Source organism: Python bivittatus, unplaced genomic scaffold (genome assembly GCF_059951505.1).
Source record: "Python bivittatus isolate LINGU-HERP-01145 unplaced genomic scaffold, Pbiv_v1 ctg000330_np1212, whole genome shotgun sequence".
Classification (NCBI taxonomy): Eukaryota; Metazoa; Chordata; class Lepidosauria; order Squamata; family Pythonidae; genus Python; species Python bivittatus.
Window position 1 is genome coordinate 20,639,655 of NW_028277058.1, and position 120,767 is coordinate 20,760,421.

Consider the following 120,767-nt stretch of genomic DNA (forward strand, 5'->3'; position numbering starts at 1 on the left):
CAATAAAGCAGCTATCAAAGTAACAGGCAATAGAAATACCCTCTGAACTATTTATAGCGGCATAACAATTAAAGTGCTAACAGGTCTATGTCAATCAGGATCAATTTAAAGGAATTGTAGTAGATGCAGCTGCAATAGGCCCCCAAAAAATGGTGGCTCCTAAGCAGGGGCTCTTCCCACACATTACTCCATCCTTCTGTGTGGTCTGCCTGCCGATACAATGGTACCCACCTGCTGTCCCTCTGCCAATCTCCTGTAGTGCGCTTAGCATCTGCACCTGCTCCTGCCTCCTTCACTGAACCCACAAGGGCAAGCAATGGAGGAAGAACAGGGTGGAGCATGCCAGTGAAGATGACTGGTTGCTGCAGAGACTGAAAAAAGCATCCTGCTCTGATAGTAGCTGTCACCAAGGGACAGAGAGGTAGCAAACTGTCCTCCAGACTGTCTGTTGGACTGTCCAGACTAGCTGCCAGTGCCCACTGAAGGCAAGGGCAGAGTCTCCCCTCTCAGATGTCTTGTACAGCAGTGTTCCTCAACCTTGGCAGCTTGAAGATGTGTGGACTTCAACTCCCAGAATTCCCCAGCCAGCCATGTTGTACAGGATGCAGCTTCACTAGGCTAGGGCTGTAACTGGGCTGCATTTTAAACAACCACTAGATGGCAGCAGGCATATAGAAACTTCTAACTCATCCAGCTTTTTGCTGCACACATTATACTTTTATCTTGCCTTTTTAAAATATCTATTTAGCCAACTCAAGGCAATGAACATACTTAATTTCTCCTGCCTCCTATTTTCACCACCACCACAACCCTGTGAGGTGGGTTGGGCTAAGACAGAGTGACTGGCCCGAAGTCACACAGCAGCTTTCATGCCTAAGGGAGGCCAAGAATTCAGTCTCCTGGTTCCTAGGCCAACATCTGTACCACCACATCAAACTGGCTCTCTGGCAGCCCTAGTAACCACCCTGCATATGTATGCATGTGTGCACATCAGTGGGACAACAATGGAGAGGGTGGAGAAAAGAGAGCAAGCTGTGTGTATGTGAGGGAAAAGTGTGTGGGGGAAGGAAGAGAAAGGAAAAAAAGTTGTGTTTATGGAGAAAATTGTGGTGGTTGCTTAGATTGAATGTAAAGGAGAGATGCATTATTACATTTTGCTCAGAACCTCAGCAGCAATATTTATGGAAACAGGACTGGTTAGCTAACTTGACTGAAACTAATGCCAAAGTACTAAAAGAGTTTTAAATACTCTTTTGATAATGTGCCCTCCCACTGGGATCTTCCTAAGTCATTCTAGACATACCATCAATCACAGATTGAATTCAGTTACTTTTGTTCTGGGATTCATACATCCCATTAATTGACCCAGCTTCTGCAGCATCTAACACCTCTAAAAGTCCTACAATTAGTAGACTAGAATTAGTAAATTTGGTGAATGAGACGATGGCTGAGGCCCCTTTCTTCCTTTCTGTTCCCCTCTGGGTTTATTTTCTTTGCCATCATTGCTCTTTTGGCTTGTGCTGTTTTTGTGTTTTTTCTATTGTTCCTTGTTTTTAAATGTTTTACCAATTGTAAACTGCCTGGAGTCACTGGGAGTCAGGTAGCATATAAATTTAATAAATTACTATTATTATGAGGCTAAAACTGGAGGTGAAGTACAACATACACTACCTTGTATTCCTCAAAGAAAGGCGACACTGTATTTTCCTTTGGACTGTTGCCTATTACTGCTACTTTCCCCCCTTGGGCTCTTTCTACTCACACACACACACACACACACACACACACACACACACACGATGCCAGCAAAAGCTGAAACAATCAAAGGACAGACAAGAGCTTATTTTCTAGGGAGGCATTACAGGAACTTAATCTCAAATCCTTACTGCTGTCTCAAATTACCAGTCTGAGATTCCCTGATGACTATTCAGGTTCTCCCTTTGCTGATTGGGAATTAAAAGAACTGTTGTTCAGTGCCTCTGGAAGGCATCAGATGAGGAAAAGCTGAAAGGGAGATGACTGGGCCAGGAGCTACTGCACCAGATGTTGTTTGTTATTCCAACGCTGCTTTGGATTCGTCCCAAAATTTAGGAATGCTCCAGACAATCCTGAAAACAAGAGGTCAGTAACTTGAAAGCACACTGTGGTCTAAGAAAGTTGCAGGTACTAGCAAAAACGTTAGAAAGACTCCTGACTTGGAAAATGGCTGCCAGCTGAATGGATTGCTAAACTTGTATAATTTAGACCAGGGTTTCTTGAACTCGGCAGCTTTTAAACTTTTTTGAAGTCCACGCATTTTAAAGTTGCCAAATTTGAGAAACACGGATCTAGACTCACTCTCATCCTCTCCCTCCCCTCCTCATCTATAGATCTGGAGCCCCAGCAGGCACCCTCGAAATCTCTGCTCCTGGTAGCTGGCATTCTGACTCTGAGCCGCTCCACAGCGCGGCCTAAGGATCGCCGAAGGCAATGGACTCTACCGTAATGGCAACGGGGGGACTGATCTGCGGCTGCAAAAACGCAACGTTCGCTCGGCCGTCGGCTCGTTCCGCGCGGAACGGGCCAAAGAAACGGACAAGGAGAGCCCCCGCTCTATCGCTCCATGGGCGTGGCCACCCGTGAGGACCTTCGGAGCACCCACACCTCTGCCCGCCGGATGCTCCCTTGTTAGTTCCCGGAAGTGACGTAGCCCAGCGCTAACTCGCCCCCCTCCCCTCCTCTCCTCTCTAGCGGTGTCTGGCTGCGGCAGCTGTAGAGCCAGGAGGGGCTGGCGGAGGCGAAGCAGCAGCAGCGGCGGAATATGGCGGACGGCGTGGACCACATAGACATCTACGCCGATGTAGGAGAGGAGTTTAACCAGGTAGAAAATTCCGCGCGGTCGGCTTTCCACGGGGACATTCCAAGGCAGAAATGACACTCGCGGGAGGAGAGAGGCCTGTGGTTTCGGGGGCAGAGCCTGGGTGGCTGGTGCGGGCCTCAGCGCAGGGGGAAGCCGGCGCCATTGTTGACTATGGCGCTCACCAGCGGCCCCGCGCGACTTTCCCGCCTGGCGTGTGGCGTGGCTGCACCCCGGTTGTGGTTACCGCCCGAAGGATCGCGCGGCATCGCACCTGGAATGCTCCTCTTCCTCTCCGCCTGTTCCTTTTTCTCGGCGAGGCTCTCAAGCGCAGGAAGACAATGAGCCGAAGGAGGAGTCTCGCCCCTAAGGCTGCTGTGTTGTTTATTCCCCATTCTGCCTGCTCCCTTAAGGAAAGGGAAGCTGGAACGCCGCGGCGCAAAAACACGGCGGTCTTTCCTCTAGAGGCTGTTAAATCATTGTAGGAGAGAAAGTGCTTCCACAGCCTCCCTCGCCGTTCAGGATGAACGCTTTTAACCTGTGGGGGGTAAAAATAATCCCTTCCCCCCAAAATAGTTTGCAATTCCCTTGGTGCCTTCTTTATTTTTTCAACAAAAAGGTTCGGTGTCATGATGGCAGTGCAAATTTTAATAATAAAGTCGATTATGCCAGAATGACATTTCCGTTACTTTTTTAAGAAGTAGTGGCTTCCGCAGAATAATTTATAAAGGTTAAATCCGTATACCTTTACATATTTGGGAGAATATTTTTTCCTTGTGAAATCTGTGGAATTGGACAGAGTTATAAAATGGTTCAGTTGCATAACTATTTTCCCAGTCAATAATAAGAGTAAGTAGCACGCTATGAGGTAAACCTGATAAATTTGGCTCTGTTGCTACCTTGGCATAGTCATCTATTCTTTTTTTTCTCCTATGTTATCATAGGAGACTTATTTTAAAGATAGCATTTTTTTTAATAAAAGTGTCCAGAAAAGGATCTTTATAGTTTCTGTTTGATGTGTTAACTTGTCTGCTTTGAAATCTTTGCTTGCTTTCTTCCATATATTAAAGATGCTTATTAAACCCAGTTTCTTTCATATTGTGTATAGTGCTTAACAACTTAGCTGTGAGGCTGTTCTTTAAAAAAGGAGAAATCAAAATACTGTAGGTACTAGAGAAATTAGGTCTGAGCTCCCAACATACTTACAGCATAAAAAGCTCTGCAGGTGTATGTCGGTGGGGGCAATTTTAGTGCATATGCATCCTGTTTATTTGTAGGATTCAAAGTCCTCTCTTTCCTCCATTTTTGACATCAAGATTAGATTGGCATGTATGTTTTATCTCATTAAAATCAATGTAAAATAATTTTTAAAAGGATCCTAGGGGAGGGAAATAATAATCTATATCTATCTGCATCACAACTTCACTTGGCTACAACAAACTTGGCAGGACTTTAGAATAATTGAGTAACAATCTTCCCTTTGTCTTACTCTCGATTAAAGTTTTGTAGCTGTTCTCTATATCATCAAGCATTCAAAGCTGTGCACCCAACATTTTTTAAAAGGCAAGATAAATTTTCAGTGGCTAATCAAAAGCAGAATAACAGTTGAGAATATTTACCATCTAGCAGAAAATATTCTCTGAAAATTCCAACTGATTACTTACAAGTTGGCAAGAAAATCCAAGGAAAAACATTCTGTAGTATGGGTGCTTCTACAGAGGAAGATTAGCTTTGTGCTTTTGCATAATTGGCTTGGTTTGCATATTAAGTCATAAACCACTGCTTTATATATTATGATTATTGCCATCAAGCATGAACTCAACTATTATATCTGCAATTGAATTCTAAATTTATACTCATTGTTGGAGTAGTACATGACACTTTAAATTTTTGGTATTTGATTTCTCATATTGAAATGTAATTTGAATTTTTTTAATAGCAGGAAACATCTACATTTTAACAACTTCTATACAGTCCTTGCAAGTAATATTGCAAAAATGTTTCCAAAGATGATACAATTCCCAGAAATTTGGAGAGAAGTGGGAAGGCAGAGCTATAAGATTGATTTTAAAAGGTATAGAAGTGTATTGCAAATACATCCTTGGATGTTCAAAGTTCTACTTCTCCCTTATTGATTATATTTATGGCATTAGTTTTACCCTATTTATCTGAACAGAAGATAAACCTAAATATTAGACAAAGTTATAAACAGATTTGTGCAATGCCTGTCTCCCCAATCTTATCAGCTTAGCGTTGCCAACTCCAACTGAAACCAATCCTAGAGACCCCAGTTTACCCATAAATATATGGCACATGTGTATACACATGTATATGTGTGTGAGAATATATGGTTGCCTGAAGTCCAATTCCAAAAATGGGCAAGGCCAAGACAATAAATAGCAGGTGTTAGAAGCTAAGCATGGATAGACCTGATTAGACTTGGATGGGAGATCACCAGGGAATAGCAAGGTAGGAGAGTTTTGGGAGTGCATAAATGGCAAACCACTTCCGAAACACCTTGCCTTGAAAACTGCAGGGACTTGTCCAGGCAGTCGCCACAGAATCGGTAACGATTTGAGTACGGATTAAAAAAAAAAAAATCAAGTCAAGGTGTATATTGACTTCCTCAAACTCATTCCTTGAATAGAGGAACTGTATCATCCACAACTTCTTGGGGATGCAGGGAATTAAATTCCTGAGTTGTTTCCCTTAGACTTCCTGAAAGGGTCCTTAACTGAGTGAGCTGATAATCATGGTAGTAGGGAGTTCCACAGATGCTGAATCAATAATTAGCTCCTCCCTGCTGGGCATCTCTGGGCCTTGGGCCTGTGCACTAGGAATTTCCACATGTGTTGTATCAAGGACTGGAGTATAGACATTACAGTTAGCAGTCAATGTAAAGTGCTGGTCTTCAATGAGATTTGATGGAATTACTGGGTTTTTAGCATTGTGGCTGGAGTTATATTTAATGAGTGGAATGTCATTAACACTTGCAGAAAAAACTACATGCTGTGCTAGATTATTTTTGATACAGATCAGCATCTATAGCTACTTATATTGCTTCTCAGCCCAAGTTAAAAGAAGCAGCTCTATGGATACATCTTCAAATAGTTCATAGTGATTGTGGAATTGATTCATTGGGAGGTGAAACTGTAATGAGGATGACAGGTACAGTAAAAACCTTGGAGTATCTGACAGGTTTTTCTGCCACATGCACCCTAGAAGGGTAAGATTGAGATAATCTTGATTCCCTGGGGTAATTTTATAATGTTCCTTTTCCTGCAGAAAAACAATCTCATTCATTTGTGCTTGGGGTTTTTTAGTAGGAACCATGCCACTAGGTTAGTACTCCTGTTTATGGAGTGATTCCTGAGAATGCCAGGAAGATTTCTGTTGCTTTTTATTGTTTCCACTAAAAAGTTTCCATCGTTGGATTTTCCTACAGAAGCATTATTTAACTGATATTACTGCTGATTTGATAATGATTTGTGAGTACTGCTTGACTCTTCTTCATATGAATCTAGAAGACAAAATAATTCCAAGGCCTGAAGTTTTTTCTGCTCTGTTCTACAGTTAGTCTAAAGTCAGTTCTAACTCTGCTTTTAAAGATATTCCAAGGTTGCCAGATCTCTATACACCTCTTCAAACCCATCTGTGATTTGATTTTGGAGGTATTTTATGTTCCATAAGGATTAAAAATCCTTATAAGCTGTTTTGTATTAAATGAAAAATGATTAAATACCACTTTCTTTTGGGTTCCACTTTCACTTGTGCCTGTGTGTGTGGTTAGTGAACAAGTTCCATTTGCTACTCAGGCATCCTTTCATTGTCCTGCCTTCTCTCTCTCTTAGAAGAAATGTTTTCATTTTCACTGCTGTAACTGGACTCTTGAGCAAAATTTTGCTACGCCTCTGGGTTTGGGGGGATTTTTTTGGAAGTTGGACCACAATAGACACACTTCCTGCTTCTGTCATTGCTATTTCATAGTGCTGACTAAAACCAACAGAAGTAATACAGAAATACTTCTTGTATGTGACTTTGCATTTCCAGTTTCAAAGTTACTCTTGGGGATGTGTTTTAAAGTCTTTTTTTTTCTTGGAATTTCTCATACAACTTTTCAAAATGTATCATTCTGTTTCTTGATATTTCTTTTACACCTGTAATGACAATAGCATTATTAGGAATGCTATAAACTCCCTGTTTCATTAAACATTAATGCATGTTTGAAAGATACATACAGGTAGTCCTCGATGTTTGACCATTCATTCAGCGACCATTCGAAGTTACGGAATTGCTGAATGAAGGGACATGCCTGGTTCTCAAAGTTCCGGCTGTTGCAGCGCCCCTGTGATCACAAAACAAAACAAAATTCAGGTGCCTGGCAGTTACGGCCAGTTGTAGTGTCCTGCATTCACGTGATTGCCATTTGCGCCCTTCCCTGCTGGCTTCCCCCAAGCAAAGTCAATGGGAAGCCAGCAAGGAAGGTCACAAGTCGCTGGGATACATCTCCCCCTCCTGGCCTTTCTTTGCTTGCACGCACCATGCCCTCCTTCCCCCCCTTCGCTTGCACACACCCCGTGCCCTCTTTCCTTGGCTTCCCTGTGCTTACACACGTGTACGCATGCACCCTGCTCCCTCTCTCCATGGCCTCCCTGCTATCGCATGCAACCCTGCACCCTCATTCCACAGCCTTTCTGAGCGCAAGCTCGTGCCGCATCAAGCACCCCCTCTTCCGACTTGCAGCCTGTGCTGGGGCTCCCCCATCCCTCTGCAGCACCCTCATGCTCCTTACCTGGGACTCCTACTGTGTCCCACGTAACCCGTGCATCTTCAGTTATGACGACAACTCAGACTGCCAGGATTGCTGTTAATGCAGTTATGTGACGACTACCTGTCGTTTTTGGATACATTCTTTCTCTTTTTGAAGTTTAGTACTTTTTTTTTGTGGGGGCAAGGGCAGGTTGTTTTTGCCAAATGTAATTGGAGGGAATGGTGGCTTCACATATTATGCTAAGCCAGGATAATGCAGCTTTTTCAGGCTGAGAGCTACACTGTTTTTGAATGGCAGGCTTGGGGCTGTGCTCCAGAAGTGGGTGGGGCTTTGACAAAAACTATCCTTGATTTAAATTAAAATAATATGATTAAAATGTAAATATTTCCTTAAGTTGAGCTCAACCTCTGGTGACTCCATACAGTTTTCTTAGCAGCAATATAGGCATGGCTTGGCCTTGACTTCTTCCAGGATGGGAAAGTGCTGCACAAGTTATTATACTCGAAGTGGAGCATGTGGTTATATTTGTCATGTAAGAGCCAAGAAAGCTTATTTGCTGTCTCTGCAAATTGCCATCTATCTGAATAATGTTGTTTGATTTTGAGGATTGATAGCATCTTTCTTGGTACTCTGAGTCTGAGAAACCTGCTGTGACAAGTTGATGAATGTTATGAGGAAATTGCTCATAACTATACTTACTTACATGCTAGATTTGTTTTGCAAACAGACGTCCTAAACACTTCAGATCTGACTTGTCAGAAAATGAGGTCATCCCATTCCCAAGGGTCTAGAAGCTGGTGCAACCAGAAATAAACTAGAGCCCTGATATGGGAAATTGTACATCAATATTTAGTCATCCTTGTTACCCTACAGACTTATAGAGCACTAGAGTGCAACTGCAGGCCATAATAAATTCTGGTGTCACATGCAACTACACTGAATCTTCTGTCCTACATACATTTATTCTGCCCATCCAACCTGTAGTCTCCTGTGAAGGTTTGAGGCTATTGATGGCTGGCCTTTATGCTTAGGACCCAACATAGAGTGCGCTGAATCTCCACAACTCACCTTTAGCAACCATCAGTAATCCCTGCAACTTTATTTAGCCTCTCCATTAAATTTTTAAATAGTTTTGGCTACAATTTGACAATTCATGTAGTCTCTGAGACCATAATGGTATCACCATAATAGTTGATTTTGATTCCCCGGGATGCAAGGCTAATAGCCTGCAGAATCTCAACCTTCCTCCTACTCATCATCCCTCAGTAAGTAACCTTGCCAGCCAGATATGTAGACTATGTTGATGTGTAGAGAAAGGGAGAAGCACATAACTTGCCCACCACTGGTTCTCTGATGTACAATTAGGCTTACACCTGGAGCCCAGATTCCTGTGAAGCACGGTATGAAATATAGAGTTAGCCTGTTCAAAAGGATTTATCAAAAAAAGTTGTGGAAAGGCTTTATTTGCCCTTCCTGTTTTCTGCCACTGTTCCTAACTCTCTTTCAAAGAAGGATGTCTCCTTATGTGCAGTCATAATTAATAGCTCCTGAACCAGCTTTCTGAACTCTTAGGTTGCAGAAGGCACAGATGTTTACCAAATTGGGCTTTGGAAAAGTTTATATTCTGATTGACATGAAAAAGGGACATGGATAATTAATTATCTTTGATTGCTTATGGGGGGGAAATAACACCTTTTGGTCTCCAGGGGCTCCATAGCCTTGCAAATTCTCGATAGTTTGTTTAGATAACTTGCTGATTTCTCTTTGAGAATCCTGCTGTTCCTGACCAACACAGAGCAGTTCTTCAGCATCTTTATGATTCCAACATCTACATTAAGCTAGAGAAAAGCTCCTTTGATATGTTTTTGTTGGACTATTTAGGTCACTAAATTTATTTGAAAGGAATTCATTGGAGATTCTTTTTTTTATAAGAACTTTATTAAGTTTTAAAAAGCATACAGATAAACACACAAGAATTAATAAAGAGAAAAGTAGAAAACAAGAGAAATAAAGAAGGAATACAAAAGTGATGAAAATTAAAGAAAAAGGGGAAAAGGAAAAATTACAAAAAAATGACTTCTGACTTCTTATACAGCAGATATAGATAAATCATATAGTGACCTCTTATTCTTAAACTACATCTTAACATACGTATTTTGTATAACCTATTTTAACTAATCATCAAATCTATAAATCATAATTTCATTTTTTTTCTGTCTTCTGCAAAAAGTCCAAAAGGGGCTTCCAGTTGGCAATAAAGTTAATCAGTGTTTTTTCTCTAAGCAAAGCTGTCAGTTTTGCCATCTCAGCTAACTTCATCATCTTCACAATCCATTCTTCCATTGTAGGTAATGTCAAGTCTTTCCACCTTTGAGCATATAAAAGTCTAGCTGCAGTTATATATAAAAACAAAGGTCCATGAGCTTTTTCTAATTGTTTGTCCATCAGTCCCAAAAGGAAAGTCTCTGGTTTTAATTGTATATTAACCATCAAGATCTTCTGAATTAATATATGAATTTGGGTCCAAAATTTTTTAGCCTTATTACATGTCCACCAAAGATGATAAAAGGTCCCTTCTTGTTGTTCGCATTTCCAACCTATATTTGAAACTCCTTTATACATTTTGGATAATCTTTCTGGTGACAAATACCATCATTTTATAAAAGAAAGGAATTCATTGGAGATTCCATTTTGTCAAGAGAACCCATAGGTGTCAGGGATGCATTATGATTTTAGGACTTTGCCAATTATCTAATTTTGCTGTACTGATTGAACTATTGACTCATCTTATTAAAAAGGGAGTTCCCCTTAAGTGAGATTCCAAAGATCAGCAAGCCTTTCTTCAATTCAAGCAGGCATTCACTTCTTAGCCTATTTTTTGTCATCCAGATCCTATCTGCCTGTGTTGTACAAGCTGATGCATCTGATTTTGCCTTGCAAGCTATGGTTCTACAAACCACTCAAGTGTTTGTGAATAGCCTATTCCCTTCTGCATTCTTTCATTGGGAATAGGCTATTCATAAACACTTGAGTGGTTTGTAGAGCCATAGCTCACATAGAAACTATGGGAATCAAGGAAGCCCTTAAGCATTAGCACTGTGTCCTCAAAGGCACTAGATATTCTTAAAAGCTTAGAGGTCAGGTGGGCAAAATTTTTAGTTGTTTTTCACTTTTGAATCTCCTGCATTCCTAGCTTGCAGAATGAACAGGATGATGCTTTTATTATATAAGCAAAAATATTTCTTACTTTATAGCTGCTCCTCCAACTTCTATTCTGTACCCAGAAAACTCTGGACAACCTCCTTTGACACTTAGCCCACCCTGTGAAACTCTTGAGTTTGGAAGGGAGATTCCTTTCTTAACAAATCAAAGTCATATTTATCAAGAGCAGGATCTTTATGTGCTGCTTTAAGATTACTTTAACGCATCTCCATGTTCTCCCTTTTTCTGGAAACAGAGAACTGGGCTACAATGACACATTTTCTCCTTCATTGAGGGAAAAATACATTGCAGTTGTATCATGACAGCTGGGCAGCTGTACATTTGGGAATATTTAAAATGGCCCATTTCCTTTCCCATGACTTATCATTAGAGCCAATGTCAAGAATTATGCTTTTTTATGCCATGTCGCTGTACTAAAATTGTCAGACTTTCTGGTCTGTTGAGTCTTCTCTTCCCACAGAACCTTAGGATTCAAATTCCTTTGACTTTATAGCTGGCCTATCACTTGTCAAAGAACTGGACATAGTTCTGATGATAGATTTGTTTTCTCATATGGCAGCTTCATTCCTGTCATGGCCTCCCCTCTCTTCCTGAGACCTGAATATTTTCAGTAAGTTGTTCAGGGTAATACTTTACCAACTACCTGCTTTCTGGTTCAGGCTTACATTTTATGGAGTTTTTTTGGAATCTCTGTTTCAGTTACTGGATGTGAAGCTTCATCTGTCCTCTTCCTAACATCCACAGTCAGAAGGGTAAATTAAGAGACCAATTTCTATCTTAGGGTGGTATCTTTGATGCTTTGTAAACTGCCAAGAAGGCAGTTGACCAACATTCTTCCCTTGTGGTTGAGTTCACTCATGACTCTGTGCCTCCACTCAAACATTGCTGCTTTGGGTCATCTATGGCTACCTCCTGCATTTTCTGCCAGATGTCTTCCAGCCCTTCCTTATTTTACAGGCCGCCTGTGTTCTGCAGAAACCGCAAGCTCCTTAGTGCCTTGTTAATGATCAACTAGATCTTGCCAATATCTCCTACAAGTTTTCTGTTGACTATTGTAAAGAATAGTCACTGTTTCCCATCACTGTTGGAGATTATACCTGAATTTCTACCAGATTTTTTCCCTCCATGGGATTAAGATGTTGGATGCCAAGTTATTTGACCATTCCCTGTGGATAAATCATGTGCCCTTTCATCCGCGGTTTCTGGTCACCTGAAACTATATCCAGTTTCAACCATTCCCTTCTGCTCAAAAAGCACCTTTTTTGCCCCTGCACATTTCTGCCCTATCTCACATCAGAGTTATGGAGAGGAAGAATTCCAGGGAGAGTATATTTTGGACTCTTACTGCAGTTGGAGGATAGTGGAATGTTTATTCATTGGAAGGACTATTTGGATTTGGAATATTCTTGGAAGATAGTAGATGATGTTCATGCACCAGACTTCCTTTGACAGTTTCATTTGTAGTATTCTCACAAGACCAAGCTGCCTGTCTGGCTGCACAGTAAAGTTTCTGTACCTGATAGCAATTCTAACTCTGAGGAGGAGGGTGCACGATTACATGATTGCTTAGGGAAATATAGAAAGTGTCCCACACAAAAATAAGAGGGGGAATTTCTGATGTAGTAGAAGGAAAAAGATGCCTCCACTTTCTGCCATCCCTAGTCAGAAAGAGAAACAGACAATTCAGAAATAGAATGAAGTTCCTGGCAGATAAAAAATGGAATATGGAAGGAGCGGGGATAACCCCCTCCAGCTGCCCAAAGTCTTTTGGAGAAAGGGCAGAAGCACTTGATGCTTCCATATTTGAAGCAGGGGGAGGAAAAACATAGAAATTGGTATAACTATGAAGGTAAGTATCAAGTAGACCAAATCAGGAAAACCGTCTACAGGAAGTCCAGACTATAGTAACAGAATCTTACAAGCCTGCTTCTGCTTGATTTTCCCTCCCTCTTATACCCCATTGAATCAGGAAGGAGCCAGCCTGAGTTCTTCCTAACACAATCTCCTTTTCCAGGGCTTAAGAAATGCTTCTGCCTTTGTTTCTGTAACGGTTTCTGAATATTTCCTTCAAAGCCATCTCCATGGCTCTCTACAGTGAGTTCCCAGGCCAGAGATGGCTATTATTTTAACAACTGCTTGGCTTGAAAGCTACCAAGAGACCTAGTGTTTATTAATTTGGAAGGGTGAGAGGAAGAAGCCTCAAATTTAAACCCTTGATGTTATAAAAGTCTTCTACATCTTTGTGCTGGCACTGGTAATCGCTCTTGTGTATATAGGTAGTCCTCATTTAGCAATTGCCTCGGTCAGCGACTGTTTGCAGTTATGATGGTGATGAAAAAGTAACTTTGTGACCAATGCCCACATTTACGGCCTAGTGCCATACAAACTACTGTTATATGGCATTCTTGAAAAAAGTTATACTGGCTTCTGATTTGCTGCTGAGCCAGACAGGGATCTGGGATTAACCTAGAAGGATCTAAACAACTTGGAATAGTATACCTGAGGAAACTTCCCATATAGATCTGCCTAGCAATTGCAATTACCAGTGGTGGCACATTGGTTGTGTCACATTCTGCAGGTATTTATTTGGTATTGACCAGTAAGAGATTTCCATAGAATAAAGCATGCACTGAGTTTTAATATAATATGGAATGTTCATCTTGGCAATGACATGTTACGAGGACAGTGCTCCACTATTCATGGCCACTAGTTTTATTTGTTTATCTTATTCTATATTTTTATATTATGTTGAAGATATTCTAATATTGTACAGTGTGGGGAAATGTACAGCATTACAGTCATTAGATAAATATCAACTTAGCATGACACATGAATCTAGCCATTATTTTTTATAATTGTTTGTTAAACCAGTTAATGTTTCTTAATTTCAAGAACGTGGAACATCAAATAATAATGTTTTAATGAGGGTATTTTATAACTCTTTCTGTTAAGCAAGGTAGAAAAAGTACACACAGCACGGCTTCTAGAATTTTTTCTGAACCTTTTACCAGCAAAGGTCATAGGAAGCATTCTTATCTTCTTTTGTGTAAAGAAGTAACATGTTGTGTGTGTCTTCCCTTGTGCTGCATATGGTGTGTTTGTGTGCACCAGAAAGTATGGGTGGGCTAAGTATGCTCTGCATCATCTGATCAAGAAGGAGGAAGGAGGGTGTTAGAATGGAAGAGTCAGTAACATTTTAAGCTACTGCCCAATCACCTCTCCCATGGGGATGCCTTGTGGAAATCTTTCCTTGAGTTGTTTTCCCCATTGCCCCAAGTCAGATCTGGGACATTTTCAAACTTGATCTTCCCTTTCCCTTTCCCTTTCCCTTTCCCTTTCCCTTTCCCTTTCCCTTTCCCTTTCCCTTTCCCTTCCCCTTCCCCTTCCCCTTCCCCTTGACATTTTCTCCCCACCCCCTGGCTTTTTTTCTCCAAGGTAGAAAGTTAGATCCTGTTACTTTTAAAGTTTTAAAGCCAGAATATTAGCTCAATACTACATTTAGTGATACTTTAAAAGTTTGTGAACCCTTTTGAGTTTTCAATATTTCTACATCTGTATGACCTAAAATGTGATCTGTTCTCCACACTAGTCCTAAAACTAGATAAAGAGAACCCAATTAAATAAGTAAAAACATTATACTTCTTGATTTATTGAGGAAAATGATCCGAAGCTACATATTTGTGTATGGCAAAAGTGAACCTTTGCTTTTAGTAACTGGTGACCCCCTTGGGCAGCAATAACTGCAACTAAACATTTCCAATAACTGTTGATCACTCTGCATATTGGCTTGGAGGAATTTTAGCCCATTCCTTCTTACAGAACAGCTTCAGCTCAGGAATATTGGTGGGCTTCCTGGCATGAACTGCCTGCTTCAGGTCCTTCCACAACATTTCTATAGGATTAAGGTCTGGACTTTGACTTGGGCATCCCAAAACATTAACCTTCTTCCGCTTTAACCATTCTTTGGTCGTACAACTTGTGTGTTTTGAGTTGTTGCCTTGCTGCATGACCCACTTTCTTTTGAGCTTCAATTCATGGACAGATATCCTGACATTTTCCTGTAGAATTTGCTGGTACAATTCAGAATTCATAGTTCTGTCAATGATAGCAAGCCATCCTGGTCCAGGAACAGCAAAGCAGGCCCAAACCATGATACTGCCACCACTGTGTTTCACAGATGGGATAAGGCTTATGCCTGAATGCAGTATTTGCCTTTCGCCAAACATATGCTTTTCATTCAAACCAAAAATTCTATTTTAGTCTCATCCATCCACAGAACATTCTTCCAATAGCCTTCTGGCTTATCTACATGGTCTTTGACAAACTGTAGATAGCAGTATTCTTTTTGGAGAATAGTGGCTTTCTCCTTGCAACCCCGCTAAGCCCACCATTGTTGTTCTATGTTTTCTTTTTATCATTTTTTATAATAACTTTATTAAATTTTTTAAAAAGAACAGTAAAAACTAACAAAAACTAATATTAAGAAAGAGAAAAGAAAAAAGAATTGGAAAAAGAGAAAATAGTAAAGATCAAAAGTGCAGAAAAGAAAAGAAAAAGAGGAAAACAACAAAAGAAAAAAAAGAATGGACTTCCAACCCTCTCCGCAACAGATATAAGTAACAATATACATAAAACTCTTGCTCTAAATTTACAACATAACTTCCATTATTTCTATTAACCCTTATTATTTCTAATTATCAAACCCAGTCAACGTAATTTCATTTTTTTAATGTATCCTGCAAAAAGTCCAAGTTTTCAGTTAGCACTGAAATTACACATCTTATCTCGAATCAAAGTTAACAATTTCGCCATCTCAGTCAACTCCTTTCCACCTTTATACATATAAAAACCTTACTACTTTTATCATATATAAGAACAAAAATTCCACAAATTTAATAACAAGTACATTTTAACCTTAATGAACTTTATACACAGATCCTTAAAGCATTGTCATTCAATCCTGGTTACAAAAAAATCCCATTAATAACTACCAGAAGCCTCAGCCTATATGTTAACCATAGTCAAATAAATTCACTTTGTAAATCTTCTGTTTACTTTTAAAAAACTTAAACTTTAATCCTTTCAAATAATGTCCCACAAGCTGATTCCCCATCATTCTCTTCTTGTCTTCTCTCAGAAAAATCCCCAATAATTTCTCTTTGTCTTTTCCCAGGAACAGCCTCACCGATTCAACACATTCCTTTTGCAAATCCAAGATAAAAAACCTTTCCAGGTCACTCTTCATTATTTGTATGTCCCCTTTAAACATTGTAACATCAGTTGATTCCATTTGTAAATCCATTCTGGCATCTTTTTCCATATCACTCTTATCCTTTGTCCGTTTTAAATTGATGATCACATCCACAACTTTTTTGTTCATACCACCTTCATAGTCCAACATTTTTGGGGACTCCAATTCCACATTTGAGTCAATCTCCACCTCTTTTTCAATGTTAACCATGTTACCTGCTCTTTCTCTATCTTTTTTTCAAGGGACTTGAATTTAGCTCCTAATTCATCAAACATCGACTGGAGTAAACTTAAAGGAGTTATTTTATCTTCTAAAATAAATGGCTGCTTCAAAGGACCTCTTCTAAGCCATTTTTCCCCCTGAAGCAAACCTCATAGCCATATTCTTTTTATTTATTTTTTCCATTTACACAAGTAGACTGTATAGCCAGATATAATTAATTACAAGCAAAAGTAAACTGACAGTTCATGCCCTCTAGTGTCTTTCAAGCTGTAATTGCAGGCACATGTCAGAGGGAAACATACAGGGATCAAGTTACTGTCTTCTGTTTTAGAAACCCAGCCAATCAACAGACGTAATCCAACAAAACAAAGAAACCTTCCCCTGGAAAAAGCAAACCTCATTACTGCAAATGGAGTTTCATAAAAAAAATAAACTTCTAACAAATACATCTTCCCTTTTCACTGTAAGTAACTTTTAAGTCTCTTTTAAATTCCACTTGTCATCCAGCTTTTTGCGAATTAATCAAATTCAAATTAACGCTGTATTTCTTCTTTTGAAAGTATAGTCCCAAGAAATAAGAATATGCCCCAAGAGAATTACTTATCTGTTGCAAAGGAAGGTCTCTCTTAAGTTGCAAAATAGTTTTATTCCACAGAGTTTAGAAATGAGGTTCAGTCGGTTCTAGTGTTCATAAAAAGGCTGCACCACAGCTTTGAACAAAGATGGATCCCCTGCCTCCCAGCTGGTCGACTCAAAAACCATTTGCAGAAGCTTCTCTCTCTGTGATTAGCTTTCAAGGAATGGCTGTCCAGAGATTATACGGGTCGATTTCCTTGCTTCCTCCTTGATCTGGAGCAAGTCGGGTGGCCAGTGCTTCCTGCCAACCATCAATCCAGCTGTGGTGCTGTCTCCCCTCTCACAGAGAGATGATTAAGCCACCAATGTCCCCACCAGAAATCCCATTGTTCAATGTTTTCCTTATGGTGGTCTCATGAACACTGACATTTGCCAATGCAGGAGAGGCTTTTAGTTCCTTAGACATTACCCTTGGCTTCTTTGAGACCTCCTGGAGTATGACACACCTTGCTTTTGGTGTGATCTTGGTTGATTGACCTCTCCTGGGGAGAATAAACATGGTGTTGAATTACTTCCGTTTGTGCACAGTGGACTGGTCTGCTTAACAGTGGACTGGTGGAGTCCAAACTCTTGGGAAATAATTTTGTAACCCTTTTCAGCCTGTTGAGCATCAACAACTGTTTTTTTGAGGTCCTCAGAAATCTCCTTTATTCAAGCCATGACACACTTCCACATACCTCTTGTAAAGATCAGACTTTGATAGTTAATACCCAGAATTTTGTTCTTTAAATAAGGCAGGACCTCCCACACTCACACCTGATTATTATCCCATTGATTGAAACACCTGATTCTTAATTTCCCCTTCAGATGAAGGGGATAATCCTAGAGGTTTACATACTTTTGCCACACACAAATATGTAGCTTTGGATACTCAACGAATGAGTATAATGTTTGTTTAGTCATTTGTTTAACTGGGTTCTTTATCTAGTTATCTAGTTTTAGGACTTGTGTGGAGAAGAGATCATGATCTGATCTACAGCAATATTAAAAATTCAAAAGGCTCGTTGTGGCTGAAACCTGGCTCACCTAAAGCAACCAAATCACTTTGAAGATACAACATAATTTTATTTGCGTGCATACAGTATATACTGGGCTCCCAGCAAAGGTGAGCAGCCCTGAGCAAAAGCAGAACCAGAGCTTATATACCTTTGTCCCACTACATTGCAAAGACAAGATACAGAAAAAGGCAGACGCTGTGGAAATTTCAGTGTGACATTGGACTGTTTTAGATAAACCCATCTGTGTGACCTTATTAATATTTATCCCTTCCTGCTAGGTCCACATGCTAGCCATACTATCTTTGAGACATGGTTGGAGAATAGAAACAATTTGGTTTACTGGGCCACAGGTTCTTCTGACTGATTGTTCTCCCTGTCACCACTCAGGGTCAATTCAGCTTGCTGTGAATGTTTTCTTACAAGGGCAGTTTCAATAGTTCATATATTTGGGGGCGGGGGGTATCTCAGACATTTGGTAGTGAATACAGCTTACATGTGTATGGGGGGGGTACCTTTTACCACCACAGGGTTCACAAACTTTTAAGCACCACTCTATTTGCAGCCTGTATGCTATTAAAAAATAATAAATACAATAATAATTTAAAATATATAAAATAATATAAATTTGGGGACCCCACTTGTAAAGAATAAGATAAAACAATTGTATAGGATTTATGCATTTTTACTACTTTTTAAGGTAATATTTTTAAACAATGGAAATGTGTTTCATCCTGCTTTAGGATATTTTAAGTATGTTATTGATCTTAATTTTAATGTATAGTTTATTTTTGCAGTATAAAATGCCCTAAGATAAATATTATAAAGAAAGAGCATGTGCAGCTGTATATAATTTTTTTTAAAAAGTTCAGATATAAACTTCTCTAGAGGAAAATATGAACTGATCATTAATATTTATACATTGCCTTTTAGGAGGCTGAATACGGTGGACATGATCAGATAGATCTGTATGACGACGTCATCTCTCCATCTGCCAATAACGGCGATGCACCAGAGGATCGTGATTATATGGACTCTCTTCCACCATCTGTTGGAGATGATGTGGGCAAAGGATCAGCACCAAATGTTGTCTATACATATACAGGAAAAAGAATTGCATTATATATTGGAAATCTTACTTGGGTAAGTGCTTGGTTAGTTACTGCTACATTAGTAATTTATTCTAAGTCTGTAATCAGTTTAACTCAGAATTATTTACTGTACTCTGACCAGTAGAGGCTCTGTAACATTCGTTGGTAAGAGTTCTTCTTATTACTTGACATTTTTTCCATGTGGAGCATGAACTATTACTGAACTATAACTCTGATAGTAACATATTTTCGGGGGTTGGTAATCAGTAGCAGTTAGAAATTTATGTTATGAACTAGCAACTTATTTATTTTTAAAATATGGTTTGCTCAGCTGGGAGTAGGTAATATTGTAACAACTTTCAGGAAGCAAACAGTTACATTTTGATAAAAATATTCTAATATGAAATATAGAAGATATGTTTTGGTGCATATATTTGTGCATTATGTTGAACATTATTTTCACGAAAGGTGTGTTGAGAAAAGAACTGTGCTCCTTTGTTATGTTAAAAAATGTCATTTACAACTGTTTTGCAGTGGACCACAGATGAAGATTTAACTGAAGCAGTTCATTCCCTTGGTGTAAATGATATTTTGGAGATAAAATTTTTTGAAAACCGTGCTAATGGCCAATCTAAGGGGTAAGAATTTGTTTAAATTTGGCACAAATCCCATTTCTTTTTTGAACAAAGGGTGTGCTACAGTATATTTTGTTTATTTTGAAAGACCATGTTGATGGAAGATAGGAAAAGAAATAGGTGGGAAGAAGACCAAAGAACAGAATGAGAAAATTGCAATGATTTCTACAGAATCAGATTACAAACAACAACTGAGACTGAATCTAGAAAAAGTATTTCTGGAAAACTTGAAATATAATTTATGAGGTGGAAGAAAACAGTTCCAGATATAAAAAATAAGTCATGGAATGTGTAGCTATAATAATTGAGAGTTACAGTGGGATATTCTAAGTGGTTGAACATAATTATGTCTATGATTGCACATTGTGCTAAATCATAATGTGGCTTGGTTTAGTATGTTATCCAACTTTTAGGGATCTGTTAAGAATCCTTATCATAAATTTATATTGTCTGTCCTCCTTCAGGTTTGCTCTTGTAGGTGTGGGATCTGAGGCATCTTCCAAAAAGCTGATGGATCTGTTGCCTAAAAGAGAATTGCATGGTCAAAATCCTGTTGTAACTCCTTGTAATAAGCAGTTTCTGAGTCAATTTGAACTGCAATCAAGAAAAAGTAAGAATTGTTCTCTGCTACTTCCTGTGAAATGGAAAAACACTTTTGGGGGAGGTGGGTTAGGAATGATCAATTAACACATTATATATTTGAATGGTTAATAATTTTTATATAATCTGCTGTCTTTCAGTCTGATTTGCTGAAAGTCTATTTTGTTCAAACTACTATTGAAGATTGCTGGAAATAGTATGTTTTGGAAATAAAAGGGAAGCATGTTTCTTTGGTGTTAGTAACAAACTTTTCATAGTGATTTTCAGCATTGCCTATATGTCTCAAAATGATTTTTACAAAGTGTTTTGGATGGTGTACAAAGTCATGGAACCTTTCATTAATTAAGGTGTGCACATTTTTTCCTGACTTTCGCTGTTTTAATGAATTAATTAAATTAAAGCACTGTGTTTTTAATATGACACTTAAAGCAGTGGCATCTTTCTTCAGACTTGTGTGGAAGTCTGAAAAACAGACACTGCTTTAATGAATAGCAAAGAGGTGCTGTACGTGTGCAAGGTCCAAAGCATTTATTCTGAATTATTTTAAACATGTGCACAGTCTTATATTTCATGTTTCCTATTTAAAAAAAAAAAGACAGATAACTTGAATGCCTATACATTTGAAATACACTCTGTCTTATCCTTACTGGTGCTGTAAAATTAGTTAAGGATTTAGAATTGTTATTCTTAACATATTTTCTTCAACATTATATGGGATTAATCTACATAATTCTCAGTTAAATAAGTATCCCAACTAGAGGTAGATTAATTTGAAGTCTGTATGGTGCAAATCATTTGGAGCATTTAGCAGATATTCTAGATAGAATCACATTGAATTGATGGAGATGACAGGATATGGTTAGTTACTATAATCAAGACATCTTAATTGTCATTGGAGTCCTGTTTGTGAAGGCAGTAAGCAGGAATTGCTTCTGAAGACTGATTTTTTTGTTATCTGATACTTAAGTCCATACATTGTTGCTTAGGAAATATTCACTTTGAGCAACCTTGAAAGAGGATTTATTAAGTATTTTTCTACTTCTATTTTCTCGTGTTATTTATTTTTGTTTTGTGCTGCCCCACACCTAAACTCCCATTGGTAAGGAAGAAGGTGGTGGTTCACATATTCATGATTTTTACAATTGAGTTTGAACTGTGTTTTTTTTTTTTAACTAATTTACTTCTACATTGTAATAGTAAGGCTCAAGAATGTGCACTGTGTAACTCTTTAAATTAAGTAATAGTTTACTTGCATGGGTAAGTTGCTTTGCTCCCCAAAGGTATATTTTACTGCCTGTCTTATAGAACATAACTGCAGTTCCACAGAATTATACCAAAAGCTGTTTAGGTAAAGGTTTCAGGCACCTGAAGCTTACTAAGCATTTAATAATTTAGCGTATTCCGTTATTTAATCCAAAAAGTGGTTATCAAGATAAATATCATGAGCAAAGATGGTGAAGATTTCCATTGGATGTGCTTTGTGATTTTTATTTACAAAAATGCTTTTTAGAGCTTACTGAAGAAATAATAAAGACCATCATATCAGAAATTAAGCAACTGTTTATTCAGGGATTTGGGGATTGCTTTTTCAAAGCTCAAAGCTATGGAGTATCTCATGGGTCGTCCGGGGGGAGGGGAACAAACCCTGAAATCTCCCTGGGTGCACTTAACTCCTTGACCATATGTATAGTAACTTGAATTCTTGCCAAATTATTTTAAGTTCTTAAACTCTAGTAGATAGGAAAAGAACTAGAGAATGGCAAATTCTTTTTTTTCTTTGTAAAAATTTCTTTGTGCAATTTTTTTCCCAAATGGAAACATAAGTTGTTAACATTATTAACAAAAGCATACAAAACAAAACAAAAATCTTATGAAAAAACATGCAGCCTGTAAACAGAATTGCAAAGGAAAAATGTAAATGGCATAAAATAAACTAGTTTGAAAGTCTTGTTAATTCCATATTACACATCAAACACTTTGTTTCATTAACTGCAGCTACACAGTCAGGCCAGATGTCTGGTGAAGGAAAAGCTGGTCCCCCGGGAGGCAGTTCACGGGCAACTTTTCCTCCAAGTAATAGAGGGAGGGGCCGTTTTCCAGGTGCCCTTCCTGGAGGGGACAGATTTCCGGGACCAGCTGGACCCGGAGGGCCCCCTCCACCTTTTCCAGGTAAAGTGCTTCCCGCTGTTGTATATTTTGCAAAGTTTTGTTATCCTGCAGATGGAGGAGCCTTGAGGCTTTTTATTTTGTTTCTGGAATTTAGGAGTATTTCAGAATGTATTATTGAAATATTAGGAGTATTTCAGAATGTAAGTATTATGATGTATTATGTATTAAATAAAAGCTTAGTTACAGTATAATGTAGCTTTGCAGTAAATAGCAGAAATGTAAAGTATTGTACTTTTTGTTGCTGTACTGTGAGCTGATGGTCTCTCTTCTGTTAAAATACAGAAATTCTGCTTTTTCCTTTGAGGAGGTAGTCAGTTTAGAATAGAAAGAAATTCCTTTTGAAGCTTCCTAAGCTGTTAGAAGGTTTTCTAAATTGTTTTTTTTAAATAAAACGAATAACAACACAATACAGGTAGTTCTTGCTTAATGACCATTTGTTTAATGATAGTTCGAAGTTCCGACAACCTTGGAAAAAGTGCTTTATGATCTGTACTCACACTTAGGACCATTGCATACTGTTGCACTACTCCTGCGGTCATGTGATCGTGATTTGTGACCTTTTGTACAACGGTTGTTAAGCAAATCACCACAGTCGTTAAGTGGATCACATGGTTAACTGAATTCTGGCAAAAACATCCATTGGGAAGCTGGATTCGCTTAATGACCACAATTCACTTAACGACATTGTAAAAATGGTCGTAAAATTGGGTCCAGTCATGTGGTGACTCGCTTAACAGCCACCCTGCTTACCAACCAATTTTCCGTTCTCTATTGTGGTCGTTAAGCAAGGACTATCTGTAATAATTTATTAAATATATATGCCATCTGATTCCCAGCAACTCTGGACAGTATGGTATGGTAGCTTTAATTTATAAGGCTTCTCGCATATGAATGGTCATTTTCATTTTCATTTTACTTTGACAGTATGCTTATTGTATATTGTTCTGTTCATACTTAACTTTCCTTTTGAGCCTATTCTCAAAATGAGACCCTTTTAAATAAAAGAGACATAGGAAGAAGGCTGCTTTGAATACTCTTTTGTGGGATACAAACAGCAAATTAAATGACATTAAAATGATTACTATTATTTTTATTTCAATCTTTATCCTTCCTTTTGCCTAGAAAGGGCAGAACTAGAATTTGATAGCTATTTGGATTTTTTAATGTATACATTATAAATACATGAGATGCCATACTTATTGCAAATGTTTGGATATGTTTGGAGAAAACATGGGCAGTAGAATATTAATAATAGACATTTTTTCCCTCCCTCTTTAGCTGGACAAACTCCTCCACGTCCACCTCTAGGTCCTCCTGGCCCACCAGGCCCGCCGGGTCCTCCTCCACCTGGGCAGGTTCTGCCTCCTCCACTAACTGGTCCTCCTAATCGTGGTGACCGTCCCCCTCCCCCAGTTCTGTTTCCAGGACAGCCCTTTGGCCAACCTCCATTGGGTCCACTTCCACCCGGTCCTCCGCCTCCAGTTCCAGGCTATGGTCCTCCACCAGGTCCTCCACCCCCACAGCAAGGTCCTCCTCCACCTCCAGGTCCTTTCCCCCCTCGTCCACCTGGTCCCTTAGGACCACCCCTTACATTGGCTCCTCCTCCTCACTTACCTGGGCCGCCACCAGGTGCTCCCCCTCCTGCCCCACACGTGAATCCAGCTTTCTTCCCCCCACCAGCCAACAGTGGCATACCTACATCAGACAGTCGTGGTCCACCACCTTCAGACCCATATGGCCGACCTCCACCATATGACAGAGGTGATTATGGGCCACCAGGCAGGTGAGTATTTCTTTTGCACTGATAGCATATTTAATTTATGAGAATTCTAGAATTTATGCCCATTCATTTTGGTCACGGGATATTCAATATCTGAGGTTGTCATTAAAACAGTATTTTCCTATTTTTAACACACACACCCTTCCCCATGAATATCTGTATGACTTCTGGACCTCCAATGTTCTTCTGTTCCAGAGAAGAGCATGAAGAAATCCTCATATGCTGCAGTGCGCATATAGCCTCTAGAGTTCATTACAGTGGGGAACTAATCTGTCATTTTGCATTAGAAAGTGATATAAAAACAAAATATGTTTTACATCCTAAAACAGCATATCAGGGAAACACTGCTAAAACAAATTTGAAGATCATAGTTGCAAAAGCAAGTGTATGTAGCTCACCCTTACTTTAACTGAGCAGATGCTGTCCCTCCTTCACAGTATTTGCTTCCTAGAGGTGTTGTGATGCCCACCTAAGAAGGGAGTGTACCACACAGTTGCATTAAAATGATACTTAGGTCTTTTGTCTTTCATTCATTTAATACTTGTTTGTTTTTGTCCTTTATGTATTGTATGTAAACCTTTTAAAGAATATATTATGAATATTATTTTTAAAGAGATATCATGTTATGTCTCCCTTGCCTTTTGTAGGTATGCATTTAACTTTTAATATCCTTTTAATGACTCCGTCACTCACAAAAACAGCTAATCCAGTGTTATGCAGGGAGACTTAAACTTGCATAACAGACATGGCTTTTGCTTTCTTCTGCCTCTTATACACACGTACCCAATCTGCTCTGGAAAGTTAAAATTCATTATTCTGGTGGATGCAGTTCTCTCAGTGGCATGACAGCATATAATACAATTCAACATCTACTTTCTTAAGGTTTAAGTGATAGAGTTATGCTGGATTTGAAGGGACAAAGGTGCTTTGGAGCCTATGTGGATAGTATTGCTCTGCAATTGCAGAGGGCAACCATACAGTCCTGCGGAAAGAAGTAGCTGTTTTAAGGAGTTATCAGAAAGTGCTATATTAGTGCACTTGTGTCTGCTAAAGCACTTTTTCCTTTCAGATCTGAAACACTATATAGCCCTACTAAGTGGACAGAATTTGAATAGGCTTCTAATAGAACCTCTGTGGATTGTCTTAGTTTTTCTTTTCAGTCTGGTTTACCTGCATATAAGGGACCTTCATTTGCAATACCTATTATGCAGAATAACCAGGTATTCTGATAGATTCAGAGAACCTTTTCAGGTGGCAGATTATATGGGGAACCATCCATTACAAAATAAAAGACTACCACAGGCATATTGTAATGTATTTGAACAGTCCCTAATCAGCATTCAGCATATGAATATCTACAATGACTTTACATGATTGCCACACCAGTCCGTACTTCAGTTTTTAAAATCCACTTGTTTTCTAGCTTCATTTGAAAACATGCTGTAGGCTTATATTTTTTCTTTCTACTTTTCCTTTGATGCTATTTATACTATGTGAATGTTATAATCACCTCTCAAAATTTTATAGATTGTGATACATAATAGTCTTTGCATGTTGTGAGTATATCAATGAGGCTTTGTGGGCATGATGATTTGTTAAATAAGTAGCATAGCTTTTGCTGAAACATTGATTCCAGTAGTATTAATTTATTCATGGAATTAACATCTAAAATTTTAAAATATAAAATGTTATAAAGCATATTTCTATGAAGTCAAAGCATTATTCGTAATTGCTTGAAAGAATATGCAAAGAACCCAATAATAATAATAGATTTATATTTTTATATAGAGATAGTAATTTAATAAACAAAGGAGGGCTGAGGGTGGTGAAAGCAGAAGTAGAACCTCTGCACATAATGACCAATATTTTCATGATGATCTCAACTACAATCCATAACTATATTTAAATTGTCAATTATATATCATAGGCGTTTCACTGGAAATAACATGTCCATAAGAGAACAATTACATATGCCATTGTATTGGAGACAAACGAAAAATAATACTCAAAACGCAGGGAGGTATGAATTTTTAGACATTTCCTCTTATGCTAAATCAGCTATAGGATCTTGATCCACTTCTTGCTCTTAAGAGGATAGAATTGCTTATTCTGCATTTTCTTTCTACCAGAAGAACTAACATTTGCAAGAGACATTTCTCAAAAGCAATTAAAGCCATATAATTTACAGTGCTGGAAGGAATATGAAGAACATATAGTCTAACATCACATCCTAAGGCATGATCTCCTTTCTGAGTGTCTCAGTGAAATGACATGATTTTGATTAATATTTGGTACTAGCTGAGGGGAGGAGGAAACTGGTTATTACATCTTGGGTGTAGCAGAGGTGCCTGTAGGAGGAAAAAGGGCACTCTGTTTATATTGTCAGTCTTCCTCAGATCTTAAGGTAGATTGACAGATATCACAAAGTTCAAGGGGCACTAGCAGAGTAAGTTAACATTTTCTATCTCCAATTTTAGTTAAGTAATTAGCCAAGTGTGCAGCCAGCATATCACCTTGCTTATGTTAAGTATACTGTATCATTACAGAACATAGAGTATTCTTAATGCTTGGCACAATTTACTCATTATGTTTCTTATAACAAAAACAATTAGTGTATGCATTGAGGCCATATTTGTTTGATATCTTGTTGATTGGGGCAAACTTCAGTTCTGTACCTGAATGATCATACATTGATTGACAGAAGTTTTATAAGCATCTGAAGCTTTCTGAAGATGGAAAGCACTGCATAAATATATCTAATTACAATTTCAACTGTAATTAGAGTTGTTGCTTTTGTGATAGTATACTTTTTTTTCTCTAGCTTGCAGGTTTTGCATTGTAAACAAAAAGCTTTCTTTTATGTGTTTTGCTTATGATTCCATACTAAATTATTGAAATAATTGTGCTGATGGAAGTAAAAAAAAAATTGAACTTGTGTCTGTTTGCAGAGAAATAGATGCTGCAAGGACACCTTTAAGTGAAGCAGAATTTGAAGAAATTATGAATAGAAATAGGGCTATCTCTAGCAGTGCCATTTCAAGAGCTGTATCAGATGCAAGCGCTGGTCAGTATATTTAATTTAGTGACTTTATTTATTTATTTATTCGTTCAATTTATACAGCCTCCCATCTCAGACCAGTGACTCTTGTTCTATAATCTATATTTACACGTGAGTCAGAGATGTACTGGAAAAAAATAAATATGTATAGGAAATAGAGCTTTCTGGTCAATTTATTATAAACTTAAAGTCATTTATTGCTTACTGCTATGCTTATCTAAAGGACTGTTTCCTCCTATATGAACTGGGACATCAAATTCATCTGGAGAAGTAATTTTTGTGGCTTTATTTTCTTACATATAACTTCCAAGGGCAAGGAAGTGAGGCTTTTCTTCTGAAGCACCAAGGGAGTGTAATTCTATGCCATAGACTTGACGTTTGGCCCCTCTATTAGTGTTTCAGTTCTGATTGAAACTATCCTTTCAGAAAGCATTTAACAGTATCTGCTACTTTAATTTTTTTTCATTATTTTTACCTAATTTTAAAGCTTTACCAGTTGTTCACTTCATAAATTCTTTTAATTTTTAATTATGAAATGCTTTTTGGATTTTTAAATGTTTTGCTTTTAGCAAAACAAAAGAAAGTAATAATTAAAAGAAAGAAAGCAATATAATAGCAACAAAATTGGCATTATATATAAAATGGCTTTTCATATGTGTCTGCATGCAAGTTGAAATTTTTTTTACATAACAGTTTCCATAAAGGATAGCCATACTTCATTGTAATTGTTCATATGTAATCTACATCTGTAAAGTGTAAACTATAATTCATAAATTGCAAGTAACATCAGCTCTTTAATCCACTGAGTAATCTGATTCTTTTTGGAATAGTAGAGGTGGCACATATCTAATAATGTTGCTTAATTTATACAAAGTGTGGATAAGAAAATCTGTGTATTGTATAATGCCAGATTGAAGGGAGAGGGAGAGTGGACTCATATCATAGGGCATATATGATGGTATGCTTTTCTAAAAAATATTTTTATTCAGAGACTATTAATGCCAGGAGGAATAGGAGAGTGGAATCTTTTTCCCTAGTCTTTAATTGTGTTTTTTTAAGTGGTGGACTTAAATCTTATGATTGAATCTTACTCATTCATGTTAAGGTCTAGTTTATAATCTGAGGTGGTATATTTGATATTTGTATCATGTTAATCTCAGTTAATGCATTTTGGAAGAGGAGTAGAAAATATTTGGACAATAGGGTTTTTTTTTTATATTAAGCAAACATATCTGTTCACCCACTTTTTATTTTCCAGCGGAATATGGAAGTGCTATAGAAACCTTGGTGACTGCAATTTCATTAATTAAACAGTCCAAAGTATCTGCAGATGATCGCTGCAAAGTACTTATTAGCTCTCTGCAAGATTGTCTTCATGGAATTGAATCAAAGTCTTATGGTTCTGGGTCAAGGTAAACCTTTCATGTAAAAATCTTGACTAAAGTTTAAATTTTAGTAGGACAAGAAGATATCTGAATAAGTGGTATGGTTTTTAGACACCTTTTTATCTCTCGCATTCAATGTTTTGGTTAGGAAAATATAAAATTTGAAAATTCATTTCTAATCATGCCATATGCACATTCTATTCAATGCTGTATCAAGTCTATTTAAACTACTGTAAATATACATTTTAGAATGGAACTAAAATTATAAAATTTGGTGATGAAGTTTTAGAGTAGGAATTAAGAAAATATTTTTGGAACACCAGTTAGCTCTGAAGTGAACCCATTTGAAAGAGATGCACTGTTCTTTCAACATTAGTACGAAGAGAATACACAAGATAGGAAAAATATTGTGTTCTTGAGTTTTGCTAGACTGTTTTACCTCAGCCATACTTCAGCAGAACCAAAAAAACCCATAACACTTTGGTTCTTGCAGATTTTGGATGAGATAAAATATGCATGGGCAAGTAAGGCAAGGCTGGTATACATTCCTCTTCTCTCCCCTTTTTAGCATAGCACTGCATGTATCATTGGTCCACCTTAGCATCCTAGCACCTTCCCTAGCCTTCTGCCTCTCAGCTGTTGCTGCTGACCCACCAGCCTGCAAAAACCCCTGGTTTATTCTATGCATGGAGTAAAATAGCCCTGTTTCATTCTGTGGATGGACCAAAACATAGTAAGAAGCATGTTTTGATTCAGGCATGGACGATCCAGAACCACCTCTTTCATGCATCAAGCTTTTTGTGCCCAGAACATTTTGCATATTCCTAATTAGTACTACAAAATTCTACCCTGCCTTTTCTCCTCCATAGTAACACAGTTATTCCTTGCACTTAAAATAAGAAAGCATTTTTTATAACTTAAGTAGGGCTAGTAAAACACATTAATCATACTTAGTTGTACTGTGACAAGGTTCTCCTTATTCAAGGTCTTTAACAGATTTTAGATTTATTGTTACAAGATATATAAGTGATTTGAGAGAATTAAGGAAGTAATTTCTTTTAGAAGACGTGAACGGTCAAGGGAGAGAGACCATAGTAGGTCAAGGGAGAAAAGCCGACGCCATAAATCTCGTAGCAGAGATCGCCATGATGATTATTACCGGGAAAGAAGCCGTGAACGCGAGAGGCATCGTGACCGTGATAGAGACCGCGATAGAGAGCGTGATAGAGAACGAGAATATCGTCATCGTTAAGAGGTGAGCAGATTTGTTCCTCGATTATGAGTTTACTACTCTTGAAATAATTTAATAAATATATATTCTTGAATTGTGTAGCAATATGCTGTACTGAACACATTTCTCACTGTGAGGTATGGTCAGGTAAGCATGAGTGTGGTATCTCCAACCATTTCTTCCCTTTCCCTCCACTGCTAATTGCATGAATTTCTTTTTGGATATGATATGCGCTTTTTGTTGTCTTATTTTAGTAGCAGTTAATTGCCACATAGCCAATTCATATCTGTAGGATCTAGTTGACTCTGTTATTACACGTCCTCTGCATAAATATTCGCAAAAAAGAGAACAACATGAGTTTTTCTTTAGGATTTGAGGAGCCAGTTTTGGAATAGTCTTGCTTTTTAACTACAGATTTTTAAAATATTATTTACAAAATTCTCATTTAGTAATAGGAAGCTCAACTTGAAACTAGGAGGTTTCAAGAAACAACAGCTATTGCAGTCAGTTGTTGCTAATTTTGAAGCATCGTCTAGCACTGCGTCCTCTGAGTCACTGCATTATCTGGATATGCTTTAAGAGCTTAACTGTTGATCACATTGGTTTCCACTTGAAGCCTTTTGAAACCACTGGGTTCATTCATAGATTTGAGCATTAGGCCTTATCTTTTGAAAAAAAACATACCTAGTGGAAGTCAAGTTGCAGACACAGTGAAAGTTTTTAGAACTTAAATTTCTACATCTTTCAAGTTCTGTTTGACTACCCTGTTTAAATGTTGATTAACTAAAAATAGATGTTGATTAATGCAGTACTTTCTAAACATTAGAAATTCTGAAAAACTGTGATATATTTTGTTATATTAGTTATTACTACAAAAGCTTTGTATAGAATTCCTGATTTTTCTTTTCAGTATGAGGTGTTTTTCTTAATTACAATAGTTGATATAACTTTCTCATTTTTTAATAGACCTCTTTATAGCCTAGAGAGTAGTGAGATTCTAGTTCAATGTATCAATACAATTCCATCTATGCAATCATAAGGGTTGCTGTTTTTATTTGACAACTTGCTGTCTCTGGCTATTTTTCCATTCTAGGTAAACCTTGCATGCTTTTTTCACACCAAGGAAATATACAGTGGTCTTTAATATAATTCATAGTTTCTGATTTATTTTTTTTTAAGTAGGGTAGAGTATAGTCAACAATGTCACATTTAAGATGGGCTTAATACTTGGTTTCCAAAGATTGATGCTTTCTAATTTTTTAGTTCCAATAGATTAGATGACAGTAGGCTACTTTTTTGGTACCACTTTCTTTAAGAAATTATTATCATTCCTTTAAGACTCTAGTTGTATCAGTTTATTGCCTTTTCTTTAAGCCTGAAAATTTATTTGAACGTGCTGCCAACAGTAAAAAATTATTTGAAGTTTGTCATTAGAGATTTGTTATGTACCATTTTTATCTTATAGCAATTGACATTTATTTCCTGGCTTCCAGATTTTTTTTTCAGATATCTAGTAAAGACTGTTTACTTCTGTAGGCATAGCTGTTTAACATGTTACATACTGATGAAGTACAGCATATTGAATATGAACAGGTGTTGTCACACATTATATCAGGTATCTTTTTGAGTTTCAGAATTTTTTGCACTTGTCACATGGGATTTATCATGAACTTTTACAAGAATAATAACAAGCACACTCAATACAAAATGAAAAATGTATTAGATTTTCTTATTACAGATTGTCCTCTTAACCTTTTCTGAGTAGATGGCACCTAATATTTATTGTAGACCTGCATGCTCTGCTTATTTAATTTTATCTGCAAGATCTGTTTCTTTTGTAGGATGTTTACAAATGTTTGTTATTTGCAAGTAAGAATTACATTTACAGCTGACTTTCAGTGAGCCGTATTCCTCACTTGATAACCCTGCAATATCTTTCTCAATTTGTTCAATTTTTTTTATGGAAGGTTATGTGGGCAATGCAGGTTTTCAATCCAAAATACTTGTAGTACTTCTTTCAAGTATAAAAGTTCCAGGAATTTACTATACAGCAGTAGGATTATCTTCCAGCCTTATTTATTAATGCTTAGTATTTTACTAAATGATACAGGGGCCAGTATGGCCAGTGAAGGGGGCTTTGTATGTGTTGAGGGGAGATTTGGGGGCCAGTAGTTAGGTATTTTAGTATCTTAGTGCAGTGACTGGTTCCAGTGATTGTACAAACACAATTTGAATGTTTCATAGGGAATCAGTCATTATAGTTTTCCTATTCATTTTATAAATGTAAGAGCGGTTTCCTTTTATGCATGTTTATCAGTGAAAATATGTATCTGTCAATGATGGGAAGAGAACAAAATCCTCTTCTTATCTTAGATGAACATATCCCCAAATTCCAGAGGGTGATATATTATCAGGATCTGCCAGATGATGTTGGACTCCAATTTTTATCAGATATTATAGGAGTTGTACTCTTGTCAGCATTTGGAAGGCCACATTATTTCTATTTGTGTCAAAGTGAAAGAAAAATATCTTAAATATCACATTTATTGAGGCAGAAGTTTTCAGGGGCTTAATAATGCATTTAGAAGTTACAGTTAATATCCAGCTAATCTATCCATGTCACCATCCTCCTAATTTAAACAGTGTCTGAAAGGGTGATTACCTTGAATTAATCCTGAGATGCATGTTTCTTAATAAATATAATTATGTTGCACATATCAGTTAAAGAATATTGAATATACCCTAGCTGTTTTATATAAAAGGCTTGATGTTAAAAGCCTAGTAAGTTCTATCTGTTCTATTACAAATGCCCAGTGTGGTTTTGAACTTCTTTTTCTTGCTCAGCTATCTCCATCCCATTTAAGACACCTATTGTTGATAAGTGGAAAGAGGTACAACTCCATTGGCTTCTGGCCTAGTTGTCAGATAATAGGAAATTAAAAAGGGTTTTACGTGTAAGTACGTAATACTTTGGCCTTCGCTGTTATATCTTATTAAAACATTTTGAATAGATGTAGAGTGATCCTTGCACTTGTAATTCAGACTGGAGAAAATTTGTTTGAAATGATAATTTGCTTTTATATCCTTGGAATTTCATTGTTTACATGAAGCTGGTGTTCCAGTTTACAGAATCTTTTCAGTTACACAGTTTCAATACAGTAAGTTCAAACTTTATAATGAGTTTAAGTATTAATCAGAATATAAATGATATGATTTCCCCTTATACTTACAATAAAAATCTTCTGGATTTCACAGTTTGAAATAATAGAATGTAATTATATTTAAAAATAAATTCTAGAAATATGAAATATATTACTATATAATTTATAATCTAACCATAAAATATAATATCCCAGTCTTTCACTTTACAGTTCTTAGGAGGAATTTGAATGAAGATTTGAATTTGGGGTTTTGAAAGGCACTGGGAAATTTACATAAAAGTAGTTACATCTTCTCAATTATGAAAATAAGCAGCACTTGCCATTGTGAGACAGAATAAAATGTCTGCTGCAAGGAGAGATACAAATAGAGTTCTGTGTATTAATCATATCACTCAAAGCAATCTGTTCTGAAAGTTATCTTTGGTTTCTCTGAAGTAAAACCCATTTTTATTTTTTAAAGATTCATGTTTTGGGCACAGTTCTGAATCTGATATAATTATACCATCTGTGTTGTATGAAGGTACCAGAGCTTTGATATAAAGGAAGATGGTTGAGGGAACAAAGTCATAATCTGTGTTGATTATAGAATGAGCCAAGCATTCCTCTCAAAGTTTAAATTATGCAGTATTTTTGTGACTGATGATACCTCCCATCTACGTTGACATGTTGTCCATCTAAAACTCCAGTTTATTATCCAAAGAGTATTTTGAAGGATAAATGATATAGTTTTAAATCTCAATTTTTACCTACATCTTTGTTTTTATTAAGCTAGATGTTATACATGCCAGCCAGTACATAATCTTAAGTTCTGGATGTGTTCTCTGGTAATTAGTAGTACAACTAGATGTACCTGTAGCATAGTGGTACAATTTTCTTTCAGTTGTTTAATGAATTTGCAATACAAACCTAGAATATATGAAGGATACTGAACATACACATAGTGTATATTTTTAGTGGTTTCCAATAAAATATGTTAATTAGCCATATTAGGTTGTGTCAAATATCTTTTTCATCCCATAAGAGAAAAAATATTTATGAGTTAGGTGGAAGAGCATTGTGCAGGATATTATCCTCAAACCCAGAGGAATTCATGTTTGCATAAGCTCTTCTGTAAATACTTCACCAAAATTCATTATTATGTGGCCTTCTGAAGTTTATACAGTTTACTCAGCCTTATTTTTCTTAGTTTTTATGAGTAATATGAATATATATTGAGTCATACACTGTGAGAACTCTACTGCTCATCTTTGCACAAGAGTTTCTGAAAGTTCAGAAATCTGTTTTCTCTTTCTTCCTATGATTGAATCTAAGATGAAATCACCCACATTTACTACAGCTATAGGAATTATTTGTATTTATGTAGCTCCTCTGAAATCAGATGTAACTTTCCAGCCTTGTTTAGGGGTCAATGAGTGATACATTGAATGATCCAAAATGGATTTTTACGTGGTTTTAATGTGATTAATGAGTTTTTTTTTTAATGTGCCTTGACAATGTACTTCTGCTTACTTGATTATTTTGGATGTTTTCATAAATTTCTGTATTTTTTGTTATGTCTTTTGTAAATTGTCATTATAAAAGTACAAGAAAATTGTGAATATTTCAGACATGTATCTATTTTCTTGTACTTATTTACCAAAAATCCCAGCAATTCATGTGCAAACTGCCAGCAGATCATCATCATATTTGTGTTGGATAATACACATATTTAGATTAAAAGCTGATAGCAAGATGATTATGTAGAAATAATAATCACAATTCCTAAAATTACTTCAAGCATGAAAATTGTAGATTATCTCATGTGATGAGCTACTTACTAATTTTGTGCTTTGTCCTGAATAAGCATTTAAAAATGCAGGAAATTCAAAATGTTTGAACTTCTTAAGCTCTGGTGCTTATTATATGCATTACAAACAAGATTTTTAACTAAGATATCAGATTTTGGAAGTTTAAATGTGGTGTTTTTACTTACTTGCTTACGGTGATTTCAGTTTTTGCAGTCTTGGTACTAAATTAAAAAGAGGATGAAACAACCTAGCATTGATCAATGTGTGCATAGAGTTTGAGCTCGATTTGACAATATATTTATCTCAAACCACTATAAGCAAACCTCATTATTAGTTTGAATGCACAGACCAAAGGATTATTCTTGGTCAGATTTGTATAAAATTTAAAATGTGGCTTCTTTGTCTCTGTTTTGTTTTGTTTTTGTTTTTTGTTTTTTTTAACAAAGCATGTCTTAAACTGTCTTCTCTATGTACAGAAAAAAATCTTTGCCTGAAGAATATTGTTCCATTATTGTTTCATTCTTGGGAAGGATACTGGTATTTGCACATTCAGTATAGCTTTCACCATGTGGTGACTTCCAGATATGTTGGGTTACTGTTTGCATTTTCCAGCCAGCACAGGAAATGGTTATACTGGCTTGGGATGATGGAAATTATAGTCCAGCATATATAGACTGTGCCAGATGGAGAAGGCTGCAATATCTCATGAAAAGTGGGAACATAAGATTCCTCCATCTCCTGAGCATTTTACATATAGGCAACACACATAATAAATGAGATCTAGAAGATTATAATCATCAGCCCTATCCAGGCATAAAGGTTGCACTACTTCATTCCTTAACTATTTTGTATAAACTATACAGATAAAGAAAGATGCAAGATCAGAGTAATTATGTATCAGATGCATATCAGATGAATGAACCTATATTTAGAATTTAGCTGGATTACATTCTGTTCATGACCCTGGTAAACTGTAATATCAAATGGATTGGATAGATGTATTAAATACCTATATTCATTTAAATGAGTATATGCTATGGCTGGGTTAGTCAATACTGTTACTACTCTCTTAAGAGGCAATGGTTGTTCTAAAATCAATGAAATGTATAGAGAGGAGAGCTGGTTGGATTAGATAGTGGGCAACAGCTATGTTTCTCCCTTTTATAATCCAATTTTTTGTTTAAAATCTTTGCCAGGAAGCATTTCTTTTAAACCTAAAAGACCTGATACAGTATTTGTATTTGAAATTCTTATTTAGGTGCTTGTATATTTTATGTCTTTTTTGCTATAATATTTATATTTTAATGGTGCTCTTTGGAACTGGTAGTTAAAAATGTGCATAATTATAAATATAATTAATCATCTATCAGTTTTAATAAGAATTATTTTGTGAACACTTATATTGGCAAAGTGAATAACAATCTTATGCGTGTTAGTAATTTTGCTGTTACATTTATGTTATGGGTTTTATGTTAATCCAGTCTCTTCATTTTCTCATAATTGTGGTTGTGAGCACAATTTCCCTTGTTGGTAGATTCATAACAAAATTTAGTTGAACTGCTTTCTTTTTATGAGGTAATTTGATTTTGGAAGTGACAAGGATCATGGGGTTGAAACTCATTTTTCAGCAAACATATTGGACTGCATTTCTTGCTTACTGTGGTTTGAGAACTTTTTAAGGAATTCATCAGTATTGTTCTATTTTATTCATTGCAGTTTTAGTTTTATTAGTTTCTCTTATACCTGTGAAAATATAGAGAAATATGTGAAATTTTAAGACTATTTTTGTGCATTATCATGATTACAGTTTGAAATTATGTGAAATTGTGGCTCTGATTGAATTAGGTAATCAGATCCTGGCTATGCACAACTATGCATCCATATGGTGTCTCTTTTGCTGTTGTGTTTCTTCTACCACATGAATCAGTAGGAAGCTGCTTCCCATTAATGCAAACTGTTTTATAAAAGCTTTTAATTCAGACAGTATGGAAGTTAGCTTAGATTGCAGATAAAAGTTTGTAATTTCCTGGGTTCTTCATCCCTTGCATGAAGGGAAAAATGGCCATACCAAAGGATTTCTATGTTGGTATATGGAATTTAACTTAGCCAGAATTCAGTTTTGTAATGTAGCAGTATAAATAGACAAACTCCAGACAAAACTAATAAATATTTGTTCTTACTAGAGTAAAAACAAAGTAAGATATATCATCAAAGTTTCATTTTGAATGTACAACTGTATAATACTTATTGTATGTAGAAATAAAAGTGAGTAAGAACAGAAAAAGTAGACATACATAACTCGACTTTTGGTGGAATACACTTTCCTTCTCAAAAGCAGAATGCTACTGAACGCTAATGCCAGACTCCTTGGAAGAGAAAAGCCAAAATATAGTTTATTTGCAAGAAAATAAAGTATACATTTCTTTTTAACATACTTGAATCCATTAAAATATAACAAGCATAAAGATTCACAGAATATTGATTTGCAACTAAGGTTGCATGATGTATGCTTGAAAAATAAGTGTTTATGTTACAGTATGGATGTTAATCTTATTGAGACGTTTATTTGAAATTCAGTGTTTTGTCAGGCTTTGAATATAAGGAATGCAATAAACTAAAAAGTTATGGGCTTGCGGTTGTAAAAATAAGGTCAGGGTTTTGGGATTGTGTATTGTATGAGACTGCATCTGTCCTTCTCCACCATGTCCATAAATTCTGCCTGCCCTTTTCAAAATCAAAAGAAATAATTTACTTGGGTTTGGTATTACAAGAGATAATTAGACTGGGAAATAAATTGCTCTACAGAATGAAAGTAGGAAGTGGCTGAGAGGGTGAGAAATTGCCTAATCTCTCACACTTCCGAAGCCTGCCTTATCTTTACATTTTTATTAGCATATAGCGATAGAAGTAGAGAGAAGTATTCAAAAGGACTGATTTGCTATTTAGTGAAGCCATAGTGCAGCCTTTGAATAATTGGAAACGCTATTGGATTTTATGACTTGCACTTACATATTGCAGCAGGCAGAAATCTGTACTGAAATAAATTGGCCAATAAAAACAGTTGCAGAAAATATTTCATTATGAATGTTTAGGATATTTAATAGAAGGAAGACATGATAATCCCTTGTTATGAAAGGAACTTTCTAATATCAAGGCCATATTACCATTCTGGTAATAATTTTTAATATAAATATTGGAAAATGTCACTAAATAGCAATGCTCCTACACAGATTTAAATCACTGAATATTTTTTCAGTATATGAACCAAAGTTTTCAGTCTGATTTTGTATTATATTCTCAACCCACAACATACTGGTATACAGGTAGTCCTCGCTTAACAACCACAATAGGGACCATAAAATTTCTTGTTAAGCAGGGCGGTTGTCAAACGAGTCGTGCCCGATTTTATGACCTTTTTTGCAATGGTCATTATGTGAATCACCATGGCTGTTTAGTGAACCATGCAGTTCCCCATTGATTTTGCTTGCTGGAAGCAGGCTGGGAAGGTCACAAATGGCGATCACGTGATCCTGGGATGCTGCAGCTGTCGTAAGTGCAAGCTGGTTGCCAAATGGCCAGATCAGGATCACATGACCGCAGGGGTGCTGCAATGGTTGTAAGTGCGAGGACCAGTGGTAAGTCCCTTTGTTCAGCATGGTTGTAACTTTGAATGGTCACTAAGCGGATGGTCATTAAGTGAGGACTACCTGTAGCTTTTTAAAAAATATTACCTACCAATGGAAATAATTTTAGTCTAAGTTCAGTAATTTATTCATGTTGAAATAGTTTAGGATAGAATGTGTGTCAATACCTGATAAGTTTGGAGTCTTTATATTTCAGTTTGTTATTGACAGTCTTAAAAATGTGTTTACCAACAAGATAGTGTTCTAAAAATAGTTCATTATAGTTATTACTATGTTTTTCTTCATGTTTATTATTTCTTTAGATACTTAATGAATACTGTATTCAGAGTGGAAAATTCTAATACACTTGCAGCTGTCATTTTGTTCCTCCGAAACAGATTCTATCTGTGCGTTAGCAACTAACTTAATGGACCACAACTGATGCACAGTTTGATCTATCTTGTTAATAAAACCAATTTTAAAAGGATTTTGATTGTGCAAAAGAAAAAAACCCTCTAAATATTCAACACTCAAAAGTGAAAACTAATTAAATTCTCACCTGCTTAAAACCCATAAATTTTGGGAGGAAAGGGCACCTGAAATTCTTACTAATATAATTAATTTTTCTATTCTGAATTGTACCAGTAGTAAGAGTGACCTTATGGCAACTGCATAGTGCTGTATGTTCTGAAATTCTTTATTTAGATATCTGCATACAAAATAACATACCAATATGTACTTTTGCAAATAGTTTAATTTTAAGTTCTAAAATTTTTTGAAATTATTGCTTTGATGTTTTATACTATATTCTAATATTCTTATGGAACTATGTTCCATTGGATTCAGCATGGCTTACTTTAGAGTAAGGTTTAAAATTTCTGTTTTAAGACCGCAAACATACTTAGGAGTAAGCACTATTAAAAATTGTGTAGCTTGTTTCCACCAGTATTGGGCTTAGGAATGAACAAACATGTAATGTATAAATGTATTTTATATCATTTTTAATAATAGTTATAATAGTTACCAAGCAGTGTTTGTGTATTTACTGTAGATTTTATATAGATTATGCAACAATAATATTGTTATTAAAAAGTGTGGAACTTTTTAAAAGTTCTTCATAACTAGAATCCAAAGATAAAGAGTATAAATTTTGCGTATTTTGTTTCTGGACTTCATGTACTAGGTCACATTTTTTGTTAAACTGAGCAAACTTTTAAAAGTAGTTTCTGATACAGGCTGAAGGAAAGAAAGAACATGTCAGCCTTTGGTTTTCTTAAAATGGTTGTGGGCTTGTTTGTATCATATCTATTGATTTTAGTACAAATTTACTTCACATTAAAGCATTATTCATGGTATCTGAAGCAAAAATAAGTGTTCCATGTGAGCATAGCACAGTTGTGTAACTGTGTGGTGAAATGTTCAGTAATTTTGCTATGGAGTGATTTTGATATTTCACAGTGACAACCACTTATGTGGCTGCTGCTTATAAATGTCCTGCATGACTGCATTTAACCGAGTGAGGGTCAGTCATACTTGAGTGCCAGCTATGTTTAGAAGTGAGCCAAGCTCATCTCACTTTTCCACATTTCTCTTAGTTCATATGCATATAATCTAGTTGTCTTTCTGTTTATCTAACTTTTAAGCATGAACAAAAAGGCTATATACATGCAATGAACTGTTTATAATTTGTCAGATTAATTTCTGTTTTTAACAGTTGTGTTATTTAGCTGTCAGGATAGTTTCATTTTTTTTTTAATTAAAGTGGTTAAACAATGTAACAAAATGATCTGGTTGATACATAATCCTCTATGTGCACTTTCTTGAATGGTGATCTGAAAAAACATTCCTATTAATGTTTACTTTTTACAAAATTAGGTATCTATATTTTCCTGTAATATTTATTCTAAAATGATCAACCTGCAATTCGGAGGATTTTCAAACAATCCTTGTTATTTCCATTTTTAAATTTTATTTTTATGCTGAAATAGATTTGATGTGCGCAATTTGTGTATGTATAGTTAAACCACCATTTTTGCTTGCTGTGGGATCTAGCAAAATCTACATCACAAATTTTAACACATTACAGCTGAAGGAAGAGGAGCACCTCGCCAGAAAAGAAATGTAACTACGTGGAAAGAGGCTTGTCCAGCAGTTTGCTTCTTGTGATCGAACAGAGCTGTAAAGGATTCATGGATAAATTGAACAGGAATAGATCTGAATAAAGCAAATCTGCATATATGGTAACCAGTAGCTCTCTTACTTTTTATGTTGCTTAGCTGTTTTATTTGAAGGAACCTGTGTGATTTAAAACATATAGCTTTTTGCAACTTTATTACTGGTTATATACATTTGATAATTAAAATGTGCAGGCAATTGGAAAAAAGTCAAGTAAATGCTTGTTTTTATAGTAGTTGGTTCTTGTTTAAATGTTCAAGATAATGTCTGTAAAGCGCACCAATTTGATTATAATAGATGTAGTGTTGTAATAAACTGTTTGATGGGGCTGATGTGTAAAGCTGTTCGAGTTATTTGATGTTTACACCTCAGGGAGCGTCTTGTGTTCAGCAATATTTAATGGTGTTAAATGTCTCTAACAAAAATGCATATTTTTTACAAATGCATCAATTTATTGTATTTGATGAATGAATAGCAGTTGTGTCCAACACTTTATGATGATAGAATAGAAATCACATCATTAGTTTGTAGCCAGTTTTGCATAGGTGGCTTGTGAACATGCTGAAAGGTGTACCAAAAAATTAACGTTTGTGGTCCTAATAGACTGAAACTCCATTGGAGAAGATTTAGGCTGAAATTGAATTAAAGCGTGTGAAGACTTCTGTTGCAATATACAGAACTAAATATCCCATATTTATTTACAAAAGGTTAGAAAAAATGTTTGGCATTTTCAGATTTGGTGATTACCTTTCTTTACTTTTTTGTTATGTCCTATTTCCAGATGCTCTGATAGTGTATACACAGATATATGTCAGCTAAAAGTAGGTATAAAAGAAATCCCTTAAAAAAAACCCCACAAAAAATAAAATTTCCAGCAGTTTCCTTAAGCAGTAGAATGCATATACATTCAGTATTCTGATGTGTGTATGCATATTCCTTGAATAATTAATGGAGTTTGTCCTAATAAGTAGATGGAGATCTGATGTACTCTACTAACTCAACAGTAGATTTACACTCATGTTCAGCAATATGTTGTTTGCATTATAACTGAGTTTTGTTGATAAAAATAGACTTCTCAAAATCTTACTTGCACCTGCCTAATTTCTCCTCCTTTCAAAGCTGTCAACATTTTAAATATTTGCTGAACTATTTCCCCAGATTTTACTGGTTCATGAATTAATGAAAAGTCTTTTTAATATATAATCAATATCATAATAAATTTGCTGAGATATGATATTAAATACAATATATATATATTTTGTAGCATCAAACTTGACTTTACAACCAGCCATAACTTGACAAGAAACCATGACCAGTCTTGGCTTTCTAATTAATATAATTGCATAATAGATAAGTTTAAAAAGCATCCTTGACACATCTACAGTTTTTAAAATAAATGAAGCATATATACTAAAGTGTACATATGCTTCAGTTATATACATAATGAGGTACATAATGTATTATCCAGACTTTAGTTTCTGCTTACCTGGGAATAAATCCCTTTGAAAGTGGAATTACATTTGAGTAAATATGCATAGTAATATGCTATCCACTTGTTATTGGCGGCACATGGAAGCACTCAAATTGCTGTATTGGTTCTATACACAATCCTGCTCAGGCTAGAACCACTGAAATAAAAATAATTTATTATGTCTCTCAGAAGTCTTGTCCAATGTGACTAAATTTACATTGTTGCAAAAGTCAGTTTATCATGTGCCTAGTTCAGCCAGTGCAACTTAACCTATAGACTTGCCTGTTTCAAACTAATGTATTTTAGTTGTTTATAACTGGAGTTGTATGGGTATGTTAAACTGTTCACTGAAGAGATTTTTATAACAGCTGCCTTTATCATTTTTGTACTTGGACATTCTCATGAGCCATTCCTGGTTTGTTTTATTGATCTAACACATTTTTATGTGAAATTGGCTTCTGTTAAGCATATTATTATGGGTCAGTTTATCCAATTAGTATGTGGAAATGTCAATATCTAAATTTGGTTTAGCCTCTGATTTTATTTGTGTGTGTGTGTGTGTGTGTGTATGTATATATATATGTGTGTGTGTGTAGATATATATATGTCTGTGTGTATAAATAAATAGGGAGTAGTTCAGAAGTAAAGATTGATTGAAGTAAAATATTAAGATGTTTGGGTTCATACAATCTTTTTACGTTAAAGTTACACTCTTAAGGTTTTGAGTTGTTTCCTTTGTGCAGAGGTGAATAGGAGTATAATCAGAAAATGGGAAGTTGGTCACATACTTGGAACGACTTGTTTATGTTGGGTGGTTGTCTCAGCTCTAAGAACTCCAGTGCAGTATACATTTTTAATTAGCTAGAATGTGGACAGAGAATCTGGACTAAAAACTGGAAAAACCAAAAGCTGAAGAAACAGCAGGTAAGTTAGATATGCATGGTGGATAAGTTTTTATTTGAACAATTTCAAGTATCCAGGAACCAAAATGAAAATAATTTAAAATCACAACTTACTTTTCTGTAACTTACTTTTTACAATTGAACAGTAGTGTTATTGCTGTATATAGTTTATGTTTTCTCCTCAAGATTTCCATTGCTGGCAATGGATTTGCCAAAAATCAAAGTATGAATGTTTTTTTGATAACTTTTTATATACGTAGTGTGAAAGTTTTTGATGTGTAGTAGTAAATAATCTTTAGAGTTTGTCTTGTGAGTAAAATTTTATTTTCCAATGGGAATTATTAGTTTCAATGAACATTTAAAGAAGTCCAAAGATATTAAGACAAATGAAGGCATTCCAGTTGTGATACGTCTGTGAGCAAACTCAGGATATATTATTGTGCATACTCACCAGACAGTAACAAAAACCTGGGTATTTTCTAGGCTCCTGTTGAAGTTTGTTTGGGTTTCTGTATTTATTCTGCTTTTGACAGGAAAATGTGTGCAAGTAGGTACTTGATATTTCTGTATATAGATGTCCTTAGATAAAATAGATAATATTTTATGTTTTAATCTATAAAAACGCAAAACACTGAACTAAAATAATTGATTAGATACGTCAATATCTGCTTGAATTGTCACATATCTTTAATGTGCATGGTTGCAGAGGGTGGTACCCCTGGAACTAATTCGAACTTAAGCCAGAACAGTAAATGTATTGATTAATTAGATAGCTTTTCTTTCAGTGTACTGAGCTAACAATACATATAGCTGGAAAGCTTTGTTTTTAGAGTAAGCATTCAAACTGAATACTAAGCAGATACGCACTGTCTTTTCTCATCTTTAAAATCTTGCCCATTAACTATCATGTGTCTAGCCAAACAGCCTGATTGCAAATAGTGCAATGGGCATGCAATGCATGATATTTATGTTTAGATTTCCCACTTAATTTTAGAGTGAAAATCCTGGTTAATTTTGAGATTGTGTGTGCTTGACTGTTTTTGATGATTCCTGGACTGTTTGGTTGTTCAAGTTTTGTCAAATATGAACTGCAGGTTTTAAATGTATATAACAACTTTAGTTTTAAGAACTCTTTTTGTAAATAATGGATAGTGGTTAGTTTCTCACTCCAGTTTCAGCTTACTACTAAGTTTTATATATAGGGTCTTATTATTCACATTGTTTACTTGTTTGATGTAAGATTCTACAGCCTTAAAATGCAGCTTTTAATGTAAAAGCATTAAACATACTCTGTAAAATGTGCATACTTCAACTGTTTGTCAATCTTAAAAATCTGAGAAGTAGGTAAAATTGTGTTAATGAAAACATTTTTATCTGATTTTGAGGAAGGAAGAATAGTGAAGATTCATTTAACATTTAGGTAGCTAATTTGAGAACAAGGTATTTTAAAAAGCACATTAGAAATATTTTATATAAGAAACTTTGATACTTCTTATGTATGTGTACATACAAAACCATGAGCAAACATACACATGCTTATGAGAACTATTAATACATATTCATTTCCATCAAATATTGCTTTCTCTCTTTGCAGTTGTAAATTATTAGTTTAAATAAAAATAATGCCACTGTATCCATATTACAAATGTAATGTAGATTATTTCAAGTTTTTTGGGTATAATCTTTCCATTCCCTACAAAGCCACTTTTGAGATGACATGCTCTGGAATAGCACATGAGACTGCAGCAGGGCAAACTGAAAGAATTTGATCAGACCATACTATATAAGCAGTAACATTTCTGTTTTCATACATTTTTGGTTCAACTTTTGACTGCAGATGTCTTCTGTGGTATATTCTTTTTTCCAAGTTCTGTCAGCTGAGATTTAATCCAAAAATACATTTAACATTAGAGCTTTGCTGCAGTTTGGATTTAGAAGCAAAACAGTGTTTCAGATAATGCAGAGGCACAAATGTAGTGCAACACCTTAAGTAAGTATATTTTTCTGGAATCACACACCTATTGCACGACCTTGGGAAAGGCACACAGGTACTTTGAAGAGTTGCAAACTGATGATACATTTGTGACTTGCGCACACTGAATACTTTTTTGCCTTTGAATTTGAAGTGCTGCAGAGCCCTACTTTCTCCATGGACAATGACTGCTAAAGAACCTATTCTTTTTTAGATCTATCTTAACAACTTTTTTATATTGTATTAAACTACAAGGACTAGAAGATTTGACAATTTTCTTCTAACTCAGAGACAATGATCATTGTAGTTATTGAGAATCTTATTAAGCAACATTTTCAGAACCTTCCATGAAATGTTAAATTAATCATCACTTAGGGTAGGATGTTCTGTATAAGGGGCGGGGGAATTGTCAATTGCCTTATGGGCAGATTATTAGGAAGTTGCTGCTGATGGTGGAAGGAACTAGAGCCAAAGTAGGCAGGTACCTCTTTGAAGAGCTCTTCCTTTATGCTATCCATTCTCACATCACACATCAGGTGCACTCTTGAAGCAGAGGAGGGAATGATTCTGAATTGGATTCCTAGAATAATTCACAATTGCTTTTCTTGGAGGTGAAATTAGATGCCAAGCAGCTATGATCTTGCTTTCCTTATTGATGGATTTGGCATGATTTAGAGACCTGGTTATTTTCTGTGATACACTGAGTTCCTATGAATTGACTTACTGTAAATACATTGTCTTGACAGCGGGAAGATTTAACGTTCATTTTATACTTCTTTAGTGCCTGTAGAGCTAACCAATTCTTCTTAGATACTTTTACATGGTCTTGGGTTGGATTTTGTTATGTCATCGTTTACACAAATGTTTACATGAAAGTAAAAGCACTGTGTATACTAAGGTTTTAAATTGGTTGGTATGTGTAACCAACCCAGGTTCTTTTGACTTTCTAATACCTGGCAGCTCAAGAACATCTTGAATGTGTTGAAATTTTGGAACTTAAATTGCTTCACAAGGTAAGAGGGAATAATGTCATACCAACATGTGAAATTTTATAAACCAAATCTCTGCCTCTAGAATTGGCTTTTAAAATTTCATTTCACTTCCACTTGATCGTTTGGTGATTTTAATTACCTTTATTTCTAGTCTTTAGGTGACTGTTAAGAATTTGGTATCAAGCCATTTGTTGGTTTTTTAACTGCAAAAGAAGTTACCTTGTATGGGGAAAAATAAAGCACATTTTTTATGAACACTTAAGTCTATTTTGTCTTCATTTCATGGAAACTATGGGGCTTTTTGAAGTTAAAGTATAAGCTGCTCTTACTGGAAAAACATGAAAAGTGACAAATTGATCAAAATATCTTGTGAAAAACAAAATGGAAAAGGTAATACTTATACCACTTTTTGTTCACTTTTGTATCAGTAGTTGTTGCTATGTAAAAGCACTATGAATTGTTAGTGTTCTCTGTACACTTATCTATGTAAAGAAAGCAACTATTTTGATGTCACTAGTTTTTAATGTTTCTGCTTTCCAACTGGTCTAAACTCTGTATTTGTATAATGGGAGAAAGAATGCATTTATTTCCAGTTCGGAAGTTGATCAGACATCTCTCTGTTCTCTTCCTTTTATACTTGACCCACTCTGTTCTCTTCCTTTTATACTTGATTATTTTAATTTCCTCCTCAGTTTTAAAATTTCTCTTAAAGCTATCTCTGCATTCCCCATCAACTCTATTTTGATCCTTCCTCTTTCTCCCACAGAAGATTTTATCAAATGCCCTTAAAAATCTTCTCAGTCTGCTAGCTCTTGATTTCCACCAACTATCCTGTTTTCTCCTGCAGAAAGAAAAGAAGAGCAGCTATATTCCAGATGAACCCTTTATGAGATTTAAATTAAATGACAGAATGGCAAAAGACTCAGATACTACCATTAAGTACAGAACTATGAAAATGTTTCCTTGGAACTTGTCAGTGTTGGTGGGAAGGGGAGAAACTCTTGAAGTTTAAAAGTAACAGCAGTTATCAATTAAAACAAATAGCTGAAGCTCACATATATATACAAGGTTAGATGCCAGAAAAACCCAACTGTTGCATTTTAAAATGATAGTGGGCTACTTTGAAAGGTGGGGTTGAAAGGTGGGGTTAAATGGTTTTACCAATATTAAGATATCACTAATATTAAGAATTCCATGTAGCATAACCTTCCTAAACTTAATGCTTTCTATCTGTTGGGTATGAACCTTTCATTTGAAGCTAGCATGGTGTTATAGGAGCATTAGTCCAACATACTTGGGGGAATAGTAGATTTGGAAAGTCAGCTCCAATAATAGATAATAAAAGTACATTGCTTTTGCCTGTTTTTTAGGGTGTATGAACACATTAGCTATTACATTAGAAAAAAGCATCAAGTGGGGTGCTTCAGGAACAGTCCTTGTGATCATTGCTAGATATTTAATACTTCCATTCGTGATTTGGATGAAGAGGTAGAGGGAATGCTTATCATATTTGCAGCTGATACAAAATTAGGTGGGATCACTAATATCCTAAAAGGTGGAAATAAAATTCAAAGTGACATTGATAGGTTAGAGAAATAAGCTAAAAGTAGCAGAATGAAGTTAATCAGAGAAAAGTGCAGTATTGGAATAATGCTTGTGAAAAAGATTTTGGAAGAGAAGTTGATTGCAGACTGAATATGAGCCTGCAGTGTGATATGAATGCAAAAAAAAAGGGGGGGGATGCAATTTTGTATTAGTCAAACCCCACCTCCAGTACTGTGGCATCTTAGTTTAAGGAGGCTTCAGATAAAATGAAATCAGAGGAATTCAGAGAAAGACAATCAAGATAATCAGGACCAGAAGCTAAGAGTTATGGGGGGGTATGATAGCAACTCTTCAGATATCTGAAGGATGTTACAAGAAGACTTCATTCCACAGTGCAGGTTATAGATATGTTATGGGGAGGCAAGTTTCAATTGAATTTTTAAAAAAACCTTCCTAACAGTTTTGAATGCAGAATTAATTCCAGAGAGGTGATAGCTCCCCTATATTGGGTGTATTAAGCTACAATGTCATTTATCAAAGACATTTTTATTTGGATTCTAGCATTGACCAAGGGATTGTACTTGGTGGCCTAAGGTGGGTTTTTTGAGGGGGTGTCTTCGAGTCAGTCTTGGCTCCTGGCAACTGTCTGGACAAGTCCCTGCAGTTTTCTTGGCAAGATTTTGGAAGTGTTTTGTCATTGCCTTCTTCCTAGGGCTGAGAGAGTGACTGGCCTAAGGTCACCCAGCTGGCTTTGTGCCTAAGGTGGGACTAGAACTCATGACTCCAGGTTTCTAGCCTGGTGCCTTAACCACTACACCAAACTGGGTCTCTGATGAACTAAGTGCCCCCTTCCAATTCTGTGACTAAATGTAAAATTTGTGTGAACATCATTATATTAGACTCTCTAATTTTTGCCTAGGTTATTTCTGGTCACTAGCATAAGTGAAAAACTTGGTAAATAATAGTAGGTGAGATGTTTGTGTGCTATTATAGACTACTAATTTGCCTGCAGTGTTGAAATGCATAACAACCCAAGCAGGACCATTATATACCTAGGAAATTTGAACTATTTGACCTCCTATATTGACTAGCTTTATAAAAAAAAGCATAAGGAATAAAATACATGAAATGCATTTACAAAAGTGCACTGGCAGAGAGAATTTGTCATTTAACCATTTAACAATAATAGAACCCAAACTAGTTTAGTTTCTAATTGAGAAATAAAAGGGAAGTATCAATAAATTTCAGAAGGGTTTGCAGAAGTAACAAGAACATCCCAAAGACTGAAAAAGGATAACTTGCATGCCCATTCCCCTCTAATGACAATATTCTAGAAGAGAGACCTACCTGACTACAATGCTGAATGAAATTTGTGGCAGGTGCATGTCTAGTATAAATGGAAATGCTACTTAATGGTTTTTTTAAATTTGTCTAATTTATATAGCTGCTCTTCTCACAAAACCAGTGACTCGGCAGCATGCAACAGGGCTAAAACAATAAATATCTAAAACTATTGTTATTAAAAAACATTAAAAATATAAAAACAGCCAATACGAAAAATAATAGATGGGATGTTAATAATAATGGAGCCACCTCATTAGTTCACCCGTCCCCTGAGGTCCCCAGGCCTGCTGGCAGAACCAGGTCTTGAGGGACCTTCAGAAGTGATGAGGCAACTTCACTAAAGGGGGAAGAAGATTCCACAATGCAGGCGCCACAGCAGAAAAGGCCCACCGCCTAGGGCCTGCCAAATGTTAGCTCCCTTGACAATGAAACTGTAACACCCTCTCTCCTGGATCTGGTGGGAAGGACAGATGAAATCAGGGAGAGGTGGTCCCTCAAATAGCCTGGCTCATGCCATGAAGGGCTTTAAAGGTCAACGTCAGCACCTTGAATTGGACCCAGAAACAAACTAGTAACCAGTGCAGCTCAAGAAGCAGAGTGTAACGTGTTCTACCAGTAACACACAATTGCTTGCGCCACTGCATTTTCCACCAGCTGAAGTTTCTGGATACTTTTCAAGGGCTGACCTACGTTGAGCGCATTACAGTAGTTCAACTGGGAGGTGACCAGGGCGTGAGTGACCATGAGTAGGGTCTCAATCTAAGAATGGGTGCAATTAGTTATTAATGTTAGTATATTGGTTAGGAAGTATAGCAATTCAAAGCCTAAGATAAATGGATCTGTTGTAGATCATCCTATTAAACTGATGGCTTTCATATATAAAAGTTTATTAGGTTACAATAACAGTGTTGCTAGTGCTTTAGTGTAAGTTGACATAGAAGAGAATATGTGTAGCTCGGGGTTGGGCTGTGGAGTCTTTGGGGTTCTCTGAGCTTGGTTTTCTGCACTGAAGATGTTACCTAGCCGGGTAACGAAACATTTGCATGAGAACAACCAAACTCAGAAAACTCCAAGGACTCCACAGTAAGTCAAAATGCTAGGTATGTTTTTTGAGAAAGGGGTTTGGTATATACAGTACACGTATTCCTCCTGAAATACAGAATTCAAATAGAGGTTTCTCATAGTATGCTAACCCGTGGATTAAGGAAACTCCCGAAGGGCATCCCAATAGCTGCCAATACCTAAGAATTGAGTCTATAATCTCGCATTTGCGTTCCTAAGTACAGCACCTTACAACCAGCACGACTGCACTGCAACGCACTACTAGAACAACGCAACGCACATGAAGAAGGCGCTTTTGTTTTCTCTTTCATGCCTTTCATTTCACTTTTACCTCCGGGTCGCGAGACCAAAGCGGTGAGAGACCACGTGACGTGCAACAATCCGCTGCTCTGTGGTGGAAGTGGGAGGAGACGCGTCGAGACCGCGTTAAATTGATCTCACCCGGAAGCTGTTGCGTGAGGGTTATGGGCTCCGCCGAGAACGCGGACGGCGGGTCCGGGAGAGAAGCTGGGGGTTCGCTGATCTCGCCGGCGGCGACTCCTCTTCCTTCTCTGGCGAGCGGGGAGGCAGGCAGATGAGGCCGGCCTTGCCCTAGCTGCGCTAGAGCGGCGCGAGGAGCCTTCCCTTCCGGTGCAATATGTTCAAAAGAATGGCTGAGTTCGGGCCTGACTCTGGTGGGAGAGTGAAGGTGCGAGTGGCGCTGGCAGGGGGCTTTTCGTCGACCGCAAACGATTTCTCTGCTCCTCCTTCCTGAGGGCAGTTTTAAGTCCCAGGGCGATTGCAGGGTTCCAGACTGGCATAAGATCACGCATTTGGCCCCTTGAGTGGGTTCGTTGCGAGGGTCCAAGCGCGGTACTGGTTGATGTGAGAGGCTTTCGAGTAAATGGTTCCGAAGGAGGGAGCCGTGTTGTTGCTGCAACTAACTGCGAAGGGTCTTCTGCACCTCAGAGACTTAACGAATTTATTTTCATACAAGATTTCGGGGGTGATGTCCGCTTCTGTACCGACTGGGTGTAAGGCGGTTTCTTGCATGCCTTCTGGTCTGTTTTTGTTGTTGTTGTTTAAGTCGCTGTAATGCTTTCCTTGGAAAGCGATGTTTGTGCCTGCACTTACCTTTTCTAGTTTTACACAAAAATTTAACTCTCCGTAAATTTAATCTCTTCGTTGCTTTCCATTGGCGTTGCTGAATTAGCTAATCGCTTATATATTGTAGATTTCATTACTTTGGGTTTATATATACCGTTCATTAGATTATGGCTTCTTGGAGTTAATAGGTGTAGGAGAGGGGCTGCTGAACCTACTGCAAAATTTTAAGCAGTCGCTCGTGTTTAAAAACATGTGTATGGTACCCAATTGTGATTAAACATGAATTCTCTTTTAAATATTGGCTGGTTTTATGTAGTGTTCGTATGTTTTACTGTAATACCAACAAATAGACATTCGAATAATTTGTAAGGTCTTCTTTAAGATGGTGCTGGTCTCTGGATTTATATATAATTTATTTATTTTTTAAAATATAATCTCTAAATCATTTAATTATTCAGAAAGTTTGTATCAACTAAGTTTGTAACCTTATATAATTATAAGTGTTAGGAGTAAATTCTGGTGAATTTGAACCTGCTACGTAGAAATTTATTGGATTACACTGACAAGCGTTCTAATTTCTTGGGTTTAAACTACATTAGGACTACTGATTTGACTATATGTCTTATTGAGTACTTATTTCATAATACTAAATTTTTCTAGCATTATTATCATACTTATGTCCTGTCTTCCTGCCTTCAGGAAACTCAGTGTAGTTCCATATAGGATATCAATCAGGCATTGACTAAAGACACACTTAGTAAATCATAATAAAACTGATACTATTCTCAAATTTTGGTAAACATTGAAAACTATACAGAACTGAAAATTGTATAGTTACTTTAATTAAAATGATAGTGAATTAAATGCTCAGAGCAGATGTAATATTGTTTAGTAGTTCCATTGAAATTAGCAGGGCTGAAATCTCATATCTCATTCTGATTTCATTTATTTCAATGGATCTCCTTTAAGTATGACTTAAGGCTCGATCCAGCATTTACATAAACAACTCTGAGTTTTTAAAATTGTATTTATTAAATCAATTTATATAGCCTCTCAATCAACGTGTGATTCAAGTGCCATATGCATATAAAAACAACATATAATAATCTCCCAAAATTAAAATATACTAAAACGTATTATGCTGGAGGCAACTTCATTCAACGCAAACAATAAAAAACAGTCAAGACTCGCACAAACCTTCTTGACTCAATGACTGGGGAAAGAACCAGGTCTTTAAAGCCTTTTGATAGGCAGGCAGAACTGGGGCTATCCAGATCTCAGGGAGAATTCTGTCCCAAAGGCATAGTAACAGATAATGCATGTCTCCTGTGTTCCACCAAATGACATTAAGTGACAAGACCTAGAGCATGTCTACCCTTTCAGATCTTGTCATGTGGGCAGAAAGAGACAGGCAGTCTCCAAATGACCAGGCCCTTTGATATGAAAGGCTTTGTAAGTCACAACCAGCACCTTAAATTGCTGCCACAAACTTACTGATAACCAGCTGGAAAAGCTGCAGTGTTACATGGACATACTGAGTGGTCTCCTAATTACTCATACCACTGCATTCTGGACTAACTGTAGCTTCTGAATGGTCTTCAAGGGCAGCACTATGTAGAGCACATTGTAGTAATCCAGATGAGAGGTAACTAAGGCATGAGTGACAGTGTGGCTTCCCAGTCCAGGAGTGGGTATAGTTGGCACATAAGATGGATTTGTGCAAAAATCCTCAAAACTCTCAACTCTTTAAGCAGGAGCCATGACTCCCCAAAATTATACATCAGTTCTATCTGGGTAATCCAACCCCATCTAGAACCAAAGATGGAAGCTCCCTGTATACAGGTAGCCCCAAAATCCACAGCCACTTAGTCTTGAAGGTTGTTTGAGCCTATTCTCCCCCATCAGCTTCCAGAAATTGAGACAAAACCTCAACAGCATTATTTGGATGGCCGAAGGTTGAAATGACTTCACCCAGTGGCTTAATATATGTGTTAAACAGGAGCGGGGAGAGAACAAGACCCACCAAGTGGAAGGCTGGAGACTTGACTTTTCCACACACACTCCCATCAACACTGCCTGGAACCGACTCGGGGGGAAAGGAAAACCATTGCAACACAATATCTTCCACTCCCAACCTCCTGAGCTGGTCCTGAAGGATAGCTACTGTGATTGACAGTATCAAAGGCTGGTGACAGATCAGGAAAGGCCAGGATGGATGTATTAGTCCCATCCTGGTCTGGCCATATATCATCTACAAGCCCAATCAATGCTATTTCAATACTGTACTCAGATATGAAACCTGACTGAAAGGGATCTAGATAATCCACTTCCTCCAGAGCCCTCTGAAGCTGCAGGCCAACCACCTTTTTAACAACCTTCCCCCAAGAACGTAAGTAATTCAATCCTTTTGGGTCCAGCAATAGCTTTCTGGAGAGGGGATGGCCTTAAGGATGAATTCAACACCACTTGGACCCAGCCACATATCTTCCAGAAGGCCTTCATCAACCGGGGGGACATGGATTAAATATGCTGGTAGCTACCAAACCGCTCCAGGGACCCTGTCTACTTTCTTAGGGCCAACAGACTCATACTCTTCCCAGATAACCTTACAAATTTTTAAGATTTTAAGCATGTGCTTGCAAAACCTAGATGAGAGCAGGCCAAGTTAAAAAAATAACAGAAGGAATAGAAAAGAAAAAAGAAATAGAAAATATAAACACATATTTAATAAATAAATAGAAAAATATAATAAAAACTATTTCTAAGGTTTTCGTAATTGAAAATGCAGTGTGACTTGTAAATCTATACTATATACAGCTTGGAATTCTTGTATGTTTTACTGAGTTCTAAAGGAAGAAACTGCTATAAGGGAGAATATACAATCATTTTACAAGTAAGTGCTGGAAAACTATGTCTGTAAAATGATTTTGCTTTTTTCCTTCAAGGGTGTAACTATTGTGAAACCCATTGTTTATGGTAATGTTGCCCGCTATTTTGGCAAGAAACGAGAAGAAGATGGACATACTCATCAGTGGACAGTTTATGTTAAGCCCTATAGAAATGAGGTAAGCAAAAATATCTTCAATTATAATGTAACCTAAGATTTTTTTTTTCAATTTTGAGTATTTTGGGTGGTTTAAAATGTTTAATTAGGACATGTATGCTTCCCTAAAGACTTGCTATTTTGTACAGTCAAATAAATAAAATAATTAGGGAAAACTATAGAATACCCTGTGAACAATTATGATCTACAGAAATTGGCTAAGTGGAACCCTCTTTTTGCCACAATCTAAAGGGATTTTATATGGAATGTATGTCACTTCTTGATAAATATTCTTAGTATTTGGTGATGGGTTCAGAATGTCTTGTCAGCTATTTAGATTGGAGGACACACAATTGTTGTGTGAGGCAAAAGCTTAAAAACTAAAAATACTGAAATGAATCAGTAGAATGCAGTGTAACAAAGAGATTAGAAGGGAACATTGAAACTGTATGAAGCATAACTACATATGTAAATTCTTATTGGCTGTTTTAATTTTAGGATATGTCTGCTTATGTAAAGAAAATCCAGTTCAAGTTACATGAAAGCTATGGTAATCCATTGAGAGGTATGATTTAAACAGTCTGATTAAAGTACAATGGTTTCGTTACTTTTTAAAGGTGGATTATCTAATATTTAGTATTTCCCTTCTTTCTTTTAGTGGTAACTAAACCACCATATGAAATCACTGAAACAGGCTGGGGTGAATTTGAAATCATCATCAAGATATTTTTTATTGATCCTAATGAAAGGCCGGTAAGTAGTATTCCCAGCACCAATGACAATACTCACCTTTATCCATCTGATTACACTGAAGAAGTCACATTCTATTTCAGATTAGCTAAAGTGTGATGGATCTTGTACGCATTGCTAGTATTTCCTAGAAAGGAACTTTTGTCTGTAAAAGTTGGGGATTTTGTACTGAGGTTAAACAAAAGCCAGCTGAAATGTTTTAAGCCATATTTAGAGAAAAGGCACTAGCATGAGAGAGAGTTTAACTGGGCATGTTTGAACATGACTTTCTAAATACTCTGTGGATGTAGATTACATCTGTCACCAACTTCTAAAGCAGTCAATGACTGTGGTACTGCTCATGGTATAATCATAAGTAAATTATTTGTGATTGACACGTGGGTCAATTGGGTTTAGCTGGAATTTTGAGAACACCCTGGAAGGGTGTATCCTTTTTAAAGTAACATCAGTTGGGAAAAGATTGAGAAGCTTTACCTATATTTAGAAGATGAATCACTTAAATGTATTACTGTGCACGTTGTTTGCTTTGTCTGTGGGACTGATACAATTCTATTTGCCAAATTATGAGGAAACAAATGTTCTGCCCCATAATCTGAAAATGATTCCCTATCTCTGTACTGAAAATACATGCCAGTAATGAACATTAATGGTTTGCCTCCTGAAAAAAATGTGGTGGGGTTTATATCAGCAAATAGACATTGGTGCAGTTCCATTGCAAGTGACCTGTAGTTACTAGTTCATTTAATTCATTAATTCTTGTCTATACACAGTAAATTTTCAGCTTCAGTTATCATGGCATGCTGAAATTTAAAATATTCAATTCCTGTTCCAGAGTTTGATTTGTATAATTGGGTAGTAACCAGATTTCTCTGTGTTGCACAGGTGACTCTGTATCATTTGCTGAAGCTGTTTCAGTCTGATACAAATGCCATTTTGGGAAAGAAAACTGTTGTTTCTGAATTTTATGATGAGATGGTAAGATAACAAAATTACATTAACTTTAGGAAGAGGGCTTTGTTTATGAGATTGGATGTCACTCTCTCCCCTTCCTTCCTTTGTGATAGTCTGAATCTGCTCTGGAGGTTGGTCCCCCAATTTTTTTTGTGCAGATTTGGATACATGGGGGGAAGGATCCATTAGACTGTGGAATATTCTAGGAACCAAAGTACATTATTGTATACAGTCCATTTTACTATGAAACTTTGCACAGTTTAGCAAATAATACAAATGTATTACTTTTCTCCAATAGATTTTTCAGGATCCTACTGCTATGATGCAGCAGTTGCTAACTACATCTCGTCAGTTAACACTTGGTGCTTATAAGCATGAAACAGAATGTAAGTGCTGAATGCAAAGATTTTAGTAGTATGTGTTGATTTTAGATGAATTAGAACTTGATTTTAAAGACCCCTTTGCCATTATTTCTTATTGTATGACAGATCTGCACCTTGGCTTTATATTTTTCATGAAATATATATTATTTTAAAAAAACACAAAAGTTTATATTATATTAATCCAGATAGAGAACAGTAAATATGGAAAGATCAATTCTGCATGATCATACATGTTTTAGTACTAAATGATCTTTGTAGAACTTCAGTATTTAAGTGAGGCTTCTCAAACTTTGTGGTGTTATGACCCACTAAAATAATTAATTAATTATGAGCTCTCTTTTTTACAATAATCATTCATCTTTTTAGAAGCCTGTGTGTGCCTATTTGTGTTGTAGAAAGCAACATTGTGTTGCCTGCATAGGAAAGTACAGAGAGCTGCTGTCTGTTAGGAGCCAGGGGTGTTAAAGTTGTGTAGTAATATTGTTGAAAGATGATAGATTATGCACCATCAAGTTGGTGTCAGCTCTTAGTGACCACATACATTTTCACCAGGAAGGTCTGTCCCTATCCTGGTCCTTCAGGTCTTCTAATGGTATACCCATCACTGCTGTAATTGAGTCTGTCTATCTGTCTTGCTGCTCTTTCCTTCCACCTTTCTCAGCATTACAGGTAGTCTCCAGTTTAAGAATGAGTTCCATTCCCAAGATCTGTCCTTAAGTAGAATTTGTATGTAAGCCAGAACAGTATTATTGTTAATACTGTATAAGTAGTATTGTATAATGAACTCAAATCATTTTGTATTTAACTCCGTTCATTGTGTATTTAACTCACATTTTGCTATAATAGGCTCCATTCTTAACTATGGGTCATCTGTAAACTGGGTGTTCTTAACCCAGGGACTACCTATATAAACTTCTCCAGGGAGCTAGGTCTTTGTGTAATATGTCCAAAATGTGATAATTTGAGCCTGGTCATTTGTGGCTTAAGTGAGAACTCTGGGTTGATTTGTCTGATGATTTTTGGTTCTTTGGCTATTCATGATATTCTGAGGGGTCTTCTCCAACACTAAAATTCAAAAGCATCAATACTTTTTCTATCCTACTTCTTCAAAGTACACAATTGTGTATACTTTAGTCCTGCCTCTTGATATACAAACTGAACAAAAAATGGGCCAAAATGCATAATCACTTGCAGATCAAGCAAATAAGTCTCTTGTCTGTATCCTTGGGCTGAGGTGATAGTTGGCTGGATTTGTTTTGTTCCCTGGGAGTTCCTGTGCTATTCAGCTAGTTATAGGGAATCCACCTGTAACGTTAATATGAGGATAGCCAACCACAGTGCCCACCAGGCCGAGGTTTTGAATACCTCTGGTGGTAGCAGGTCCTTCCCCAGCACTTTAGTCCTGCCTCTTGATGAATGATCAAATTGACCTCAGCTATATTGATAGGACCACTCTGAAGCTGATTGTAAAATGTCCTTTATTTCCACTTGCCCTTGTATTTACTCTTCCTGCTCAGGAAGGATTTAGAAGAAATGGCTCACTCAAGCAGAGAAGATGCCAAGCCTTGATTAGTATCATTACAGTATTTTCTTAGAGATCTGGAAACCCTCTTCATTTATCATTATGACCTTCAGCTGTTGTACAGAGATAGGATTTCAGGGTATTAAACAGCTTATTTTACAGATTCACAACTACTCCTGGTATAACAATAACAGTGGCTGTCCCACATAGCATCTATAAGCTGAGTAATTCAGTTTGCACTGTAATTGTGCCAAGACAAAGATCACAGTCTTTCCAGAAAAGCTGCAAGACTGCTGAGCCATCCCCCCCCCCCCACTGAAACCTAAAAAGAGCTGTCCTTGAAACATGGGAGGGGGAGAGTGCTTTGATCCTGGCTGGGTCACCTTGGGGCTGTTGAACGAACTGTGGTTGTGAGCCCAACACATCGAAGGTCTGGATTCCACATATGGCCTTGTCTAGTGCCAGCAGCTTGGTGAAAGCCATATGTGTCCAGCCAAATGCAGCTCCCTAGGGGATTGCAATCCATTGTTGGAGAACTCCTGACTTATGTAGATCATGCCAGCTTTATTCAAGCTGAACTAATCCAATTGTTTTGGATTCCTAAGATGATACTTCTGTTGCAGCTACAATTTAAAGGCATTGTATGTTAAAAATACAGCTTGTGTTATACTAGCAAACTACAACACAGGGTGATTGGTCCAGAATGTTTTAATCTTTTTGATTCAAAATGATATACAGTAGACTAAGACTGTGCCTTTCTAAACATTGAAAGACATATTGAAATAATTAAGCAATATACCACATATATTTTTCTTCCAGTTGCCAGTGTAGAAGTAAAAACTCGAGAGAAGTTGGAAGCTGCTAAGAAGAAGACCAGTTTTGAGATTGCAGAACTTAAAGAAAGATTAAAAGCAAGCCGTGAAACTATCAACTGCCTAAAAAATGAAATCAGGAAGCTTGAGGATGATGATCAATCCAAAGATATATAATACCTATTTACTACTTTAAGAGACTTCACATGAAACCTATTTTGATCACGGAACCAATAATGTATCCTCTTTTCTAGGAAGAACTGCATATAGGCATTCTGGAGAGATTTTTCTGAGGGCAAAAGAAAAGAAATTCAGTATGTGGCATTTCACTAAGTAAATATTTTTAAAGTAAAGAATATTTTCATAGTTTAAGTTGTCTTCACATTTTTAAAACTCTGTGACTCTTACAACTTGTTCATGTTGTAATTTATTGAGTATTATATGAAATCCTACTGTGATACTGTTGTTAAATGTGTAGTCAGAGTTCTACTTATTTACATAAAGCATCACTGCCCTAAAGAGAAAGAAATCTTTGTATTATAGGCAGCTAAACCAAGTCTCCTATGAGTTGTTGGCAGATTTCTTGGAATCTTGAGATAGAACCACTGTACAAAGAAATATCATTGGTAGGTTTACTCTGACAAATGACAAAACTGATCATGACCCTGTTTGGAGACCATATGTCTGTTGTTTTAGAGTTCCAGTAATAAAAGTAATGTGTGAAACAACTTGTATAGTTTCTTTAATATAAAAATATGATAAATTACATGATTTTTATACAATTCCTTTTGTTGGTAATATAATACAGTACTTGTTTGTTATAAAATTGATTTTTTTCTGTTAATTTATTATCTATTTATGTACACTTATAAAACACTGTAGTTCACTAACAACTGAAAATTACAAATTTACAGAAATGTTTAAGAAAATAAAAAACAGGAGAACTTAAACCCTATTTACATATATAATGGTTGTTACTTTAAAAGATGAAAGCATTAAGATAATTAACATTAGTGGCCTGGCTGAAGATATGGGTCTTTTGAAAGTGATGAGTTAAGGTCAAACACAACACTAAGGAGTATATTCCTTAGTAGCTTGTGAGTGACTTAGGAAACTGCTCCCTTCCATGTATGGGTAATAAATGGGCCTCTGAAAATGAAGTGAGGGATCTCCAATGAGTTTTCTTACTGTTTACCCAATTCATAATTGGAGAAAAAGTCCTTCCATCCTAAATAGCTCAGGACTTAAAGTTATCAGAAACACCAGAAGTTTAAAATGCGTAAGAAAGCAATTGTGGCAACCATTGCAACCGTTTATAATGAGGAACCAATCCTCATACTATGTCTCATTTAGTAATTTAGCTGCCACATTTTGTGCAAACTTCTGAAGTGAATGTCCAGTTTACACTAAGTTTGATGAAAATCAATTTGATGAAAATCACAGTATCCTGTACAATGTGAGTAAAAACTTTTGTGCTCAGACAAGTATATGATATCCCTACAGGTGAAACTTAAGACTAATTTTAAATAGATTGTATAATGTCTATAGTTACTTGGGATTCCTACAAAGAGACAGGATGGATGATCTTAAATAGTGAAGCTAGATCAGATATGAGAAAAATACCCCCCACTGCAAGGTTTGAGAGAGGTCATATTATTACCTTGTGGGTTTGTTTTTTTAAAATTTAGATAACAGTATTAAAAAAGCAGTAAGACAAAGGAAAAAACAATGAGAGTTGTAACAAACATAGCATACTATTTTCCTGACACTTCTATCTTTTATAATGTGAATAAGAGTTGCAGAGATCACACTGCTTTTTAGGCACTTTTGTATCGGACATACCTACAAAACACCCAGCCTGAATTTTTCACGTTTGCATTTAGAGAACCAAAGGAACCTTAGCATATAATTAGACAAACCAAATGTCTTTAGAGCATATTTTATTTAATACAGTAAGTTTTTTGCAATTTGTGGATTAGTAAGTTAGATCTGACATGAGAATTCATTACTGCAACATAAAGCCTAGATGACTACTCTCCCCTTGGTTCACAGCTATTGGCATAACTGAATTAAGTTTTAAAAATTTAATTTAAAAAATTTTAATTAAAAAACTGATTTTTTCTCTAGTTAGTTCTTAAATATAGTCATATATCAAGCACCACACCTAAATTTAATAATGTAAAAGTAAAGACTCTCCTGAACCAACCTCAACTGGTGATTCCATGGGCATATTTATGCAATGTTCTTGGCAACCGTATGGAAGTAGCTTCTTCCCTAATATTTTTCAACTTCCCAGTCTGGCCTACAGCCCTGATGCTTTCTGCTAATCTCCCATTAAAATACTAACTCGGCCCAACCTAGTTAGTTTCCAAGCCCACCTAATTTTGCCCAGGTGTTGCCCCCTGCTGAGACATGCTTAAGATCAGATCTACCTAAAATTAACTATTTAAAAATATACTTGTTCCAAATAGCTTACTTCTATTAAAGTCACAGATTAAGTACAAATGAATTGTAGTATTTATGTATTGTTCAGTAGGTGGCAGTTGTGTATAACTAAACTCTGGGGAAGGTTCATAATAGGGTTTCTACTGTTACATCATCCATTACGTTAAACTCACTAAAACCATTTAATGCACTGTACTTTGGCCACTAATCAATACTGGTAAGCAAAACAGTTCAAACAACAAAATGCAAACATTTCAGCTGTCAGAATTTAAAAATTACTGGCAGAGTGAGAAATACTCTTGAAGTATTTCAGTATTACAGATGGTTACAATGTCACATGTAATATTCAAATGAATAGGAGCTAGGGAGGATTGACTGTACTAATTGTTTTCCAAAGACTGGTACTTCAATTACAGTGGCGATGGGTGCACCATAGGAAGACCTGAAGGACCAGTTCAGGGACAGATCCTCCTGGAGAAAATCTATCTTTGGGTTGCTAAGGGTCCACTCTGACTTGATGGACCATTATCAAAAAGACCGATGCTATATTCATAGTAGCAGAATAATGGGTTCGACTATTGACATGATGTCCTTTGAAGAAACAACAGAAATAAATCCTAGCCATTGATTATGGTTCTGTTGCTATTGCAGTATTTTTACTTTCCTCCATCAGAAACACTAAGCCAGGCCCCAGGAAGTAACTGTATAGTACAGGAATAAATGAAAAAGCTGCCATTATCCCAGTACAAATCTTGTACAACATATGGAACCAGACTGATTCAGCTATTTTTGCCAGAAAATACCAAAGTAACTTGGCACAACTGAATGAACAACATCTAGCATGGGAACTTGTAGCTTGATTTATTGTGGTCCATTTTTGCAATATTTTGTTTTTTAGGGGCAGTAACCCGATTTATAAAAATGTTCACATACCACACTTAACCAGGTGTCTTTTAACCATGATTTTTGAAGCAAGACACAATTAGTTTACCCCAGAGTGGTAGCCATAAACTTTGTAGCTTGGCCATTACTAGATGTGGAAAGTTTTCTGCTGCTACATATTTTTGCCTGTTTCCAAAGATGTCTTAAACTATTTGGGAGTTTATAAATCTCATGCAGTAAGTGAGTAGCTGGTCTTTAAGCAGCCACAATATTCTTTGTTGATTTTGCTGTGTGGACCACATAAGAATATACCCCACTACTTAATTTATTTTCTCTCTCTCTCTCTCTTGTACATTAATGTAATTCTATTCTCACCACCTGCTTTCTCTCCCTACAACTGTTGTTGCTCTCACAGGAATTTCCTGCATTCATCCATTGAAGTGGCTGTGAACCATGAAAACTTACGTGATAATCAAATTGGCTAGTCTTTAAGGTACCACAACTCTTTCTTATTTTTACCATTGTCCATTCTGCCAGAGGAAGGTAGTTAAAAGCTCAGAAATGTGTGAGGTCTCGAATGGAGGCAGAGGGCTATTATACTCCTTTAAATACGGTCCCAGTTTTTCATGTGCAAAAGTGCCACTCTCAGATGACCTCACAAGGGATTGTGGGAAATTATCTGGGAGAGGAATGAGACTTACTCCAGCTAACCAAAGGACAGCATGGGAAAGAATAAGGAGTAGTTTATTTTACAGATATATTCCCCTGTGTAAAAACAAGTTATGCTGCTTGACTGCTCTTTAGAACTACATAGAGTTGGCTACTTGCTAAAACAATATGGGTCACAGGTGAAAATATGTAGTCAATGCAGTCTAATTTCCATGACAAAAACGCAACACAATAAGAGTTCTTTCCTGTAAGAGTGCAAAGACTGGAATAATAAGGTCATGACAGGTCAAGATTGAGATGGCTTGGAAGAAAGAGAAGCTAATGCAGGCCCCAACCATAGATACAGTTACGTGAGAAATTGAAGGCTACACTGCAAAGCATACTTGTGGAGAAGTGATTATTACTGGATTTACTTTCTGATTCTAACCATATTTTGTTAGAAGTGAAGTTTCCAACAAAGTCAATTTGACTGTAGCCATTTTCCAACCCCTATTTAGTTCAGTGATTTAAAGACTTAAAACCAGAAAATTAGTTCTAAAATATGAGGTTGTAACAGGTTTGCTATTATTACACAAAACTGCCTTTTCCGTGGCTGCCCCTACCTTGTGGAACACTCTCCCCACAGCAATCTGGCAGGACCCCACCCTTTTAGCCTTCTGGAAGGCCATCAAGACTTACTTGGCTCTTTACCCAGGCCTGGGTAAGAGTGGTGCGAACCTGTGGATGGTTGTTGGGACATCCTAGGAGGATGATTGAGGCACTGGACTTTTAGGTTTTTTTGCTGCCTTCAAGTCAATGTTATTGTTATATTTTTATCCCGTCTATCTATCTATCTATCTATCTATCTATCTATCTATCTATCTATCTATCTATCTATCTATCTAAATAAAGCGGGACCAAAATCTCTCTCTCTCTCTCTCTCTCCCTATCCCCGAAGGTGGCAAACATATCTAAAACTCCTGCCTCCTATTTTCTCCAAAACAACAACCCTGTGAGGTGGGTTGGGCTGAGAAGGAGTGACTGGCCCAAAGTCACCCACAGGCTTTCGTGCCTAAAGGAGGCCTGGAACTCATAGTCACTCACCGCACCACACTGGCTGTCTTTCAGTTTTATGGTTTTGTAGTTTTATTATTGTTGTGAGCCGCTCACAGTTGTGCTCTATGATGGGCGGCCAAATATTTTAAATAAATAATTAAAATAAATAACAGAGTACAGTAGTATTTGACCAGTTCCAGGTAATATTAAATCTGTGGGAACACTTTATATGAAAAAATGAAGTTGTTTTCTAAATATTAAATAAGCATGCTCGATTTAACAGGCATTATCCATCAATAACTTGGTAAAACTCATGAGCAACCTGATTGTTTCTTGGGACTCAGGTCTGACCGTAGTATAAAGCTAAGCATGGTTCTTTCCTAATCATTTGCTTTAGGACTGAGAGCAAGAGAAAGGTACAGGTAACTGAAACAGCTAAGTTAACAAACCAAGGCTAACACCTTCTGAGCTTCTACTTAACGGGATACGATTTTATTTACTCCCAGGAAAAAGTGTTGATGGGATTACAGGCAAAATGCATTTATTTATTTGGAAACAAATTCTGTTGGTAGCAAATCAAGCCAGTATTCGCGTTGGGCTATCGTTCCTGGATTGCAAAACTCCGGACCGCCAGCGGATGTTTATTTCCACATCTCTCCACCCCGGTTACGCGCTGTGATTTCCAAGCCTTGCGTGGCAACAGCGAACCGCGCACCGTCTTCCCTCCCGCCGGCAAGACTAAGAGCCCGCCGTATGGGAGACCGGCGAGCCACTCCCACCCTTCCCCTTCTTTGGCCCGGAAGGAGTTGCCTGCTTGGCCTCGGAAGTTGTCTTGGGCAGAGTCTGGCCCAGAGCGAGGCCTGGCTGCTACTCTTGGGACGAGAGTTCCGGCTAGTCCAGGCAGGGGCGGACTCCGGGCTGCTGTCTCTAGCCACCTGTAAGCCAGTCGGCCTCATGAAGAAGGTGAGGGCGGAATCTCTCTCGGCGGCCGCTTTTGCGGCCACTCTCCCGGTTCTCCTCCGCGTCCGGGCGCCTCCATGGGTTTTTTGCGGTCTAAGGTTGCTTTGTCGGCTTGACTTTGAAAGGGGAAGGGGGAGAAGTTGGCTTCGGGAGCTATTGCCTTCTTCTGTGGGGTGGGAGGAGGATTTGCGGTGGAAGGGAACGAAGTGCCCCTTTCCTGCCAGCGGGGTAGGGGAGTCCTGGCGAAGGCTCTGGTCAGAGGCGGGTGGATTGCTGCTGTTGGCACTGGTGGCCTGACAAGGCTCGAAAGGGAATAGGCGACGGGAGGGACGGCGAGCGGGAGCGCTTGTGTGCGCGCTTGTATCTTTACGAACGTGTAAGTGCTGTTCTTGAGGGCTGTCGGCGTCGGTGAGGACTGATGTCAGTAAAGGTCCGCCCACGTCGTGGTTTGGGATGAGCTTACTTGGTTTGGATTAGCTTTCCCCGTTGGTGCCTTCCAGATGTGTTTGACGTTACACCGTCCATCATCTCCAGATCGCATGCGGAGGTCTGATGGAAATTATATTCGAAGACCTTTGGCTTCAACAATCGCACTGAACTCACGAAGTGATTCTATTCCAGGGCCGCATCCTCAGAAGTACTCACGTTGAGCCTTCTGTGGAAGGGAGGGATCATTGAGGAGCAGTTTGATGTCCGGTTTCATGACGCTCGCTAAACCTGACCCAGACAAATCACATAATAGCATAGTGGGGTCTGTGAACCCAGCAGTGCTTTTTTTCTTATTAATAACCAAGTGTGGTTCTGAATATGCTTCAACTAAGGCTGGTAAACAGATTCTGGAGTTGGCTCCTTTATGGGTTTGTTCTTGGATTATTCTGTTTTCAGTGTTTGAAGGGCATGCACATATTTTATTTATATGTATGTATGTATAAAATATTTGGCCAGATATTTTAAAACAATCAAAATAACTATTTCAGTTTGGTGGACTGCTTTTGGGGAAAAAAGATGGCAGATGCATCAAATCAGTATAACCATGTGACTAGAAATAGTGGAACAGAATACAGATTGTCATATATTATAGTATCTCTTGTTTAAGAGAATATTTGCTATCACTGGCAAAATGTGACAGAATTGAATTTCCTGGGGAAATCAGTAGGCATTCTGAGAGTGGCATTTCTTTTACACTGGATACCCTCAAGGGATGCTTTTTTAAATAATTCATTTAAATAGATACAGCTTTTTTAATGTGATAAGTGATTTTATTTGTTTAGGTATAAAATGTTAAGTATGTTTCTAGATCTCCTAGGTTCCTTATACATTTTTCACAGTAACTCAATACTGTAGTGTTTTCTTGTGAGCTTGCAAGCTAGTAAGGTCCCAAATTGATGACAAACTACCAAACAAATTCTAAATGCATATAGACCTAGTGAAACATTCAACTAGGTATTCAGAATATTTACTGATAAAGTATATTAAAAACATCAAAGGATTCCTTTTCACTCAAAATGATAGTGTAAATAAATTGATTGTATTTTATTTTCTGCATATTTCTTTTCAAAGGCGCCAACCGCGGTTTGAGCAAGATGGCTATTCCTTTGTCTCCCAGAGCTCTAAACTCGCTAGAGACCACTGTCTTGTGGTCTCCTCGCGAGGAGCAGCTGCCTGGAGCACTTGTGGATGATCTCAAGTCCTTTCCTTGTCCAGAGAGGAATTATGAAGAGTCGGTCTGCTCACCGGCTCTTCATTCTGCTGCGGTCGGCAGCTCCACTTTTCATGGAGCCATCTTCAGTCTGCTATTTCTTTCCCGGAAGCCCTGCATATTTCTGTTGCTTTTCATGCTAAGACAAAGTATTTCACATTGACTAAATAAAAAAATATTAGATCCTTCCCTAAGGTTTACAAATTAAAAAGAATGGGATTGAAGGGAAAAAGAATAGCAGAAGTTAATCTGACAACATCAGAACAAAAGAACAAGATACCAGTATGCTTTTAGTTCCAATTTCTGATTGGATTTTCTTGACCTGATAAGAAAGTGTGTCACTTCCCTGTGGCTTTTTCCTCTTGCTAGTGGAAAAGCTTTGATTTGCTATCCCTCAGGTTTGCAGCTTTAAGGCAAGTGGCAGTTGAATCTGAGTAGAGATGTTTCTATGTTTGGTATATTCAGCACACCAAATAAAAATGTGGTTGGCTAATTTTGTTTCACTGTTTAATGCAAACACAGTTCTTATGGTCAGTACATAATTGGTTCACACAGGGAAGGGTTTTCAAACGGTGAGTTGCAATGTCTTGGGGGGAGGTTACATGCAACTTGGGGAGGTCACAGATTTTTTTTTAAATGATTAGGCTTGTGCAGGCTAAGTGGGAATGCTATCAAGACTCACTCCATGCTTTGTTCCTACTTTGCATAGTGAATCCCTTCCCCCTGCAATTATTAGTTTTATTCATGAAGGAAGTCACACAGTGTCATTTATTATTTTAGTAGGTTACAGTACCACAGAGTGAGAACTCCTGCCATAGGAATAGAGTACCCTAAATTTTCTTTTATTTTTCCTTTAAGCAAGTCTACAGTCTTATCTCACATACTCTTGGGTAAGATTTACTGCATTCAATGGTCATACAACTGAGTTAAAATGTATAAGATATATGTAAGTTGAGTTTAGAACATTAATTTTTTTAAAGCTACTGTCTACTTTAAAAAGAATACAACTTTATGTAAGGTGCTGTTTTGCAGAATTTGAATCATGATTAATAACTTTTTTGCATCATATAACATTCTTTTTAAGGAAGACTGCAAAGATCTTTTATTTTCTTTGAAAGATTAATCATCAAATAAAATGTTTGGATGATCTTTAATTTGCTTGGTTCATGACATTAAAATGGCAAATATTAGGAACATACACTTTTTTCTTTTATAATTTTAATCAATTGTATAGTTAAAATAATTCTTTTTGTAATTCCAATGAAATTGTATTTATAAAAAATATTGAAAGTGGGTATAGCATTTTTAAAATGCATGAGTTTATATAAATAACTTTGTATGTTAAATACTTTTATTTCAATTGTGTTTATGTATATGTGTATATATGAACATTAGTCTAATTTGCACAGAATTGTATTTTATCTGAATTGGAAAATCTTTGCCTGAACTTGATATAGCAGATTGGATTGCACTCAAGTGAGGTTGTTAAGACAAGGGAAATCCCACATGCTCCAATTTCTATGGTTCTGGGAATTTTTAAGAAATCAGAACAATTCCTTCTTGGTACTGTAGACCCTGGCCTTTCCCAAGAATGCCCCACCATTTGGAAGATATTTTCCAGGGGAGGGGAGAAATTTTTCTTATGCAACTTCATTGTATACAACTGTACTTAAATAAATACTACTAGGGATTTGTGGCATATGTAATTGAATTTCTGTTATAAAAATAAAATGTTGAGATATAGATGAACAACTGAGAAAATGTCCTCCTTTCCTCTACTGGGGTTGGAGGGGGATAAGTGCCTCATGATGTGTCCAATTTGCTGTAAAGCCTGAGTAGTTAAATAACATCCAGGCAGATTTCTCTATACTATATGGGAAGGAGCCATGGGAGCTTTCACTTTTTTGCCTCTAGTCTTTGTCTGCTAGCCATGCGAGGTTGAGACTTACTTTCCTCCCTTTTTCTTGGGGAGTTTGAACTCCAGTCCCTTGCTTCTACTTTGTGCCACAAGGAGTAAGTTACTGAAGGCTGTTGTTGTCAGTGTTTGGATGATCTGGCTCCTGGCTTTGGCTGTTTTTGAAAGAGACTTAATTTCTCTAGGCAGATCTTGAATTCCCAATCTCATAGATTTCCAGGAGGACTGAGACTGCCTCAGGGAGCTATGGGGTATGTATATTATGTATTCCCTTTTATCTTGTATAGAGCATAATTGCATTTGAACTCCAGTGTATAGGTAAGCCTGGGACTGGCAGTAGTGTGATTGTTTCTCGCTTTGAAAGTGGAGCTGTTGGAGTGGGACATCCGAGTGTGTTGGGATGTAGAGTATGTGTTTAAGCAATGTCCCTCTTATCATTAGTTGATAGTCTCTTTCTATACATGTGGGTACTGGCAGTGTTTTCAGAAAAGCTGGGTGGATAAAAGCTGCATTAATAAAAAGCTTGTAATCTTTATCCTTCCCCCCCCCCCATTTTCTGTTGGTGAAACAGAACATAGTCCCACTCAGTATGTTAGATAAATGTGGCCAAAATGCTGTTAGAAGGACGGTGTACCTCATTCTGTGATGTCTAGTCAAACTCAGAAACAATGGTATATATATACTTTAAGTGGCTATATAAAATATTTAATGTTTATTACTTAACCTATTATGGGAGGCTGCTTAGAGGTAAATGGAATGCTGTTCGTGATATACAGCTTTTACAACTATCTCACTTGTTTGGCACTGTTCTCAGAATCAGGCTTGTAATTAAACCTCTATCCTAAATAAGGTATTCTGTTAATTCATGTAAAGAGCTTTTGCCACCCTGGTAACTATCCTGAGGGATATTGTAATACAGCTCATTTGCTTGTTAACAGTGCTAAAATGTTGAACTGGCATTATGGATGCCTTTCATGAATTACTCATGTAAGCATAATGATTTGTTTATGCATCTCTGGACAGAGTCCCTCTAATGAACTTCTTATTAAAAACAAAAACAAGCCACTGCAGGTATTTTTTGAGACAATTTTACTTTAGTGGTAGTTGGCTTATTTATCCTGATGGCAATATATCATCACATCATTCTAATTACTTGGTGATATAATTTACTAGTTAAACTTTTTATACCATACTTTCAAAAGTGTTATTTGTTTTTAATAAAATCTAAGGGAGCTTTGTTCCTGAAAAAGCCTTTTCTAATCCTTTTCCACTGTGACCACCCTGGTCATAGCATAAGAAATCTTGGGTGGTGGTACAGAGTGTTACATTTTCTCTGGGTTGATACACATTCAATCTCTGTTTAGCCATGAGCATTACAAAGTGACTCAGGAACAATCATATTCTCATATCTGAGAATGGTTGGAGGATAAAGTGGTGGAGGAAAGCAGGGCTCATTAGAGAAGGGACAAAAATAACAGTGTATTACAAGCTGTAATGTATGAAAATATGACAAATTGGTAATTACCAGTTTTAATTATTTTTTAATTAATATTTCATAGCATTGTGTAGTAGTGGTGAGCTGAATGATATGGTCATACACTTGGAGATTCTGAACAGTGATACAATGCGGAAACAGGAGGAGATTAGCTTATAGACTGCATGTATAGCTAATTTATTTGGGTGAATTATAGAGCTTTGTTCTATCAGTTGATTTGGAGCTAGGAAGCTTGTGCTCTTTCTCTGACTTTGAAAAATGACCCACTTGAATTGCTCTGTAAGTTCTAGCAAAGCCAATACACATAGTAGTGTTCCTTATCCCACAGTCCTCTACATCTGTAGTCCATGAGTTATATACAGTTACAATCCCTGTAATTCCCTGGTACCATATCTCTTGACTGTACTGGCTATATATGATGGAAGACATAGTCTGTGGATGAATTGCAGAGGCCTAGCTTTGTAGAATACTTAGCAGAAGAAACATAATATATGGTTATAATTAACAAATAATAAATAAGACCTGCTAGTATGAAATGGAAGACTAAGAGACATACAGGTCACACACCCAACAGAATAATGTGAGATACGAAATAGCTTTGGCTTGTTGGTGCAGGTCCTTCCTTTTGCCACACAAATCCTTTTATTAGATATTGTTTCCCTTTCCTGTGAGCTATGAAACTATGTTTACCAGCTTCATTACAACTTAGAATATTAAATCAACTTCAGATTCATAGAAGTTCTCCACAATTTCTCAAAGATAACGTATAAGGGTTCAGCCAACCAACAGCTAAATTGGTTGCTCTAGGGTAATTCATCTGATTCTCCAGTGATGGAAGACATTCCAGTAAGTCTCCATAGTACCTGAACCATGAACTTTATTAGCCAAATTTCTTTCTGATTCCTCACTGACTTATTTATGGTTCTAATATTTATTGTTCTAAACCCACTTGGCTTGTCCTGCATTGCTATCTGAGTCTTCCTAATTTGGACAAAACAGGACGCTATGGTTAATTGATGGCTTTCTGGCTTATTGGAGCTTATCACAAAGAGGGATTGCATATGTAGGCAAAGGGGCAGCAGTATATTCAGGCAGGAATCTTTCATATGTGTTGAATCAGTTCAACATATCTTTTATGCATCAGATATTCTATGTTATTAAGTGAAGAAATTCCTCTTGGTGTCTGTTTCAAATGCTTCATGCAGGGTCCCCCCTTTCCAATAATTGTTCTTGTATGGTTTTTGTTTTTTATTTATACAGTCCTTTAATTTTCACTTAATGATATTTATCTGTGTAGTTTTCTCATATTGCTAGAAGAAATGAAAACAATATTGTTCCATCTTAACTCTTTCCATTACACTTTATTGATCATTCCACTTTCCTGCCTTCCATTTTTCTTTCCTTTTCTCTTCAACTTATTCCTCAATGGTTCTTATGCTAACAACTGGGAGTTTGAAGAATTGTTTATGGTGCTGAAAACTCAGGGCAGGAAAAATATGTCATTTTTTAAGAAACCTCCATTAACTAAAAATGCCAACCTTACATAGGGTTAAAATATATACTTAGCATTTCTTAGTATTCAGTCAACTGAAAATCTGTTATTTGCCTATGTAGAAAATAATTAAAATAATATAAATCAACGTTAATTTATTTTCCAGTATGTATATACCACCCAATCCTGATAGACTCTAGGCTAGTAACAATAAAATAAAACATTCAGAATAACAGAGAAAACATACATATGCATGAATGATGGGAGATGAAAGAACAGTCTTAGTACTGCAAAATAATAATAGAGAGGTAAAGCTTAACAATGCAGTGGAATGTCTGTTTACTTTTAGGTAATCCTTCTGAGTCCAATGGAGTTCATTCACTTGAAAGTGTGTTTAGAATTGGAGTCAGTTTGACTTTTAAAGTTCTTAATTGATAGCAGTAGCTCTTGATTTTGAGCTAATAATCTTCCTATATTTATTAAGATTCTCTTTTGTACATGGGTGGGGGCCCATTAGAATTCTTATGATGATTAGTAGGATTTCATATAAAATGGATGATACGGAATACCTTTTCTTTAATAAAATGGCTGCTGTTATGAATGTAGTGAGTTGCAAATCATCTCTTTAACAAAGGGTAGGCTGGCACTGATGCTCTTTGGTTCCTCCTCTTTTCTCTTGATGGGATGTTTTGTTTTGTTTTTTAACAACCACTGCTTTTCCCTTTTTTTTTTTCTGGACAGTGTTTTCCTAATAAAGCTGTAATAATATTGTAATAATACTGCAGTGTAATACAGGGATTATCCAGCAGGGACTGGTATGAAAACAAGATCTTCTAACCAAAGAATATTAAAAACTACTCATCCCAGAATGAATTTGGACCTCAGGAAGGTGATCACACATGTCATAGCTCTGGGAGTCAGGAGGAACAGATCGGAAGGAGGGGAGAGAGGGAAAAGGAAGGAAAAGAGTCTGAGAATCTGCCTGTATGTAAAAGCAGATAATAGATCAAAGAGGGGTAAGAGGTAGGACGTCTAGTATACCTTTCCATTGCATAGTCCTATTTTTCAAGGACTGATAGTAGACAGAGACTCCAGAAGTATGTGGAAGGATGGGAAGGAAGCGGGTCCCTATCAGCTGCTCACAAGTAGTTTTTGCTTGGGTCAGCTTCTCAGCGGTGGTTTTCCTGAAGCTGGGGACTCAGATCAGTTCAGAAAGGGCCATTGATATATTGCTATTTTGTATGATGTAGACCCAGCTGATCAGGGAAAGTTAGCTGACTTTCCCAGACTGTACAATCCAATTTAGCAGGGGATTCTTCAAGGAACACAAGGAGGCTGTGCTTTGGAAATCTAAGACCGCAGCATAGCCAAGGGGTGGGCCAGCAATCTCTTCGAGGCTTTAATTGCAAGTTCTCCTTGGTGAAGGACTCTCATAGGTTTCTGCTCATTTTATTATTGCACTGGCTGGGTGCAAGTACAGTACATTAAGTAGATCTGGCCTCAGATAGCTCAAAGAAATTCCCTGGAATAAGCACTGGTTTGCAAACCAGGGGAATGCTCAGAGATTGCTGCCCATCTGCTTAGATTCCCCTTGAATGACTTCAGCTGGAGATGGAAAGCATACAAGATATTAAAAGGGGTATCTCTCTGGGGTTAAAAGAAAAGCTTGCAAGGAAGAAGAGAGGTCAGAGCTAGCTACCTATCTCTGCAGTTTACAGCATTAAGTTGTATTGTGTTCAAAAGACTGAAATATATACTTTTAGCTTTTTATATTTACCTGTATTTTGTTGGAGAAGTTAAGTATTACATAAGATTAGCTTTTCTATCACCAATATGTACAGATATTAGGTGCTAGAAATAATAGACCTTGCACTTAATAAATAATTATTCCAGTTATATAAAAACTATCAGAAGTGTGTAACAGAGAAAGTAATTTTTTCAGCAAGTAAGAATTTAGGCTCTCCTGTACTCAATATATTTTTCAAGTAGGTTATAATTCTATGCCAGTTAAACAGGTGTAGTTGCAAAAGCGCCTTAGGTATGTTTGACTTATTCATAGGAGGAGTCAAGTTGAATATGTAAATATAATAAAAGAATGCTCTGAAGAGTCATAAATCAGAAAGAGTTTGGTGGCACCTTTTAAGACTAACACATTTTCTTACAAGGAAGAAGCATTTGATTTCTGGCTACTGCAGACTAACATGGCTCTTCTCCTACAGTGCATACATTGAAGAACTATATACACCTATTATTTGAAAAATAAATTTGATACAGAATTTAACTTAATGTGGAAATCATTTTTGGACTATAATTCCACTCACATCCAAAATTTGAGTTTCTTTTAACATAATGTTTTAACATGTAGATCATGTTAAAGCCACAGATGATTTGTTAAATGATAGATTTCTTATTGACTAGATAAGACTGCAATTTTTCACTTTAACTTACATTTCTTACTGTGCTGATTACTGTGGTTGATACTCATACATTAATTTGATTTTAGTAATGATCTGTAATTTTCAAATGACATGTAGTACTCAAATATGTAAAAAATTAGGTTAGTCTGAGAATTGGTACTTACATTTTATTTAATTTAGGATGCTTGTCTATTTACTTTGTACTTTTCTGATTTTTTTCTTTTTTGATTCTGCTTTTTAAAAAAAGTTTAATAAAAATAATTTTAAAAATCATAGAAAAGTAAACTCAAAAATCTAAAAATTAGATTTGAATAAAAAACAATAGTGATAACATGTTCAAAGTATGAATTAGTTCAGAGAAGTTTGGTGTTTGTTTTGAGGGGCTTTCCAGATCAGCTGCACATGCTAAGTCTTTACAGAAAACACTGTGTGGCTGTGATTGGTGCAGAAATTATTTGCATAGCCATATGGAATAACATGCATGGCTGTCATTTTGTTCTCAGTTGTCTTTTTAAATGTTTTAAGCTAAGGCAATTTCAAATAGATTTTCTGTTCGATTTTGTGGAGAGTGAGTTTATAGCAGTGTACTACTTCTCTAGATTTGGTCTATTTAAACTAAGACTATTGTGTAGTTACAAATACTATAGGCTTCTGCAGCTACACGTACTGTAGTATTAGCAGTTGTGGTCTGCAAAGGACGTTGGAAAATAATAATTTTATTAAATTACTTTTTTAATGTTAAAATAGAGAAACAAAGTAAGTGTACATCTTAGCCTGGTTTTTTATTTTAAAAATTGACATTTGAATTCCCTTTATGTCCTCAGTTTCTCTCACCTGGATTTTTTTGAAATACAGCCATAGGAATTTATGAACTTAAAGCTTCTTTGAAGATGGGAACTGGTTAACTAGCAATCATTGCAGTCGCTGTTAAAAAATAAGCAGCGGAAAAGTAGGTGACCAAAAGAAGCAGAAAATAATATTCCCTCATTTTAATATTTCAGTTGGCCAGAGGGGTTAATCTTCTTGTTTCTAATAGTTTTTCTTTAGAATATTGGGCTGCATACATTTTAGTTATGTTTAATGTTTCTTGCATTATCCAAACTTTGGGATATAAACCCTTCTTTTTATAGAAATAAATGTTTATTCTGCTTATCTCTGTTTTCCCATAGTTTTAAAAATATGCTTTCTCAGCTAATGGGTAGACCAGTTTTGATAAAGAAATTTGCCTTCCTCACCTACAATTTGATTTTAATATCTTAGGTGTTGTTTTTATTGCAAGTTGCTGAGAAATCTAGTTGGTGGCATAACACCTTTAATTGAAAATGGTGAAAAAGACAAAAAGTACAATTTTTTAAAAAATAGTGTAATAGGGGAATTGTAAGATTGCATTTATAGCTCAATATGTAGTCTTGCAAGTTCATTGACATGTCCATTACAACAGTATTGTCTTGTAATAGGATTGAAATTGAAGATTCTGTTTATTTAGCCTTGCCTGCTTGAGGTAGTACCATCTGTTCATATGTGTTTCAAATATCTCATAGTGCTATGTCTCTAAGTAATGTAATACTCCTGTTCAGTGGATCAATTATTTTTCAGCCTGTTCTGATCCATTTCCTTTCCTATTTAAGTTACACTTGAGTGACTCTCTGTTTTATTACAACTTCTTCTCATTTTTATGCTACTCTTCATAGGTTTTTAGTATTTTTCAACAACATTGGCTATTTTACTGTGGTAAGTGTTTACTGGGTATCTCATGTATTCTAATATATAAATATCATCTGTCTTTTTATTATATGTCTTCAGGTTTATATGTTTATCAAAATCAACTTGAAAAAGAATGAAAATATAATAACCAAAAGCCCTACTGTTACATTGATAGACTATTTCAAATAAAACATCTTGAAAAAGGTACGTGTTTCCATAAAAGCTACATAAAAGAAATACTAGAATATAAACAGCATGTTCTCAAAAAGATCTGCAGAAGATGAGTTTTGACAGTGTCTCTTACTAAACAAATCATATTTTGATGAACAAATTTTTGGCAAAAAACAAATCAGCTGCGCACTAGATCTACACTTTTTCTTCTGTATTTCAGTATATGCAGAGTCTTGAGAGTCTTGTCTTAAAAACAAACACTTAAATGTTTCCAGTCCTCATGAATATAGGGGATTGTGCGTGCACGCACGCGCACATACACACACATACTTGTAGACATGACTTTATCAAGCTGTGGATGACTCAGTGCAAGTTGGGTGATCTTCTGTGAAAAACCGTTTATCCCTCTTTTGATTCATATCATTTTTCATTAAGGAAAAAAGGCCAAACAACAAAAAAATCAATCTAAATCACAAATCTTCAGACTAGGAATTTAGCAAATTAAATGCATGGAGAATATCAGGAAAACCTAGGGATATAGATTAGACTAAGATGTCAAACAAAACAAAACAGGCAATGGGAAATCACTACTGTATTATATTGTTGCCAAAGAAAACTACTTGGACCTCTTCATGTAGTAAAAAGGAGTCAAGCTCAACTCTAGGAATCTCCATTTTTGTGCAACAGAAACATACTAGGAGTACCCTAGTTCATTTGTTTGCCCTGGTATACAAAATCTTAATGTTTTTAGTACTTAGGTTATATTTAGTGAAAATAGTTATACTACAGGTATTATTTGTTCAAGTCAAGTTGTTTCTTGCTTCTCTAATATAGAATTAGCTTTTCACATGACTGGGATAATCAAAGTTTAAACAGAAAGGCCAAAGGAAAAAAAAAACCCTGTAGAGTTGTGGGTGGAAAGATAGTTATCTAGTTAATTTGTCTGACAAAGCAAGCAAATAAGGACTTAGGAATTAATGTGAGCTCAATTGGTGGTGCAATGAAAGTTGGTTTCAAGATTTTGTATGTAATTTCTGTTTATAAACAGACTTGCATATAACTTGGAGTCAACTATGACAAAAGTTGACTTTTTTTCTTTCTTTACTTTGTAAGAGGAAGTGGAAAACTGTGTGGCAACAGTAAAATTTAAAAGGCAATACTGAGAAGCAATTTAGCTCCATTAAAATAGATTATATACAGTATATGGCAAATAAATTACTCCCTGACAGTCTAGAAATTGTGGAGTCTTTGGGGTTCTCTGATCTTGGTAGTTGAAAACTCTGATCATTTTTTCACTTACCCAGTGAGGTGGGGGGGCGAGCCCCAAGGGGCTCTTGCTTCTGGCTCCAAGCACCTGGCATAGGCCAAGCACAACCTGCTCCAGAGACATCGTCAGGTGGGGAGTTTGAATGGGGCAGTACATCTGTCAAACCATAATGCAGGTGTCCTAAGGCAAGCTCAGGGAGGACAGAAACTTCCCCCGGAGCAGAAGGACAAAAGCTCGCTTGATCTTGATTTTCAGTACAAATACAGACACTGAAAGTGGGGCCTCACAGTCATTCTGACTTTTTGGGTCTTAAGCAGGAGGTGTCAGAAAAATTACCACAGGGATAATTGGCTTGTGGTGGTCAAGCATTCATAGCGATGTCACTTTTTGATCCTTCGATGTCAACTCTTCCTATCATTGTGTTGTTTTCTTGTAGACATTTCGTTACCTGTCTAAGTAATATCTTCAGTGCTAGAAGGGAGTGGGGTTTGCTCTCTGTTTATATACAGTAACTTGCCCTGTGTGATGGAATGGTATAGCGAAGGCCGTGCTCAGGGAGATAAGCATTTCCTTAGCCTCCAGAATGAGTGTGGGCAGGTGAAGAGGATGACACTGGCACCACCCTAAGGAATTCACAGTGTTTGCTTGCTGGCTTGGGAAGCTTAGATCCAGTCTGGCGAGATTCTGTCTTGTAGGTGGAAGCTAATAAATGCAATAGAACTGTAACTGTACTGTCTCGTGGAGTTCTTTGGGCTGAACCTGACACCCTGTCAGTGTTGGTGGGGGAGTTGTTTTTCTTGGTAGTTTCTAGATTAGGCTGTTGTTTACTGCTTGATTGTCTGAGTTGGTAGTTCCTTCATTAGAGTATTGTTTACAGCTTGATTGTTTGTCTGGTGTTAATCCTAGTGTTAATCCCTGCTTATCTGGGTGTTGATTGCTGGAGGAGGTGTTCTGGTCTTTTTTGTTTCCTTTTTATTGTCTCTTTTGAATAGTGTGTAAATGCTGTTTATCTCTGTATGCCTGTTGATGGCTGACTTCTCTGAATACCAAGCTTCCAGGAATTCCCTTGTGTTTTTGAATTTAGCTTGGTCTAAGATGCTGACAGTTTCCCAGTTGAAACTATGGTTAAGTCTGTCCATGTGTCGTGAGATTAAGGAGTTTTCATTGTGTCTTCTTGAGATCCAGTAGCCCAAGAAGAAAAAAACAGGAGTCATCTACAACATACAGTGTAAGGACTGTAACAGCCACTATGTAGGACAGATAGGCAGCAGACTAGCAGAACGCATCCATGAACACCAACTAGCAGTCAGAAGTCTTAGACCAAGCTAAATCCAAAAATGCGAGGGAATTCCTGGAAGCTCTTAAAATCGCTGCAGATACATTGCTGAAGTATTTTTTATTCTGTGTACAGAAAAATGCACAGTTAGAAAACCATAGTTTGAATTAGATATGAAAAAACAAAAATAATTGTGTCTGTGATGTACAATAAAAAAATAGCTAGCAAACAAGGTGGGTTTGCATAATTTGCTATGAAATAGAATTCACTATATACCTACAAGTGCTCATTGCTTCATGTTTAATATTCATAGTTGTTTCATACTTGGTACTAATATGTATATGGATCAGCCTCAACATAGTTCAGATTATTCTGATTTGCTTTCTTTACAGATTATTGGAAGTCAAATTTAGCATGCAACTATTTTAAGTTTTAGCATGAAGATTCTTTAGCTACATATGACCTTTTCCTCTAATCGGTGTAGTTATTTCATATTAAATACAGCAAATAGTTAGAAATTAAAAGTTGGCAACGCCAATTTTGGTAGGCAAGTTATGTATTTTTCTTTTGTTTCTTTTCCAGATGGCAAATGTTTGTTAATCCTATTTTAGTAAAATTTTCCTGAGCGCTTCTTTAAAGCTGCTGATTTTTCTTAGCTTCTTACTCTATACCTTTGCTTATCTCAGCAATAAGCCTTGGATATACAGTAGTAAATAGTGGGATGATGCATAGCAGTTTGGAGAACTGTTGATAGAAGAGTTGGGTTCTCCATCTGGAAGTGAATGGTCTTGCATCTTTATGTGTGTAAGATAGGCAGAAGAGCAATCTCTAACTTCATAGGTGGAAAATGGGCAGAAGAGTAGGCGAATCTCTATTTTCATTTTTGTTTTAAATAAGGGTGCTCTTGCAGCTTGTCTTTGATTTCCTGTTTTGATGCATGCAGGAGTCCTGGGATATAAATGAGCATTAGTATTATTTGTCAGCCTAATAAAGGCTATCAGACTATAGTTGAATAAACAAGATCAGGTAATTTTGGTTTATGTCAAAAGTTGTTACTAAGTAAGTAATATGCTACAAGAATTAACATTCTACTATTCTTAGTAACGTGATAAAAGATTTAAAAATCAATCCTTGGGAACCCGAAGTATTTAGTTTCTTATAAAGATAATCCATTCATTATCTGCCTGATTCATTGCTCTAGCCTTGGGTTGTTCCAGTTGGCCTAGGCTAAAGACAGATAATCCTGTTATATAATGCATTATATTTACATCATTCTGTATTATAGATGCAAAATGAATACACAAGAATCTTTGATATGTGCTATTATATGTGCTAATTAAAAATGCTTCTTTTGTCTCCTCCAATATGTCCTTAAGCTAAAGCACAAGTTGTAAACACACACATGTACACACACACATACACAAAATTTGTGTAGTATTTGCATTGCTAGAACTGAAAAGTGTGGGTATAACAAAGCTGAATATTTTCAGATTAAAAAAGTAGATTTAGTCCTGAAAAAAAATCTGAAAACTAGTAGCAAACAGTACTTGAAAATTGGAGAATCTATTTTCAACTGGTTGAACAAGCATTTCAATTGCCAGCTAGGGCTGACTTTAAATGGACCAGCTGCCTGTGTCAGCAGCGTAGGGTTACCAGGGTAACATTGGCTGTTTAAAGAAGAATGTAGCTGAGCGGGCAAGTTTTTGATCTGTAAGTTGAGGGAAGGAATTTGATGTGATCATGCATTAGCTCTTCTAATCACACACATTCAAGTACTAAACACTATATTGGTGATGTGTAGTAACCTATAATTCTGTTGAGTTTGTATAAGGATTTCAATTACTTTATTTTTTAGGAGCTAAGGAGTTTATAATGAGCAAGTCTACATTTTTAGTTTTGAGGCACAGTAGTGAGACGCTACTATATATCTAACAGTAGCATATAATTTGCAGTTGCAGAGATAATGGATGTCTCCAGACTCTGGATTTCATGATTTACCCTCTTATGGTAAGAAGAAACATTCAGAACTGTTTTCAGAAAAAAAAAAGTCTACCTACCCTCTGAAGTGTAGATACTGACTTTTGTATCATTAATGTTATTGGCTATTCATTTCGTCTTCCATATTATTTGATTTTCTGAAATGTTAATTCAAATTTGCAAAAAGGTAGCATCTCTTCTGTACCAGGAAAAGGTAGGCAGGATTTAGACCAGAAGTGGACAATCTGTGGTCCTCACATGCCCTCAGAGACTTTGAATAAGGCTTGCTGTGGATGCCCAAGCTCTGAATCCACCTCCAAACTATTTTGCTATTTAGAAGACTGGGGAGACTAGGATAACGCCTGGGCAAACAACACATAGGAACGGACCCTCTCTTCATAATCCATACAGAGTTTAGAAGCTGTTAACCTGGTAAAGACTCAGAGGATTTTGCATAACCCATTAAATCATTTCAGCTGGTTGATCTGAGTGCATTCATTACTTCTTTATCCTTGTCCTGTGCAACTTCTTAATCATAGCGACTTTGAAGGAAGAACATGCAAATGTGGTATTCTCAGAAGTCTTCTCCAACACCAAAGTTCAAAAGCGACAATACTCTTTCTGCTTCTTCACAGTCCAACTTTCACTTCCATAGACTGTCACAGGGAAAACCATTGCTTGAATGATTCTGATTTTTGTAGGTACTGACACATCCTGGCATCTTAATACTTCTCCAAGGCCTTCATTTCTACTAGTCTGTGGAATACTTATTGGCTGCTGCTTCTTTTACTGTTGATAGCCAGTCCTAAAAGGCAGGAGCTATCCACCACTTTAATATATTCATTGTCAAGTGTAGGGCTTCTTGCAGTACCTGTTGCCTGCCATTAGTTTGGCCTTCTTTATATTTAATTTTAGTCCCGTTTTTTTAATTTGCTTCTTGACTTTCATTATTAGAACTTCCATGTCCTTTGCATTTTCGACTATCAGCATAGCACAGGTTAGTGTTGTTTCTTTCTCCAAATTTAAAACAACACTCATCTTCCAATCCAGCTTCTCTCAATGTTATATTCAGCATACAGGTTGAATAAATAAGTAAAGAGTATACAGCTTTGTCTCATTGCTTTGCTGACTTGGAGCCAGTCTGTTTTGCTATCTTCTGTTCAGATTATGGCATCCGTACCTATGTATTAGTTTTGCATGAGGACAATGAGATATTCTGGGAAGTCACATATTACACTAGTCCAAAATTTATTAAATTATGATTTCTGGGATCACGTATCATGGAAAAACATAAACCATATCTAATTTACCACAGTAATTATGTGCACACAACATGCTAGGCCCAAACCAAGCTATATTACAGTTTAGCATGACACATGAATCCAGTCTCTGTTTGCTTGCATTGTCATTATATGTGACTCATCTTCTAGGTTTGAAAAGGGAGAAACACAGCTGTAATGGAAGAGCAGGAGAAATGATATTTTAAATAACATTAGTACTGTAGCTCGAAAATACATTTATCTAAAAGAGAAGGATATGGTATGGGAAAACCAATCTTGCAAAAGATTGGATTGTGGCTAGTTAATGCGAAGACTAAATTAAGAGCAATTTGATGGCTCTGAATAGGAAAGCAGTTGGTAACTGATATTTTCAAACATGATAAAGTCTCAAGAAATAAATACATATTTAAATATGTTGAATAAAAAGATACTCAGGAATCAAAGGTGAGAGGTACCATAAATTACAAGATATTTAAGCAGATTATTTTTTATCAGATGTGTAAGTCGAGAACATTTTTTCCTGTTTGTGAAATAAATGTTTGTTTTTGTTTTGTTTTTGCCAAAACAAATACTGGACTGAAACAAACAAACAAAATATTATACAGATATTATTTCTGTATCTATGTTATTTTCTAAACCATGCTTTCACAGCATTCACTACTGAAGTGGGTATTATGTGAACTGGCATTTAAATACTGTTTTCAGTTTTAATGGACTAGTACTCTTAAGAGTGTTATGTGATTTAAAAAAATAAATGCTAATGGATCCCAGCATGTTTCTACAAGTTTGACTATGCTGCGATGATGTAGGAAGTGTGAAAAATAGTTGGATAATTATTTGAATTATTACTGTATTTTGTTGTATAATTAGCAGAGCTTCTAATGTTTGGTGAAATTAATGAAACAAGATCTCAGGAAGATTCTGACTTTATAATCTGTGTATGGAGTTGTTTCATGATTTTCAGCTTTCTTCTGTCAAAATGTTGGATTTTTTTCCCCAGAAATGGACAAGTTCAACTAAACCTCCTTTTTACCAGCTCTCTCAGGATTAAACTAAGATGTTGGGGGATATAGTCTTGACTTTTCTGACCCTTTTAATGTTGTGGTATTTAAAGAATGTTTTTATAAAGTTTCAAACTAAATGTAGTCTCTTTCAAGTTCTGAAAACAAGCAGCTGTAGCACTTTGTTATGAAACTTAGCAGAAATTTGTAAGCTTTTTTGTTTTTTCATCATACTTTTAAGCCTGTCTTTTATAATCTTCTATGAGAAAATTATAGCATTCTCTGCTTAAGTATTAAAAACCTAATATAATACTTGTCCCACCCTCCACCCCCCGGGAGATGATACTGACAGATTTTTCTAATGCAAGAAATTTGATGTTTAAAAACAGATAAATTCATTTCTACCTGTCCAATCTGGTCTGTCAAGATGGGCATACTTCGGACCTGTCGGGTAAGGAGTGCTGGTTGGCAGGGCCAGGAGGCCTGCCTTTTCTGCCATAGTGCCCACCCTAGTCTCCCTTTGGAGATTAGACCCTGACCCTGCTGGCTTTTTGTAAGGCAGTAAAGACCTGGTTCTATGCCAAGGCCTGAGGCCCTGAGTGTGTGAAAGGACCTGTCTCCTGGCTGTATTAGTGCTGTTGACTGTGTTGTTTTTCTCACCTGCTATGTATTTTAATTTTTGAATTCAGGATATCATTGTTTTTATTCTGTTTGTTATTGTTCACCACCCAGAGTCACTTGCTGAGATGGGCAGCTTTACAAACTGATTAAATAATAAATTAAGAAAAATCAATGCTGCTGCTCCAGTAAATTTTCTATTTAAATACTAGAAATTAAATATGAACCCAATCAAGTATTAGAACCCAATCAGATTTGATGCATCATGGTTAAATGCTTGTCTACTAGATAAAACGTGATTTAGTGAGAGATGACTGGATGTACAAAGATGGTTTTCTTAAGTCAAACCCATCTGGTGGTTTGCTCTTCATTGTGTTCAGCTATTACCTGAACTGTTTTCCCATTCCTTTTACAGGTAGTCCTCACTTACCAATTGCAATTGAGACTGGCAACTTCATCACTAAGCAACATGGTTGTAAAGTGAAACATCATGTGACCGTGCACAACTTACAACATCAGTTCCGGCTGCGGTCGTTAAGCAAATCACTGCGGTTGTTAAGTGTGACATCATGTGACTGAGACTTGTGACTTCCTGTTGGCTTCCCCATTGACTTTGTTTGTCAGAAGCCAGCTTTGAAGATCACACATGGTGATCATGTGACCATGGGACCTGTGCCCATTGTAAATGCGCCCTGGTTGCCAGATGTCCAAATTGCAGTCATGTGACTGCAGGGATGCTGCAACAGCCACAAGTTTTAGGACTGATCGCAAGTCTCCTTTTTCAGTGCTGTCATAACTTTGAATGGTCGCTGAATGAGCAGTTGGTTAGCAAGGACTACCTGTACATTGATATTTGAGAGTTTTGAGTTATTTTCTTCATTAAAGTTATTCATTATATTGTTTTTTAAATTGATTTTAGCTTCTCTATAAACTGCCCAGAGTCATTTTTTAATGAGATGAGCAGTGACAAATTTGATAAATAAATAAAGTAAGTAAGTAAGTTACGGAACAAAATCCTACTGCCTGCACAAGAGAAACACTGTCATAAGGTAGTTGACCAGTTTTTCCTTTCTTATGTTTTTCTCTTTCTCACACACAGAAACATGACTATGATCCACTTTTTTCACATCTGTTTTATTGCAAATGAGATTATCATATATTTCACTACCCAAAGTATGTTAGTATAGGTGCAAAAAATATTAATGACTATTTTTGATGTAATTTAAGTACAATATAACACACTACATGTGATTTGTTAAACTAGACTGAGGTAAGCAACGTGTAGCTCTCCTAATGTTGAGCTACAATCCCCTAGCCAATATGAAAGGGAGTACAGGATTATGGGAGTTGAAGTCCAACTTCTTGAGGGATGAATGTTGACCACTTTGGCAGAGTGTACAGGAATCAACACTACATATGTAGCTTTTGATGGAATGGCAAGTTGGTTCTACATTGCTCACTATACAGAAATCAAGATTGCTGGATGTAAAATATCTACAACTTTTCTTGAATATGCTATATTAAAATGGATGAGGAATGTGCAAATGTTGTCATCATCTAACACCACTGTCACAGAAGATGCTCTCAGTGGAGGGTCTTCTGTTGTACACTGAACTCAAAAAGTTCGTTCTTTTTTGTTATATATAATACACGTGAATACATACACCTTAGAGTTGCTATTCATTAAGAACATAAATTAGTAGTGGTTCATAACAGAATAGTAACAACTGTTTTGTTTTAGAGCTGGTTTTCTATTTAAAGCTCTTTTCTCAATTTTGTTTTACAGTTTGTTTAAACTTTGATTTATAGGTCAAGCAACTGTCTGGAAAGACAACATGATGTTTTGAAGTATGAAAGGAGTACTGTTGCTATACCAGAGGCTAGGAATATTAATGGCCAAATCTAGGTGAGTATATTTACTTTCAGTCAGATGTTTTTCTACCAGAATCTGAAATCATCCTATATATGAATTGCAAGGTACCCAGTTATTATATTTCCTGTCTTGTAAGTAGGTGGAATGTAAGTAGCTCTTGCCCAGGAACAACAGAGCTTCTATTGTGTCTTTTAATTAGCCCCAAAAAAGTTTGTAAGGTTACTTGATATACATATAGTGGTTCTCCAGCTTTTGTTTTCCTGCTCAAGTAGTTTCTGTGGCAGTAAGCACATTTGCCATTTTAGTATCGGATTCTAGCTGTAACCATTTTTTAGAAAGAGATACTACCACTACCTTTCTGCCAGAATTTGTATATCTTAACATTTCTTCATCCTTTTCCCCATCTTTAGAAAACATTCTACCAAGGTATACAAATTCATCTATTTGCTCTAATTTTTCATTATTTGTGTAAATCTTCCAGCATTTGCTTTACTTTTCCATCAAACACAACTGCCTTGGTTTATGATACATTAATTTTCAGATCTGTACTCCTTGTTGTATCAAGTAATCTAACATTTGCTGCAAAACATTCAGGTTCATTAAATCCTGTCCAGCACCTTCCCAGGCACACTGAACAGACTAAGTTTCATGTAATTTTTGCATTCATTCTTGTTATCTTTTCTTTAGTATAAGGGAACTGTAACAACATTATCAAATAAGTTGTTTCATTACTAAAAATACAGTATTTTAGAAATGTGGAATTCCTGGTGCATTATTCAAGCATTTAAACATACTATTTTTCTGTCAGACAGACATCCTTATATTTGATCTCTCCATACTGCTTTATAATACCTATCATATATTTTCTCAGTGTTTTGCAATTATTTGCACTTTATTTTCCATTTCTCTGTATTGCATTCATCTTTAAACAGTTCTCTTTACTTTGCTGTAGTAATCACATGGTCTTCTAAAGAAGTCATGGGTAGCTGTTGTAGCTGTCCTGATAAAGAAACAGTCCCTGATAACCATCGAAACAAATTCAAGGTACAATTCTACATGGAAACTTTTGAGTGCAAAGTTCTGATTTGGGATTGGCAAGGAAAAATATTAATTGTAAGGACTGATAGAGATTTCTGTGGTAATTTTTTTAAAATTCTGAACTGAAGATTTTTCAAGTCGATTGTTAAAGAAAGAGCTAAGTAAGGTTGAGATACAGTGCTGGGCAGCCTGTGCTTGCCATATTTTGGACTACAACTCCCATGAGTGCAGAGCTAATGCTCAGAGATGTTGAGAGCTGTCAATCAAACAACTGCAAAAAACCATACACCGCAACTCTGCTATATTATTTGTGCTACTAGTGTATAGAGCTTCTCTATTATTTACCACAGAGATTCTTTGGATTTTTCTCTTTTTGTAACATTTTCAGACTAGAAATAGTTGGTGTTGACTATTAATAAGACTAGAAATAGTCTGATAGTTGATATCACCAAATCATTGGGATAAATTAGATCTACTTAAACCCACTGAAGTGGATGAGGGAAAGATGAAATATATTTTGTGGCTGCAGAAACATTTTCACATTCTGGGGAAAAAAAATACTTATAAGCTATGTATTCATATAATTATACTAGATTTATTTTCTGTTATCTAGCAGTTTTTAACAAGGATTTGCTCAATTATGTTTAGTATATGGATGTTATTAAAGTGTATAAATAAATATTTGATCTTGATTATGTGAATCTTGTTATGAGTTTATTTTCTAAAAACATATATTTTCTAGGTTATTAATGTGGATGATGATGGTAATGAATTGGGTTCTGGTATAATGGAACTTACAGATACAGAATTAATCTTGTATACCCGTAAACGGGATTCTGTCAAGTGGCATTATCTCTGCCTGCGCCGTTATGGCTATGATTCCAATCTTTTCTCATTTGAAAGCGGTCGAAGATGTCAAACTGGACCAGGTATGTATAAATAGCCCCCCTTTTTCATAATTCTGTTAAATGGAATTCATATCTAAAGTAAAGTAATAGTGTTGGTGACATATGAAGACTTAGAAATACATGGGTATTAACCAACCTGGATCTGTTGTAGTTTTAAGCGAATTTGTTGAGTTAAATGAAACCCCTGTCATGGATACAGTTATTCTCTTGAACTTTTGAAGTACTCTGACAAGTTCAAAGTCCTACTGGTAACCAACTGGCAAGTGCAAAAAGCCAGTGTTTGCTATCCCATAGGTTTTTTTTTATTATTATTATTTTATTTCTATTTTTAAAACTTCCATTGCAGGCAAATGGAGAGACTATATTTAGATCAATATGGGAGGTAGACAAAAGTTGTGTCTGGCAGAGGGCTGGGAGCACTGGGGAAAGACTGGAACCTTAGCCCTGCCCATTTGCTTTCTGCCCCTTCCCCCTTTTTAGGCCTTTCCAAAAGTGGGGATACCCAGTGACAGAAAGAACCTGCCATGGAGGGAAATTAGGAGGAGTGGTATTTGTCAAATTCCCCCTCTCTACCATAAGGTTGGAACTATATATTTGGAGAGGAAAACCCAACCTTCTCATCCTGAAATACTGTCCTGCAGCATAGGATTATGTTGTTAAGGAGGTTTATTGGCATTAGACAGACAATGTTAACCTAACTGGCATTCGCTGATCAGGAAAGCAATTTTAAAGTCATGTTTTCATCAACCTGCACCCCATCAATTCAATGTTCAATGACAGCAGGAAAAAGACATGTTTCAACTAGAGTTTATTGGAAAAAGTATTTAAAATACAAAGGCCATAAATCTGTGGTCACATAGGGAAAATAGCGTAAAAAAGAGACAGAAAAAAGAGAGAAACGGACAATAATATGATAAAGATATCATAACACTTTCCCTCTGAGGAAAGATGTTTAATTTAGAAATGGACCACAGAGAGAGAACCTGCTGGAAAGGATTAATGCTTTTTTCTCCCTTTTTTACAACTGAATTCAGGTAATGGATTCAGTATGAGATAGAAATGTTTGCCACAAAATGCATACTTAAGAAATGTATTGCTGCAAGGTGGGGTGATGGCCACTGACTTAGAGAAAAGTCAAGTGAAAATTAAACAATTTCATAGAGAATAGCTTTATTGGTGGCTATTTGAGTCTTCATGTTGATATACAATGTGCTTCTTAATACAACTGCTGAAGGCAAATAGGGAAGTGCAGTTTGTGAGTCACTGAACTCACATAATGGCCTTGGATAAATCACATCTCAGTTCTAGCCTCTCCCACATTATTCATGTGTAGATAAGTGACATAAATTGTAAACACGTTTATATTCTCAAGAGTTAAGTATCATTTTTATTGATGGGTTTTTAAAAACTAAGGTCATGTGAATATAAATCTTCAACCATATTTTCAGAATCCAATTATCCCTTTGTATTTGAGAACACACAAGTGTCCATGGGGTGCATCTATTTATCACCATTTTAGCTTTTTGTTCATGAAGTATGGTTAAATGCAGTACAAATAGCGTGTATCTTTATGGTTTATTTTGTCTAATTATCCAAATTAATAATTTATCTCCAGCTGTATGTGAGCTGTATATTTCAGTATCAGGTAACTCTACAGAACTAGTTTTATCTTCAAATGCTTGCCTTCACTGTGTATTTAAGCTATCCGTTATACACTACAGCTGCATGTCAATTCCAGTTGGTGTAGTATGGGAGCATTTCAAAAGTCATATTACTTAGAATTATACTTGTTAAAACTGAAAGTCTTGCTCCATAAGGAAAAATTCTTAATACATTTCAGGTTTATAAACCTGCTTTTCTGGAGGCAGGCCTAGACAATTTTCTTCAAAGGGCAGTATTATCCCAGACAGAATAGTGCATGGCCCACCTACTGTCAGTGAAGTTTGCATGACACAGTCAGTAGATTACAATTTAAAGAGGGGGGGCTGGGTTGAACTTTATTACTCGCTTGAATAGAATAGTACATAATAGTTTTAATATGTTAGATCAGCTAAAGCTAGCAGTAGCAAAGACACACGCTTGTTAACAAGAATGTCAACTTAATGCTTTCAATGAAAGAATAATACAAAGCCACAACTATACTGTTTCCCTTTGCTGATGATAGTAAGTTGGGGCACTCCACTGCTGCTGAAAGACAAAGTGGAACAATACTAGAGGAAAATCTTTGATACTGCTTACTTTGTTTCTGGTTTCAGTCCTTGAGACCAAATCAAATTTGCTTCATTTGTTCTAGTCACTTCTGCCTCCTGGTCCTTCAATGTTTAGCCTTGACATGAACCTGGACTGTGTACCCTGTGTCAGCTCCTTCTTACTTCTTTGTAAAGGAAATTCACATTAATTTTGGTACTGTAATTGAGCAGAAAACCTGAAATGTATTAATTGTGAAACTGTGTTCTTATAAGAGGCAGTAGTTCCCGAGATGTAGTTTTCTGATATGAATACCAAAAATTCTCCCTTGGAATTGCAGGAACTTGTAATTATTAAAAATTTATAAACTAAATTTGATATTTCTCTTTAATTAACAAGTATATGAGTAAATGGATTATACTAACATATATGAAGATGTCTAATATATGTTGTTGTAGGGATATTTGCCTTCAAGTGTGCTCGTGCAGAGGAACTATTTAATATGTTGCAAGAAATCATGCAGAATAATAGTATAAATGTAGTAGAAGAGCCAGTTGTAGAAAGGAATCTACATCAAACAGAGATTGAAGTTCCAAGAACACCTCTCACACCTACCAGTAAGTTTATGTATGAGTGATTCATTACTAGGCTTACATGACTTATTAAGGTTGCCAAAAATTTTTACTTTGACTGTTTCAAATGATAATTATTGCATGTAATTTTTTCATACCAGGTGACAGTTAATATTTTAAAGGAAATATATAGGAATTAATGGACTAAAAGAATTTATTCTGGCTGTTGTCATAAGAGATTTGTTCTTGAATATTTTTTTCAAGATGGCTCTTGGTAGGAATTGAATGTTAGCAGCTGTTATCGAATGTTTCTGTCGGGGCGGGCAGGGGCAGGGGAGAGAGACGGATTGTAATATTTCGGGGGTTGCTTTGGTCTGTGACCGTAATAAAGATGATGATTTCAGGGGTTGCAGAGTAGAGACTGAGTTGATAGTTGAAATGAGCATGAGAGGGTTGTCTTGGGAGTGAGCTGTGACAGCTTACTGTGCAGTCAGGGCAGAGTTTGGATTGTAGAGGCCTACTGTGCAGAGGCACTGAGAGATGACTGTACTGAGGTGATCTCTCAGATGGACTTTAGAATGGGGCTTTGGCCTGGGATATACGCATGCTTGCTAGTGGTGGGGGAGAGGAAGGCTGGAAGTTTTCCAATTTGGGAAATGTGGCAGACTGGGTGGAGCTGCAGTAGCAAGAATTTTGACTCCTGAGCACACGAGTGGAGAACAATGACCTGAGCTGCAGCAGTGGGAAGTTTAAGCAGCAAAAGCAGGGTCAGTCAAGGAACATGTATGTTACCAGCCCAAGCTCTGCCCAGGCCTAGATCTTCTGTGACCATGACAAGTCTTTGTCAACGAAGCTCACTCCAAAGGATATTTGAACATCAGAGGGCAGCTGGAATTGCCTCTTAGATTGCCTGAAGCATATTCTCAGCATCGGACAAAAAAAAAATTCTCAGATCTGCTTAGAATTGAACTCTGACTGGATGGTCAAGGTGGCTGAAGTGTGGTCTTGCTCAGTTATATGGGAAGAATTTGATCCTGTAACTGCTGAAGAAGTGAACAGGATGCTTGGGTCTCTTAATCCAATCACCTGTTTGTTAGATCTGTGTCCTTCCTAATTGATGAAGGCCTCCAGAGAGGTGACATGTGGTTAGATCCAAGCAGTACTGAATTCCTTTCTGAGAAAGGGGTTGTTATGCTTTCCTTTAAGGAGATGGTGGCATGCTCCCCCCTCAAGAAACCATCCCTGGACCTTAATGAACTCAAAAAGAAGAGGCATGAGAAAACACAAGCTATTTTGGATGTGATAAAAAGAAAAGAAGAGGAATTAAAGAAGCTTCCAGAGAAGATAAATATTTCTCAACAAATTAAGCTTGTACAGTGACAATTATCTATGTTAACACTAAGAGAAATGGAAATAAAAATCAATTATGCAAAACAAAAACATTTTGTGTTTGCAAATAAACCAAGGAAGTGGTTGGCATACAAATTACAAAAAGAAAAAGAAAAGAAAATGATATTGAAATTACAAGAGGGAGATACTGTAATAAAAAATAATGTGATTATGCAAAAAGTATTTCATCAATATTATTCCAATTTCTATAAAGGACAAGAAATTTCCCTGGAGAAAATAGATGAATATTTAAAGAAGCAAAATTTACCAAAGATTACTGTGATGGAATGTATATACAAAGAGGAGGGTGATGTGGGGGATAGAAGCAGAGAGCAAGGCTATCAGGAAAGAGGAGGTGCATTGCAGGGAGGGAAAGGAAACAAGAGACAACACAGTCTGCAAGAGGAGAGTGGGAAACATAAGAAGTTCAGGATAGCCACTCCCTAGAATCTCCCAGGGTATATCTACTTGATGCAGAAGTATAGATTTAGTCTGGCAAGATTCTGTCTATGAGGTGTAAGCAAATAAAGGAACTTAATTCAACTGGACTGTTTCACCTTATTCTTGGATTGGGCATGACATCAATCTTGCCAGACTCTTATTCCCAAGAAGGGGAAGAAAAATTGAGCATAGCTACGGATCCTCAAGGAGCACTGATAACACCACAGCATCTAGCAGCAGCCTTACTACAGCATCAACAGCAAGTGGACACACAGATCAATAATTTACGAGCTGCGGTGATGCAGTTGGCACAGCAGTTCAGGCAAAACGCCCAACAACCTGCAGCTGGACCGCCAGTGCTCTTCTCGTGAAAACTTACCAAAGAAATATGGAGGGGACGTGGACCAGTTAAGGACCATCCTTACACAGTGCGAGATGTTCATAGACAGCAGACCTGCAGAATTCCCAACAGACCACACTAAGGTTACCTTTGTGTTAAGGTTGTTGAAGGGGTCTAGATAATTTTATCTAGAATGTATAAAGGTACCTCAAATCTATACTGGAAATGTGAACAAGAAGGGTCCTTTTATCATGCTTGGCAGACGTGCAAAAAAACTAGAAGATTTTGGATTCAAATGCATATACTGATTCAGAGGATTTTAAAGATTAATATATAGGTGAAACCAGAACCTTTCCTCTTGGGACTGATGGATAAATAGTTGTAAAAAAGTCATGGAACTTTGTTTTTATATATGATAACCGCAATGAGATTATTGTATGCACAAAGATGGAAAGATTTGACAATACCTACCATGGAGGAATGGTTGGTGAAAATGATGAACTTGCTGAAATGGTCAAATTGACCTGTTTGACTAGAGAAAAAACAGTATCTACATGTATTGCTGTCTGGAAACCCCTTATGGATTTTTTGTGTAAAACAGAAAAAAATGAACTTATGATCTATAGTTTTGACGATTAGATAAGATAGATTATAGAAAGAAGAGAGTCACGATATAACTTTAGAAAAAAAGGGGTAAATCTACAATTGTACTTATAACTGCTGTAAAGAAGATCAGAAGCCACTTCTTTATATCTTTTTTCTTTTCTATTTTTCTTCTACCTTTTTTCTTTTTTTCTTTTTGCACTTTAGCTTTCTCTTTTATTTCTTCCTTTTTCTTTTTTCTTTCTTATTCTATTTTAGTTTGTATTAATTTTTACTCTTGTTTTTCAAACTTTCAATAAAATTACATTAAAAAAAATAAACCATCACTTGGTCTAATAGTCCTGGACAACTTTTGCTCAATGTTCAGCCTCCCCATTCTGAGGAAGGTTGCTGAGAAAGATGGTTAGGCTGCAGCTTCAAAGGGCCCTGAAGGAAACAGATTATCTGGACTCCTTTCAGTTAGGCTTCAGAATAGGATATAGCACTGAGGTGACATTGATCATGGCAGCAAGGGGATTTCCTGGGGAGGATGGTGGACTGAAGATAACTCCGTTTAAAGCGGAGCTGATGCCTGCAGACTTTAACAAGGAGCCGGTTAACATATTGCATCCTACAATCTTCTGGATTAAAGAGAGAGACATTGAGATTGCCCAAGTTGATTCTCCTTATGATTGTTTCCTTTTCCGGGGGGGGGGAATCAGGAGACGGGGGAATTCTCCATAAATGCAGCCTTTTTAAAGGACAATAAGTTTGCATACTTTCCTTGCTAACTACCTTCTAATTGCCTATTAACTACTTCAAAGAATTTAGACACCTAAAAAGTGACAAGGTTGGAAATAGCTGGTGAGTGTCTTCAATCCTTAATATAAGAGTATGAAGATTTATTTTATAAATTTTAAGAACTTTAAATAAACAGCAGAAAGTAAGACAAGGTTTTTGCTATAGAAAGCTTTCAAACAGATTAAGGACTCAGAAAGTGTTGGAAATTGGACTTTGAATATTAAGACTGAAATTACTTATAAAGAATGATTGCGTGTTTGTGGGAAAGAGAAATTGTTTTTGAGACTGAAGACATAAGACAAGTAATTTAAAATGGCGTTTAGCGATATCTTTGAGGAACTGCAGCAGGATATTGAAACAATTATGTCAGGTACAGTATGTTGTGTTTTTCTGAGAACATTCTGGTTTTAGAAGGAGATATTATAGAACAAGATATGCAGGAAAACTTATCTGAAGAAAACTTAAATGAGAATCTGAATAAGAACTTTTCATCAGACATAAACAAAAAAATTGGATGAGAATTTGAAAACTAAGAAATAAATAAAAATGACAATCCTAGAGAGCAATTGGGTTAATTTCTTTTAGTTGGAGTCACAACAGAGATTGTTTAAAGTACTGAAGAAATTTTCAATGAAGGTCAATTACCATATGCATGGATTACACAGAAAGATTGTTCTGTATAGAAGAAAAAAGGAATATAAAATTGGCTTATTCAACCAGGGATAAAACAGGACGTTGTTGTTCTGGCTGGTTCTTTTTGGATTTGCAAATATCTTAACTGGGAAAACAATGTGGTACGCTGGATTTGTTTATACTTCATTAGGTGTTTTTGTTCTTTCCTTTATTGTTATTTTATGTATCTTAATTTCATAGTACTCAAATTGGCTTTGTATTTAATTGCCTTTTTACTTAAGGTAACGAAGTTTGATCTTGTTTTTTTTTAAGGAGAAACTATTTTTGTTATGCTAAATTTTAGTCTTGTGAATTTACTTATAGTTTAGAGTTGAGATGTGGAATGTTTATCTGAATGGGGTAGGTTGTTATTTAGGGCAAAATGTTGTGTACTGGAGCTTGTCTTTTGTAAAGAAGAAATAGTCTCTTCTTGTTATCTTAAACTTTGTTTTTATTTTGTTTATAGTGGGACCATTTTATGCCTTTTAAATGGGATTTTGTTTTAGCTAAGAGTGGAGGTGTAGAACACTGAATTTTAATGTGTTAAGTAATGTTAATATTTTAGAGCTCTTGACTTTTTGCTGAGAATTGGATGGGAGAAGGGGTTACTTATTTGATTTGCCTATTGTTAAGAGATGGGTTATGGGACAAAGAGGTTATATTGGTTAAATGAGAGGAGGTGAAGAGATTATGGATTTGTGCTTTTTAGGGGAGAGGGGGTTTTCTTGTTTTGTTTAGTTTTCTTACACTTTTCCCCCTTTTATTCTCACTTGTATTCTTTTGTTCTATCTAAAACTTTTAATAACATTATTGGGAAAAAAAGATCATGGCAGCAAAGATGGGGATGATACAGCCATCCTGGCTCTCTTTGATCTCTCAGTGGTCTTTGATACCATTGATCAGGAGTGATCCATCTCCTTTCTCCATGGTCAGTTCCAGTTGGTGTTGATGGGGGATGGGGGGATGGGAGAAGTCCCTGACCTGTGTGGTGCCTCAGGTCTTGATGCTCTTGCCCCTCCAAATTTAATAACTACATGAAGCTGCTGAATGAGGTCATCCATTAGCACTGGGTCAGGTATCATCAGTATACTGATGATATTCATCTGTATATCTTGGCTCCTAACTGATTGAGGCCCTTCTCAGTCATTCATGCCTTGGGTACCTCATTTGTGAACTATTACAATAAGCTCTACATGAGACTACCATTGAAAACCACTAGGAATCTTCAGTTGGTCTAGAATGTAGCAACATGAGTAGTTATGGATATGCCACAGTATGATCATGTAACACCTCTGCTTTGTGAACTGCACTGGTTACTGGTAGATGTCTGGGTGCAATTCCATGTGCTGGTTATCATCTACAAAGCCACACCATGGCATGGGGCTTAGATATTTGAGAGACTTTCTTGTTCCTATTGTTTCTGCCCATCCTGTAAGATCAGAGAGATTCAGTATCCTGTGGGTTCCATCCATTAAATAGTGTCATCTGATTGGGCCCAGGAAGCCTGCTTTCTGTCTAGCAGGTGCCTGCCTTCTGTAATAGCATGCCCCCAGAGATCAAACTAACCCAACTCTGCTGTCCTTTAAGCAAGCCTTGAAGACCTGGTTTGTTCCCTAAGCTTTGGCTAGGGTGGGTTATGGCTCCCTTTGTGAGATGTTATTGTGTCTAAGGATGACTATCTTCCTTTTCTGTTATCTGTTATTACTCTATTTCTTTGGTTTCAGTTTGTATGTTGAGAAATGTGAATTATAAATATGTCTTGTATAAATGTAGAGAATTAAAATGTCATCATGATAAATAATGATTATTTATTTAATATGGTACTGTTCATGTTAGAAGATCCTAAAGAAGTATACAGAACAGTCAAAGTACAGCATGACTGCATAGAGGAACTTTAATATTGTTTGATTATTTATGTTGATTTATATTTCACCTAGTGATTTTCTTGTTTTAACTGGATATTAGTTGTCCAGAGTTGCATAGTGAGTGGGTGACCATAAAAACTGAGCAAACAGTGAATAATTAAATATTCCTTTTTTCAAAAGTTGCTCCAAGTCTTGAGAATGGTGTAGGTTATAAATTTTAATGAGTACAATCTGATGCAGAGCAGGCCAAACCCAAGAATCATCAGTTTGTAACAGGATTCAATTACTGTCCTTCCGTTAGCCAGTCCATGCTCCCAGACAGGTATCCAGTTTTCAATATGGAGTATGAGGCCCCTTTTAATACATGTGGCCCTTGCTCTAGGAAGCCTGAGTACAAAATGAATTTTGCTTTCCTTAAGATAGAATGCTGATATGAAATTCTGTAGAATTCTTTGTTACAGCTTTTTTGTGTGTGTGCTTTTGAGTCAGTTGTTGACTCCTGGTGACTGCCTGGTCAAGTCCCTGCAGTTGTTACAATCTAACCTGCATTTATTATTTATTAATATATATTTTCTGAAGGAATAGTATTTTAATCCCAATAGAATAATTGGATTTTCTTTTTAACCAGCACCTGGATTAAGTGGGCAGAATTTACCTAATGGGTACCCAAGGTATCCCTCCTATGGAGATGCTTCATCACATCCTTCCAGCAGACACCCTTCAGTAGGAAGTGCACGTCTTCCTTCAGTAGGTGAAGAGTCAACACACCCCTTACTTGTAGCGGAGGAGCAAGTAAGTTATTCTGAATTTTCTCTTCCACATTCTAATTCTGCTGTAACTAGCATGATTATATATTTATATTAACATTGCTAAAATACATCCTTTTTATGATGGAAATACCCTGAACCCAGTTTCTTGTTTAGTGGGTATCCAAATTATTGTATATCACTTTTGGGTATAACTTATCTATGTGATCAGGAGCAGAAAAGAATATGGCAAAGTATAAGGTTGACACTTGACTGTATCTTTTGCAGGTCCATACATATGTGAATACAACGGGTGTACAGGAGGAAAGAAAAAACAAGCCAAATGTGCGTACACCGCTGGAACAAAAGGTTCCCAATGCAGAAACAAATAAGGCAAGAGAAGAGGAGACTTGTTGTGATGACAGGGATCCCCAGGTTGTACTGGAACCTGAAGGAGTCAAATTTGTTTTGGGCCCTACACCTGTCCAGCGACAGTTAATGGAGAAGGAAAAACTGGAATCAAGTGGGAACAGCACTCAAATTAGTGGGAACAGTACTGAAACAAGCGGTAGCAGTACTCAAGCTAGTGGAAATAGTAACAATGAATGGGATACTGGGTATGACAGTGATGAACGCAAAGAGGTTTCTTCCAGTAACAAACTAACATATGAAAATGTAAATAGATTGTCTATCCCTAATGCTCCAGGGCTCAGGAGAGGTCGTCTAGTGTCATCCAGTACCTCTGATACTCAGAACATCAACAATTCAGCTCAAAGGAGAACTGCACTGTTAAATTATGAAAATCTTCCATCCTTGCCTCCAGTTTGGGAAGCTCATAAGCTAAGTAAAGAGGAGGATGACAGTTTAGGACCAAAGACACCCTCTTTGAATGGCTATCATAATAATTTAGATCCCATGCATAATTATGTCAATACAGAGAATGTAACAGTACCATCAAGTGCTCACAAAGTTGAATATGCAAGACGTCGGGACTGTACCCCTACGGTCTTTAATTTTGATATTAGGCGACCAAGTTCAGAACACAGGCAACTCAATTACATACAAGTTGATTTGGAAGGTGGCAGTGACTCTGATAACCCACAGACTCCCAAAACTCCTACTACTCCACTTCCACCAACGCCAACCAGGCGCACCGAGCTATATGCTGTGATAGATATTGAAAGAACTGCTGCTATGTCAAGCTTGCAGAAAGCACTGCCACGAGACGACGGTACTTCTAGAAAAACTAGACATAACAGTACTGACCTGCCTATGTGAGCCTGGAAAGGAGTAGTTAAATCATTTGCACCTTTGTGAAGAATTGTTTTAATTGGATGAGTGCTGTCTTGATCTTTGAATGCTATCATGTTTCATAGATTAATAGATTTATCTGAATACAGGTAGTCCCGGGGTTAAGAACACCAGGGTTACAGACGATCCATAGTTAAGAACGGAGCCTTTTGTAGCAAAATTCGAGTTAAATACACAATGAATTGAGTTAAATACACAGTGGTTTGAGTTCATTACACAATACTACTTATACAGTATTATACAATAATACTGTTCTGACTTACATACAAATTTGACTTAAGGACAGACCTTGGGAACAGAACTCATTCTTAAACTGGGGACTACCTGTACTTTATTTGCTTGCTTAAAGGGAATTTAAGGTAGAAAAAGTATTAAATAACATTATCACTTTACAATTGTAGAAACAGCTTTTAAATGTTTTTTGCCATTTTTATAGTGCCTATTTCATTGTCTGAAAGTTGTAGTGGCCAATTATGACAAATTGGCCATGTGCCTAAAATCACTGAAGGCATTATGACACTCCTATGCTGCCTGAAACTTGCATTATTTGCAAATCAGTAGAATTTCTCATAGTATATGTTTATAAATTCACATATTCCAGTTGAATTTATGGCTTCATGTGGTATAAATGAGAAAGGTTTTAGTCACCTTCAGTTGTCAAACAATGGTACAGTTTTCTTTCAGGGTGCTGGGTTTATGAGAAAGGACTGACAGGCAGCTGTTGCCCTACAAACCTCTCCTAATAGGACCAGCTTTCTATAGTAAATCCTTTTACTAAATTTAGTAAAGCCAATTTTTGTACTGAAGGGAATGCTGTTTAGTGGCTGATTTGGGAGAGATAAAAACATATGAAATTATTAGTTTCATTAAACTTACATTCAGATGTCATGTAGCTCATGGAATTCGTTTAAAATTACCCATGATCTTAAGATGCACTTTAAATCCACTAACCATAAGTCCAACAACTAGTAATTTAAAAACATGTTCTGCTCAATTCCATTAGTTAACAAGTTTGTGTTGCAGTTCTAGAAAATGTTTTTGCTTTCTCAAGTTATACCAACAGAGAGTTATATGAAGAAGGTACATCATTTAGTGGGGAAATGACATGCACCTAGATAATTTCACACTTTTTGTCAAGTGAAGATGGATGTTGGTAAAAGAGCATTGTGCTTTATGGGCCAAGGGCTATAAATTCTAGGACATAAGGGATGGTATTGCATTTACTTACAGTGCAACTTTTCTAGCTCTCTTTTTCCGTGTAGCTCCATTACTTTCTTCAAAGCTGCTTATAAAGACCTTCAAAGATCTATGAAGGCCCCCTGGAACAACTAATCCATGCACTCTGAAGGGATGTAGACAGAAGAAAAAAAGCAGGTCTCCTTCCTGTGCATGCAAAAGCATCACTAATGCACAGGTCTGTCTGGTTTTCAACCTGTGTGTTAGTTATTTTTTTTTTTTAAATACGAACTTAAGTTTTAGTGTTGACCTGCCACTATTGTTATATATCACTAATGTTTTCTTTTCATCAGGTTTTCTTCCATCAAAGTATCTGAAATTTGTCTTGCTTTAGATTTCCAGATAGCAGCTACATTTTTTTCTATACATTTATACAGCTACACACTCTCTGGATGTTTTGGATGTAATTCACAATCATATATCTATGGTGGGTTCTTTTTACCTTCTATTTCTGAAAATATTCTCTTACCTCCCTCTTTTCATTTGTGTCAATAGCTTAACTCTGTATGTAGTCTATGTTCAATGTATTTTGTGCGTTTCATCTTGGTCATTGTCTTTCATTTGTACAGGAAAGGCCCATTTGTAATATTATTACTTAAGAGAAAGCTGTCTTTCACAAATTTAAAGATGCATTATGTTCATTTAAGAGCAAGAAGTGCTGTGTTATTTTTTACAGAGAGGCATGCTGTAACATGTTTTCATATTTAGCTTAACCCAGAAAAAAGGAATTGCAAACCAAGTATCAAAGTCAGAATGATGGATTTAAACATTATATGGCTTACTTATACAAGCCAACAACATGATTTAGTCTATGAATGAGAGTTTGGGGTACTGTGAGATTGAGATCCTGACATCTACAAGCAAAAATTTCTTTCAGTTCTGTTGTAAGCTACTGCTTTCTATTTCTATAATGTTATTGATCTCAGATGTTCCATCTTAAGCTTGTTTTGCTGAGAGTAAAAATGGAATACCTACTGAATGTATAGGAAGTCTCCTAAAGTAATACTTGTAACTCTTTAATAGATGGCTGATAGCTTAATTACTCCTGAATACTTCCTGTACATTTGGCATTTGTTGATTGTTTTACGTTATAATCCATTTTTGATTCTGTCAGATTCCCAATTAGAAGTCTGTATTGTATCCAGTGCTGTGGAAAGTTTATAACAGTATGAACCAGCTTCTGCCTACAATTCAAAAAAAGTAAAGCCTTTTATAAGGAACTATGAAGCTTATAGAGATGTAGCCATTCCTATGCATTTTGAAAATGTGGAAAAAGCTATGCTTTAGCTTGTATGGTTTTCCAGGGAAAAGAAAAAACAAAACCAGACATTATGAGAAAATTGAAATATAGAGGAAGCTTATTTTCTTATAAGGAACATGAATTATATAATATATAGATCAGCACATAATGGTACTGTTTGATGTATTTATAAAATTTCAAAATAGAAGCATTTTTATTTGAACAGTAATTTCAAATCTGGCCAGTGTTACCACATAGTATGTTTTGTCTAAAGCTGCAATCCTTTATCTGCTTACCTGGGGCTTAGTCCTATTGAAGTCTGTTTCACTTACTTCTTAATAGACATCCATACGTTTGTACTGTAAGGTACTTACTTTTTCTTCAGTTGAGAAAATAGGGGAAAATGAAAACATCGAAACTATCAATATAGTAGTAAAGTAAGATTTTATTATTTGAAATTAAAGTCATATGTAGACCTTAGTATGATCACGCAGAAATTAAAGGAATTCATACTTTAGAATGAAGGTCTGAAAATAAGTATTCATGTTATATTATATTGGAGTGGCAGTACATTTGGATAGCTAAACGTCATAGCAATGTACTATTTTCTAGACAACATACAGTCCTATAGACACTTAACTAGGGTTTAGTATCAATTGATTCCAGGAAAACTGTTTCTGGCTAGACAGGACTAACAGCCCTCAGATTTTGAGTAACTGTAGAGAAAAACAGTTGTCCCAAAATCATATTTATTTTATTTCATGCAATATTAGTAAATTTATAACTGAAAGTACTAATTCTGTCAGATTATGAACTTTCAGATGGGGTCACCAGACTTCAAAAAAGGACCAAATTCTTCAATCAATACATTCTGTATTCATTTTGGAAAGATTTCTATACATATTTAGTATTCCAAATATGGAGCAATGGCATCATTGCTAATATTTACTAATTTAGAATGTTGCATCCAACATACTTGCATCAGTGTGAACTTGCTATGTAGCAATATTATTTTAAAATCAATAGTGGGTGTGTGCGTGCCCTAATTTTCTATTTCTCATTGGAAAAAAAATGGGGAAAAACATTTGGAACCAGTATATATGATAGTTTCTATTTTTTCTCCCTGGTCCTTCACCTCTCTAGTTGAACAAAATGTTTTAAAAGAGAACAGAAAATATATTAAAAAGCAATAGCTGAGCTTAAACAAAAAACAAACTTTGGAAACATAAGGACACTGTTTGATCAGACCAAAGGGCAATTTCTATATGCCAGTCAGGTTTATCTGGGAAGCTCACAGCAAAATTTTGAGTGCAATGGCATTCTCACTCTCACAGAGCAACTACCATTCAGAGGCATACTGGCTCCAGTTCCAAAGGAGCGTGCGTGTTTGTGTGTATGTACATACACACAGAGGCTCTCTTTGTTAAGCCTTCTATTCTGTTGTAATTTCATTTTTATTTCAATAATACTTATGGGGATAAACTGCCTGAAAGATCTTCCAGTTCTAAGTGTATGAGAATATAACCAGATATATAACTAGACCTCTTTGTCATTGGAATAAACAGGGTGTTCCTTTATGACAACATATTTTAATTGTTTATTTTTTTTCTATCTGGCTACAAACATTACTTTGGTTTTGTTGTCAATAAATGTAAGAATGTTGGAGACTAAGGACACTGTCTACAAGGAACATTAACCCAAAAAATCAATAGTATACAAGCCCTCCTTAGTTTAATCTACTGCAGTTAACTGGATCTGTTTGGTAAAACCCCATGCCTTAAGTAGTTTTCCCCAGACTGGTGCCAGATGTACTGTGGCTACAACTCTGATTTCCAAGTCAATATATTGGCTGAAAATTAGAGGCACTGCATTCCCAAAACACTTGGAGATGCCAGGTTATAGAAAAAGTTTAAGTTCCAAAATATTGAAAATACCTACGACAAAATATGCATTGCAGTGTAATAGGAAGGATGATGTAACCAGAAAATAGTCATAAAACTTCAGTATGATGAGCTGTGTCTATTTCTCCTATTCAGTACCTAAACATACTATTACCTTCTTAGTATGTTGGAAAGTAATTAAGAGTTATTTCCTTTCTCGTTTTCTGTTATAGAAAATGTTTTCACAGTTTCATACCTACCTTTCAGTGTGGCTGGCAGTATCTCTCATTAGCTGCTATCATCTGATGATATGCACTTTACTGGATAGAGTCAACATTGTGGTAAATTCATAATTGCAAATTTCAGACTGCTTTTCCTTTTTTCATCAGTATTAATATTTGCATTGGACTTGCAAATTGCTTATCAGGACAGCACTGAAAATAAACATTTAGAGGAAATAACTAGCATACTAATGAAATTTTCTCTACAATATTTTTCAAAAAATTACAGTGCCTTCAGTCATGCTGATAATCTAGTTTTTTGTGACCTTGTGTTAATTTAGCCTGAATTTCAATATTGTAGAAAGGTACAACATATGAGATAAAATTGTCACACTTGAAGCCTTTTACTGTGATATTTTTTTGTACTGAAAAGCCTGAGGGAAGATGTGATAGTTTGCCAAAATAAAGTGCCATCAGAGCTATATGAGCATGTGCACTGCTATTCTGAAAATTATATTCAGTAAAATCATAATTCCATCCATCTTTTTCTCTGTGCCATATTTCTGTATCCAGACTCTATAAATATAGCAACATAAGCCAAATTATGTCAAATTAATTTGCACAAAGATCCTTTTTTATCATGTTATCTTATTTCAGTAAATAGTGCAAAATGGGAAGGAAGGCTAAATACATAGATCTGAGGTAGGAAACAGCTCTGCTTTGCACGAAAAATATGTGCCTCCATTACAGGCACATTTAGCCTAACATAGTTTCAAAGACTGTAATAGGCATTTAAAACACATTTTAGCTATTTCAGCCACCAGGCAGCTTTTTCACAGGAAAATCAATCTGGAAGGCCAGTGGCACTTTTGTACAGAAAGAGTGAACACATACAGGTAGTCCTCAACTTATGACCATTCATTTAATGACTGTTCGAAGTTACAGTGATGCTGAAAAAAGTGACTTACAACTGGTCTTCACACTTATGACTGTTGCAGTGTCCCTGGAGTCACATGTTCAGAATTTGGGCACTTGGCAACTGGCATGTATTTACAATGGTTGCAGCATCCCAGGGTCACATGAACGCCATTTGTGACCTTCCCAGGGGGCTTCTGACAAGCAAAGTCAATGGGGGAAGCCAGATTCCTTAATGACTGCAGCAAAAGTCATAAAATCAGATGCGATTCACTTAATGACCGCATCACTTAGCGATGGAAGTTCTGGTCCCAATTGTGGTCGTAAGTTGAGGACTACCTGTACATGGCCATGGCTACATGTTGAGATGATCAGCTTGATAAATTCAGCTAAAAGGTGCTCTACCAAAACACGATAGAAGACAACATTGTCTCTTTGTACTTCTAATAATTTACATGTTGAATTATTTCTATGTAGGAAAAGTAATGATGTGCAGAAGGCTTCTCAGAATTATCCATATCAGGTGAAGCTGATGAGATGAAGCAGTTTCAAGATGGCCAAAACTGTCTTTGTATGATTTATTCTAAGGTGGTTTCTGCTGTAGTAATGTGCAGTTATATGCTAAAATGATCCAGTCATCAAGATGGTGCTTTACTTTGTAGTTTTCTTGCACAAATTCCTACCTTAAGGAGGTATAAGCTTTTGTTTGCACTGTGGTGCAAACTGATATTAATGTTTTCTCTGCCAGTTTCAGTTGTCCTCATTTGTTCTGTTTTTCATTATGTACTGATTTTCAGTGAGTTTTGCACTATTGCACTGTCCATTTATTAGTCAAAATTATGAGGTTTCTAACAGAAGCAGTTGATTTGAATATGAATGTTCCTTATAGAAACTATTACCTAGTCATCCCAGAAACCAGATAAATCTGATTTAGTCTCAAGACTAGTTTTTAATCTTGTTCTTTCATGCACTCTCCCACCTAACCCTTCCTTTCAATTTTTCAAACTAACTAAAAATGTAGTAGATTTTTATACTGCATTACTGAAGGTAGAAAATGTATGGGTGTATTTGCATATATTTTGAATAGGAAGGGTCTATCTACTGGAAGTTTGTCAAGATTTATTTCTGACCAGCAAAGATGATCAAATGGAATGTTCACTGAATGGGGGGGCAGACAGTATTAAGTATGCACAAATTATACAAGTTCATTTAGTGGATAAGATAAAGATACTTTGGGCTGGAATTTAATTTGTTGCTATTACTGTTTATCCCAATGTACTCAGGAATAGTACAGTGAAATGTACTTACTGTATTCTTATACAATAAGAATATTGGAAATGGAATACATCAAAGCAGTATTGCATGTGATCCCACTATATAATGATTTATTTTTTAAAGTGTCTTGAATTCTTATTCTTGGAATCTTAATTTTATGAAAATTCTTTCCCCTTCCTCAGTCTTAGAAATTGTATCCATTCTAAGTGGATACAAAAAAACTTATAGCAAATACCCACTCATTTAATTTCAAAATTATAATATTCCTAAAACATGTGCATTTATTAAAAAATAAACTAAGAGCAAATTATGAAATCCTGAATTATATTTTAAGCCTAGAATTATTAACATTGCTTGAACATTCTGATACTATACTATTCTCTCTTCTCCAGAGCTGTCTAGTTTGTTGGATCTCACAGTATCTTCGCTTGCTAAGCTTTTACTTTTTCTATCAACAGTGCATTGCAGCAATCAGTTATTCAGTAATATTATTTAAATGTTGATACTTTTCACATCAGTGTGACCAGATAATAACAGGAGTTTCTCTATATTTACTATTGGTACAAAACACTATTTTTCTTTTTAAGGTGGTCAGCCAACTCACACATACATTTCTAAGACAGCATGATTTAAATGAATGTTGTCCATTTAAGAGATATATGTTCCCCAAAGTATCCGTTTGGATTGCATTCTTCTATTCTGTAACAGTGTGTTTAAACAATTTGTACCAGCACTAACTAATCCAATCTATTAAGCAGATGCTCACCACAGGCATTACAGACTTTATAACTAGCAGCTCTTGCGGTACAGCCAAGTTGTTTTTCAAATGTTTCTTGGCCTAACGTGTTAATAAGACTAGAGCCTGAGAACCACGAGCAGAAGGAAGATTAAGTTACAGGACTGTCCTGCCCTGCACCCCTGAAAACCTGCCCCTGAGGAACCACTAAAATGTATAGGATGAGGTGTAAAGGATTGTTGTGGGAGATATCTTGGATGAGTGATACTTTGCCTACACAAGGTGTGTCCATCCAATTTGAGGTGCTTCATGTCTTAACTGATTATATCAGTCCTCATAACATTTGGTAGGGGTATTGGAGGGGAAGGGAGGGAAAGTCTTTCACAAGTTTCCTTCCTCTCTCTGTTTTCAAAATTTTACTCCAAATCAACACAGCATTTCCTGTGAAAGGATGAGTGTGACAGTTAAGATCTCTCAAAATAGTCTTTATAGTCCATGAAGCATTGCTGCAAATCAAAGTTTAACCATTTACCTGCAAAAGGTATGTAAACTATTTTTGTTATTTTTAAGGCTAAAATTATATATTTGGTAAAATATATGTTGTCTGTCATAGCCACTAGAGTTTACCTTTGTATATACATTTGTAATGTCTAATAGTCATTATGAATGAGTTTTATTAATTATTTTGGCACAATGTAGTCTTCCTATATGTTCATAAAGAACTGTCTTGGAACAGAGCCTTTATAAACATATAATTCTCAGTGAGCTGTCCTTTTGGAACATTCTGTAACAGAGTTTATGATATAGAGGGCTACACACACAAACACACAGCCTTAAAAGAGTGTAGGAGCAATTAGACAATTTCTCTAATATATGCTAGTTGCTGACAAATAGGATGAAATTAGCCCCAAATTAGGAAGTGTCATCTTCCTTTAGTTCTCACTTTCCAGAGACATAGTCTTTGCCATATAAATATTTATAACAGTGGAAATAATATTGTCTTACAATTTCACATACTGTACTACCTTCTGATAAAGGGAAGAATGATTGAAATCTTCTCATAGTTCAGAGATTCAATTTACTAATGTAATAAAAAACATGAATTGTCTGTCTTTTTCAGCAGTGATCCAAAAATAATATAGAATAATGCTCAGTAAATTGAGTATTCAATAAATAGTTAAACAATAAATACATTTTGCTATATGTATGGAGTTAAATATTACTGTGAATTTTGCTTCTCTTCATGCTTTGAGTTTTGAAATACTCTGTGTGAAATAAATGATTTTAAAAATGGAGAGGACCCTTCACTCAGGAATTTCTATACTTTGTTAACAATGGATGTCAACACCTTAAACTTTGTTTAATTTCACCTTTAAAAATACATTCATGATATTAACTCTGTATTCTTATTATTTGCTAAACTAGGAATACAGATAGTCTTGCCTGTAAGACATTGATTGTCACCGAATGTAAAGAAAATGCTTCCATTTTGTAAAAAGGAGTTAGTGTTTGTACGGTATACCATGTTACGGGGTGTCTCAACCAGCAAGTATGATGCCTTTTTATTTTTATGGCATAAACTTCCATTCATTGTAGCATCACCTACTGTTATGTCTTTGGAACCACTGTGTAGGTAGAAAAGTAGGCAGTGTTTCAGAAGTTACTGATCTGACATCTTAATATGAAAACAGATAACAGTCCTGTAATCACCAGTGTGCCACAAATGCATTTCTGAAATGCATAAATATACATTTCTATAAAAGCCAAATCTGTATTTGTATGTTACTTTTTCATTACGTTGTAAAATACTGTAAAATTGTATGTCCTAATTTTGAATTATAAAAATGTTTTCCTACATAAAGGCATCAATATAGCAACTTTGTATGAAAGTAGCTTTCTAGAATTTTATTTTATATATTAAAAAGTCTAAAGTTGCCAAATGCTCCTTGAAAAGTTCACGAGCTATTTTAACCTTTTTTCCCTCCACTGTGGCTCTTTTTAAACATTCCAGGCTTCTTTTGAAGTAACAGTGTTGTTCCTAAAACACACTGTATTTGTTTTTCAACATCCATATACTACCATTTAAGCTTGCTTTTTCATTGACTTATCAGATGATGTCCATTTTGAAATGTATTCTGTAATATTGACAGCATTGTCCCCCCATCAGTGCCAGCTTCACAAAGAACTGTAGCATGGCAATAAAATATTGATTTTATTATGTAAGTGTTCACTGTGTCTTGGATATATAAGGGATGCTGTTTTCACATGTCTTGAATGTGTTTTATTTTTCTTGATGTTCTTGAAACAGACTGATAGGAATCAAATATCTTTTAATGAAGATCCTCAGAAATTTTTTTCAAGTTGAGCATGATATGTCTTTGGAATCTATGTGGTTAAAAACTTCATGGTGATAAGCAGAGCCAAAATCTGGGCCAAATCAGCCCTGATTGTTTAATAAGTACTTACACAACTGGCCCTAGTTAGCCCTTTAATTAAACTGATTAAAATAAGGATCAAACTGTATATTCCTTCTCGCTAAGACTCACATGAAGCTTGGACAACATTCAATGGCAAAATTATATAAACCTTCAGAAAAATCCAAAAAAGAGCAAATACTTTATTAAAAACAATTTGTGGTATCTTCAGTAGGTCCAAGCTTTATTTCAGTTCATAGAATGGGACTACAACCAGTGTGATATGGGTGTTGGGGTTCTTACCAGGGAGATTCAGGTTCAAGTACTAACAGGTTTGTTGTTAGAGGGGGCTATTTATTTATTTGATTTATATCCCATCTTTTTTGTACAGAAGGTAAAGATGGCAGACATATTGCTCCCTCACATTTTTCCCCACAACAACCCTGTGAGGTAGGTTGGGCTAAGAGAGTGACTCACAAAGTCATCTAGGGAGTTGCTGTGGCTGAGGGTGGACTTCAACTTGTGTCTCCCCAGACCTAGGAATCAGTGCTATGTACCTTATCTTGAGCTTCTGAAGGAAAAGTGGGATATAAATCCAACAGATAAAATATACAGATGTATTATATAATTTGACTCCCAACTCAACAGTTGCTTTGCTGAGTTGTTTTGGATTAAAATTTGGAAGAAAATGGTTTTCAATGGGAAAGGCTAAGAATATGCTTTGTATTAAAATGGAACAGCAAACATACTCTGACCCAGGTGTGTGTGTCAGCCTGGGATCTATGGCTGAGAATGTCCTCTAAAGCCCTGATACGCTCTGGTCAAATACTGAGCTATATAAACCAATGGACTACCATGCTAATTTTTTATGAACTGGAATGTACTTTGTTGAGGATTCAAACATGAAGTCTTTCATGTGTTCTCTGAAATAATCTCAGTCTATGAGAAGCTTTTGTCAATTTTGCTAATATAAAGCATATTTGCATTTTTAATTCATGCATGGGAGATCCAGCCTCTGCTATTAAATGTAATCTGTGTTCCTGGCTCTAAATTCACATATTAAAAACAAGCTGGTACTGAACATGCTTTCTGAATGTGTAACTGATGCAGCCTGAGGGCCTTTACTTGTATTTTTTGCATTTGCCAAACTGAAGAAATTACCATTCTGACCTTACATCATTAGAGCAGCAAATAACAGTATATGTCCAAGAAGAAAAAGGAACATACTACTTTTTTTTTTTAATGCTGCTATCTCTGTATATCAGGCTGTGTCTCCCTGATTAAAAGTTCTAATTCCAGACAGGCTTATAACTCTGTTGAAGATTTAATTGCTTAATTGCATAAATAGCACTTTTTTTCCCCCAGATAGATTATTGTGGCAGGTAAATGCTACCTAGTAGAGATACTGGCTTTTAGTCTGATCCAACAGTCTTCTCAAGTGAAATTTTACTTGGTAGCTGCTGTGATTTATCTCATTGCTTCTGTTATGCTTGATACATTAACAGTTTTTATTAACATTTTTTTAAAGTTAATTAACCAAAGTATATTTAGCTTTCAGTCTTAGCCATACTTACTTGGGACTTGATTAATGAAGTTGTTTAAATGGATTAACTAACAGCCTGTCCTCTAAAGCTTTTTTCACAAACTGCCAAACGTCAGTCAGAAAGAGAAAAGTTGAGGATTCTGTGATTAGTAAATGGTTGCTTTAGTAAACTTATAAATACGTTTCATATTTGTATGGCGTATCTCAGAGGCTAAAATATCCACACGCTAATCCACAATATGCTCAGCACGTAATGTGAACCTAGGCAGCTGTTAAGCACGGAATAAATCAAGGAGCGCTAAACCCGTGTTTAGCGTTATATGTATACAACAGCGATAATTTCAACCACTGGATTTTTTTCTCTTTCTCTAAAAGAACTATAGTACTATAAGACAGACTTCTGATGTCGTTTCTTTTCTGTGCTACAAGAAGCTAGAAGGGGAATTGTGAGAGAGAAACTAAAATACCAACCGTAATAACCGGGGTCGTCTGCGCGCGTTGCAAAATGTAGCGCTCGCGCGACCGCCACACACAGTCAAACCGTTGTGAGGTCACAAAGAGCCTAACGATTGCTGAGCCAAGGATATGGGCCACAGAACTACACCTCCCGACATGCAACTTTCTCATCCGGAGGCGAGGAGCGGGCGCTGTCCGTCATTTCCGGCGCTCGTTGGATCCGATCTTGGGCACGAGCGAGTGGCTGTATCCCCGGACACGAGGCGGCTGGAAAGATTCAAGCGGCAGCCTTGAGAGCGTCGTCACTATGGTGAGTCTTGGCGCGGTGCTGGGAGGGGGGTCTTTCACTGCAGCGGAGGAAGGAGTTCGCAGCGCCTTCTCGGTGGGGATCGTAGGCCATTTCGGCGGGAGGGGAGATGGAAGATTCCAGAACTGCTTGCAGGGGGCGGGCTCGGCTTGGCGAGCTGGGTTGGGGATCTTAGGCCCGTGAGCTCTAATCTCTCCTCAGCAAGACTCAACTCTCATCATTCCCAGCCGGCGAGACTCGGTGCCGTGTTAGCTAGGGATGATGGGAATGGCAGTCGGCATATCCGGGAAGAACCGGGTTAGGGAAGGCGGACGGAGGGCCTCTCCGCCTCAGCTCGCCTTGATTCTCCACCGCCGCTGAGGAAGCGAATTTCCATTTGAGGAGCAGGTGTAGTTTCGACTCGTAATCTGGAATATATTCTGTCCGATGGAGTTTTTCTGCCATTCCCATACCGTCAATCAGTGAAGTAAGCTGGAGCATCCCCTCTGTAGTTGTTACAGACAAAAAAGCTACCTGCTGCATTTCAACATGCACTCCATCCAGTACAGCAGACTTAGATTCCCTTGTGTCTCTTGTAATACTTTGGCTCCGCATACACTGCTTGTGTGGAAAAGCCCACTCTTGCCGAGAGAGAAATCTTTTCCGGAGATTTAGGTAATATTCTTGGAAATTTCAGTCCTGTTACATTTTCTAAATAGCTCCATGTTGCTAACACTAGTCTGATTTTTTAAAAGATCCCTTTCATTGTGTCTTTAAAACAAAGTATACTGTATAAACATACTCAAGATGTAAGAAACAACATGGCTAATATAATGAATGGATGGGAAATATAAATAAAAAAAACTGAGTTTATGCATGGAAAATAGTATTGGTGAAAACAAGCTGAGATTGGATTATTCTTCTAATACTTAGTCTAATTGAACTCCAAAAATTTAACTTCTGTTTTAAAAATTGGTTGCTGTAACATGAAAAAGTTATGTGCTCTAACATTCACATATCAAATACCATAGTTGCTAATGAAGCACCTTGCAAGTTGATTTATGCAATGTGCTTTATGTCATCCTGATAACTGTTTGCTGTTCAGGCATCCATGTCACTTGCACCTGTGAACATCTTCAAGCCTGGTGCTGATGAAGAGAGAGCAGAAACAGCTCGTTTAGTAAGTCTGTCATTGGTTTATTCTAGTAACTGTAGCTACATTATGGTTGAAATGTATTTATTTTTGAAAACTTGAATTCATGCTGAATGAAGTCATGTTTATTGATCTATTTGTATTATAGTCCTCTTTTGTTGGAGCTATTGCCATTGGAGACCTAGTTAAAAGCACTTTGGGGCCTAAAGGCATGGTAAGATTCTGTAACTTTTGAAGGTACTTTTTTGTCATTGTTAGTATTTTGAACCTGGTGTTTTATAATCACAAATTTGGAACTTGCAGGACAAGATTCTTTTGAGTACTGGAAGAGAGGGGACAGTGACAGTAACAAATGATGGGGCAACAATCTTAAAATCAATTGGAGTTGATAATCCTGCAGCTAAAGTTTTGGTTGGTATGTATGTCTAACTATATTATTTAGATATATTCTTTTTGTTTTTTTTAGTAGTTTATAAACTCTAGATTTTCTGCTTCTGGTAAAAATAACTGTAGCTTCCTCAGTTTTGCTTTATCAGCTTACTCTGATTTTGTGCTCCTAGGCAACTAGAATTATTTGCCAAGAAAAGCTAAACATACATCTTGCCTTAGGTAATTCTGCTTTTATTAGTCATGATATCAAGAGCAGCTTGGTAAATACCTTATTTCTGCTTATGGAGATTCTACAGTCTGCATAGCTTTACTTACGTTGTGCCATTTCTGTTATCTGTACAGTGAGGCTGTGCAAAGTGCTAGATTCAAAGGGGAAAAAGTGCTTTGGAGTAAATGGAGGTAATTGTGTAACATCTGCCTGCAGTTCCTAAAGCAGCTGCAGTCATTGCTGAGGATCATGCAGCTGTTCTCCACAACTGTAGCAGGATCCAAGGAGAAATGTGCTCAGATTAAGGAGTTGGCAGTGTGTGCTCTGTGCACACTCAACAGCACTCTTCCTTCTGAATGAAAAGTACTGCATATCCTCCTGTGGAGGTCCCTAACAAATAAGAAATATTATTTTAATTATAAAAATATTATTCTTACAGATATGTCCAAGGTTCAAGATGATGAAGTTGGTGATGGAACTACTTCAGTAACTGTTCTGGCAGCTGAATTGCTAAGAGTAATTGCTGTTTTAATATATGTTGTTATATCTTTGTTTTTAATCATAAATTATAACTCTATTGAGAAGCCAATTTTCAACTTTTTTTTCAAAATAGCACCTAAATCATTGAAGCTTTAATGTGAAAAAGTTGTCCTGTGCTAGACAATTTATAATAGGTACTATATAACCCAAGGAGAAAACATCTGTAAAAAATAGTAGCACTGATTTTTATATTGGAAAAATAGATACTGTCGACTAAGAATTAGTTTTTGTGTAATTTTTGAAATGTAAAAATTAAAGAGAAAAATCCAAATAGTTTTTTTTTAAGTTTGGATTTCATTCAGTACATCACATGGCATTCGACAGAACTGAAGGATAGTGGATGTGCTTATATAAGTTCAGGATGAAAGCAAACTATTTCGCTCAGGTAAACAATGTATATTTCATTAATAGGAGGCAGAATTATTGATTGCAAGGAAAATCCATCCTCAGACCATTATTGCTGGTTGGAGAGAAGCCACAAGAGCAGCCAGAGAAGCCTTGGTGAAGTCAGCTGTGGATAATGGGTTAGTATAGCCACAAACAAAGCAGCATCTGTGTATCAAACTGTCGAGGTCAAATATGTTTCTAATAAGAAAGGTTTGTAGAAAATAATGGTTAGCAATTGATTGCTCTTTGCTTTTGTGAAAGGATTTGAAACAAAGCATTTTTACTGTAGCATACTATCAAAATACATCCTATAACTATGGCTAAAATGTTCAGAATTCTATAGTATATATGCCTGTGGAAACTAATGCAAGCATTAATCAGATGCAAGCTGCCATTTTCCTTGTCCTGTATATTTCTGTCTCCACCCTCTGCACTGTAAACTCTTACTGTCACCACATAGTGTAGATGTAGCCTGGATGTTTTTGTTCTCTAGAAGATTGTTCAATATTCACGGTAAGAATTATGAAAGTGATCTGTTCCATGATACAACAATTTACTATACTGTTAAATACAATGAATTAAGGAGTATATGAATATGAGCAGATGAAGCTTTGTAACATTTGATGTTTGTGGATTTTCGGTACTACAGAGTTCATCCTTTGGGAACAATATCCTGTGAGTGAATTCAGTTCAGTTGTCTCAGTGAGCAATGTATTTAAATTTCACTGTCCGAAGTGCAAGAATGATAAGACACACTAGCAGGAATCTGTTGGAATTCTAGAAATTCTGTTGGAATTTCTTTCTATTTTTTCCCATTGTTTCAAAGTGCTTTTTTTTAACATTCTGGAAACAACTGGTTATATTGATACATTTTTGGAAAGTGGAGAATGAGACTTCCCTGTTTACATATAGATTTTGTAGGTTGGCTTGGGACTGAGAAGTGATTTTCTGTTGGTGATCCTGATCATGTTTTGTTTTGTTTTTCTGTTTTTCAGTAAAAATGAAGCCAGGTTTCATAAAGATTTAATGAACATTGCGGAAACAACATTATCTTCAAAACTGCTTACTCATCATAAAGAGCATTTTGCAAAACTTGCTGTAGATGCTGTCCTTAGGCTGAAAGGGTCTGGAAACCTGGAAGCTATTCATGTCATCAAGAAGTTAGGAGGAAGTCTTATAGACTCTTACTTGGATGAAGGTATTATTATATTTATTGACAGACATTTTAATGAATTGCATGATAGAACAAGATGTATCTGCAGTAAAACGTGGCAGTACTTATTGCAGACTTCAGTTGTAAGACTCTCATTAAAGAAAAAGTCCCAGTTAACCAAAGACACCAAATAGCACCATTAGTTGAAAAGATGTAAAAGCAACTTCTGTCATTGTTTTTGCATTCAGAACCAGATTACTGAAGTTAATCTTGTTGCTGTGAAATATACCTGGAAGGAGCAATGTTTATGTTGCTTTCTGAATAGTTTCACAAGCCGAATATGTGGTTCTTTGTGACACACTGGTTTATATAGATGCAGTTATGATGGATTAAACGTCTAAAATTAACCTCAGGCTATTCTCATTTAAGAAGCTTAGAGGACTCCCAATATATTTTGATCCTGTGAATGTATTTTTAGTCTGGTTTACCATGTACAGGTTAATGTTCTATATTGTGAAGAACTATTTGTGAATTATTACATGCAATAAGCTGAATTAGATAAGATGAATTTAGGCATTTTTTTTATTTTTAGAAAGTAAAGAGCTAACAAGTTGCAAAAAAAAGATGCCCATTCATCTTGATAAAAACCATGTTTTCCCTTCTCATTTATGTGGCTTTGCATATCAAGTTTACGTAAGCTAAATGTGTTTAAAGATACTTAATTCATATGATTGTGAATTTAGAGAGAGTTCTGCTTAGCAGAAGAACTGGAAATTATATGAATTTAAGTGATAATCAGTCTCTTTTGACATGAAAAGAAAATGTAAAGATATTATATTCGTCGAACGTTATATGGGACAGCTAGGTTATGTGTTATGTCCCTTGTGAGCTTATTCTTGAGGAATCCTTAGAATTATGTAGTTCTCCGTTAACATTAATTTTCTTTCATTTATGTATTTCTCAGCTTTTGTATGATTTGAAACATGTATACCAACCTTTCTTAAAGCTATAACTTTATCAGGAATAGATATTTGAGTTTTCATTACTGCAGATTGGACCTTTCAGAATTCATATATGTGAAATTCAATACATTTGGAAGGCAGTTGAGAAAAAACAGTCTTCAGTAAGAGATTATATATTTGTCATCAGGGATGTACTAATGAGAAACTGAAGCTGCAATTTTATCAAACATTTAAATCAGTTCACTTAATCTAATCATTTATTGCTTTAACCTGCAAACTATTTTCAGGTTTTCTGTTGGATAAAAAAATTGGAGTTAATCAGCCCAAAAGAATTGAAAATGCAAAGATACTTATCGCAAATACTGGCATGGATACTGATAAAATTAAGGTAAGTGAGTTTCATGGTACATTTAATATAATCAAAACAATTGACAGTTAATGTTAACCATTGTTATCATTTGATTTAGATATTTGGCTCCCGTGTAAGAGTGGATTCTACAGCAAAGGTAGCAGAAATAGAACAAGCGGAAAAGGAGAAAATGAAGGAGAAGGTTGAGCGTATTCTAAAGCATGGAATAAACTGTTTTATCAACAGGTATGTATCCTGCCGAACAGAATTGGGATGTTTGGTTATATTGTGGCTGACAAGCTTGCTGCTATGTAATTGGCATGCTTTAGAGCAGTATTTGTCAACCTCATCAACTTTAAGATGAGTGGACATGCTGGCTGAGGAATTCTGGTCCACGCATCTTAAAATTGCTGAGGTTGAGAAAGACTGATTTAGAGTTTCAGTTCCATTATTAGTATCTCCAAATAGACTTCCACTCAGAATGTTCTCACTGGGGTAAAAGTAGAGAAATTATTTATCTTCCCTTTGCAGCTCTAGGACAAAAGCACCCAGTTATTTTGGAGCAGCAGCTTTAAGGGGAGGAGTTAATGTTAGGGAATCATTAGAGTTTGCATCCTTGCCTGTTCTGCCAAAGGAAATGCTGCACTGCATTGGAAAATTTCTGCAAGACAGAAAGAACCCTTCTGTTTACTGGAGGAAGATGTTGGAAACCACTATATTACCATGATGCATGATAATAGTTAGATTGTGTCCCAGGCAGCTTTACTGGAGAGTTTCAAAATAGGCAAGATAGTAGACATAATATTGCAGCCAAGTCCCACCCCTTTTGTACATGCATTGATGTTGCATGCATGTATAACGAGTCGAGCTTGCATTGTGACGGTATATCTGCCATGTTGTCTGTTCTAATGCTTCCCTCTCCTTATGGATGCTGCATCCTTTTCTGCATTGATTTTCTGTCTGATATTAATGCATATAACTTGTGCTTATATTTTAAAGCATATTACATAGATGTCCAAAAGCAAATACATTTTTCTTCTTATTTTTATTGATCAGTCAGTAAATAATTCATACTTTGGAGGAACACTCATCCCTCCAATCAAAACTGAATGAGTGTGTCTGTCAGTGGCTGTGATAATATAATTTAAAAATTTAAATATATTTAAAAGATATTGTAAAATAATAATATGATAAATGATAATTTCTGTACATATCTGAGCATTAGTTGCTTGTGGACTAATTTCTCCTTCCAGTACCTAAGGACTTGTCATATTGACGATTGGTCTGACTCATAAAGGCTGTCCTAGTTCAACTGCGTGTAGAGGGATGCCCAGTGTGTTACCAAAAATTAAATTTGGTAGCAGAGGGATTGGAAACAATTTTAGGAAGATCTGGTATTTTAAGTTGTGCATTTTGAAATGCAGTGTTTGCATGGCCTTATTTTATGCCACAACTTTTTGATTCTCTTGCTTATGGTCTCCAAGAGGCTTTCGTCATTCTTGTCAAGTCCAGAACACTCTGAACTGGCCTGCTCAATCGACTGTCCTTCAGGTGTGCTGAATTAAAACTCTGATAATTCCCAGGCAGCATGATGGAGAATTACAGGACTTTTACTCCCATATATCTGGAGGGTACTAGACTGGATTACCTATTCTGCTTTTGCATGCATTAGGAAGGGTTTTGTTAAGGTATAACAGATGAAGAATAATCATGGTGTTTGCCACGTAATTAGGTACACTGTACATTTCTATTGCAGGCAGTTGATTTATAACTACCCAGAACAGATGTTTGCTGCTGCTGGAGTTATGGCAATTGAACATGCAGATTTTTCTGGAGTTGAACGTCTGGCTCTTGTGACAGGTAAGTAAAGAGTATCCATCCTACAACTGGGGCTGATTTTCACTATTTACCTTTGAAATGTTTTTCAGTTTAGTTGGAAGAAATGGGATAGAGAAGTAAAACAAAGAATTAGTAGACTATTTCCTAACATCTGAAAAAAAACCCTCAGAGCTTAAGAATACTTAAATAGAGGTATGTTATATAGTGTGGGTGGGTGGGTAGAGATTGGAGATCCTCTTTTCCAAAAGGCTTTTTGGCTCTCAGTTGTGTCGTACTACAGTTTCTTTTTAGCACTATTCCTTGTTGATTTTTTATGTTATTCATCAGGAAAATTACATAGTGCCCCATTTTTAAAAATTGGTCTTCAGGTTGAAAAAAAAAAATCTATTGAAGCATCAGAGAGGATGCTGGACATTATCAAATAATCAAAGTGGGTTATTAGAATTTTTCTATTTTGGATAGAAGAGGATTTCCTCATAGCAATCTGGAAAAGAAGAAGTAGCGTAGCTGTATTGTGGCCATTTCTTCATAAAGGTATCAGAGATACTTAGGAAGAGAATGCATCTTTGCTTTATAATTGTGTATTTTAGCAATTTGGGAAGATGAAATTTTAGTTCCCTATTGTACACGTGAAAATTGTTTATATGAACTTGAATTTTTTAGGTGGTGAAATTGCTTCAACTTTTGATCATCCAGAACTAGTAAAGTTAGGAAGCTGCAAGCTGATTGAAGAGGTCATGATTGGTGAAGATAAACTTATTCATTTCTCTGGAGTTGCTATGGGTAAGATGGATTAAGCAATCCTATTCTCCAGTTATTCCTAAACCACTAAATGTTGGACACAACAGTCCTACTCCAATTATTTATAAGCTACTACTACTACTGTGTATTTGATCAGACCAAAATAGTAGGGAAGCTATCCAAAATTAAAAATAACAAGAGAATGTAAAACTAATGCCTGATCATATGTGTGAGAACCAGTGAATTCACACTGATAAGCCATACTTTCATAACACCTCTACATCATTACATACATGAATCATATTATTGTATTTCTGGTCTGTTGGCTGCAGTGGAGCTGGTAAGCTCAGTAGTAAGGAAGAGACAGTGCATGCCACACATTCTGTAGAACTGTTAATCATTAGATGCTCCACCCCATATCTGTTCAGAAAGGGCTGTATATGCTGAGATTTGGTCTTCCTAAATAATACAGTATTTATGAAATTATTATGTAACGTAAAAGTCAGTTAGACGGTGAGCGTCAGGCTTGCTACAAGTAACTTTTGAACTAGTCGTTATGTATCAGCTAATATTCTGAACCACATTTTTTTTAAGATTCTTTAAATTTACATATCTTTCCCTTTTTTGATCCTTAGGTGAAGCTTGCACCATAGTCTTACGTGGTGCAACACAGCAAATCATAGATGAAGCTGAAAGGTCTCTGCATGATGCCCTCTGTGTTCTTGCCCAGACCGTCAAAGATACTAGAACTGTATATGGTGGAGGTGAATATTCAAACTTTGTAATCTATGTTATCTTCAATGCAGAGATTCTTAGGTATTTGCTCAAATTGGCTAAGGTTTGGTTTTTCACATTTCCAGGCTGTTCAGAGATGTTAATGGCTAATGCAGTGTGGGAGCTTGCAAAAAGAACCCCTGGCAAAGAAGCGTTAGCAATGGAGTCTTTTGCTAAGGCTCTAAGTACGGTAAGCTCCTGTCCAGTTAATGCTATTAGAAGTAAATATATAAAGCTAAAAGATATGGAAAAGACTGGCACTATTGTTTGCTTCCTCCCCTCCCCAGTTTTTTTTGTTTGTTTGTTTTTGCTGGCTATTGAGTGTTGTATTGTAACTTTAGATCATTAGAGTATTGTAACTCTCTGAAGAAATCAGCATTCTGCTTTGTGGGATGAGTTATTTCTCCCTTGAGTCTTGACAAATTTGTTATTAATGGTTAATATTCTGAACCATTTCTCTGCCAAGAAGCCATCAAAACAATGTACAGTAAATAATGTAAAAGGCCAAATTAAAAGTAATATGTCTGGAAACGGAGTAACACTGTAATTGATCCTGTGTCCCAGTTAGCAGCCTAGCTGTGATTGAAAATATTTAAATGTGAATGAGCGAAATTGAGATTTGTTGCAGGGTATCTTATGTGTGAATTAACTTTTGTAGCTGTTTGGTAATGTGACAGGTTTATTTTTCAAATACTCCTTTAACAAAGACCTTATCTTTCCAGCTTCCAACTATCATAGCTGAAAATGCTGGGTATGATAGTGCAGATCTGGTTTCCCAACTTCGAGCTGCCCACAGTGAAGGAAAAAATACTTATGGACTTGGTAAATTTATGTTTTTAATAAAGTCTTAGTGCAGGAGTGGGAAGAACAACAATGGGTATCTGCTGGTAAACTGTGGTTTTTACACCCCATTGTTTAAAAACGAAACTCTTAAAATATTCTCTTTCCCTGCACCCACCCCCAAATTAAATTGCTGTAGAAATTTCATTGGAAAATATTGTGAGTTCAGTTCTAATACTAATCCCAAATACAACTTGGTATCTTCTATGTGCTTTGAACTTTGGCTTCATATAGGCCTAGGAAACATGGCCATGGCAAAAAATTATGGAAGCTTAGTACAAAACTTCAAATGTCTCTGCTGAAGTCTCATTTCTGGGCTGATTGTGAACTCAGAGACACAGTCCTCAATTCTAAATGGATGTCCAAGTGCTTCCTCTCCAGTTCACCAAGTAGCTAGATCCATAAGCTTATAATATGGCTGGCCTTAATAATCATTCATTGTGTAGTTGAAAACTGCAACAGCAACAAAAATGTAATAGTCAATAATTCTCCATAATCTCTTGAAGATATGAAAGAGGCCGCCATTGCAGACATGGCAAGTCTAGGAGTCGTTGAAAGCTTTCAAGTGAAACGTCAGGTTTTGCTCAGTGCTGCTGAAGCAGCAGAAGTCATTCTCCGTGTTGATGACATCATTAAAGCCGCGCCAAGGTAAAGTGCAGCTTTTCCAGCACTTAAGGATTGAGCTAACTGAAAATAAAATATTTTACAATGGGTTTCAGTGGTTTTCAGGCAGAATGTTTTTCTAATTACTGTCTTGACCTCTGAGGGCAACAGGGAGCAGGACATAGATGCAGTGGTATCACCAGAGATGGGCTGAAATTGTTGGCTGTTGGGAGGAGTTGAAGAGAATTAGTTGGGTTAATCTGTGGAGACTCAATATGTCTGTCAATTGTGGTTTAAAAACTGATTTAAAAAGGCCAGCAATTACTCTCATTTGATGATATGACCTAAGGTGGTTGGAATTCAGTGATATGATCTAGGGTGATTGGAAGGGATGCCAGAACAGGACAAATATATTTTTGATTGTCAACCCATGATTTACAGTTTAAAAATTGCACACATAGCTTCAGTATTTATTTTATGATTCAGTGTTACTAGGTAGTATGAGTAAATACTTCTTAAGTAAACCTTAAATTGAGTTTTATAATTAAGTTGGGCATTTTGAGTAGAGAAATACTGTCCTGCCCTCTAGTATCTGCTTGTGCTAAATTCTGCTGCTTCTTTCAGGAAACGAGTACCAGATCGTTACCCTTGTTGAGCGTTCTGCATTCAGGAAGAACATGCGGATCAGAGGTTTTCAGATTGTGTTGTACTTCTAGCAGATTACAGAAGGATTGGCATGTTTAGCACTGGTGCATAAGTGTTTTGGTTTAACTTATATTGTTTTTTTAAAAACACCCAATTCATTGTACAACATCTGTATTCCTTCACTGTTCCTTTTGTGTAGTACTCACAATAAACATTTCAAATAGAAATATATTAATATTTTATTTTCCTATCATTCCATTGAATGTGCACTTAAACCTGGAAAAGTGTGAAAAAGCAGATTACTCAAAACATTTGTAGAAGGTGGCTTATAAGCAGAGATCAGTATCATTATTTTGAAATGAAAAGATTGCATTTTATGTTTAGTACTGCATTTAGGAATATTCATCAGCTCCCATCAGCCTCCGCCATATGGCCAGTAATAAGGAGTTATAGAAGTTACAATTGAAAACCAGGAAAGCATCAGGTTGCC

At 36.4% G+C, this 120,767-nt stretch overlaps 4 protein-coding genes and 1 long non-coding RNA gene across 9 annotated transcripts; 4 read left to right on the forward strand and 1 right to left on the reverse strand.

Moving 5' to 3' along the window:
• Positions 1–2,708: 2,708 nt before the first annotated feature.
• On the forward strand, positions 2,709–46,222 carry CPSF6 (cleavage and polyadenylation specific factor 6). 4 transcript variants are annotated; one of them, XM_007423394.4, is made up of 11 exons: positions 2,709–2,860; positions 18,867–19,076; positions 19,559–19,662; positions 20,124–20,269; positions 22,255–22,428; positions 23,707–24,211; positions 26,136–26,228; positions 27,157–27,272; positions 28,525–28,678; positions 29,714–29,906; positions 40,540–46,222. In XM_007423394.4, exons 1-10 carry the CDS (start codon positions 2,801–2,803, stop codon positions 29,901–29,903), a joined length of 1,752 nt encoding a protein of 583 aa, XP_007423456.1. In that variant the 5' UTR covers positions 2,709–2,800; the 3' UTR covers positions 29,904–29,906; positions 40,540–46,222. The 4 variants fall into 4 exon arrangements, with proteins under 4 accessions (XP_007423456.1, XP_007423457.1, XP_007423458.1 ...); XM_007423395.4 differs by having other exon boundaries at positions 29,717–29,906; XM_007423396.4 differs by lacking the exon at positions 26,136–26,228.
• A 4,131-nt stretch (positions 46,223–50,353) lies between these two features.
• Positions 50,354–59,191, forward strand: YEATS4 (YEATS domain containing 4). The gene is made up of 7 exons (XM_007423393.4): positions 50,354–50,604; positions 53,948–54,067; positions 54,544–54,610; positions 54,704–54,798; positions 55,678–55,770; positions 56,045–56,132; positions 58,471–59,191. Exons 1-7 carry the CDS (start codon positions 50,554–50,556, stop codon positions 58,638–58,640), a joined length of 684 nt encoding a protein of 227 aa, XP_007423455.1. The 5' UTR covers positions 50,354–50,553; the 3' UTR covers positions 58,641–59,191.
• Positions 59,192–64,329: 5,138 nt separating this feature from the next.
• On the forward strand, positions 64,330–102,110 carry FRS2 (fibroblast growth factor receptor substrate 2). The gene is made up of 7 exons (XM_025163524.2): positions 64,330–64,457; positions 84,576–84,672; positions 85,592–85,683; positions 86,420–86,606; positions 89,231–89,389; positions 96,063–96,226; positions 96,469–102,110. The coding sequence occupies exons 3-7, from the start codon at positions 85,618–85,620 to the stop codon at positions 97,456–97,458; spliced, it is 1,566 nt and encodes a 521-aa protein (XP_025019292.2). The 5' UTR covers positions 64,330–64,457; positions 84,576–84,672; positions 85,592–85,617; the 3' UTR covers positions 97,459–102,110.
• On the reverse strand, positions 80,731–109,592 carry LOC112540105 (uncharacterized). 2 transcript variants are annotated; one of them, XR_015796412.1, is made up of 4 exons: positions 109,423–109,592; positions 102,108–102,281; positions 100,264–100,346; positions 80,731–81,319 (listed from the first exon to the last, which is right to left on the reverse strand). It is a non-coding gene; the product is annotated as an uncharacterized LOC112540105 (long non-coding RNA). The 2 variants fall into 2 exon arrangements; XR_003084180.2 differs by lacking the exon at positions 100,264–100,346 and having other exon boundaries at positions 109,423–109,585.
• CCT2 (chaperonin containing TCP1 subunit 2) lies at positions 109,574–120,506 on the forward strand. Its single transcript, XM_007423391.3, has 16 exons — positions 109,574–109,717; positions 110,799–110,873; positions 110,995–111,060; positions 111,150–111,261; positions 111,884–111,960; positions 112,396–112,508; positions 113,367–113,569; positions 114,774–114,874; positions 114,954–115,081; positions 116,592–116,695; positions 117,338–117,457; positions 118,051–118,179; positions 118,276–118,379; positions 118,912–119,011; positions 119,536–119,677; positions 120,257–120,506. Exons 1-16 carry the CDS (start codon positions 109,715–109,717, stop codon positions 120,285–120,287), a joined length of 1,608 nt encoding a protein of 535 aa, XP_007423453.1. The 5' UTR covers positions 109,574–109,714; the 3' UTR covers positions 120,288–120,506.
• The last annotated feature ends 261 nt before the right edge of the window (positions 120,507–120,767 follow it).

Bases quoted from the DNA above. Each gene is read 5' to 3' on its own strand.
- CCT2 (XM_007423391.3), top strand. The intron at 111,262-111,883 runs GTATGTATGTCT...TTATTCTTACAG, and splicing joins TGCAGCTAAAGTTTTGGTTG to ATATGTCCAAGGTTCAAGAT. The intron at 115,082-116,591 runs GTATGTATCCTG...TTTCTATTGCAG, and splicing joins ATAAACTGTTTTATCAACAG to GCAGTTGATTTATAACTACC.
- CPSF6 (XM_007423394.4), top strand. From the start codon at position 2,801: ATGGCGGACGGCGTGGACCACATAGACATCTACGCCGATGTAGGAGAG. The intron at 2,861-18,866 runs GTAGAAAATTCC...ATTGCCTTTTAG, and splicing joins TAGGAGAGGAGTTTAACCAG to GAGGCTGAATACGGTGGACA. The intron at 27,273-28,524 runs GTCAGTATATTT...TTTATTTTCCAG, and splicing joins TGTATCAGATGCAAGCGCTG to CGGAATATGGAAGTGCTATA.
- FRS2 (XM_025163524.2), top strand. From the start codon at position 85,618: ATGGGTAGCTGTTGTAGCTGTCCTGATAAAGAAACAGTCCCTGATAAC. The intron at 85,684-86,419 runs GTACAATTCTAC...TATATTTTCTAG, and splicing joins ACCATCGAAACAAATTCAAG to GTTATTAATGTGGATGATGA. The intron at 89,390-96,062 runs GTAAGTTTATGT...CTTTTTAACCAG, and splicing joins AACACCTCTCACACCTACCA to CACCTGGATTAAGTGGGCAG.
- YEATS4 (XM_007423393.4), top strand. From the start codon at position 50,554: ATGTTCAAAAGAATGGCTGAGTTCGGGCCTGACTCTGGTGGGAGAGTG. The intron at 54,611-54,703 runs GTATGATTTAAA...TCTTTCTTTTAG, and splicing joins CTATGGTAATCCATTGAGAG to TGGTAACTAAACCACCATAT. The intron at 54,799-55,677 runs GTAAGTAGTATT...TGTGTTGCACAG, and splicing joins TTGATCCTAATGAAAGGCCG to GTGACTCTGTATCATTTGCT.